This window comes from Hyperoodon ampullatus (assembly GCF_949752795.1).
Source record: "Hyperoodon ampullatus genome assembly, chromosome: 7".
Lineage (NCBI taxonomy): Eukaryota > Metazoa > Chordata > Mammalia > Artiodactyla > Ziphiidae > Hyperoodon > Hyperoodon ampullatus.
In genome coordinates this window covers 64,562,999-64,684,894 of record NC_136920.1, presented here as the reverse complement: position 1 = coordinate 64,684,894, position 121,896 = coordinate 64,562,999, and the positions used below count along the sequence as shown (strand labels likewise).

Genomic DNA, 121,896 nt, shown 5'->3' with positions numbered 1-121,896 from the left:
TCCCTGGTTTTATCTCCTTTTAATTCTCTATCTCCCAGAGAAATGAATTACTTGTTGTTGCCTGTATGTAACCATTTTAATCTGTCACTCCCTGTTGTTGCAGGCGCTGCCTGAAACATCCTTTCCTCCCCCTTTTACTTGAGAAATTCTTTTTGATCCTTTGGAACTCAGGTCGGATTATACCTCGTTCTGGAAGCCTTCCCTGACCATCCCCCAACCTGGAAAGATGCCCCTCTTCTGTGCTTTGTAACCATTTGGCTCTCTAAACCTCCTCTACTGTCTCTGCATCCCCAGCATGCAAGATAGGGTGAGGCATCACCCTAAATGCACTTTGTAAAGCTACCTTTTCTACACTTTTCTCTTACTAGTTCAGGCAGGTTACATACAAAGAGGAGCAGGTACTATGGTTCCAAGTGACATTGGCTGTGACCTCCAAGCCAATCCCCCCCCCACCCCCGGGAACCAATACTTTAGAGAGGTACCCAGGAGATAGCCCAGGGTCAGCCCTTGGGGAAGCCAGCTGCCTTCTAGGGCCTTTAGCAGCAGCCTGCTAGAGCAAACCCTAGGCACACCTCTTGCTGGAATAATAATATAATCTCTAATATTTATCGAGTGCCTTCTACTTCCAGGCACTATTCTAACTACTTAACCTGTATGCGTATTTATCTCATGTAATCTTCACAGAAAACATGACTGCTGGCTCCTGGAGATTGCCCAAGGTCACACAGTAAATGATAAAGTGAAGATTCAAATCTAAGCAAATCAATAAATTAAAAAATTCTGTTCTAGAGCCCATTTTAGTAACCACTCTACATATTACCTTCTTGGTTTCTGATCTCGTTTCCTGCTTAGCTTCTGTGGGAAACCAAATCGCAGGGTCCCAACACAAGTACCAGGAGGCAAGTTTCTCTTCTCCTCATCCCCCACTTCTCTCAGGAGGACCGACTCAGGGATGGAACTGAGAATTCTCAGAAGCAGAAGGGGAGCTCCCAAGTGGCATGGGTCTCTGGAGGCTCTAGGAGAGAAAAAGGGACAACGTGGTGCATGGGAAAAGGCCTGGCTGGACTGGGGGGGGAGGGAGCGGGGACTAACCACGAGCCCAGGATTCTTGTCCAGGCTTTGTCTCTTAGACTCTGTGTAACCTTGGGGAAAGCCCTTGCTTCCTTCTGAGTCTTAGTTTCCCCATTTGTAAGCCAAGGGTAAATATAGGGCGGGCAGATCCACCTCGGCCAAAAGAGGGGGAATCCTCAGCTCTACTCGGGAAAGGGCCGGGCGTGGACGTTAGGAAGCGGGGTCAAGGAGAAGGCGCTATCTGGGGTCTAGGCCGGTGGGCTTCCTGGAGTTAGGGTGAGGTGGGCTTCCGAGCTCAATCCTGCGACCCTATTGCTGTGACAGGGCCGGTCTAAACAGGAGATCGCCGGACCTCTAGTGGGAGGCGGAGCGTGGGCCAGGGTCCCGGCTCTGCGGGATGCGTCCACCCATCCCGCACCTCCTCTGCCTTCCCTAAAGGAGTCGCAGCCCCGAGTGGGTGGGGGTTGCGGGCGACCCAGTAGTTACCCGCCGCGCTGCGGAGACCGCCTGGGAAGCTGCGGCCAGCCTGTCCGAAGAGCATCACGTCATCCTTTCCTCGAGGCGCCCGCCCCCTCCCCGAAGGCGCCTGCGCAGGCGCGGCGGGAGGGGGCCGCGGTGGGGGTTCTCTTCAGCGCTTTACGCCCTTTTCGAGGCTCGCTCCGGCCGCGGCGCTCTCGGCTGGCGGCGGCGGCGGCGCGGAGGGGAAGGCGTCCAGGATGCGGCGCGGGGCGGCCCGGTGCCCCCCTGCCCCGTCACGGCAGCCGCGGCGGCCGCGGGGACCGGGCCAAGGCCGGGGGCGGTGGCCGGAGCCGCGGTAGCGTCGGCGCCGGCGGGAGGGGCGGCCTGAGGGCGGGCGGGCGCCCGGTGCGGGGGCTCCGCGCTCCGCACGGCCCGGCCCGGCTCGGCCCCGGCGCCATGAGCGGCGGCGGCGGCGGCGGAGGGGGCTCGGCGCCCAGTCGCTTCGCCGACTACTTTGTCATCTGCGGGCTGGACACTGAGACCGGGCTGGAGCCGGACGAGCTGTCGGGTGAGTGCGCACTGAGCCCGGGGCTTCTTCCCCGCGGCCGCCGGGGACCCCCGAGGAAACCACCCCACCTCCGCTTTGTCCCGGGAGCAGGGCGAGGGTCGGTCGGAAGGACCCAGGGCGGGCGCGGGGTACGGGGCGTCACTCTGGAGGAGGGGAAACGGGCGAGGGGCTCTGAGCCTTGAGGGTTCCGAACGGCCCCTGCTCCCCGCTGAGCTGTGGCCAGGTCCTCCCGGATGAGGAGGAGAGAAGGGTTGTCTTCACAGTCTGGTGAAGGTTGAGTGACTTAGTATAAAATAAAGGGAAGCTTGTCCTCGAGCACCCATTAGGGAGGGAAGAAGATATCCCACGTCCTGGTGAAAGTAAGTTCCACCCAGACTTAAAAAAAAACAAACCAACCAAAAACTTGGTGAGTTTATCTGGCCTCTTCCCAAGAAGCCTGTGATTGCAGTTCCTCAAAACCGTTCTAACCCAGCGCTGGGCTGGGCCCCCTGGGTTGATGGGACGTGAAGTAATAAAGTGAACTTGGGCCACACCAAGGAGGGTGAGAACTCCCTTACATCTAGAAAGGGCTTGTACTCCGGGGCCGTGCCTTTTTATTGAAAATAATTTATGTCCTTTATGAGGCCAGCGTCATTTGTGAATAAAAGGGCAGCAGCCTAGTTGGAGAGCCTGGGTTGCGTAGTGATGCTTCTCAAGTCAGCTTTCAAAGGGAAGTGGTGGGGAAGTGAAGATAGGGCCCAGATCAGATTTGGCACTAATTGCCCAAGAGTGTCAGAATTGTAAAATCCCATGAATTCCACTGCACCGGTGTCAGAGTTGTAAAATCCCCGCGAACTCCACTGCACCGTCATTGGAGCCTTTGAATCTCAAGGTTTGGAAAAGTTTTTGTCTGGAGTGTCCAGTTTGCACGTTTCATGTGGGTGGAGGTTTGTTGTGTCATCCTGATTTGATGAGAGATACTCCTTTCTGCTGTTCTGTCATGATGTGTTTACTGTAAAATTTCTCTCCTGAAGGTGATTATCCTGTTGACTAATTTTACTTTGCTTCAGAGATGACAGGACAGGTTTTGTGTGGTTTTTTTTTCCCCCATCAGAAAAATTTCAGTGTTTCTTATGGAAAAAAAAAAAAAAAAGGTGCATACTTCAAAATGGACTTTTTTTTTAATGTGTGTTGTATCACATTTATTGATTTGCGTATGTTGAATCTTTCTTAAATCCCAGGGATAAATCCCACTTGGTCGTGGTGTATGATCCTTTTAATGTGTTATCGAATTTGGTTTGTTAATATTTTACTGAGAATTTTTATACCTATATTCATCAGGGATACTGGCCTATAGTTTTTTTCCTTGTAATGTCCCTTACCTGGCTTTGGTATCAGAGTAGCCTCGTAAAATGAGTTTGGAAGTGTTCTGACCTCTTCAGTTTTTTGGAAGAGTTTGACAAAGATTGGTGTTAATTCTTCTTTAAATGTTTGGTAGAATTCACTAGGAATACCATCTGGTCCTTGGTTTTTCTTTGTTGGGAGGTTTTTGATTACTGATTCAATTTCCTTACTCGTTATTGGTTTGCTCAGATTTTCTGTTTTCTCATGAAAACAGAAACAGAAACAGTCTTGGTAGGTTGTACGTTTCTAGAAATTTATCCATTTCTTTTAGATTGTCCTATTTGTCAAAATGGACTTCTAAAAAAGTGATAAATTGATGACCTTTAACAAGGTCAGAGCAAATACACTATTTCCTCAAATCAATAGCAGGTGGAGAAAAAATCATGAATCAGTAATACAGTTAATACTAGGCCTCTTGTTGGGGTAGTTTAAGTTCACTTTTTTAGGTCTTCAAATTTTTATAATACTGATGTTAATTTTTCATCTGTGTTTCCTGTTTGTTAAATGTGTGACTTTGCGATGTATCAGTAGTTGTTGGAATTCAGTTCATGGTACTGGAACTAGAAGGGACCTCAGAGAGGAAAATGAGGCCCAGGAAGGACAGTAGGGCCCATGTCCTGCTAGTTAATTGCTTGACTTTGATCCAGTGCTCCTCTCGTGACACTAAACTGCATCTCATTGCTTGGCTGGGTCTTTAGAAAACACTAACATGTCGAGAAAGACTAAAAATGACACAGTTCTCCCCAGTAAAAGAAACTTTAAATTGGTGGAATAAACCAGTGTTTTTTTTTGTTGTGCTTTTAAGTGTCTATTAAATTTTATAGACATTCGATTTTCAAAAATAAAGAGAATGTTTTGCAAATGATAAAGCTTAGGAGTGGAGCCGGGAAGTGATTTGTCAGTGAGAGCATGGGTTTTGGGGTTAAACATTCTTTCTCTGCTGTTGACTAACTCTGTGACTGGGGGCCAAGTTAGATAGCTCTGCTGGGGTTCTTATCTATGAAATAGAGAATGTAAATAAAAAATGTCTCATCAAGTAGATTCTCAAAAGGTTAATTCTCTTTTAGTGAATATCTGTTAATCATGTGGCTTTTCAGCAAGCTCAAATTATATACCTGTGAAAGCTTATTGAGAGAATAAAGAAGGGGGGCATGAGCTGTATAAAATGTGTAAGGAAGGGTATTTTTCTGTCTTTTTAAGTGTGGTTGCAGTAGTGGAATGCCAAGACTATTTATTCAATAGGTGGCCTTTGTTAGAATAAGCACTGATTGAAGGATTTCTTCTTTTCCTTTATTTCATTTCTGGTGGGTTGATAGGGGAATCTGGACTACCCAGAGGGAATCTTTGAGGAAAACAAAACAGAATACAAATAGCTCTTTGCGGGTCAGTCTTGAGACTCTCCAGGGTGCATTTTCTCTCTGCCTTATAGCTCCTAAACTGATGATGTCATAGTAAATGAAACTACAGGAAATTGTGAATTGCACCCAGGTTCTCTAGGGAGGTACCAAGGAGTCTATGTTCTCTCTAAGCAAATTAAGTTATATACATCAGATAGCTTCTATACTCTAGGAGTGAATCCAGAACAAGCAGATCAAAGATGCTCAGTGTTCCTTCTGGCTTTATGGAGAAAGGTTAAGATTCATTTTTTTCTGTTTGCAGCAATAAGCATAGGGCTTGCTGTGTTGAATATAGACTCTGATCATTGAATTTATAGGAGTCTCTCCATGTCACCTCTCCCCTTTCTTCTAGACTTAAGCATTTAGGCAAGTCATGTAGTTATTTGTTGTGCAAGGAACAGAAGAAGATATGAAAATTAACTTTGTTTTCTCTTCTGGTTAGTTGAGGGAGTACTTTGGGTTGAAGGAGAGAAAGGTAATCTATTGGTTAAGCAGAAGTCTAGCCAACTTTAAGAAATGGTATCTGCTTGTTAGCTTTTTGAGTTTGTCAAGGAGATAAGCAAACCTGGAAGAAATGTTTTTGATTTTGATTTTTCATTATTGTTGACCCATTCTAAGTGGGGAGGCAGATGGTAGTAGAGTCCAGTCCCTCTTTCTGCCTCTTTGATGGATGGGTGTTCTGGGCATCTTCATTTTCCATTTTTCTTCTTATGGTCACCACCAGGTAACTGCAGGAGAAGGTTTACCATGACATGGGACTCCTGAGTTTACTTTCCCTATCTCTGCCTGAGAGTTAAGTTTCCCGAATGCTAGTAACCTGTTTCTTACTATGGAATCCTTACGTTCCTCTGCAGTGACCTGCACCCAGCATTGAGATATAAGTATCCTAGGTTTATGCATCCACTACTGCAGTTTCCCAGGCTCTGAGTGGTGGGTCTTGCCAAGAATCGAAGAGAGGGCTTAGGAACATAGATAGTTGGGAAACTGGCCAGTGTCCTGTATGAACCTGCTTAGAACACTGACATACCCTGAAATCATCTCTTAATGTCATCATTAGAAGAGAGAAAAAATGCTCCCTGTCCAGGAAAGCCAGAGGACTGGTTAGATCATACTTCTCCTTAACTATATTGGACAATGAAATTAGAACAACAGAATCATGGAATGTCAAACATGGAAGCTCTCTTAGAGACTATATAACCTCCTGATTTTACAGATGAGGAAACTGAGGCTCTGAGAAAGTTGGAGAATATTTATCTCCCTTGCCACGTTTTATCCTTCTTTTCTGCTACTGGAGTGCTGCTTTGCATGCTTTGCAGTAGTTTGATGAGTGTGGGGGAGACAAGTAAAATACTTGTCTGGCAGGGGTGGGAGCAGACATGGCAGTTTTGTCTAGTGCAGGTTTCCATTGCATGTTAAGCAAGAATACTGTGCATGATTATCAAGAGAGAGATCTTAATTTTTTTTAGCTTTTTCTTTTTTAATATATTTTTTAAAATTTGTTTATTTTATTTATTTTTGGCTGCTTTGGGTCTTTGTTGCTGCGCGCGGGCTCTTCTCTGGTTGCAGTGAGTGGGGTTACTCTTCGATGCGGTGCGCGGGCTTCTCATTGCGGTGGCTTCTCTTGTTGTGGAGCATGGGCTCTAGGTGTGCGGGCTTCAGTAGTTGTGGCGCACTGGCTCAGTCGTTGTGGCTCGTGGGCCTATTTGCTCCGTGGCATGTGGGATCTTCCCAGACCAGGGTTCGAACCTGTGTCCCCTGCGTTGACAGGCAGATTCCCAACCACTGCGCCACCAGGGAAGCCTAGCTTTTTCTTTTAATGTAATTTCACGCCAAACATTGACATGAATGGTACAAAGAACTTCAGTACATCCTTTTTCCAGATTCACTGTTAACATTTTGCTCCAGTTGCTTTATCACTTATATACGTGTCTTATCTTTCTCTCTCTAATATATAAAAAATCTTTATTGAGATTTAGTTCTCCTATTTAAAGTACACAATTCAGTGTTTTTTAGTATATTCACAGAGTTGTGAAATCATGACTAAAATCAATTTTAGAATATTTTCATCACTCTCCCCCCAAAACCTATACCCTTTAGCAGTTACTCCCCATATCCTTCCAACTCCCTAACACCCCAGCTCTAAGCAACCACTAATCTACTTTTTTTTTTCCTCCTTGGGTGAAAAAACTTTTATTCTCTTATCACCAAATCAGTACTAGTTCACATCATTATTCTTCACATCCATGATAATAAGAAAAACTTAATCTCTTCATAGTAGTTAACATTTTAATATAGATCCTTCTAGACCTTTTATTAAAATGAAAGTTATTTTTGTTATTGTACTTATAATTTCATAAAAACAGGTGCTGATTAGTTGGAGAAAGAAGAGTTTGAGGGCAGTAGGTTGATTGGGAACCACTAATCTACCTTTGATCTTTATGGAGTTGTCTATTCTGGACATTACATATAAATGGAATCACAATATACGGTCTTTTGTGATTGGCTTCTTTCACCTAGCATGTTTTCAAGGTTCATCTATGTTGTAGCATGTATCAGTATATCATTTCTTTTTTTTTTTTTTTTTGTGGTGTGTGGGCCTCGCGCCGTTGTGGCCTCTCCCATTGCGGAGCACAGGCTCTGGACGCGCAGGCTCAACGGCCATGGCTCACGGGCCCAGCCGCTCCGCGGCATGTAGGATCTTCCCAGACCAGGGCACAAACCCGTGTCCCCTGCATCGGCAGGTGGGCTCTCAACCACTGCGCCACCAGGGAAGCCCAGTATATCATTTCTTTTTATGGCTGAATGATATTGTATAAATGTACCACATTTTACTTATCATAAGTTGATGGACATTTGGGTTATTTATATACTTTTTGGTTATTATAAATAATGCTACTGTAAACATTTGTGTACATATTTTTGTGGGGACATATGTTTTCATATCTCTTAGGTATATACCTAGGGGTGGAATAGCCAGGTCATGTGGCAATTGTATGTTTAACCTTTTGAGAAATTGCAGACTCTTTTCCAAAACAGCTGCACCGGTTTACATTTCCACTAGCAGTGTTTGAGGGTTCCACACTCTATATCCTCACCAACACTTATTATCTTTTTGATCATGGGCATCCTAGTGGGTGTAAAGTGGGTATCTAGTAGGTATCTCAGTGTGGTTTTGATTTGCATATTCTTGATGACTAAGAAGGATATCTTATTTAAAAGAAAAAAAAAGTTCTCTCTTCTCAGAGATGAAGTGGGTATAAAAAGTTTGATGAGCCAGTTTCAAACAGGGAGTCAATTTGAAATAACCTTAATTTTTATTTTCCTCTACCAATCTGGTCAATTCAGCACAGATTCTCTCATCATTTTATAAAGGCATCCCTGCTCTGAAGCTCAGACTCCTAGCTGAAGCAAAACTCAAATCTTGGTAGCTTACCTCAGGCATCTGTGGATACTTCCAGAGTTCAGGGTAGAAGGGGGACATTTCCTAAGTTAGGTCATGTGTTTCCTTTTATAAGGTAGAGCAAATAAGAAGTCAAGAGGAGACACTACTAGCACACAGAAAACAATTACAGAGCAGCCCCCAAGGTGATTTAAAATTATATGCTAAATTTAGTTGGAGGGGCTATATTTTTAACATAAGAGCACCCTATTTCACACTCTCTCAGGTAGGGAGGATCGCATTGAAGGTAAGTGGATTTTACTTTAATAACAATGGGGCTCTGCTCCTCTCAGGAGGAAATCCCGAGTCACAGTGTTTTGTGCTTAAACCAAATTCTTAGACTCTGTTCCGCCCTTCCTTCCTTCTGTACTAGATTATAAATAGTTTTCTTTGCCTAGGGCCTCCTTCGGCAATACCCATTTCCAGTCCTATATCCTTTTATAAGCTTGTTGTTTATTGCTAACTCTGGTGGAAGGTGTACTTGTACTTGGCTTGGCTTCTCAATTCCTGTTGCCATCCCTGGATTTGAATTACTGTCAGGTGGTCTTAGAGGTCTCTCAGGAACCTAGGTACACATGAGGGAACCTATACCTGGTATGTTTTAGGTTACTGCTGATATGGCATAGTACCTAGTAAAAGAGAGAAAGCCTTGCCCTTTAGAAGCTGGTGACTTCTTGTGGAATTCAGTGATTACACAGAGACTATCGTTGCCAGATTTTTAGGTTTAGTTCTCAAAAGTTATTAAGCGAGGCAGTTACTGGTCAAATGTCTATGTTCCAGATGTTTTGTGATGACTGATTTTAGTTTAGAGTATACAGAACCCTGGACTGGGTTTGTGAGTGTCAGAGTCCTGTCGTGGTGGAAAATGAGGGCATGTGCTAGCTTTCAAGCTGTTTTCTTCCAAGTGTGCTTCCAAGGGGTTGGGTATGGCTCCAGGAAGTTAGATGGGAACAGCTATGGTTTAGACCATCAAGTTTCTCAGATGTTATACTTAGGATATTTGCTTGATGGTCATCCACAGGATCTATCATAGTTTCTTATTAAAGAGAGCCAGGTTAGTAATTCTTGTTTGTTTGTTTCGTTCATTAGTGTGATGGGCAATTCAGGTCAAAATTTTGCTAGGCCATTTGTGGTCTACTGAATGGGCTGAACTAGCTGCGTTAGTCTAAAATGTTTTCATGGAGTGCTGAGAGGCTGTGAGCAGGGAGAAGATGTGTGGAGGTTCCTCTTATTAAGCTTCATCCCTCTGTGAGTGTGGGATTTCTTGTTTTCTAAACTACTTCTAGGTGGCAAAACATAAAATAAGTATGCATTCATTTATATTGGTCACAGAATCAAAAACTGTCAGAGCTAGGTCTGAGATAGTCCAGCCACCACTTTTGACAGATGGTAATGATTAATATTTGTAAATGATTTAATAGTTTTTGGGCTTCCCTGGTGGTGCAGTGGTTGAGAATCTGCCTGCCAATGCAGCGGACACGGGTTCGAGCCCTGGTCTGGGAAGAGCCCACATGCCGCGGAGCAACTAGGCCCGTGAGCCACAACTACTGAGCCTGCGCGTCTGCAGTTTGTGCTCCGCAACAAGAGAGGCCGCGACAGTGAGAGGCCCGCGTACCGCGATGAAGAGTGGCCCCCGCTCGCCGCAACTAGAGAAAGCCCACGCACAGAAACAAAGACCCAACACAGCCAAAAATAAATAAATAAATTAAAAAAAAAGACTTAATAGTTTTTAAACAGTTTTTAATATTTTCAGTCCAATTTGAAAATATAATTTTTTGTCCACTGTTACCCAGAAAGTTAGACAGAACTGTTAGAATCCAGGTCTTCTGTCTGCTGTCTCACCAGTGATGAGATTCTTCTTTTTTTTTTGGCTGCATCATGCGGCTTTCAGGATCTTAGTTCCCCGACCAGGGATTGAACCTGAGCCCTCGGCAATGAAAGCCCAGAGTCCTAACCACTGGGCCGCCAGGGAATTCCCGAGATTATTCTTTTAAAATGATAGATTTGGGTATACTGAAGCAATGGCTTAATCATTGAGTAGCAGAGCTGTGGCATGGCCTCTTTGATCAATCCCCAACCCACAATGCAGTAGAGGAACTCTGTCAGGGGAGGAGTCAGGTCACTCATTTTTTGAATTGTAGTTAAGGCTGGTTGTTATTTTTTATATATATATTTTCCTGTCTCCCCATTCTTATCAGTTCTGGAAATGTTTTTCTTAGACCAAATAGTTACTGGGGCTTTGTTTCTAAGAAGGTCTGTTTTTTGTGTGGCTGTTTCAGGATGCTTTATGCTGTTTGTCTGAGGTCTGTTTTCTTTGAAAAGAAAAAAAAGAGGTTTGCACCTACTAACCTCAGAAATCCCTCAGTGTAGCCTGCAGGTTGCATCTTTTTGTGGTTGTTGTTGGGTGCTGGCTATGACTTCTGATTTACCATATTCTTTATAATGAAAGGTAATGGGAAGCAACTAAGAAGCTTTCAGGATTTTTTGTTTCTTTGAATTTTATTTAATTTATTTTTTTATACAGCAGGTTCTTATTAGTTATCTATTTTATACATATTAGTGTATACATGTCAATCCCAATCTCCCAATCCATCCCACCACCACCACCTCCCCTGCCACTTTCTCCCCTTGGTGTCCATATGTTTGTTCTCTACATCTGTCTCTATTTCTACCCTGCAAACCTGTTCATCTGTACCATTTTTCTAGGTTCCACATATATGCATTAATATACGATATTTGTTTTTCTCTTTCTGACTTACTTCACTCTGTACGACAGTCTCTAGATCCATCCACGTCTCTACAAGTGACCCAATTTCGTTTCTTTTTATGGCTGAGTAATATTCCATTGTATATACGTACTACATCTTCTTTATCCATTCGTCTGTCGATGGGCATTTAGGTTGCTTCCATGACCTGGCTATTGTAAAGAAACTTTCAGGATTTTTTTTTTTTTTTTTTTTTTTTTTTGCAGTACGCAGGCCTCTCACTGTTGTGGCCTCTCCCGTTGCGGAGCACAGGCTCCGGACACGCAGGCTCAGCAGCCATGGCTCACGGGCCCAGCCGCTCCGCAGCATGTGGGATGCTCCCGGACCGGAGCATGAACCTGCGTCCCCTGCATCGGCAGGCAGACTCTCAACCACTGCGCCACCAGGGAAGCCCCCAAAACTTTCAGGATTTTTAAAGTCAGGAAGACAGAGAAGGAAATTATTTAGAAATAATAATCATAAGCCATGATTTATAAGTGGATAAACCCAATTTACAACAAATTACATTCATTAAAAACAGTAATACATTAGAATTACTCTCCAGGAATGTCAAAAGAATTGGTTCTTTTCTCAGTTGTGTCATCTCTGGTGTCCTTTTTTTCTTTATTTTTGTAGTTTTAGAATAATGGCTTTCTAACAATGTCATGAAGATAGGTATTAATTATTGTTATATTGTTGAAGAAAACCAGAGGTTTTATTTTGAGTAAGTTAAATGTCTCTTTTCTTGTTTTCCCCATAGTCTTTTTTTTTTATTTAAAAAAATATTTATTTATTTATTTTTTGGCTGCATCAAGTCTTAGTTGTGGCACGCGGGATCTTTCGTTGCAGCGCGTGGGCCCTTTGTTACAGTTTGTGGGCTTCTCTCTAGTTGTGGCACACAGGTTCATTAGTTGTGGCACACGAGCTCATTAGTTGTGGAGCATGGGCTTAGTTGCCCCGTGGCATGTGGGATCTTAGTTCCCTGTGGCGTGTGGGATCTTAGTTCCCTGACCGACGTCCCCTGCATTGCAAGACGGATTCTTAACTACTGGACCGCCAGGGAAGTCCCTTCCCTGGAGTCTTTATTTGACAATGACCATTACATTAAAATTTTTTTCCTGATTATAAAAACCGTAGGTCATTATACAAATTAAAAAATTACAGGGCTTCCCTGGTGGCGCAGTGGTTGGGAGTCTGCCTGCCAATGCAGGGGACACGGGTTTGTGCCCCGGTCCGGGAAGATCCCACATGCCGCGGAGCAGCTGGGCCCGTGAGCCATGGCCGCTGAGCCTGCACATCCGGAACCTGTGCTCCGCAACGGGAGAGGCCACAACAGTGAGAGACCCGCGTACCGCAAAAAAAAAAAAAAAAAAAAAAAAAAATTACAGAACTGTGTTATAACTTCTCTTGTCCCAGAGTCAGGTAGACAAATTTCTGAGCTTTGCTAGAAGAAATGCTTTACATAGTAGGTATTTGATAAAGATTTGTATTAATTATGAAAAGGTAAAGGCTGCTTATTCAGATTTTCAAAGAATTGTATGTAATCATATATATATTTTTTTCTGATATAAGGCATAGTACTTAACTTTTTAGAACTTAAGCCAGACTTCCACAACTTTTCTAAGTGCTAAGTAATAAAGAAGGTGGGGTCTGTAGAGGAGAAGAGTAGCACTGATTGTTTACCCATACTCAAAAAGCTGAGGGCCAACGTCAGATTTAGAGGTAAGATGGTTATGGGAGAGGGATTTTGTAGTGCACTGTGATTATTTTGTAATTTTTAATGTATAAAGCTAAAATTTTTTAGCTTTATAATTTTTTTGTAATTTTTAATGTATAAAGCTTTTTTTTTCCAATGAATCTAGTTTTAGTTTATTTAACCAGTCCCATGGACTTAGGATCACAGTCTCTTATTGGGAAAAATAAAACAAATACCTAGAAGTATCACCTGCTAAACTGACATCCATCCAGTTTTGCTTAGCTCTGAGGTTCTGTATGTTCAAATGGTATTTAATCCCTTTCTTTGCTAAGTAATTAACCTAGTATTCTTCTTTTACCCCCATTTTCTCACATCTCTGTGAAACACATTTCTTTCCACTGCACTTTTATTGTGTGGAAAGTTGGTATTTAAGCATTTGTAGTTTTATCTTCTAGAAGAATGTTTAGTGTTTTGTGGAGGATTGTTGGTCTCCTTTTCTAGCTCTGTTGGCTGCTTAGCTCAGTTGGTTATGAGTGTGATGAATTTAGTAAGGCCAGGGTCATTGAGTCAGTCTTCATAAGGACCAGTTAGCTTTGTTCTACCCACTTTTGTACTAGCCTCAGCTGACCATCCCACTCACAAGTACACTGTAGTTAATGGGGAACACAGGCAAGGAAATGAGGCTAGAGTAAGCTGTTCAATCCCTGATAACTAAATTAATAGCTATTTATTGTTTAGTGAATACATTTCAATTCTAGGTACCAAATGACATTATCCTCGCTTTACGGATTAGGAAACTAAAGTGAAGAGAATTTAAATAACATGCTTGAGTTCCCATAGCAAGAATTGGGAACCTCTTTTCCTTGTCTCTAAAGTCCTCTACCATATACCTTTCTGTTACTGAAAGACCAACTTAGTGATGGGACACTTGTTTGCATACATGTGTGAGATAGAGTTGCTGTTCTTGTGGAGCTCATAGTCTTCTGACCAGTCAGGCATACATAAACTAATAGCTGTGGAAAAGGATCAGTTCCTTAAGTGAGGAGCAGATAATGAGGTGTTGCTGGGGTTCAGGAGAGGGAAAGAGTATTCTGTTCTCTAGCTTTGTAGTTTATGTCTTGCAAAATTTGCTGTAGAGGGCTTAGCTCTGGCTGTGACCCTGAACAAAAACATGGTCTCTCATGTATTCATTGATTAGTTCAATGCTTATTTAATATGTACAAAAACACCTTTGGCCTATACATAAGTTATGGACTCTGAGGTTTGGAAAAAACATATTTGAAGGTCAACCATGTAAGGAGTGGTATTTTCTCTCTCTTTTATTAAAATAAAACTTTAAATTATAAAGTACATTTCTTATAGGGAACTTAGAAATTATAGAAAGGTACAGAAATAAGTCACTCACGAGTGACCATTCAGAATTAAGCTTGTAGCATTTTGATGTCTTTTTGTAGTTCCTTCCAATTTTTAAAAATTCGTATTGCAATCTGCCTTAAGCACAAGCCCTAAGTATATAGCTTGATGTATTTTTACATATGTTTACATGTGTATAATCATCACCGATATTCTTTCCAGTTTTTACTATATGTGGGTGTATGTGTGTATACTTTTACATACTGTGATAAGGCAAAATGTAAACATTTTATGTTTTGATTTTTTTTTTCACTTAATGTCCTGTCATGAGTATTTCTCAATATCAGCAAGTATTCTCCTGAAATTTTATTGTGCCTGGTTAAGTGTTAATTAATTACAAGTAATAGAAACTCATTCAAACAAGCTGAAGTAAAAAGGGGATTTATTTCAAATTATAACATTCTATATATTTATAAATAACATCTTAAAAAATATCCCACATCAGTACAAAGATCTTTCTGGTGAATATATTCAAAATTTTCTTTTATCAAATACCCTAGTATAAGTATTTTTACACTTGTGGGAGTCATTGTATGGGATTAATTGATAAAACTAGACTCAGTGAGTCCAAGGAATAATGTACATTTTAAGTTTTAATAGATATTGCCAAATCGCCCTCCTCAAAAGTTTAGCCTTTAACCAACAATAAGATTCTACCAATTTTTTCTCTATATCTGCAACAAAATATTAACTGCTTTTCCAAAATGTTTTCAGTCTGCTGGGAAGAAAATGTGTGTTTTAATCTAAATTTAACTATTTGTGAGGCTGAGTATCTTTTCATATATTTCATGTACACTTGTGTATTTCATGTTTCACTCCTTCAATGAATTACCTGTTCAGTCCTTTTGTTCATATTTCTGTTGTGTTGTTTATATTTTTCTCCTTGATTTGCAGAAACTTTATCTCTTAGGAATATTTTGATTCTCAGGAAATACCTCAGAAACACTTGCAGTGAAAAAAAATATATGTACACTAATATAGAGTTATAAAATTGAGATCATAAGAGAAAAAAATGTATCCTGCTTTTTAAGTTTACTATTATATGTTGATCATTTCCCCATGTTTTTAAATATGTCTTGAGTAGTTTTCTCATGCCATTAAGTATTCTTCATACACGATTTTAATTGTTATTTGATTCCAAAGTATGAGTGAACTGTAAAATTTTAATGATTACTTGGCACTTTGGTGGTTTGTTTATACTTTTTTATGATAAATAATTTTACAACGTGTATACTTTATACAAATCTGAGTGTCTGTTGCTTTAGTATATATAACAGTAAGACAGTTATTAAGTCAAATGAGATGAACTTTTAAGCACATTTCATGTGTAATGATGAATTTCTTCTTGGAAGTGCTATACCAATTTGTGCTCACTTCTAGCTTGCCATCATTTATGTATATATATATATATTTTTTTTTTTGGGTGGGTGGTAGATTACACATAACATAAAATTTACCATTTTAGCCATTTAACACAGTTCAGTGGCATTTAGTACATTTCACAATATTGTGCAGCCATCACCATTATGATATATATAACATGTTCATCACCCCAAAAGGAAACCTGTACTCATTGAACAGTCACTCCCTATTCCTCCCTCCCCCAAACCCCCGGCAACCTCTAATCTGCTTTCCGTTTCTTTGAATTTGCCTATTCTGGATATTTCATATAAATGGAATCATACAATATATGGCCTTTTGTGACTGGCTTCTTTCACTTAGCATAATGTTTCCAAGGTTTATCCATGTTGTAGCATAAATTAGTACCTCATTCCTTCCATTATATGGATATTATTGTATGTATGAATGTTTATTCATTCATCTCTTGATGGACATTTGGGTTGTTTCCACTTTTTGGCTATTATGAATAGTGCTGCTATAAGCATTTGTGTTCAAGGTTCTGTAGGAACACCTGTTTGAGTATACACCCAGGAGTGGAATTGTTGGGTCATATGGTAACTCTGTGTTTAATCTTTTGACAAAATGCCAAAGTGTTTTCCACAGTGGCTGCACCATTTTACTTTCAGACTGTCAACACATGAGGGCTCTACTTTCTCCACATCCTCACTAATTCTCATTATTTTCCTTTTTTGGGATATCATTATGTTTTAATCTGTATTTCTTTGACTACTACTAAGGTAGATTTTAAAAACTATTTATCGATCCTTTGTGTTCGTATCGTGAATTGTCTATGTATGCTTTTATGATTTCTTTTATTGCTCTTTTTTTGTGGGAGATTGGGGAGGATTGAGGTTGGGCTGCTTTTGAAGGATAATTATGGATTTCTTTTGCTTAGGAAAACTGGTGAGTTAGCTACAGAAGTAAGGGGTAAACAAATGCGGTTTGGAGGGTGTATTCGTTTCCCGTGGCTGCTGCAACAGATTACCATAAACTGGGCAGCTTAAAACAATAGTGATTTTTTTTTCCCCTCTCTGTTCTGGAGGCCAGAAGTCCAAATTCAAGGTGTCAGCAGGCTGCATTCCCTCAGAGGGCCTTTGGGGAGAATAATTCTTTGCCTCTCCCAGCTTCTGGTGGCTGCCAGCATTTCTTGGCTTCTGGCCACATCACTCACTTCTTCACATCACCATCACCTTTGTGTCTTCTCTGTGTGTCTATCTTATAATGATACTTCTCTTTGGATTTAGAGCCCACTCAGCTAATTCAGGATGATCTTCTCATCTCAAGATCTTTGATAACATCTGTAAAGATCTTTTCAAATAAGATAATATTCACGGGTTCTGGGGAGTACGATGTGGACATATCTTTTTTGGGGCCAGCATTCTACCCACTACAGAGGGGCTAAATGATAGGTCTTGAATTTCTCTAAGTGTGAGCAAGAAGCAGAGAGGAGTAAAAAGGAGAGCCTAGGAAGAATACTTAGGGAAGAAGAAACTAATATCACCATTGCTCTGTACTGTTACTACACTTAGCATTCAGAAATACCATTGGACTTTTTTTGGCCGTGCTGCACGACTTGTGGGATCTTAGTTCCCCGACCAGGGATTGAACCTGGGGCATGGCAATGAAAGTGCTGAGTCCTAACCCCTGGACTGCCAGGGAACTCTTTAGGACTGTTTTTTTAAATTACAGTATAGTTGATTTACAGTGTTATACCATAGGATTTTAGGATAAAAATGACTTAGGTCCAGTTATATTTGACAGAAGCCATGTAACTCCGACAAAAATCAAACTTCTGTTTTGGTAGAACATTCTTATCTATAATAAAGTATTTCTTTAGCACAGTGATGTTGGAACCAGTCAGATATGTTGTCATTGTCATCAGTAATCACTGTCTTATCTAGGCCTTGTATTTGTGCTATATTCTTTTAATATAGGCAACAAAGGCTCATAAAAGAGAAGCAAGAGCTGGTTAGACTTTCCAGACCTCTCATTTTACAGAGAAAGAACATGTGGCTGGGAGGGTTTTGAATAATTTGTCTGGGTTCCCACAGCTGGTTAGTTAACTTAGCATTGAAACTTGAATTTGGGGTCCCTTAATTCTTAAGTGAGTGTTTTTTCCCATGATACGGTATACAAACTGTTAAAGAAGTAAATATTTGTGAATCTATATCTGTATCTATATTGGTCTCCTCTCCTTAAAGCTGAGGTTCTCTGCTGAGATAGTAAAGGATATAGTGTAGCCTAAAAGTTACATCTGTCACCTGGATCAGAGTCATCTATTTACTGTTTGTGTGACCTTGGGTGATTTACTTCTCTGTGTTTTAATTACTTCTTTTTTTTTTGTAAATTTATTTATTTTATTTATTTTTGGCTGCGTTGGGTCTTTGTTGCTGCACGCAGGTTTCTCTAGTTGTGGCAAGTGGGGGCCACTCTTCATCACGGTGCACAGGCTTCTCATTGTGGTGGCTTCTCTTGTTGCAGAGCACGGGCTCCAGGTGCATGGGTTTCAGTAGTTGTGGCACGTGGGCTCAGTGGTTGTGGCTTGTGGGCTGTAGAGTGCAGGTTCAGTAGTTGTGGCACACGGGCTTAGTTGCTCCGCAGCATGTGAGATCTTCCAGGACCAGGGCTGGGACCTGTGTCCCCTGAATTGGCAGGCGGACTCTCAACCACTGTGCCACCAGGGAAGCCCTAGTTACATCGTTTTTAAAGTGGAAATAAAACCTATCTCTTAGGGATTTTATAGGATTAAATAAGTTAATACATTAAATGGCTTGCAATAGTGCCTGGCACATAATGAGTATCCATTAAATGTTTGCTATTGCTAACATTTTTATTCTTTGCATCACTTAATTTTCTATATAATTTTGACATTGTTGGGAAGTGGAAATGGGGTGATAGTACTACATATTATCTCATTTGGGCTGTTAGCAACCATATGAGAGAAGTTCTATTTTTCCCATTTTATGGACGAGGAAACTGAGGCACAACACAATTTGCCTGAGGTTATACAGCTAATATACAGAAAGGCTGGGGTTCGAACTCAGATCTGTCAGAATCTGGAGTTTATGCTTTAAAAAAAAAGTAAAACTTTACTAAGGAAACAAACAAACACAGTAAAGTACATGTCAAAGTGTACACTGTGATATATTTTCACAAACTGAGCACACCCATGTTGCCAGAACCCCAGAATCCTTCCTTGTGCTTCTTCCAGTCCGTAATTGCCCTCCCACCCACCAAAGGTAACCACTGTTCTGACTTCTAACAGCATAAATTAGTTTTGCCTGTCTTTGTACTTTATATAAATGTAACCATACACTATGTGCTCTTTTGTGTCTGGATTTTTTTTTGCACAACATTATGTCTGAGAGGTTCATTCATACTGTTATATGCAGTTTTAGATTGATCATTCTCACTACTGTGTTTCCTTTCGTGTAAACTATTCCATAATTTCTCTCTCAATTCCACTGTTGTTGACACTTGGATAGTGTCTAGATTTTGAGTGTTACAATAGTGATATGTTATGAACATTTCCTGTATGTGCCTTTTTTGTGAACATGCACTTTGTCCTGTTGAGTATATACCTAGGAGTGGAGTTGCTGGGTCATAGGTTTATGTTCAGCTTTAGTAGATACTGCCGTGCTGTTTTCCACAGTAGCTGGATCAATTTACATTCTCAGTTGCAGTGCATGAGAGTGTAGGTTGCTCCCTATCCTTACCAACACTCAGCATTTTCCTTCCTTTTCATTTTAGCTATTCTAGCGGTTATGTAGTGGTATTGCATTACTTAAATTTGCATTTTCTGGATGACTAATGAAGTTGAGTACCTCTCAAAGGTATATCCGATATTTGTATATCCTCTTTATAGAAGTATCCAAGCCTTTTGCCATTTTTCTTTTAGGTGGTCTTTTTTTTCCTTATTGATTTAATGGAATTCTTTATATGTTTCTAGATATGTTTCTTTTTTCAGTTATATGTATTGCATGTATCTTCTTGTGATTTGTGTATTTCCTTTTCATTCTCTTCACGGTGACTTTTAAAAGCAGAAACTTTTAGTTATAATATAATCCATTTTATCAGTTTTCTCTCTTTATGTTTCATGCATCTTGTATTCTGTTTAAGATATCTTTGCTATTGCAGGGTCACAAAGATGTTCTGTGTTTCCTTCTAAAGCTTTATTGTTTTACCATTCACATTTAGATCTGAAATCCCAGAGCTAGCTCTCTTTTTTTTTTTTTTTTTTTTGCTGTACGCGGGCCTCTCACTGTTGTGGCCACTCCCGTTGCAGAGCACAGGCTCCGGACGCGCAGGCTCAGCGGCCATGGCTCACGGGCCCAGCCGCTCCGCGGCATGTGGGATCTTCCCAGACCGGGGCACGAACCCGTATCCCCTGCATCGGCAGGCGGACTCTCAACCACTGCGCCACCAGGGAAGCCCATAGCTCTCTTAAGCACTGTGCTATAACACAATTCTGTACTGCCTGAAAGAGCTCCCCCATCTGTGTGTGTGTGTGTGTGTGTGTGTGTGTGTGCGCGCGCGTGCATGGGAGCACACCATTTATCAGCATTCTGTAGGGTAAAAGAGAAACATTTCCATTGCTCTCACAGCTGGGCCTAAAGTACAACAAGGCTTTGAAATGACCAGTACAGTGCTTTTAATACACATTTAGTAAAACAAATGTTAGTCATTGTTCTTTTTTTTTTAAAATTTATTTATTTTATTTATTTATTTTTGGCTGCATTGGGTCTTCGTTGCTGTGTGCGGGCTTTCTCTAGTTGTGGCGAGCCGGGGCTACTCTTCGTTGCGGTGCGCAGGCTTCTCATTACAGTGGCTTCTCTTGTTGCGGAGCACGGGCTCTAGGCACGCAGGCTTCAGTAGTTGTGGCTCATGGGCTCTAGAGCGCAGGCTTAATAGTTGTGGAGCACTGACTTACTTGTTCCACAGCATGTGGGATCTTCCCGGACCAGGACTTGAACCTGTGTCCCCTGCATTGGCAGGCGGATTCTTAACCACTGCACCACCAGGGAAGCCCAGTCATTGTTCTTTGATTTAGTACCAATTGGTAAAATGTTAGTGGTTTAGGAAACTCTGTAAAAAAAAAAAGGTTGTTACTATAAAAGGCCTTAAGGGTGAAGATAATTCTCTTCTGTTATTGAGGGTAACCTGACAGGAGGCTCCCGGATTCTTAAATCTTGGCACTCTGGGAAAGAAGACTGTTGGGTGCTTCCTTGTGAGCTGTGGTTTGAAATTTGGATTTAGGGACATTTTAGTGTTTTTGGTACAGCCATGTTTCCTGCTCTGGGTTCTGCTTTGGTACTCATTCTGTGAAGCAGATAAATGCTGTCACTTTCATGCAGTAGAGGCTTCCTTTTGGGAAGCATTTGGGAATTTCCAGGGCATTTCTGTGTCTTGTTTTCATGGTTGAAGATTTAAATGTGATTCTTGCATGTATGGCTGTTTTTTTGCCTCTTGTGCTCCATACAAGTATGTCCCATATGCTTTACACATATTTACACACTCAGTCCTCTCAATACGCCTGTGAAATAGGTATTATTATCTCTGCGTTACAGGTGAGGAAACTGAGATTTATAGAAGAGAGACCTTGGGCAGATTACTTAAAATTCAACAAGACATGGAACTAGTATTTGAATTTAGATTTGCTGTCATTAAAGTCCTGTTTCTTCCACTATTATAGTATCTATACCACAGGATATACAGCAGTACCTTCCTAGCTTCATCTGGATGACCCATTCAGATTTCTCAGGCCTGTCTGCCTGAAGGACGAAATACAAGTTTACTCAAGTGTGTTCATGAATTCCAGGAGGGGTTGGTTTTGAACGATAATTTTTAAAAATTAATTAATTAATTAATTTTTGGCTGTGTTGGGTCTTCGTTGCTGTGCATGGGCTTTGTCTCGTTGCAGTGAGTGGGCTTCTCATTGAGGTGGCTTCTCTTGTTGGGAGCACGGGCTCTAGGGTGTGCAGCCTTCAGTGGTTGTGGCACATGGGCTCTAGAACGCAGGCTCAGTAGTTGTGGTGCACAGGCTTAGTTGCTTCGCGACATGTGGGATCTTCCCGGACCAGGGCTTGAACCCTTGTCTCCTGCATTGGCAGGCAGATTCTTAACCACTGCACCGCCAAGGAGGTCCCTTGAATGATAAATTTTTATGTCTCTATAGCACTTAGCGGCATAGAGCTGTGTGCTACACTGTAGGAACTCAATGAAGATTAATGGATAATTGCTTGAGTATGGAATAATGTAGTAATGTCACAGAATGGGTGAATGTGGGGTAGACAGGGTCTCTATCCGGTGGCTGAGTGGAGAAAACATCAGTCTGTGCTTATATTTATAGCTTGGATTTGTTGAGAGGGTGTGATTATGATTGTTAGGTTTTGGATGAATTGTTTTGATTAAATGTCTTGCACAATGAGTAAATATCTGTGGGTTGATATGTTGATGAATTTTGGGGATATTTTCACCTTGGGAGACAAGTAAAATTTTTGGCTTGACACATTTTCTTCCCTCTCTGTGGTAGCAGAAGTGTATTCATTTTCAAAATTCTTCTTTAGCCTCATTTGCAATAGGTTGGCTGGTTTGGTTTTTGCTGCTGTGGTAAGAAGAACTGTGTTATAATTACCATCTCTGCTTCCTCTAACAGTTTTATGGATTTGCTTTGAAGAACCCTAAAAAAGAAAAAACTTTTATTGTGATAAATAGTTCTTCAAGAAGGATGTTTTATACTGGGTGATACTCTAAATGTGAAATCCCAAATAACCACATTTGAAAAAAATATCTCCAAGACTGAAATGGCCCCAGAAGCTCCCCCCTCCATTGTCATGGTAAATTATCAATAGATTGGCAAGGATAGAACTGAATTGGTAAGAGGAGACTGAAACCTGAGATTATTAAGCATTTACATAGGAGCATTTAATTCCTCTGAATGAATTCAAGTCTCCTGACCCAGACAAATTACACCCCAGAGTTCTGAAAGAATTTTGGTATGATTATCATTTAGTCACTGTCAGTAACCTGTAAGGAATCATAGAATTACCACAAAAGACATATTTTCAAGTCTGAGAAGAAGGTAAGAGCTTGACATATTCCTAGTCAAAATCTAGAATGGTTTAAGGACGTAGTTTGAGGATTTAGAAGAGGAAACTGTGATTATTAGGAGCCAACACGGGCCCGCTAGGAATATGTTAGTGACTTAACTAACCACATTTTCTTTTTTCTTTAAATTAATTAATTAATTTTTGGCTGTGTTGGGTGTTCGTTTCTGTGTGAGGGCTTTCTCTAGTTGCGGCAAGCGGGGGCCACTCTTCATCGCTGTGTGTGGGACTCTCACTATTGCGACCTCTTTTGTTGCGGAGCACAGGCTCTAGACTCACAGGCTCAGTAGTTGTGGCTCACGGGCCTAGTTGCTCTGCGCCATGTGGGATCTTCCCACACCAGGGCTCAAACCCGTGTCCCCTGCATTAGCAGGCAGATTCTCAACCACCGCGCCACCAGGGAAGCCCACCACATTTTCTTTATTAAGGGAGTAGACTAGTAGAAAAGGGGAATACTGTCAGCTACCTTATTTTTTTTTTTACTTTTTATTTTATATTGGAGTATAGCCGATTAACAAAGTTGTGATAATTTCAGGTGCACAGCAAAGCGACTCAGCTGTACATATACATGTATCCATTCTCCCCCAGACTCCCCTCCCATCCAGGCTGCCACACACTTCCCTTGTGGTCCATTGGTTAAGAATCCGCCTTCCAGTGCAGGGGACACGGGTTTAAACCCTGGTTGGGGAACTAAGATTCCCACATGCTGCAGTGCAACTAAGCCTTTGCGCTGCAACTAAGACCCGACACAGCCAAAAATAATAAATAAGTAAATATTAAAAAAAAAAAGAGTAAGGGAGCTTAACTCTTTAAAAAAAAACCCCAAAAAACATTGAGCAGAGTTCCCTGTGCTGTACAGTAAGTCCTTGTCGGTTATCCTTTTTAAATATAGTAGTGTGTTCATGTCAATCCCAACCTCCCTAACTATCCCTTCCCTCCACCCTTCGCCCCCCCTGCCCCCCATAACCACAAATTCATTCTCTTAAGTCTGTTTCTGTTTTGTAAGTACGTTCATTTATATCATTTCTTTTTAGATTCCGCATATAAACTATATCATACGATATTTCTCTTTGTCTGACTTTCACTCAGTATGACAATTTCATGAGTATGGTAGCTCATGTTGGTAAATGAGTTACCAACTTTTTTTTTATTTTTTTTGCGGTATGCGGGCCTCTCACTGTTGTGGCCTCTCCCGTCGTGGAGCACAGGCTCCGGACGCGCACACTCAGCGGCCATGGCTCACGGGCCTAGCCGCTCTGCGGCATGTGGGATCCTCCCGGACCGGGGCACGACCCCGTGTCCCCTGCATCGGCAGGCGGACTCTCAACCACTGCGCCACCAGGGAAGCCCCTGAGTTACCAATTTTTGATTCAAGAATGTTTTGAAGGGAATGATTAGGATATAGTTGGGAATAAGAGATTTGAGCTGTATGATGAAATAGGTGATACAGGGAGTTCCCTGGCGGTCCAGTGGTTAGGACTTGGCGCTTTCACTGCCGTGGCCCTGGGTTCAGTCCCTGGTCGGGGAAGTAAGATCCCGCAAGCTGCGTAGCGTGGCAAAAAAACAAACAAACAAAAAAAAACCCAAGGGGGGAAAAAAAGAAATAGGTAATGTATAAATATAGAAAGGAGGTATGACTTAATAGCAACACAAAAATGTAAGGCTTGTAGTTGGCTGCAAGTTGGATTTATGGCAAAAGTGTGGTTTGGTTGACAAAAAGTTGTAGTTTTAGCTTTCATTAATAGATATTGTTGAAAGAGCGAGTGGATAGTGCTGTTTTAAATGATGTTAGTTAGACCACACCTAGGTAGAGTGCTGATTTCAGTTCTAGGATCTAGGGTGGTGAGGGACCTGAAAATATCATATGAACTACATTCAAAGGAGCAGATTTGTTTTTTGACCAGTATATAGCTCTGACAGTAGCTCCTACAGAAGAGTTCCAGAAAAACTTGGAGACGGAGAAATGGCAGCATTGTTGGACTGCCATAGATTTTGATAGCACTCACTTGAACAAATGTAAATTTTGGCTAAGCAGGCAAAGAAAGGTATGAAGGTCATTCTAGGCAGAGAATAGCATCTACAGAAAGAATGAAGGTATGAAAAAGCATGCCATATTTGAGGAACTACAAGTGAGTTAGTACACATAGTGTGTAAAGGGGAAGAGGAGGGTAGTAGGAGGTGAAACTGGGGAAATTGGCAGGTGCCTTATATGAAGGTGGAGAAACTGGAATCCAGGTGGATAAAAGTGATTGGCATAAGTCTTGATTGTATATTGAACCAGGCCTAGAATTCCAGGCTTTTCTTGTGTCCTTTCAAGAGCTCTCTCCCTCTTCCTTTTCTTTAGGTATGTTGTTTTACGTTTACTTTAAAATGGTCAGGGCATGGCCTATGGTTATGAAAGGATTCTAAATAATTATACAAGACTATCTTTTACATTCGATAGCAAGCTAAAAAAACTGAAGAAAAGCTGTGACCTACAAGCAGTAGGTTCAGCTGTTAACTTTCCTAGTTATCAGTGCCAGATAATGGTTTTAACTTTTAGAGACAGACAGCCTATATTCTAGGTCATGCTAGAATCAAGAACTCTTTCTGCTTTTCCATGCTATTTGCTTAAAAGAGGGTTCTTTCTTTGCCTAGTTTAAATGATAGATGCTTGAATGAACAGTTGCAGCTATAGTGATCCAGCAGTTAACAGCTGTGCCAAATAGAAGATAAGTTTATCAAGACCTTGTGGTAACTTTGTGTGTGACTGCGGTGGTTGTAGCTTATTGTTCCACTGCCGGCAGGGTTGAATTTCAGCATGGGAAGCAGGTTTCTGAGGCCTTTCTCCTTGTTCCTTAGTCAGGGCTCTCTCTATCCAGGGTTGATATCCAGTCTGTATACTATATGTGTATGGCTAGCATTTGTCCTGATTGGTTGGTGCCCACATTGTACTGATTGTTAAATATTTTGAGAATCATGTCTAACTCTAACCATCCCTCTTTCCTGATCTTATGCCAGACCTGAAGTTTCTGTAATTTGTTTGTGGTTTATTCATACAGAGAAATTGCCTCTTTTTCTCCTCATGCTCTTAAACAATTTTATTTTAAAAATTCCTGGAAACAATTTTTTAAAAAAATTATTAAAGGCCGTTATGTAGTATTTTCCTTTAAGTCCACTCAGTGTTGGCAAGCTAGGTTCAAATATTAGGAGACAGTTAAGGAAATTTGAACATTGACTAAGGATTCTTTTGGTCAAATTTTTTCTAGGTGTATTAATAGTATTACGGTTATGTTAAAAGAAAAAAAAGGTCTTGGGCTTCCCTGGTGACGCAGTGGTTGAGAGTCCGCCTGCCGATGCAGGGGACACGGGTTTGTGCCCCACATGCCGCGGAGCGGCTGGGCTCGTGAGCCATGGCCGCTGAGCCTGCGCATCCGGAGCCTGTGCTCCGCAATGGGAGAGGCCACAACAGTGAGAGGCCCTCGTACTGCAAAAAAAAAAAAAAAGAAAAAGAAAAAGAAAAAAAAAAAGGTCTTATCTTTTAGAGACACATGCCGAAATATTGTAGATAAAATATGTCAAGATTTACTTTAAAATAATTTGTTATGGGGGTGTACAGATATAAAGGAACATTGAACATGCATTGATATTTGTTGAAACTGGATGATGGATACATGGTAATTCATTGTACTTTTCATAATAAAGAGTTAGAAAAAGCTTATGTATTTTAACCCCCCCCACATTTATAAAATTATAATTGGATTTTAAAAAATTCTCAAAAGTACATTATTGGCAATTATAACTTCTGATTGCCTTGCAATAATTAGAAGTACAACTTGGGGTTAATATGGATATACCTCATTTTATTGCACTTCCTTTTATTGGGCTTCACAGATATTGCATTTTTACAGATTGAAGGTTTGTGGCCACCTTGCATGGAGTAAGTCTGTCAGCTCCATTTTCCCAACAGCATTTACTCACTTCATATCTCTGTGTCACATTTTGGTAATTCTGGCAATATTTTAAACTTTTTCATTATTATTGTATTTGCTCTGGTGATCTGTAATTAATGATCTTTGATGTTATTATTGCAAAAAAGATTGACTTGCTGAAGGCTTCAATGATGGTTAGCATTTTTTAGAATGAAGTATTTTTTTTTTATTAGTTTCTGCTTTATAACAAAGTGAATCAGTCATACATATACATCTGTTCCCACATCCCTTCCCTCATGCATCTCCCTCCCTCCCACCCTCCCCATCCCACCCCTCCAGGCGGTCACAAAGCACCGAGCTGATCTCCCTGTGCTCTGCGGCTGCTTCCCACTATCTATCTACCTTACGTTTGGTAGTGTATATATGTCCATGCCTCTCTTTCCCTTTGTCACAGCTTACCCTTCCCCCTCCCCATATCCTCAAGTCCATAGAATGAAGTATTTTTAATTAAGATATGTTGGAGACTTCCCTGGTGGTCTAATGGTTAAGACTCTGCGCTCCCAATGTAGGGGGCCCAGGTTCGATCCCTGATCAGGGAACTAGATCCCACATGCTGCAAGTAAGAGCCTGCATGCCACAACTAAAGATCCCGCATGCCACAACTAAAAGATCCCACACATGGCAAGGAAGGTCCCTTGTGCCGCAGCTAAGACCCTGCACAGCCAGATAAATAAATAAATCAAGAAAAAAAAGATAGGTACATTGTTTTTTTAGACATAATACTATTGCACACTTAGTAGACTACAGTGTAGTATAAACATAACTTTTATACGCATTGGGAAACCAAAAAATTTGTGTGACTCACTCTTGCTGTTTTGTAATATTTGCTTTATTGCGGTGGTCTGGAACCAAACCCATGATATCTCTCAGGTATGTCTGTACTTCCAGCTAAAAGCAAAGAAATTTGACCTTTTAGTTTATATAATATTTTTATATAGTATGGCTTTTTGAAGTATTAGAAATGATGCCCCCTGGCTTCCCTGGTGGCGCAGTGGTTGAGAGTCTGCCTGCCAATGCAGGGGACACGGGTTCGAGCCCTGGCCCGGGAGGATCCCGCATGCTGCGGAGCAACTAAGCCCATGCACCACAACTACTTAGGCTGCGCTCTAGAGCCCGCGCGCCTAGAGCCCGTGCTCCGCAACAAGAGAGGCCACCATGATGAGAAGCCCGTGCGCCGCAACGAGGAGTAGCCCCCACTCGCTACAGTTAGAGAGGGCCGCGCGCAGCAACAAAGACCCAACTCAGCCATAAAGGAAGAAAGGCTTTATGGGCTTCTAGTTGGGAGCCACTGGCTCTAAAAATTTTGATCAACCTTGTTTGTATTTAGACTTCTTAACCCAATTGTAATTAATATTGTAATTGGGAATTTTTTCTTTTCCTATGTATGTTGCTTTAATGGTTAGGTTGTATTCCAGTGACTTAATATACCAAACTATCTTCTTGTTGTTAAGCATTTGCTTTTCTTCTTTTTCTTGCAGTTGTTAATATCTCTACTATGAGAAATAGCTTTTTTAAAAAATGCTATTTGAGTGCTATTTTAGTGGGTGCTTTTTTTTTTTTTCCTGGTACCTTTTGGGTGGTATTTTAGTGGATTTAGCAGGTCAAAGGGTATGGATATTTTTTTCTTTTTACAGCTTTTGTGATGTCATGCTAGTTTGGTTGAGCTTCTTTCACAGGTGTCACTTAGTGTGTTGGAACCATTTCAGTGTTTAATTCTCTGACTGCTATACCAAAGTTTTAAGGCATGTTAACAGTCTGGAAAAAAGGATAAATTTGGTTCTATTCAGAAGAACTGAGCTTTCATTGGGAACAGGGGGAAGGATGGGAATGTATTAACTAAATTTTGCCTTCAGTGAAGTCAGTTTAAGATACTGCCATTTAGCTCAATTAGAGAGTTAGCTGCATAATAAAGGTGGCATTTGAATGAAGTCTTGAAGGATAGGAACAACTTAGACTTGATGTGAGTGGGGCAGGTAAAAGGTGGATGAGCAGGGAGCTATGGGGCATGTTTAGGCAATGTCGAGTCATCCTGTTTGGCCATAACATATGCTATTTACAGCACGGTAATGGAGGCTAAGATTAAAGAGTTAGAGGAACAAGTAAAATAAACAAGAATATGCCAGACAGACTGTGTGAAAAATAATAGTGGGGGAAAAAAGAGAAATGATGGTATTTGACTGTAATAGCTTGAAGACTATCAGCTGCCACTATTGCTTCTATAAATAACTTGCAGGAAAATTGCTACCCTGTTAGTCATTCTGCTAGGGGTCCTCATTTTAGCAGACCTATGATTTTCTAGGAAAAGTAGGATCAGTGTTTGTAGGGTTGTTGATCTAAATGGAGCTGATTAATTTTCATAGTCTATCCAGATAAGAGAATAAGAGAGATGTAGACGATAATGGACATTGAGAAGGTGGAGAGAAAAAAATTGACATAGCGTTTACTCCTTGGGCTCTTTCTAAGAAGCTTTTCATCTAAAGCTTTGGCAACAGTGGTGGCTTTTAGTCTTGGTTTTCTTCCAGGGGCTGATAGAAAGCCCTAGCCTCATGAGTTCATGTTCCTCTTACTAAGCTCAGTTACTGGCAGGTTGGGCCCCCAGTTTAACCTCATTTTTTACTCTCTGTGGATCCCTAGTACCAAGAGAAGGCTCTGAGGGGCCGTCTTTGTCCTAACCGCTAAAGGGTATGGCAACTTGGAGATTGATGGTGCTTGGTGCAGTGAAAGGATCCAGGAGATTTGGGTTGCTTTAGTTGGGGAGGAGCCCCTATTATGACCTGTGGCTTGAGGATACTGCTTTGTATCACAGTAGAGAACTTGGGGTTTTATGGCTTTTTAGCCTTCTGATGAAGATTACTTACTCTTACACCAAGATTTTACTTCTTGACTGCTCTAAATTTTAAAGTTCTAAGAGACATAAACTCTAGTGTAGTATGTGTAAAGAACATTGGATGGGGTGTCTGGAGGGGTTTCTAATCCCATTTTGCCTTATACCCATTGGTGACTTACTATCTCTGAGCCAGTTTCCTTATCTGTAAAATCCCTCTGAGGGTTGTGGTGAAGCTTAATAAAATAATATACTATGTGAAAATGTTTTTAGTGAATTTCAGATAGTATATATATTTTTTCATTTTTTGAATTCAAGGTTTCTCATTCTATATAATGCCAAGAGTAGAGGAAATGTGCAGGAGTAATGTGTGGATAATTATGGAAAGTTTGGGTTCATGAAATTGACCTTTTGAGGAGGAATGCTTTTCATTTTCTAAGACTTAAAGAAGATATAGAGAAAACTCTGACAGTGAGGGCTTTAAGGAAAAGATCTGTATTTTCCTCTTTGGAAGTCTTTGCAAAAACACAGAGAAAGTGGGTATTGGGTGAGCAGAAATCTGAGAAGGAGGAAATTATCTTGAAATTTTATTTGTGCGGAGACCCTGCTTTACTCACTTGTGGCAATCTGGGAAGGGAGAACAATGTTGACTCAAGTTGGAAACTAAATCTAGAGCCTTGGTAGATTTTTCACTATAAGGTAGTACTGGGTTATGAATTTCAAATATTTTTTCCTCCCAAGAGGGCTTTTAGTAACAAGGCAGGGAGTGATGGTTATTCTCCTTTTTGCTATTAATGAATAATGTAGCTATGCAAATCCCTTTGTAGGTGATGAGTCAGGACTCCTACAGTTGTTTTGGCTTTGAGTTAAAGTTTTGTTCATTTCAGTTTTCAAATACTGTGTTAATATTGTATAACTATTTTAATACATGTTTCTTTGGTTTAAAAGAACTACGTGATTAATATTAGTCTTCTAGTATTCACCTTTAAATTGGTGCATATAAATAGGAAGAGTTTTTTTTTAATCCTTGTACTTTAATATTGTTAAGGTATCTAAATTTTGCAGTATAGAAATTAGGAATTAAATTAGTATTCTAAATCCTAGTTAAAAAAAAATCTTCTTTACCAGCTCTAGAGGATCGTGCTGTTAAGTTATGCATATTTTTTAGTATAATCTCTTTATCTTGAGATCATACGTGCTCAAGGTAGGCAATATAGAAAGTAGATAAAAGCATAAAGAAAAAAATAGCAATCACCCATAGTTCAGCCTTCTAGAAGTAACATAACCATGTTTAATATTTTGTGTATTTCTTTCCATAATTTTTTCTGTGTTGAATTACTTAAAAATATATTGTAATGCACCCCAGTGTTCATAGCAGCACTGTTTACAATAGCCACGACATGGAAGCAACGTAAATGTCCATTGACAGATAAATGGTTAAAAAAGATGTGGTATATACACACAATGGAATCTTAGCCATAAAAACGAATGAAATAATGCCATTTGCAGCAACATGGATGGACATAGAGATTATCATACTAAGGAAAGTAAGTCAGACAAGGAAAGACATATTCACACGATGGGCTTCCCTGGTGGCGCAGTTGGTTAAGAATCCTCCTGCCAGTGCAGGGGATATGGGTTTGAGCCCTGGTCTGGGAAGATCTTACATGCTGCAGAGCAACGAAGCCCAAGTGCCACAACAACTGAGCCTGCGCTCTAGAGCCCGCAAGACACAACTACTAAGCCCACGTGCCTAGAGCCCACGCTCCACAACAAGAGAAGCCACCACAATGAGAAGCCCGCACATTACAACAAAAAGTAGCCTGTGCTAGCTGCAACTAGAGAAAGCCTGCATGCAGCAACAAAGACCCAATGCAGCCAAAAATAAATAAATAAATTAAAATAAATTAAAAAAAACAAATATCATGATATCACTTACATGTGGAATCTTAAAAAATGATACAAATGAACTTAATTACGAAACAGAAATGGACTCCTAGACATAGAAAACAAACTTAGGGTTACCAAAGGGGAAAAGGTGGGGGGGGAGGGATAAATTGGGAATTTGGGATTAATAGATACACACTACTATGTATAAAATAAACAACAAGGACTTACTGTATAGCACAGGGAACTATATTCAATATCTTGTAATAACCTATGATGGAAAAGAATCTGAAAAAGTATGTATATGTGTAGATATATATAACAGTCACTTTGCTGTATACCTGAAACATTGTAAATCAACTATATTTCAGTAAAAAATATATATTATAAGCAAACTGTCATTTTTTTGCAATTTATGGGAAATGTATGTTATAGGTACTTAACATCTATTTTTTTTGCTTTTAATGTTCTTCTGATTTAAAATTTTTATATGATTTTTCTTATGTCATTTTATTTTTTGAGGTAGGTAGGACAGAAATCACAAAATTAAATAAAATACCATTATCTTCAGGATGTCTTAAGCTCTGTAGAGTAAGGTATCAAGTTTCATCTGAAATCACATTCACAAGGCTTCTTGAGGGCTTTAACTGTGCCTCTGTTTCCTTTCTTTCCTTTTATTTGTACATGATCATATCTAGTTAGGAAAACTGTGTTAATCTTCATTACTCTCTATATTTCTTCTCTTTGAGATTTGCAACATCTGAGAGATTCTTTTTGTTATAGGAGTATGTTGTGGTTTGACCCTTGGGTGAAACCTGTAATGGATACTTTTTTTTTTGCGGTACGCGGGCCTCTCACTGTTGTGGCCTCTCCCATAGCGGAGCACAGGCTCCGGACGCGCAGGCTCAGCGGCCATGGCTCACGGGCCCAGCCGCTCCGCGGCATGTGGGATCTTCCCGGACCGGGGCACGAACCCGTGTCCCCTGCATCGGCGGGCGGACTCTCAACCACTGCGCCACCAGGGAAGCCCTGTAATGGATACTTTGAAGCAGTGGCTTATGGTAGTTTTTGGTTCACAGATCCCTTTGAGAATCTTACACAAACTGGGGATCCTTGCTCTAGCTCCATCAATCTGGATCATTTGAAATCTTGGTTTGCTAGGCCTATTGTACAGCTAGTACCTTAGGTTGTCCCTTTATCTTGGAGTTATACTTCGCGATACTTTTCTTGTGATAGTTCCAGTTTGCTGCACATCCCATATATACATCTTTCTTGGTTAATTTTAGTTTTGGCAGAGACCTTTTAAATTTCCACAAGCTTGTTGTTGTTGTTTGTCTCTTTATTTTTTTTAAAAACAACTTTATTGAGATATAATTTACATACCATGAAGTCCATATCCTCCCACTGTAGGCAACTACAAATGTACTTTCTGTCTTTGATTATTCTGGACATTTTGTTTAAATGGGATATAATTTTTAAAATTTTTTAAATTATATAAAATTTTAAAAATCTTTTAAATAAACTGTTTTAGAATAGATTTAAATTTATAGAAAAGTTGTGAAGATAGTGCAGGAAGTTCCTATATACCCCACACGCAGTTTCCCCAATAGTAGTATCTTAACATTCAATATGGTACATTTGTCACAATTAGTGAGCCACTATTGATACATTATTATAATTAAAGTGTGGGTCTGTTTTCATCCACTGTGCTGGATCGTTGGAGTGCACTTGCAAATTTGGGAATTCATGCCCTTCATTTCTGGGAAATTTTGTTGAATTATTTTGTTGATAAGATCTTCCCCTTTATTTTCTCTGTTCTCTCTTTATGGGATTCTATTATTTGGATATTAGACTTAGTGGACTGACTCCATACTTTATTCATATTTTCTTAGTTTTTGCATAACTCTTTTTCTGTCCAGTATTCCCCATTCAGGATACCATATTATAAATAGTCGTTATGTTTGTTTAGGCTTCTTTTAGCTGTAACCTTTTCTCAGGCTTGTTTTCTTTTTGATGACTTCAGCAGTTTTGAAGAATATTGCTCAACTGTTTTGTAGAATGTCCCTCAATCGGGATGTGTGTGATGTTTTTCTTCGTGATTAGACCGGGGTTATGGTTTTTTGAGAGGAAGACTACAGAGGTAAAGTGTCATTTTCATCATATTATATCAGGAATACATACATACTCTCAACATGACTTATCATTGTTCATGTTTATCTTGATCTGATAGTGTTTGTCAGATTTTTCCAGTGTTTGTCAAATTTGGTAGCGTTTGTCAGATTTTTCCTATGAGCAGCCCATCCTTAAGGAGTGGGGAGTTATTTTTCACCTCATGATCTCTGGCTACGCATTACATCAAAGAATAATGCACCAAGGGGCTTCCCTGGTGGCGCAGTGGTTAAGAATCCGCCTGCCAATGCAGGAGACACGGGTTCGAGCCCTGGTCCGGGAAGATCCCACATGCTGCAGAGCAACCAAGCCCGTGCGCCACAACTACTGAGCCTGCGCTCTAGAGCCCGCGAGCCACAACTACTGAAGCCTGCTTGCCACAGCTACTGAGCCCGTGTGCCACAGCTACTGAAGCCTGCGCACCTAGAGCCGGTGCTCTGCAACAAGAGAAGCCACGACAATGAGAAGCCTGCGCACTGCAACGAAGACCCAACACAGCCATAAATAAATAAATAAATAAATAAATAAAAAATAATGCACCAAGAAGCTGATCGGGATCTCTGTGTTCATAGGTGGGATTTGGTTACTGAGTGGTTCACTATAGAATGATTTGGCTATATAGTTTTTTCCCTTTTACCATCAGTATCTCTAGGTCTTTTTTCTTGTGCTGGTCAGGTTCACATAAAATGCTCCTTCACATCTCTGCCTTGAGGGCATAATCCTAGCTGCCAAGTTTCTGAGAGCCAAGTAGTGGAAGAGCACTGAGGGTCTCAATGTTCAGTATGTAAATCTTCTCTTATTTCCCTATTTTTAGAACAATACCCTTGCTCTCAGCTATGTCTGGTTTTTCAGCTGTTAATGCTTGATAACTGTGCAATCCCAAGTATAGACACCCATTCTTCTTCTTCTTATTTTTAATTTATGTTTTTTGGCTGCACCGTGCGGCATGTGGGATCTTAGTTCCCCAACCAGGGATTGAACCCATGCCCTCTGCAATGGGAGCGTGGAGTCTTAACCACTGGACTGCTAGGGAAGTCCCTTCTTTTTTTATTTTTACTTGAGATATAATTGACATATAACAATGTATTATTTTAGGTGTACAACAATGATTTGATATATGTATATATTGCAAAATGATTACATAATGTCTAGTTAATATCTATCACCATAGCTACAAGTTTTTTTTTCTTGTGATGAGAACTTTTAAGATTTACTCTCTTAGCAGCTCTTAGATATACAATACAGTATTGTTAACTGTAGTCACCATGCTGTACATTACAGCCCCAAGACTTATTTATCTTATAACTGGACGTTTGTAGCTTTTGACCACCATCACCCATTTGCCCTCCCCACTCATTTTATTTATCCATTGTAAAGAATAAACTGTTTTCTTCTTGAATGGAGGAGGCCAGATGGAGTGGAAAATGTATGGGGTGGGCTGGGCTGGGCTGGGTGGTCCAGCTGGTTCAAAATTGAGATATAATTCATGTACCATAAATGTGGCATTTTGAAGTGTACACTTCAGTGGTTTTTAGTGTATTCACTGTGTTGTGCAGCCATCACACTATCTAGTTCCAGAACATTTCCATCATCCCAAAAGGAAACTGCATACCTATTAGCAGTTAGTCCCCTGGCAACCACTTTTTGTTTCTGTAAATATGCCTATTCTGGGCATTTCATATACATGAAATTATACAGCATGTGGCCTTTTGTGTCTGGCTTCTTTAACTTAGCATAATGTTTTCAAGGTTCATTTATGTTGCGAGATGTAACAGTACTTCATTTCTTTTTATGTCTGAATAATGTTCCATTGTGTAGTTACACAACATTTTGTTTATTCATGAGCTGATGCCAGCTGGTTCTTAAATAGGCTTTCAATCAATTCTTCTGTTTTTAGCCCCATCATAATCCATACTTCATAAGTACCTGATGCTACAAGTTCCTGAGCTTTTTGGAGGTTATGTTGTATCTCAGTTTTCTTAAGTCTCCTGTCAGTAATGATTCATCCATCTGCTTCCCAGCTTCTAAAATTTTGTTGCTATTATCTTCACTTTCATTCTATAGGTTTATGCTTCCCCACCTCTGCTACTGTTTTACTGGGATTTTGGAAAGAGAGAGGCAGTAGAGGGAGAACTAACGCATGCCTAGAGCTCACAATTTGAAAGGCAGAATTTCCACGCTTGGTCAGCCTGTAGGCCCAGCAGTCATTAAGTCCTGGAATGATCGAGCTGGAAAAACCTTTACGGATCACCAACTAGTTCTCTGCTTCTTTATCTTTCAGTTGAGGAAAGTGAGACCCACAAAACTCAGTAAGTTGTTTAGGATCATACAATTAGTAGCCAAGGTGGGACCTTGACCCTCTTTCCTCCCTTCTAGGCTAGTTGTTTACACTTAATTTAGGCTGCTTATTTTAAAATTTGGTATTGAGGAGAGCATGGGGACCATTGCTCATATTTGTCCTCTGCTATTTCTTACTTAGAGATTCCAGTCCAGTGGGTTTGCCTAAGCCCAGTTTTCCGGAGGGCCCAGCTTATAGAGAAAAGTGCCTGTGTATACACACGTAAAGCCTCTGGGAGCCCTCACTCTATTTAGAATAGTATGTGTATTTCCATCTCACAGGACTGGGTTCGTTAAACTGGACCATGAATTTGAGAGCTTTTTGCTTTCCCCACTAAACACAGCAAATTACATATCTTAGTTCAAGATGTTAGCTCAACAAGTGTGTGCCCTGCAGGGTATTCAGCTGGGCTGAAAAGGAGGCAGTGTCTACACTTGATGCCTTGCTACCAAAGTCCTGTCTTAGCTGTGGTTTGGAGCAGTCATCTCTGGATAGGTTCTCAAATCTCAGTCTCTTGTTAAAATCGGGTACATGAGAAGTTCAGCCATTTTAGGAATACTAGGTTCATGAGTTGGACTAGGTGTGGTGCCTGGATAATATCAAGCAGGAGGCAAAGCATCAATAAAAGTAGTGGCTGTATACACAAATCTAAAGTTATCTGACAAAGAAAGTATGTTGAGAAAGAAAGTGAACAAATCTTCCTCAGGGGAACACATAGGAGTAACAGATGGTTTCTATTGCTCTTTCATTGAAAAGCCTGGTAAATAGCTTTCCTGGGTTAGATAGTGCCTTAGAAGGGGCCTTGTGGCTTGTCCAAGGTGGGGGCAGCTCACTATCTACATTCTGGATATTTGTTTGTAAATGTCTGACTCCTGAGCACCACAGTCATCTTGGTGATGTGGGCCAAGGTATAGGCTGTCTCTTCAAGGAGCAGTTACCTTCTTCACTTTATGCTGCAGGAGCTGTGAATTTACCTCAATTTTATGTGTACGAGAGAGGAAGAAGACAGTGATGAGGGCAGTGTAAGGTGGCTTTCTTTAGCTACCAGAACTCTGCTTGCTAGTCTTACTGTGTGTTTTAAAGCTGTCTCTATTTAAAAAGTGCTGATATTAATGAAGTAGTCATCTAAAAGTAATAACAAGGTTAATTTAGTTAGAAATTTGCATTCCCTTCTCTTACTACATTGTGCCCTGTTAGTCAAAGATGACAGAAGATGATCTCTGATTTGTACAGGGGTTCAGAAATTATCTAGAAGACAAGCAGAATTGAAATGCTGGGGCAACAAATGAAGATAAAACCAGCTGGTTTTCAACGTGAACTGAAAACCCAAGTATGAGTTGGTAGTACTAATACTATTCTGATGTGCAGTCAGTTTCGGAAATGTTTGTAACAGGAAAAATACAGTGATGTTTTTTAATGCAGGAAGGAAATTGATTATAGCATGAGTAGCACTGAATTGATGGCCAGTGACACTAACGGGATCAATTGTAGGACATCCCAGGATGCCAGTATGCAAAGGATAGCATAATAACCTGGTTATATCCATTCCCAGAGGAAAAAATTTCATCATTCTTGCTGTAGGTAATGTGAACTAGACCTTGTAGGATTGGTGTTGATGTGGTGAGGTGAGGCAGTTTATGTGACACTTCTGTCTTGGGCCTGGAGAGAGGGATAGTTAAGCTGCCTTCAAAGAGCTCTGTCCAAGGTATAGCTTTGAATGCTTCAATTGTGTTGCCTGCAGCCTCTGCTTTAAAACTCGGCAGGTTGTTAAAAACATTAAAACACTTTTTAAAAATTAAAAATATACTTTTTAAATACATTAAACTTTTTATTTGACGTAATTGTAGATTCATAAGCTGTTGTAAGAAATAATACAGGGAGATTACCCTGTACCCTTTACCCAATGGTAACATCTTTAAAAACTATAGTATACTGTCACAACCAGGATATTGACATTGATATAGTCAAGATACAGAATAGTTCCATCACCACAAGAATTCTTGGGGTTGCCTTTTTATAGCCACCCTCCCCACCATCCCTGACCTTTGGCAACCACTAACCTGTTCATTTCTATAATTTTGTCATTTCAAGAATGTTATATAAATGGAATCATACAGCATGTAACCTATTGGGATGGGCTCTTCTTACTCTTGTAGTGCAGGTCTGCAGCAATGAATTCTCCTAGTTTTGTTTTACTTGCAATTGTTTTAATTTTGCCTTCACTTTTGAAGGATTTTTGTTTGTTTATAGAATTCTAGGTTGACAAGGCCTTTTTTTTTTCTTTTAGTGCTTGTAAGGCGTTGTTCTGTGTCTTCTAATCTCCATTGTTTCTGTTAAAAAGGCAGTAGTAATTTCAATCATTTTTTCTTCTTTAATGTAATGTGTTTTTTTTTTCCTCTGTCTCCATTCAAGATTTTCTCTTTAAAATTCTTTCTCTCTTTTTTTTCAAAAATTTGACTGCATATGATTTTCTTGGTATTTATCCTGCTTGGGATTCAGCTGAGCTTCTTGACTGTAAATTTATATCTTTTACCAAATTTGGGAAATTTTTGATTATTATTTCTTCAAATATTCTTTTTTACCTCATTTGCTCTCCTTTCTTTTGGGGCTCCAATTATATGTATGTTAGACTGGCTGCCCCACATATCTTTGGGTCCCCCCCAGCCCACCCCGGACCCCCTTTCTCTCACTAATCTTTTTTCTCTCTGTTCTTCAGATTGGTTACTTTTTGGTTGACCTGTTTTTAAGTTCATTAACTCTTCCAATCTGCTGTTAAGCCCATCCACTTAATTATAGTGTCTATTTCGTTGTACTGTCTTTTCATTCATTATGAACATTGCTGTTTTAAATCCTTGTCTCCTAATCCCAATATTGGATCAATGCAAAGTCGTTTTCTTTTGGTTGACTCTTCTCTTGAGAATGGGTCATGTTTTTTTATATGCTGAACAATTTTAGATTGTGTCCTTGACATTATGTACGATATGTTGTAGAGACTCTGGATTCTGTCACCTTCCTCCAAAAACATTGAATTTTGTTTGTTCTGTTTCCCAGCAGTGCGCGGCCGCTTAAATCTCAGTTCAGTTCTGTTAGCCCTAACCTAGCTGCTTGGGATCTGTTCCATGCACGCATGGTTCAGGGATCAGCCAGAGATTTGAGCAGCGTTTATACACAGAGTTAGCGGTACCCCCTCTCTGGCTCTCTCTGGAATTTCCTTCCCTTGCTTCCCAGCTGTTGTGGTTGCCTTTAAATTCTGTCCTCCGGTTCCTTAAGCTAGTATAACTATGGATCTTTATCCGAATTTTAGCCACCTCTCATGGCACAGACTGGGACCTGCCTAGCCAAAAGCCATGAAAAGGGGACATTTATCCAGTGTTGTTACCTTTTTCCAAGAGTTGACCCTCTATTTGCCTTCATAATCTGCCTGCTTTTCATTTCTAGGACCTTCAGGTAGTTGTTTTTTATATTTTGTCCAGAGTTCATGGTTATCTGCAAGAGAGTTGGTCTCGCTGGAAGCAGAACTTCCATCAAACTAGATATAAATTATTCTGTTGACAAAGTCAGTTTTTGTTGTTTTTTTTGTGTTTTGTTTCAGTTTCACAGATATTTATATTATCCTCCCTATCTCCTCCAAGGGACCAGATATAAAAATGTCCTTAGCTCTTTTTCCTTAATATTAATTTAATTTATTTATTTGGTTGTGCTAGCCCTTAGTTGCGGCATGTGTGCTCCTTAGTTGTGGCTGGTGGGCTCCTTAGTTGTGGCATGCGAACTCTTAGTTGCGGCATGCATGTGGGATCTAGTTCCCTGACCAGGGATCGAACCCAGGCCCCCTGCATTGGGAGCGTGGAGTCTTAACCACTGCGCCACCAGGGAAGTCCGTTTTGTTTTGTTTTTTTAAACTTCAAATTTTATGTAAAACTCCTTTAGTGTATCCAAATTCTGATTACTGATAGGTTTAGAAATTGAAATATTCATTTTATTTGGTATATCTAATCCAAGATGTAGATATAACAGATATGTCCTATAAACAGTTTCCCAGGAAATGATGGTTACTTTTATTGTGCTTAAATCTAAGCTAACATTGTGATCTGGAGAAGCTTTGTGTGGTTCAACATAAACCAGGTTGAGATTTAACCATATTGGGTCTTTCTCAGGTAGCTATTTGGGTACCTACCTTTTCATATCTGCTCTACCATTTAAAAACACAGATGTAATAAATTTAATATAAATGTACAACTTGGAGATCTTGGTGAACATTTTCTGATGACCTTACAGAGGACTTCAGACAGAAGTTTTGAGGATATTTTTTTTTTCTTTTTTGACTTGTTGACATGCGTGTATGAAACAATCAACATAGGTGTCTCATGATAAGAAAGGAGAAAATAATGGTCTTAATTTGGGTCATCATCAACCTAGAAAGCAGTTATTTAGTAGTATGTGTATTTTATTTTAGATTGTATGAAAACCTGCCCATTTAGGTTAACCTTTAAGTGGTCAAAATATTTTCTGCCCAAATTAGGATAAACATTTGGAGCTGTGGTTTTTAACTTTTTCGAGTCATGAGATCCTTTGAGATCTGATAGAAATTGTGTTCTCTCCCCAGAAAAATGCAAATGTCTTCATACAAAAATTTGTAAATTATTTCAGAGAGTTTAGGGGTTCCTTTGAAGCTTCTCAGCATAAGCATCCCTCATTCAGGGTTATTCAAATCAAGCTAGTACCAAGAGGCTAATAGCAATACAAATATCAATTTGTTTCTGGCCTGGCCAGAGCAGAACAAGTAAACAAAGAACCTATTAGAAGTCCTTGTAAGGCATGCAGGCTTTAAAAAAAAATCTGTCGTGATTTTATCTGAACTGTACTTTCCAGGGAGCAGATTCACAAAGACAGACTGATACCTAGTTGACTAATTTTTAAGTTGCTGTTAGAAGTGGGCTTTAGTTTTGATATTCAGACCTGCTGACATTTGTGTTGGGCAAATAATTAGTTGTTGTTTCTAGGACAGTAGTTGTTGTGATGTCATATTCCTGATATTGTCTGAATTTCCAAAGGTCTAAATAATTGAGGATTTATGGGACCTGTGACACATGTGTAGGTTTCAGGAGGTGGGGCTATGTAGATGTTCCTGAGGCAGTAAGTCTCCATTGCTTATTCTCAAAAAACTCAGCCCTCGGTAAATGATGAAAGATTAAATTGTTTTAACAAAAAGATCTTAGGTTTGTGATCTCCTTCCTCTATTACTTTCTGACACTTCATAGGGTGATTATAATGAACACGATTGTTCTCAGGGCCTTCATACCTCTTCTTCATACATCTTCTTTCCCCTTGCAGTGAAAAGACTATGTTCCTGCTACTGGTCCAGTCTAATACACAGAAGGACTTTTGTCTGAGATTGGCACTCTCTGCTGTGCCTTTACTCAGAACCTGACTCTTTAACAAGACTTCTTTACTCAGTTGTTTAAAGAAGGAGCAGGAGGTGGAGAGGTAGCGGTGGGGACAGAGGATCTGAAGGCCAGTTCACCCTGTGATTCGTAGCTTCCCCCACCTCTTTGTTTACACTGCAGGTCAGCTCATCATGTGCACTTCTGGCTCCATTCTACATCTCACTGGTTGTTTAAAATTCTCCCCCTAAATAGTCCCCTGTTCCATCCTTTGAATGCTCTTCATGTCTTAGGGGGCACCTTGTAGCCATCTTAGGAAAACATCTTTCTCTAAAGGCTTCCATATAGGACATTGCTAACTGCCCTGATTCCTGTATGTGTTTAAATATTTCGTGGTTTTTACTGAGGGGATTTTCTAGCCTACTAAGGAAGAAATGAGCAAACTGACAATTAAAAATAAAGAAGCTTAGGAGGAAGAAATAGTTATCTTCTCTCAGAACTGAATGCAGTTTAAAAATACATTCTGAGAATGTCAGACTGTAGACAAGACCTTATGTCAGCTGCTTGCTGTTTAATTACTTTGTACAGTGAGTGCAGGCTTGCCATGGGTGGGCTCTTTGCACTCTTTGCAGGTGTTAGTGAAAACTCTGAGACTAGCTCAACATAGCTGTAGGGCTTTGTTGCTACTGGTATTACCAGCTGCCGGCTGATTTTGCTAGTTTTATTTAGTGAAGATTATGAAATGTATTTTGAGAGATGAAATTTGCTAGAAAAGAGTTTCAGAAAAATCAGTTTGGAGGAAGGGATTAGAAATTAGAGGAATTGAGTTGGGGAACTTGCTTTACTAACAGAAAGAAGGTTGGGTCTTGTCAGAAGTTGAAAATTATGAATAAGTGGGCTTCTGATGATGATGGTGGACAAAATCTGAGAGAAAATGGAAGTGAAGGTTTTAATTGTTAAAAGCAATAACTCACTGACTGGAATCATTATTAGTTTCTGGAACAGGTGCCTTAGAAGTAATATAATATAAACTGTTTTTAAAAACTTTCAAGGTGCCTCTGGGCTGATTTAGAGTGAAGGACTATCTGACTTTAGGTTCATCCCAGTCTTGTGTTGGTGAGGAGTGCATCTTCCTTAATAATCACCAGCCCCTTTGGGTTCTAAGCCAACTTATAAAAACTTTAGTTGGAACAGAATTTATTCTATCAACTAGAGCCCGTGAGCAGGATCCTGTGCAAGTGTGCTCTGAATGGATAGACCACGTAAGCTGGAGCCTCCCAGATAATAACCTTCCTGGGAAATTGTTATTTGTGTATGTTCTTTTTCCTATACGTTTAACAGAAAGGTCCTTGAGGGTGGGTGTTTCATCTGGTTCATCTCTATCCTCCACAGTACCTAAGGCCCTTGTATAACATGATTACTCAGTAAATAGATATAGAATTCAATTGAATTGTCCTTGATCATGTTTCTCACATATTTTTCCATGATTCCTACTAAATTTATTTGTTCAAAATATTTAGGTGCATTTAATTTGTTCCCTTCTCCCTAATCCCTTGGGAAAAGCAATATTTGGGTGATATACTTTTAGAAAAAGCACTAGTGGCTTTATAATAATTTAATACCTGTTGAGCTCTTCATCCCATTATACTATTTTGTAGTGTTTTTCAAACTGTGAATCGTGACCATTAGTAGGTCTGCAGTTAGCCTTTTTGGTTTTAATGATATAAGAGTAGAAATTATGAGAACACATTCCATATAGTAAGGGTATTTTTTTGGTGAAATTTTTGTTTTAAGTGAATTTATATATATTAATATATATCATGTGTGTGTTTATTGCTTCATGATATAAACTTTGTTTCATACTGGGGTCATGGTCAAAAACGTTTGAATAACATTGCTTTATTGTAATACTATGTTATTTCATTTATCATATAGCATTATGCCAGTACATACAGGCTTCTAAAGCCAGGGATGGTGCCAGCCCTTTCATTTCAAGTACAACTGAAGGTAAAAACAAAACAAAATTGAGAACACCCAGAGCATTCTGGTGGCTCTTATATAAGTCTCTCCAGTGGCATTTTATACCCTTTGACCTAACTTTCTTATGCCTTTTTCAACCAATAGATTTTTTCATATTTGTATCCCTCTAGGTGGTGGGTTCTTTGATTCTTCCTCTTTTCTCTTCAGTGTTCTTATTTTAGTATGCTCTAATGTTTTTAGGAGGGGGAAGGGGGAAACAAAGGAGAATTTCAGAAATTTCAAATGATTCTCAATTGACAAAATAGCTCATTGGATTTATCCTGAAATCTGCTTTCTTAATGTTCTTGAATTTTTTAATTCCCTTTGTATTTTTTCAGAGATCATAGAAATGCATACTTTATTTTGAATTTAAAATAATTTATGCTTCTGTGATGTTATTAGTTGACTTTAAGCAAATGAAATGTAGCTTTTAGGGAAAAAAAAAAGATGGATATAATCCTTCATCTTTCCTTGTGCTTTCACCCCTTTCCTCCCAAGAAGATTGTAGTAATGATTTCATTTTAAAGAAAAGCCAAGGTAGCTAACAGTGTCCAGTATTAACCGTGCTAAACTTTTCCAGCTTCTTACTGATCTAATAACTATAATACCTTTCCTGTTCTTAGATGGTTGGCATACTAACCCTTTTGCCTTCATTTCTGTACCTTGCTGGACTACCAAGCTCAGATATTCATAACCTGTGGTTTCAGGGGACTTTGTGGAGATGACTTGCTTCATTCTTTTTCTTGCAGGAGAAAATTTTGAGCAGACACCATTGAGACGAACGTTCAAGTCTAAGGTCCTTGCACGATATCCTGAGAACGTGGACTGGAATCCCTTTGACCAAGATGCAGTGGGAATGGTTAGTATTTGTTAGCTACAAGTATGAGATAATTTACAGAGTAATTCACAGTAGGATTGTGAGTTCAGACTATGGTAGCAGTGGTTCCACCAAGCATCAGTAACTTCTTATATGCATATTGTTTGTGATTCTGCATTTTGATCACTATATCAAATATTTGGAATATATCAGATATACCAGAAGTCACAAGGTGCTTATGTTGAGTCAGACAAATACACAGTATTGGGTCAGTGAACTTTTTTTGTGAGATTGAGCTATTGGTTGCTTATAGCATTGATTTTATACAATAAGTGAGGTTTAAAGCAGTTTTCTTCTGTATTGTATATATCTGAGTAATATGACAGAAATGGGTGTTTTTGTTTTATTATAATTTTAGATAGGGCAGCATTTTAAATTTGTAGATGAATACTACCATGAATAAGCTAACGTTTGTTGAGTATTCACCTTGTGCTAGGCACTGTGATAAGTATTATACATGAATTAACTCATTTAATCCTCACAATACCCCTTACGTAGATAATATTAAGTAAACACACACAGACACAGACACATATTTTATGGGTGAGGAAACTAAGATCCAGAGAGGTTAAGTAATGTGTTCAGTGTCATTTGGCTAACGAGCAGTTGAGCAAGCTTAAATACCATAGTCTGTTTCCAGAACTCTGCTCTTAACCATATCTTTGTACTGTCTCTGTTACTTTTTAATAGCTTTTTGAGGATGATCTTGTTTGATGCATGCAGTAACCCTGTGAAGTACGCAGAGTAAACTGTATTATCTTCATTTCACAGGAGAGGAAACTGAATTGTAGAGAGCCTCAAGTTTTTTGACTCCTAGTCCAGTGCTTATTTCCTTTTAACATACTATATTCTAGAAACACTTAGGCTTTGAGAAGTCAAGTTCAAGGGTAATGGATATACCATAATGTAGCTCCTTGTACTTGTTAACCCAGGCTCCTCGTAGTTCCTTTGTATAGCCAAGTTTGTGGAAAAGTGGAAAATGGAAGCTGATTGATTCAGGTCAGTTAGATTAGCTACCCAAGTTTCTTTATATAACCCATCTGAGTTAGAGTGAAAAAAGTGCATCTTTATCCTGATTATGTCATCTCCTTGCATTACATGAAATGAACACCCTTTTTTTTTTCTATGAAAAGAGAAGATTTTATTGATGACAGAATCTTGTGAGCTGATAGAACCTAAAACTTTGTTTATTTTTAGGTATGAAGTTGCATGTCTGGTTTTTAGATATATTTCTAGCATCATCTCCTAATACATGCTGTCATGCTGAGCCACCTACCTAAATTCTCCAAGCTTTCTTTTACCTCCTTTGTGCATTTTCTTCATGCCCCTGAAATACCCTTCTTTCTCTTATCTACCTGATGAATCCTAGCATAAGCTCATCTCTGAAGCCTTTTCTGATGAAGGCTGAGACTGAGTTGTTTGTTCTTTGTTCCTCTAGAACTGTGTATATTTCTGTATAGCCTTGATAAATGCATTATAATTTTAGTTACTTGTGTGTCTTAGAATGGGAGGTCTTTAGGGCAGATATTTTGCTGTGTTGGTCTTATATCCCAGATACCCAGCACAGTAGGTGCTCTTTAAGTAAATAAGTAGTGATGGTGTTCTGAGAAGAGGATCAGCAGTGAGTGTTCTCACCAGTTGTTTCCTTGTGTCTTTTGCAGCTATGCATGCCCAAAGGGCTGGCATTCAAGACCCAGGCTGATCCCAGGGAGCCTCAGTTCCATGCCTTTATTATCACAAGGGAGGATGGCTCTCGGACATTTGGGTTTTCCCTCACATTTTATGAGGAGGTGACTAGCAAGCAGATCTGCAGTGCAATGCAGACCCTCTACCACATGCATAATGCTGAGTATGATGTCCTCCATGCTCCCCTTGCTGATGGCCGAGACCACAGTGACATGGAGGATGGTGAAGGCACTCCTGGGACCAAGCTGCAGCGCTTCAACTCCTACGACATTAGCCGGGATACACTCTACGTCTCTAAGTGCATTTGCCTCATCACGCCCATGTCCTTCATGAAAGCATGTCGGAGTGTGCTGGAACAACTTCACCAGGCAGTCACTTCACCTCAGCCCCCTCCACTGCCCCTAGAGAGCTACATATACAATGTACTCTACGAGGTGCCTCTCCCACCTCCTGGCCGGTCCTTGAAGTTTTCTGGGGTCTATGGGCCAATTGTCTGCCAGAGACCAAGTACCAATGAGCTTCCCTTATTCGACTTTCCTGTCAAAGAGGTCTTTGAACTGCTTGGGGTGGAGAATGTGTTTCAACTTTTTACTTGTGCCCTTCTGGAGTTTCAAATCCTGCTCTACTCACAGCGTAAGTCAGTGCTTACTAGAGCTCTCTCCCTTCATAGGGCCTCTCTTCTTTCCATATCAGATACAGTAGGGCTGACTGTAAAGGACAAGGGCTGTTACAGTTTGAGCAAAACTCAGAACTTTTGCAGGTAGGTGCTGGATGACAAATTAATGGAACACGAGAGGCCTACCATTTCTAATTGGCTATCATCATGGCCTTTTGCTGGGCACTCCATTCTGGGAGGGGAACCCTGCCTTCTGACGTCTGATTGATGCTGAAAAGAGGAGGCAGGAGTTGATGGTCATGGGAAATTGACTTTCCATCAGTTCTATTCTATCACTCTGCAGAGTTATTTCTGCCCCTTCCTCAGCCTGACAGTATGATGATCCTTCATATATTTGAAAAAATATATTTGAGAAAACGAGGATGTGTTGCTTTTTTCTGTTGTTTGTTTGTTATAACTGAATTGTTTTTATAAATGAGACGTTAAGTGATGTGAGCAGCAGATTTGGACAAAACAGTAAAACAGAGCAGAAGGAAACAAATGTTTATTAAAGGAGCCAGATAAGTAACATAAAATTCATTCATTCAGTACATGTTTATTGAGAATCTGCTGTGTGCCAGGAGTTATTCTAGGGGCTAGAGATTCAGGGTGGACAAAATAGATAAAAATCCCTGCTATAATAGAACTTATATTTTAGTGGGGAAAAAGAGGTGATTTTATTTTTTTTTTTTTGGCCTCATGGCTTGCAGGATCTTAGTTCCCCGAGCAAGGATTGAACCTGGGCCCTGGCAGTGAAAGCACCGAGTCTTAACCACTGGACTGCCAGGGAATTCCCCCCCACCCCACCTTTTTTTTTTTTTTCCAGAGGTGATTAAATAAATAAATAAAATATATAGCATGTAAGGTGGTAATAAGGTCTGTGGAAAAAAATAAAACAGGAAGGATAGTATTGGGGGAAGGGAAATTCCAATTTTTAATAGAGTGATTAGGTTAGGCCTCTGTGAGCAACCCACGTTAATGTCTAGGAAAAGTATTCCAGGCAAAGGGCACAGGAAGTAGAAAGGTTCTGAGACAAAAATGTGATTGGTATGTTCAAGAACATTGAGGAAGCCTGGTAGATAACATGGTGTGAGAGAGCAGGAGTGTAGTAGCAGATAGTGTTAGAGACTTAACAGGAGGCCAAATTGTACAGAGTCCTGTAGGCCATTGTAAGGACTTTGTTACTCTGAGATGCTTAGTCATTGGAGGTTTTAAGATTTTTGACTTTTTGTTTTGAAATAATTCTCAGCTTATAGAAGAGTTGTAAGAAGTGTTCAAAGAACTCTTGTACACTCTCCCACAATACACCAGTTATTAACATTTAGCCACATTTGTTTTTTTTTTTTTTTTTTTTTTTTGCGTTATGCGGGCCTCTCACTGTTGTGGCCTCTCCCGTTGCGGAGCACAGGCTCCGGATGCGCAGGCTCAGCGGCCATGGCTCACGGGCCCAGCCGCTCCGCGGCATGTGGGATCTTCCCGGACCGGGGCACGAACCCGTGTCCCCTGCATTGGCAGGCGAACTCAACCACTGCGCCACCAGGGAAGCCCCCACATTTGTTTTATCATTCCCTCTGTATCTCTGTATGTGTGTAAACATAACTGAACCACTGAGAGTCATTGTAGACTCCATGTTCCTTGACTCCTCAATACTTCAGCTTTTATTTCATAAGAACAAGAACATTTTTTTTACATAACCATAGTATGATTAATAAATTTAGGAAATCTAACATTGATAAAATAACAGTACTGTGTTCAGGTTTTACCAGTGTCCAATAATGTCTGTTATGATAAATTTTTAAAAATTGAGGTATGGTTGATACACAATATTATATGTTTCAGGTATACAACATAGTGATTCACAATTTTTAAAGGTTATATTCCATTTATAGTTATTATAAAATATTGGCTGCCCTGTGTTGTACAATAAATCCTTGTAGCTTATTTATTTATTTTAAATTTATTTATTTTTGGCTGTGTTGGGTCTTCATTGTTGCGCGCGGGCTTTCTCTGGTTGCGGCGAGCAGGGGCTACTCTTCGTTATGGTGCGCGGGCCTCTCACTGTGGTGGCTTCTCTCGCTGCGGAGCACAGGCTCCCGGCACGCGGCTTCAGCACCGTGGCCTGCGGGCTCCAGAGTGCAGGCCCAGCAGTTGTGGTGCATGGGCCCAGCCGCTCCGCGGCATGTGGGATCCTCCTGGACCAGGGCCCGAACCCATGTCCCCTGCACTGGTAGGCGGATTCCCAACCACTATGCCACCAGGGAAGCCCCCCTTGTAGTGTATTTTATACAGAATAGTTTTTACCTCTTAATCCTCTATGCCCCTATATTGCCCCTCCCCCTCTTCCTTCTCCCCTCTGGTAACCACTTGTTTGTTCTCTATATCTGTAAGTCTCTTTCTTTTTTTTAATAATCTCTAGTTTGTTTTATTTCTTAGATTTCACATAAAAGTGAATGATAATTTTTTTTAAAAATTCCTTGTCCAGGATTTAGTCCAGTAACATGCATTGCTTTTAGTAGTAAATTCCTCATGTTTTTAATGACTGACATTTTTTAAGAGTACAGGCAAGGTATTTTGTAGAATGTCCCTCAGTTTTGGTTTGTCTGATGTTTCCTCATGACTAGATTCAGGTTATAAATTTTTGGCTGTAATATCACAGAAGTGATGTTGTGGTTCTCTCAGTGCATTGTATCTAGAGGCACATAATGTCTATTTATCATCATAGGAGGCACATGGTGTTCATTTGTCCCATTTTTGGTAATGTTAATTTGATCACTCGGTTAAGACGATGTCTGCTGAGTTTCTTAACTGGAAAGTTATCATTTTTCCCTTTGTAATTAAGAAGTAATTTGTGGGGAGAAACCCTGTAAATACACTGTTTCTCTTCAAAATTTTGCTTAATAGCTTTAACATCCATTGATGATTCTAGTCTGAACCAGTTACCAGGATGGTTGCATTTTACTGTGAGGAAGAACATTTCATTCTCCCTTGTTTATTATTGTATGGACTCATAGATTTTTATTTTATTCAGTAGGTTATATAGGCCATTACTATGATTGATTATTTTGATGGTCAAATGTCCCAGATTTGGTCCATGGGCAGAGTCTGAATAACGTTAGTTAGGAGGCCATTTTAACAATCTAAGTGAGAGATTATGTTGTCTCTGACTAGGGAGGTAACAGCGAAGTGGTATAATATGGTTGGATTCTGAAGGTGAAGTAATGGAGACTCTGTTGAATTGAAGAGCATATACTGCATCTAAAGTGGACAGCCACTAGTTAGCTCCAATTAATTCCTTGTGGAAATGCTGGCCTAATGTTACTAGGTCTTCCAATTTTTCATGAGGACCCAGATTTTTTATGTGAAATTTTTGATTTTTAAACGTTGGTAACAACATTCTTGTTGAACACTGCAGACTGGACAAAAGCATCTGTTGACTAAAATGTGGTTCCTGAGGTTTTACTTTGCAACTTGTTTAAAATAATGATGTTTCAGATTTCTGTCTCTGGGTGAAGTATAGACTTGTACAATTCTCGTTGCTTTTTTAGTTACTGTTTCTAGACTGGAGCTGGGTACAACAGTTGACCCTAGAACAACATGGGTTTGAACTGCACGGATCCACTTATATGTGGATTTTATTCAATAACTATGTACTGTAGGACTACATGATCCATAGTTGGTTGAATCCTTGGATGTGGAACCATGGATACAGAGGGCTGCCTGTAAAGTTATATGCGGGTTTTCAACTGTGTGGGTGGTAGGCACCCCTAACTCCCCTGTTGTTCAAAGGTCAACTGTACTTTGAAACAGAGACGTGGTTGAGTAGTGAAGACTGTCTGGTTTAGACCAGAACAGAGGAAGAAACCAAACCAGATAGGGTATTAAAATGTGCAGTGGCATTTTAATACCTATGATGCAGTTGGGGATGTTTAAAGGTGAGAAAAGGAGGATTAAAACCAGAAATATGATAGGTAACATTTTACCCTTCAGTGCTCCTTCTTATATTTCCCAGAATATGGGTTATTGTATACATAATAATTTTAAGAGGTTTGAAGGCAGTTGAGAAGGTTTGTGTGCAGAATCAAATTGAACTCAGGACCTAAAAGTCATGCTTAGCATGGTTAAAAAAAACTTTTTCTGAAAACTTCCTGGGCATTGCTGAGCATGGCTGAGGCTAAAATGGAGTGGATTGTCTTTTATTGGATGTAGATTGTGCTCTTTATTGTTAATAGAGAACTTGAAACAATTCAGGTTGGTTTTCTTGAAGTAATTTTTTTTTTTTTTTTTTTTTTGCGGTACGCGGGCCTCTCACTGTTGTGGCCTCTCTCGTTGTGGAGCACAGGCTCCGGACGCGCAGGCTCAGCCCCTCCGCGGCATGCGGGATCCTCCCGGACTGGGTCATGAACCCGTGTCCCCTTCATCGGCAGGCGGACTCTCAACCACTGCGCCACCAGGGAAGCCCTTGAAGTAATTTTTATTTATGACTCAGAGGACTCATGTGGATGGAAATCTCTCTGGCCCTTGAAAAACATGCCATCAGCACTCAGAGTTGCTGTTGCCCACTACATGTCCTGCCTTCTGAATAGAAAAGAGGTGTTATTTAGGGAAAATCTTTCTTTTAAGATATGTGTAGATCATTTTATTTACTACTGATAATTTTGTTCTTTGATCCCTATAGAGATAGTTTTTCTTTAACAGCATATTTTTTAGTGGTTGTTTTAAAATTATACAGAGAGCAGAAGTTCTTTATCTGATGTGATTTAGTAGGGTAGTGAATTCGATAATTGAAAAGTCACTTAAGTTTGGGAATCCTAAAAGGATATATACATCCCTTAAACATTTTAATTTAAACCATATGACTGTATAATCACCAGTCTTTTGATGAAGTGTCTGTGCATTTTCTTTGATTATGGATCCACTAATCAGGGGTCTGCATTGTTTCTCTTGCATAAATCTCACCCATAATTCATTCACACTGAGTTTTCCAGTTTTTAAAGTGGAGCGAGAACTTTTAAAGGACCTTGCAAAAGAACCATAGTAGATGCTAGTTTTCCCAAGTTTTCTGCACTTAAGTGATATGCCTAATTCAATTGCTGTATTTTTAGTGACTTTGCTTTACTGAGTCTTTTTAAAGCATTTAATTTTGTTTTCAGAGAAACAGTTCTTTTTTTTTGCCCTCATATCTTACCATTTATTTACATAATATTTGGTTAAATTATACAACCCAGTAATAAGTTCAACTAGTGCAGACAAGCTTGGAAACAAATGCATACATTAGTATTTTTTAATTCATTTTTTAATCGCAGTATAGTTGATGTACAATAGTATATAAGTTACAGGTGTACAATACAGTGATTCACAATTTTTAAAGGTTATACTCCATTTATACATATTATAAAATATTGGCTATATTCCCCGTGTTCCACAGTGTATCCTTGTGGCTTATTTTATACATAAGCTTACATTAGTTTTTTTTTTTTTGCAAAGTAATGCAATCAAAAAATTTTAAAGGGAATAAAATGAAATCTCCTTCCTCTCTCCTTCCTGTGGTAGCCGGAGATCAAGTTTCTTGTGCATCCTTAATGAAAATAATAGTTTTTTAAAGCAAATAAATAATGTGTGGAAAAACAGTGCAGAGAGAATTCAATGTTTCCTTTTTTTTTTGTTGGCTGTGCGGGCTTTCTCTAGTTGTGGTGAGCAGGGGCTACTCTTTGTTGCGATGCGTGGGCTTCTCAGTGCAGTGGCTTCTCTTATTGCGTTGTTGCGGAGCACGGGCTCTAGGCATGTGGGCTTCAGTAGTTGCGGTACATGGGTTCAGTAGTTGTGGCTCACAGGCTCTAGAATGCAGGCTCAGTAGTTGTGGCACACAGGCTTAGCTGCTCCGCAGCATGTGGGGTCTTCCCGGACCAGGGATCGAACCCATGTCCCCTGCATTGGCAGGCGGATGCTTAACCACTGTGCTACCAGGGAAGTCCCTGTTTCCCTTCTTTTTGATCTAAAATCCTACCCTTGTGAAATAATCTCTTGATTTTTTTTATGCCCTCCTCCTAAATACTTTTATATAATGCACTATTTTTAATGTTGTGTTGCACATGTATTAATTATAATATTCTTTACATTAGATACATTTTGATATGGTATATTAAAGTAAAACTTGGAAAAAAAGCATTTCAGTCATATGGTAGAAATTTAAAATATTACAAAAGGGTGTATGTACAGTGACGTGTTAAGACTTATCACTGTTTCCTGTTTCCTTCCAGACATAGACATGCATATACAGCATGTATACCTTTTATTTTTTTTTATTTATTTTTTTTTTTTTTTTTGCGGTACGCGGGCCTCTCACCGCTGTGGCCTCTCCCGTTGCGGAGCACAGGCTCCGGACGCGCAGGCTCAGCGGCCATGGCTCACGGGCCCAGCCGCTCCGCGGCATGTGGGATCCTCCCGGACCGGGGCACGAACCCGTATCCCCTGCATCGGCAAGCGGACTCCCAACCACCGCGCCACCAGGGAAGCCCTACCTTTTAAAAACAACACAGATGGGAGCATACTAATCATTGTTTTATACCTTCTTTCATTTAACAATTTATCTTGGAGATATCAGGACACAGATTAGGTTGTTTCCTAAGAACAAAGATTGCATGAGAAACATCCTTGTTCATACAGTTTTCACAGAAGTGTGAGTATGCAAGGACAGTTTCTAATTCAATTTCTGATTTGCAGGAACTTCCCTGTAGTTTGTTTTAGGAGTGAACTTATCTGTAAAGTGATGCCAAGTCTAATGTCTTTCTCTGCACAGAAAGAAGTCATAAGAATGTGCTGATTATTCTCTCTTCACCACTCAGAAGTGGTTGTAATCCCAGTATGCTTTGCATTATCTCCTTTTGTTAAAAGTAATTGCTCATTACAGCATTATGGGAGCTGTGAGAAAACCCAGAGAGTTGCCTCGAGCTGAAGTGTTTCCAGTTGATTTTGATTGGCTAAACTCTTTGGATGCAGATGACCTTCAGCTGTTTCCTATTTATTAGTTTCACCTTCTTGGCATGATGAGCACAGAGACAGGCAATGGCAAAGGAGGTACTGATTTTATCGTTTGTACTGGTGTATAGAAATGGATTTTGTGCTGTTGCTTACAGCTCTGGGAGGTCAGCATCCTAGTGTGGGTACCACAGGTTGATGGATCCCGGAGGCATGGTTTATTAGGCCATCCTTCAAGATGAGTTGTTGCTTTTTTAAAATACAAAAATGTAGGGAAAAAGAAACCCACAACTCAGACCAGAGAGGCCATAAAATTCCAAGTTTCTAGTATCTGTAAAACCAAACCATATAAATAGAAAGCAGTTTAGCCTTGAAAGAGGAGATTATGTCTCACCCCCTAAAGTGTTTTGTTTCTAAGAATCGCACACTTTCAAGTGCATCACAGGGACTACTTCAGGGATTTCAATCTGAGGCGAATAAGGTTACCCACTCTAGCAGAAATAAGTGGGCTGAGTTTCAGATACTGGATTAGACTCATCCTGAAGAGTAGGGAAAAACCAGAACTAGATGTCTGTGCTATTGAAAAACCTGCTTTTATGGAGCAGAGGAAGCCCCTTCCTTCAGACTTTAGCATGCCCTGTTTCATGATTAGAGAGTAGATAGATGTTCCCTGACACTGTAACTAGGTACACTATAAGGAGTAGTCCAGTGTCCAGGAAGCCTCATGAGGAAGGCATTTCAGGGACTCCTTTACTCAGAGTGTCTGTTGGACCCCTGTGAGATGTTCGTGTCTCTGAGCAGACCTGTCAGGAATGCCAGCCACGTAAAGGAGTAGCACCTGCTTTATTGACTTTTGGTAAAAGAAGCAGCTTTTTGGTTTTCACATGATTGAAAAGGCCTTGCTCCTTCCTGCCTTTTTTTTAAAAAAAACCAGAAATGGTGTGTGTCTATATGTGTGTGTACACTGAAACGGGGGAGAAATTATTCAGTGTAGTATTTATTCAAAATGTGTGTTTAAGAGCCAGTGTTGGGACACAGTAAGACTGGACCTTCAGCTTTAAATATCTCTTGGAGGTTTTCTCCCACAGCTTTACATTCTTTTGATCATCTTAAGTTTGAATTTTAAAGTATATTCTTATCATGTCTGAGATTCTCAAGATTATTGCTCTTAGTAGGTTATTTACAAGCATTCATATCTAGAAGAGAGGTGAAAGATACAAAAACTGAGGCCTCACCTAGAGAATCATTAGAATTCTTCTTAATAATAATTGTTAGACTAATCATAGAGCAGGAAGATTTCAACAGAAAGATAACAAGCAAAGTTGTACAGGTGCCCCGTGCAACTGAGATATCTCAGAAGAGGCTGAAGATAGAACTTGCAGTGGCCTAAATTTGTTCCTCAGTTGTTGCTTACTCTCACGTTGGAGTAAATACTTTTTCCGAAAGGCTATATAGATTATCTATTTAATCCTTGAAAGAGTGTTTTTTTTTTTGTAATTTGGGAAATATTTTTGTTGTTGCTTCAATTGGGAGAGGGTCCTCACCAAATAGTCTTTAATATGGGAATGGCAGTGCTTTGTGGGGCACAGTGAAAAATGAGATCGACTTTCTTCTTGAACTCTTATCAGTCTGTTCCTGATTTTAGTGACTATGAAAAGCTTGCGCTCTTTTGTCCTTCTGCTAAATCAGCTGTATTTTTAAAAAAATCATTATTGATGACCAAATCTCTGAGCTCAGTTTTACCCACTGATTGTTTTACATCACTTATCTATTATCTATCAAATGCCTTAGCTTTCCCCGAAGAAGCTGAGGCACTTGCTTAGAGTGTACTCAACATGTTGGAGATGATGAAGTTTTAGTCATCAATTTTTATTTATTTGCATTACTAGTTAAAAAAAAAAACTATTTCCAGGGCATGCTTAGCCAGGAGCAAGGTGGTAAGCTGCTCCAAAGTTTTACTGGTGAGCACACAGGATGCTTTGCTAAAACCTAGTTGATATATATCAGCTTCTGCTCACTTCCTGCTCATTCTTCTTCATTATCTGGAAAGCTTTTTGTTATTTATTACTCATTTATGAACCAAGCTGAGGTTTGCTTAAATGGTGGGCTGAGTTTTTAGTGCATAAAACTGTTTAACTCCTGTGAAAACTCATTTGAAATCAGCCATTCCAGGAGGATATTACTCATATGATCTTAAAATTGATGTTCCTACTTTGTCTTTAAGTGTCTGAAACCAGCATACCATTTGTAAATAGTAATGTGTTAAATCTCAATCTATTGTATTGGCTTTGCTGATGTATTTTTTACTCATTTAAAAAAAAACAAGTCTAGAGATTGCATTCTGAAGAAAAGCTAAACTTTGAGCACAAGCTTCTCTTCCAAGATATGCTCTCTGACCTAGAATAAGAGTTTTGAGTAATGAAAGTCAATCTTCTGGGTCTTTCAGGTTCTAGGGGAGCTTTTTATCAAAGTGTTAAAATGACACTTTCATGCTGTTACCATTCAAGAAAGGTTGCCAGGTGGAAGGCAGACTTGGCTAGTGTGGAAAACCAGCCTCTGCATGCTTGAAGGTTCTTTGGGCTTGATCTTGAAGGCAAAGTTCACATCAGCTCCTTGTAGAATGCAGACATGTGAGTGGTAAATGAGGTGTTTTGACATTCATGCTGAACAGAGACTAGGCCACTGTTCCTTTTCTTTTTGTTCCACTTCCCCATTCTCCTTCTACTGAAGAGAATCTACTTAACATTCTGGTTTAGTATTTGGAGCAAGGTGCTATTTATGATTCCTATTGTATTTCTTTTTTTTAAAAATTGTATTTCTATATGAAATTTTATTACTAGCATGGACCTGTGTGTGGGGGGTATACTTCAGCTTGTGGTCCACTGAGGTCTCTGGGTTGTCTCTCTGATACCCACAAGGGAATCATACTCTGCGCATACCCTTGCTGAAGTTTATCCTGTTCCTTTCTAAATGTGCAATTGTGTTGAAGATTTTAACTTACTATTTGAGAAGCAAGTACCTTGTTTTTGACTGGTTTTGTGTGTGTTTTGTTTTTTTGACCTAGATTACCAGAGACTGATGACTGTGGCGGAGACAATTACAGCTCTCATGTTTCCTTTCCAGTGGCAGCATGTCTATGTTCCTATTCTCCCAGCTTCTCTCCTACATTTCTTAGATGCTCCTGTGCCATACCTGATGGGCCTGCATTCCAATGGCCTGGATGACCGGTCAAAACTGGAGCTGCCTCAAGAGGTAAGAAAAATGTGGAGCTTGGGTGCTGGTGTCTGTGACCCTGACACAGGATTTGGGAGAGAAGGGCTTTGGGATGAGCCCAGGGTGGTATCACCAAGCTTGTTTTCTTTTATTTGGGGGAACACAAACAACTTTCCAAGAAAAAAGTAAAAACAATGAAGATTTAGCTCTATTTATATAATTCCAGAAACACTTGTTTCCTCTATCACCTGACATACTTTTATACTAATCTCTGTTTATACTATTGTGAACTGCCTTTTTCAAACATGATATTTTACATATTTTTAAGAAAATCTTTTTATTATGTAATCGTTTAAACTTACACAGAAGAGTAGCATAGTGAATCTCTGTGTTTTCAATACTTAGCTTTAACAGTTATCATACATTTAAATTGTATGTTACTTCTGTACTTTCTACCCCCTATTTTTTAAAGAAATTCCACATAATATAATTTTATAACTGCTTTAGTAGCCAGACATGTATTAATAAATCAGTGGTTTTGTTTTATAGGCCATAGTTGCTCTGTAAAAGTTGACCTGATCATAGTGATTCTTGTAGTACTGAATGTAGCTTTGAAAACTTACCTTGCTGAAGATAAGGAAGGCCTTGAGAGGATGCTTCTCCTCGCTTGCTGTGAGGATGGCCTGCTCCTCTTTCCTACTGTTTCAAATACTAAAATAATTGATTAAAAAAAATATTTGTTTATCTACTGCTTCATTCTAAAGTAGATTTAAAGCATCATTAGAAATAAGATTGTCTTGGTTTTTATTTTCCTAGAATTACCAAGAGAACTGGTCTACCTCTTTTGGTCACTTTGTGGCTTGTATGAAACTAGCTGGGGGAAGGCCTTTCCTACTCTGAATTTCGTAGTCAACAGAAAGGCCTAGGAAGAAGACTTTGGACTATGCACACACTGGTATCAGCATGACTCTGTCCCATCCTTCCATCAATGATTTTTTGGGGGAAGATTTTTATGTATAGCTGAGGAATATGAGTAAGAGGACCTCCAAAGAAGAGACTGTTCTCATGGAAATGGATCTAAGCAGCATTCACATTGTTGGGCATGTCTGGGCAGCCATATTGATGAACATGCCTGATAATTAGATCATACCCTTAATGTTTAAGTTATAGTCAATTGCATCTCTCTTTCTCTCTCCTTTGGTTTTATTTTTATTTATTTATTTATTTGGCTGCGTCAGGTCTTAGTTGCGGCGCGTGGGCTCAGTAGTTGCAACACGTGAGCTCTCTAGTTGTGGCGCACAGGCTCTGGAGCGTGTGGGCTCAGTAGTTGCAGCACGCGGGCTTAGTTGCCCCGCAGCATGTAGGATCTTAGTTCCCCGACCAGGGATTGAACCCACGTCCCTTGCATTGGAAGGTGGATTCTTGTTTTCTTTTTTAAATTTAATTTATTTATTTTTGGCTGCATTGGGTCCTTGTTGCTGCGCGCAGGCTCCCCCCAGCTGCGGTGAGCGGGGGCCACCTCTCGCCATGGTACGCCGTCTTCCCATTGTGGTGGCTTCTCCTGTTGCGGAGCACGGGCTCTAGGTGCACGGGCCTCAGTAGTTGTGGCACATGGGCTCAGTAGTTTTGGCTCGTGAGCTCTAGAGCACAGGCTCAGTAGTTGTTGTGCACGGGCTTAGTTGCTCTGCGGCATGTGGGATCTTCCCTGACCAGGGCTTGAACCCGTGTCCCTTGCATTGGCAGATGGATTCTTAACCACTGCACCACCAGGGAAGCCCCGGAAGGTGGATTCTTAACGTCTGGACCACCAGGGAAGTCCCTCGCCTTTGGTTTTAGAATCAGAATATCTTCCTTGTAGTTTTTTCCGTTTCTGCCTCCTTTGAATCTATAGCACTTTGTGGTGTTTGGGGTGGGACAAGATTAATTAAGGAAGAAAAGATCTAAATAATGTCAACTAAAAAAAATGCAGGAGGCTGCAAAAAGAACAGAGTTTATTTGGGGACTTAAGAATTGCAATTGGGGAGACACAGATTCAGTTAACCGTGAAAGAGTATTCCGAGGAAGAGAAAGAGTCAGGGGCTTATAAAGACAAAAAACACGAGGTTGTTAAAAGTTGCCCTGGTGAGAGTTGTGATTGACTCTGATGCGAGTCAAAATATTTGTCCTTAAGAAATCACAGGTTATTTTAGGGTAGGGGTCTTGTAAGTATATAGACTGTCACGAATTGTTTTAGGGTAAGGGTCTGATTAGTATCTTGAGTTTCTGGCAGGTGTTCTGGTGTTCTGTTCTTCATCAGGTCAAAAGGTCAGCTTCCATCCAGGCTGAGTCATGCAAACATCGTACTTCCTTAATGGCTTCCTGGCTCCATTTTAGAGATCTCTCTTAGAAATACTGACTCCATTTTGACTTTCCTTTCACAATGATGGAGAAAACCATTGAGTTTTGGGGTACTGGCTTTTTATATGTATTTGTCTACTGATAAATATGCGTAAAGAGTAGATATCAAAGACTGGAGAGTGGGGAGCTTTTTGTTGTTGCTTTAAATGGTTGCATATTTAATACTGACACCTCCTTCTGGTAACCCTAATTATCATTTTGTAAAAGTCAAAATAAGAATTACAGTGAAAATGTTCATTGCAGCTCTATTGACAATAGTCTGGACATGGAAGCAACCTAAGTGTCCATTGACAGATGAATGGATAAAGAAATGTGGCATATATGTACAATGGAATATTACTCAGCCATAAAAAGAAATGAAATTGAGATATTTGTAGTGAAGTGGATGGACCTAGAGTCTGTCATACAGAGTGAAGTAAGTCAGAAAGAGAAAAACAAATACCGTATGCTGACACATATACATGGAATCTAAAAGCAAACCAAAAATATGTCATGAAGAATGTAGGGGCAAGACAGGAATAAAGACGCAGACATACTAGAGAATGGACTTGAGGATACGGGGAGGGGGAAGGGTAAGCTGGGACGAAGTGAGAGAGTGGCATGGACATATATATACTACCAAACGTAAAATAGATAGCTAGTGGGAAGCAGCTGCATAGCACAGGGAGATCAGCTCAGAGGGGTGGGATAGGGAGGGTGGGAGGGAGATGCAAGAGGGAGGAGATATGGGGATATATGTATATGTATAACTGATTCACTTTGTTTTAAAGCAGAAACCATCACACCATTGTAAAGCAATTATACTCCAGTAAAGATGTTAAAAAAAAAAAAAGAATAGCAGTAAAAAATGATTGAAGGTAGAAAGCCGAAGAGGCATGAATAATCTGATAAATAGGTCACTAGGCCAGAAGCCAGATTTCTGTTTTATTTTCATCTTTGGTGTCAGCTTGCTGTATACTTGGGGCAAGTTCTATTTCCTGTAGGCTTTCTCAGCATCATTTTGTGTGTGCTTCATGTATGTGGGTGTGTGAAGAGGCTGCTGGGAGACCAGCAGTTTTCTTAACAGGACTGAGAAACTGTGGGTTGTTTGAGAAACCCAAAATTTCACTCTGTTCTGGGATATTGGATTCTCCACTTTTGCAGCCTCCACCATTGCTGCATCTTTTGTACTCTGCTTCTCTTTGTGGTCTACTTGAGAAGGAGTGGTGACAGTGGGATTGTAGAATACCTGTGTGTATTTCATAAGCAGTTCTAGGGTTTCAGAGTCCCACTTCATCCAGCCTGTTCCTCTGAAGTTCACGTATTTGTGCGGACAATTACGTAGCTGGATATTTTCTAACTTGATTTTTAGCAAGTAACTTCTGGGATATCTGAGTATGTGCAGTCCCCATGGAAAACTTTAGGCTGGTGAGAAAAGACTGGCTTTCTCAAGGAGTAAAGCACCATGAAAGGTACACATAATGAATGGAGCGTGATAATATCTCTGAAAGACAGCTTTGGGATGTCTCCGAAATGATACATTTATAGTTAAAAATTCTAACAATGCAAAAGTATAAAGTAAAAATTACCCCAGATTTTACCACCCAGAGATAACTACTTTCAACATTTTGGTGGCCATCCTGTGGTATCTTTATGCTGCTAGAAGGAAGCCTTGAGGCTGGGAAATGCACTTGGGCCTTTGCAGGTGGGCACCATCAGGGTAGTGGGGTGGGTGCACATTAGACTTATAAAAGGGACTTTGTCCAGAGACATGGAGAGTGTACATTCTCTAACCCCCCAAGTCAGAATTCATCAGTTGCTGCCCTATCTTTGGGCATCAAAAGTCTGTGAAAAGCCCTTTGTTTCTTTTTACACCAACACATGAGCTCAGCTGGCCCTGAGCAAGTGAGAGTGCTGAGCTGCCTTTGTGAGGCATTCTTTGTCTTGTGCTTCTCTTTTGGGTTTCATTGTCTGAGCACAGGAAGGGGGCAGTTCTTCCACAGCTATGTCAGGGGAAGGGGGTGTTACTTCTTTCTATCTTGGGCCTCTCTTTCTTTCCTACTTTCTTTTTCTCCTTTCTCAGGATACTTTTTCAATAGCTTTTCCCCAGTTATCTGTTGAGCTCCCCTTCAGTGAATAACTTGACGATAGACTAGCCAGTGAGGCTGTCTGTGATTTGGTGGCAGGAACTCAGGGCTGGGAAGGGCCATTGTGACCTTTTGCAGGAAGGGATTTGGGAAACTTTTTGTGGTTTGGGATATCCATGTGATCACTACCCCAGAGTAGCAAAGTCTTCCCATGGCCTCTCCCAACGAGACAGGAGGTTAACTGAGGAAGACTGATCACTTGGGTTCAGTGCCCCTTCCAGGTTGCTTCTTGTCCCCCAAGCTGTTTTGAAGGAGTTGGCCTCTTTTCAGGTGAGGAAGGGGGAGCATGAGGGGTTTGAGGTAGGTTTGCAAGTTACTTCTGTTTGCCAGAGCCCTCTGAGTACTGAGAGGAGAAAGCGTGAGGCTGTTGTATGAGTCTAGTAATTGAATGGCCCCCTTTTCATTTTGCCTTCTTATCCCTACCTGCTTCAGCCCAACTCTGCAAAGAATGGCTAGTAGTGTCTCAGAGGCTCCTATCTTAATCTCTGAAGTGTGCCTGAGCTGCTTTCTTTCCTCTGGCCACCTCTATCTAGGAGTATCTACAGTATGTGGATACAGCATTTGGAGTTTGTAAAGTTCTTTACAGACATTCTGTGTTTGGTCAATAGCAGTGGGAGAAAAGCCAGCCAAGCATTGTCGAGTGGTTATAGTTGTATTTAGCTGCCTTTATGTTTCCTATTGGACAAACTGGTTTTTTCCTCTAAAGCGAGGAGGACCAAGAGGATAAATGATTGCACTGTGTGCTTCTGGTGGGTCACAGTGCTTTTCTTCTGTTAGCTGTATGGACAGGCTTATGAGGCAGGTGAGCTTCATGACTAGATGATTTAATTCTGTCTTTACTATATTTTTTAGTTGCTTGACCTGAAGGCACTTATAATTTTAAAATCTTAGAGGAATAAACAAAAAATAGGTGTTATTTTTAGGTGTTAAACATTTATCGTCTCTTTAACAAGGACGGGTTTAAAGTTGTTATCTAGTGGAGGAACTCTAGAAGGTGAAATTTAAAGTGATTCTTCTAATTTTTGAATCTTGGATATGGGAAAGTTCTCTTTATTAGTTATAGATTTGTAAATGGAGTAATTTATGCACTCAGCAAATGTGTATTGAATGAATGCATACATGGACATGTTAAAACATGCAGTCTTAATAGATTGAGAGTTTGTGGAATAGTTATATTAATCTGGATTTACTATATGGGCCTCCTGCCTCTTAGAATACAAGACTTACTGGTACAGGGATAAACAGCAGGATCAGTATTTTGATATATAATAAACATACCATGCCAAAGAACTTTTTAATAACAGAGCTGGAAAAATTGCTTGTCCATAGGGAGAAAAAGTAAAGAAGGATTCCTACCCAACGCCATAACAAAATCAACTTGAGACGGATTAAGCAGTTAAATGTCAAAAAGAAAAATTTAAATCTTTTCGAAGGAAATATTTTTTTTTTTTTTTTTTTTTTTTTTTTTTTTTTTGCGGTATGTGGGCCTCTCACTGTTGTGGCCTCTCCCGTTGCGGAGCACAGGCTCCGGACACGCAGGCTCAATGGCCATGGCTCATGGGCCAAGCCGCTCCGCGGCATGTGGGATCCTCCCAGACCGGGGCACGAACCCGTGTCCCCTGCATCGGCAGGCGGACTCTCAACCACTGCGCCACCAGGGAAGCCCTCGAAGGAAATATTAATAAATACCTTTTTGACCTCTGGGTAGGTAGGGACTTTGTAAACAAGATGAAGAAAGCACTTTCCATAAAATAAAAGATTGATAACTTTGATTTTTTTAATTAAGAAAAAGACATCTTAAAATGAAAAAATAAAAACTAGGAGAAGATATGTGTAGGGCACATATAGCCTATGAAGAGTTAGCATCAGGAGGTTATAAAGAACTCCTACAAATCAGTAAGAAGATAAGCATCCCAACAGAAGAATGGGCTAAAGACGTGAAGAGAGATTGTACAAAAAATACACATTTCTTCACTAGCAATCAGGGAAGTGTAAATAAATGTACCCACTAAAGTGGTAATAATAAGAAATCTGATGATACCAAGTTTTGGAAATATTTGGATCAGTAGGATCACTTTAGATTGTTGGTAAAAATGTAAATTGTTATAACCACTTTGGAACACAGCTAGGCCTTATAAAATTGAACATTTGCATACCTCACAATGTAGCAGTTCCACTCCTAGGATATACCCAAGAGAAGATCTTGCACACGTGTCCAAGAAAACATGTATAACAATGTAAAAACAATAAACAGGAAGCAAGTCAAATGCCTTTTGATGGGAAAATTGATGAGTAAATTGTAGTATATCCACATAGTGTAATATTACACAAGAGTGAAAATGAATAATGGGTAGCTACATACAACAAAATGGCTGAATCTTAGTAACGTAATGTTCAGTGAAGAAAAATAGTATCACAAGACTGTGTAAAGAACAATAATCCTTTTATAAAATTCAAAAACAAGCAAAAATTTAAAGGCATGTACTATACATACGTGATAAATTAAAAAACAAAAGGCAAAAAGGTAATAAACAGAATTCAGGATAGTGATTACAGGGGTGGGACTGTATAGGTTGGGGGATGGGATTGGGGAAGAGTATATAAGTAGATAAAAATATTGGTAATTTCTAGTTCTTGGGTTGGACTGGTTAAAAAAAAAAAGAATTTCTTTAAGATTGTTCCCCGAGGGCTTCCCTGGTGGCGCAGTGGTTGAGAGTCCGCCTGCCGATGCAGGGGACACGGGTTCATGCCCCGGTCCGGGAGGATCCCACATGCCGTGGAGCGGCTGGGCCCGTGAGCCATGGCCGCTGAGCCTGCGCGTCCGGAGCCTGTGCTCCGCAGCGGGAGAGGCCACGACAGTGAGAGGCCCGCGTAACGCAAAAAAAAGATTGTTCCCGGAAAGTTGTCAGTTCACATTCCCAATAACAGTGTATGAGTTGTTTGTTTCCTAGTAACTTTGCCAGCATTGGACATTATAAATCTTTTAAATCTTTGCTAATCCAGGAGGTAAAAAATATTTTGTTTGCATTTCTTGGTTTATTAGTGAAATTGAACATCTTTTCATATATTTGAAGTTAATTAACGGAAACTTCTTCTGTGTTTGCCTTTTATAACCTGTTTCCATTTTTCAGCTGGGTAAATTATCTCAATAATTTCTTTGGATGTTAACCTTTTACATGTTATGTATGACAATTATTGTTTCCCAGATTATCTTTAATTATTTTTTAGCCTTGTATAAAGTTTAGAAAGTCCAACTCTACCCTAAGGCATAATAGTAATCTTTTATATTTTCTTTTAATACTTTTGTGGGGGTATTTATTTTTTCACTTTTTGTTACAGAAAATGTTGAACACATGTAAGAGTAAAGAGACTAGCATCCATCATTACACAATAATCATCAACTCATGGCCACTCTTCTTTCTATATCCTCCACTCTTTTCCCATTTACCCTACTGGATTATTTTGAAGCAAATCTCACACAGCATTATTATGTCATCATATATTTAGTATGTATCTCTAAAAGGTAGAGATTCTTTTTTAAAACATAAAGTGGCTTTATTTTTTATATTTAAATCTTCAGTCTATCTCAAATTTATTTTTGAGTATGGTATTATACTTTAACATTTTTAAGTGTACAGTCATTTGTCCCCCAAACATTTATTGCATAATTCATCCACAATAAATGGGTCTGTTCAAGACTGTTCTTTTCCAATAGATTATTGTTTTATATATATTTTAAACATTTTATTTATTTATTTTTAAATATTTATTTATCTATTTGGCTGCGCCGGGTCTTAGCTGTGGTACGCGGGATCTTTGTTGAGGCATGTGGGATCTTCAATTGCAGCATGTGGGATTTTAAGATGCAGCATGCGAACTCTTAGTTGCGGCTTGCAGGATCTAGTTCCCTGACCAGGGATTGAACCTGGGCCTCCTGCATTGGGAGCGCAGAGTCTTAGCCACTGGACCACCAGGGAAGTCCCATTGTTTTATATTTGTATTAGAATCCAGCAAGGCAAGTCTCCCCTCAGAATTTTCTTGGCTATTCTTTTATTGTTTTCGGTAAGATTCAGAAACAATTCATCAGATACTCCCTTGAAAAAAATAAAAATCTTTCTGGGATTAAAAAATATATATATATTAAATTTACAAATAAATGTGGGGATTATTGGCATCTTTTCATTATGGAATTTTCCTGTGTAGTAATATAGCATATATATTGTGTATGTGTGTATTCATTTATTGGGGTTTTATATTCCACAGTGATAATAACAATGTTAATTGACATTTATTGTATACTAACGCTGTCCTAAATCCTTGACATTAATTGTCTCATAATCGTCAAAACAAACTTATGACATAGGTAATATTATTATCCTTGCTATAACAAACACTTAAGCATTTAATAATGCTCTGCAGTGAAGGAGATGACAGTTGTCTTGGCTAGAACAGGTTCATGGTTATAAAATAAATATACAAAAATAAAAAGCTTTTCTAATTAATAGCTGCACTGCAAGAAAATTCCAACAGGGATGAGAACTATAAAATATTTAAGTTAAATTGAACAAGAAATGTGTAAGACCTCTAAGGCGAAGAATGTATGGTTAAGAGCTTGAGGGTATGACTGAAGTCAGGCTAGCTGAGTTCAAATCCCAGCTCTACTACTTACTAGCTATGTGACTTTGGACAAGTTACTTAACCTCTCTGTGTCAGTTATGTCTATAAAATAAGGATAGATATTGCCAGGTTATTTTTTGTTAATCCAGATTACCTGCCTCCCCAGCAATGTATGAAAGTACTGTCTCTCTACATCCTCTCAGGAGCAATCTTAAAGCCAGAAGGAAGCACAAAAATCAAGACGAGCCATCAAATCTTACAAATCAGAAATGAGGCTCAGAAAGGGATACTGGTATGCTCAGGGTCATATAGGGAGATAGTGACAGATTCAGGTCTGGAACCTAGACTTTCTGACACACTCCTAGCATTCTTTTTACTCTTGTAAGAATTTGTGAACTCAACAAATATTCTGTGAGCACTTACTATATATGAGAATTTTGTGCTAGATGCTAAACATTTATGTTATTATGTAATTCTTATCACTCTCTAAGATAAGTGGTTTTTATCACCATTTTATAGCTGAGGAAACAGTTATGTAACTTTCCCAACATCCCACAACTAGAAAGCATCAGGGGAAGACTGGAACTCAGGTCTACCTCCTTCCACCCCATCTTCTTTAACCATACCTAAGTTATGCCCATTGCAGACGTTTGCTCTTTCCTTTCTTGTTCATTATCCCCTCTAAAGCTTCTTCCTTAATACTTTGGAGTTGTTCACACTCCTCATCATGTTTTGACTGCCAGGCTAACCTCTGCTTTGTGGACATTGACAACCACTTCATTGAGCTGCCGGAGGACTTGCCTCAGTTTCCCAACAAATTGGAGTTTGTCCAGGAAGTCTCTGAGATTCTCATGGCATTTGGCATTCCCCCTGAAGGGAACCTTCACTGTAGCGAGAGTGCCTCCAAGCTGAAGAGGCTCCGGGCCTCTGAGCTCGTCTCCGACAAGAGGAATGGAAACATTGCAGGCTCCCCTTTACATTCCTACGAGTTCCTCAAGGAGAATGAAACTATCGCCCGCCTGCAGGCCTTGGTCAAGAGGACTGGGGTGAGCCTGGAGAAGGTATGATGCTGTATATGGGTCTGTGCTAAGATGATGTCCTGGTGAAATAAAGTGTGGAATGAGAAGGCACCCAGTTCAGGGCAAGGCATATCTGTGAGTACTGAAAGGATGCTCTGTGTGGGAGACTCTGGATTTAGCTCTGGCAAACATTATCCTAGTATAAATGCTACTTGGATCTAAATCTCGGTAGTTTCTCACTTCAACATCAAGGAGAAGCTGCTGTCATTCTCTGTAAACACTACTGCAGAGAGACTTGGAGGGATGGTGGTGGCAATCTTTGTGTTCAGACTTCTTTCAGATCCATTGCCTTGTGAATTGCACAGCATCCTAAAGCACATAGAGCAGGAATTGTTGACTTAGAGATCCTGAGTGTTTTACCTAAGATTAAATGCTTCTGTGTGGCTGACTTGCGGCTAGAACCTGGTCCTCTTGAATTCTAGTCCTCTGCTCTTCCCAGGGATGTACTTAACTTTCCATTTCCTGACTTCGATGAGACTGTCTGCTTTCTGTAGTTGTTTACCCATCTCTTCACCCTCCCCATTCTCACTATTAAATTACTTTCTTAAATTACATATAAACAAAATGGGGTACTGTAATCATTTCGTTGGGCTATTTTTTAGTGAAGTGTGAAACATTTCATTTTCCTGATTTGTTTAGTTAGTAGAGCAGATATTAAAAAAGAAAAATCATAGCCAGTTAAAGAAGAGCAGAGAAATATTTAGAGAGATTAAAAAAGTTAAGAAAACCAGTAAGGAAACATTTTTAGGGAGAAAGATAGGGAAAGTGATATGGGGGAGAAAAATCAAAGAGATGAAAGGAAAACCAGAGTCTGACCTTGTTGCTTTGCATTATCATTTTCTTGTTGACTTCCCAGACTCCTTCCTTTCCCTGACCCTTGAGATAACTGGTGTCTTTTCCTCTATTGCTGAATCTCTCTCTGCCTGTAATGAGTTCCTCTCCACTTTCATTGGGTTGCTGGGTACCTGCAAGTGGAACACCCTCATTTATCTCTTCTCCATGTCAGAATTCCTTTCTTTTTCTTTTCTTCCCATTTTTTCCTCTTTTGTTTATTTTCTCCATTTGCTGCAAAAGTAAATGACCATTGGCGGAGGACGGGGGAAAGGATGAGTTGCATTTCTTTGGGATAAAAGGAAAAGCTTGCACATTCTCAACTGTTTTGTTTTGTTTTTGTAGCTGGAAGTACGTGAAGACCCCAGCAGCAATAAGGATCTCAAAGTTCAGTGTGATGAAGAAGAACTAAGGATTTACCAGCTAAACATTCAGATCCGGGAAGTTTTTGCAAATCGTTTCACTCAGATGTTTGCAGATTATGAGGTGTTTGTCATTCAGCCCAGCCAGGATAAGGAGTCCTGGTTTACCAACAGGGAGCAGATGCAAAACTTTGACAAAGTGAGTATAATCCCACTGGGGAGGTGGTAAGAAGTGAGAACGTGCCAGACTCTCTTAAAGATGTGACTGAAGATGAGCTTTTCTTTCATAATATGTGGTGGAAACAAGTTCATGGTCCTTCTGATGTTAATAAAATATAAGGTCTGCTTGCTTTAGAGCAGAGTGCTGGTTATTGCTATCAGGTGGTTTACCTTCAGTCAAAGAGCTCTCTTAGGCAAAGATGTGCATGCAGGTTGAACATCAGGATTCTGGGAACATTGGTTGCCACAGTAGGTTACCTGAGTAAGTTAAATGGGCCAGTGTGTCAAAGTTTCAGGATATCTGAAATTATATGAATTTTTAAAAAGGATGGAGAGGTTTTACTGTTTGCAATTTATAAAGACCTAGGAAGCTTCAGAGAAGAGTTAACCTACTGAATCCCTTGGGTATGTAGCCTTGGTTGATTAAGGCTGATATGCCCTCTTCCCTGTTGATGACTTTTTCCTTTTGGTCCCACCAGGCATCTTTTCTGTCAGATCAGCCTGAGCCCTACCTGCCTTTCCTCTCAAGATTCTTGGAGACCCAGATGTTTGCTTCCTTCATTGACAACAAAATCATGTGTCATGACGATGATGATAAAGATCCTGTGCTCCGGGTGTTTGATTCCCGAGTAGACAAGATCAGGCTGTTGAATGTTCGGACACCTACTTTGCGCACATCCATGTACCAGCAGTGTACCACTGTGGATGAAGCAAGTGAGGCCTCCTTGTTGTACTTTCTAGCCTCTTGGATTATGTCACTAACATGTCCCTGTTCCTAAACATGCCAGCTTCTTTCCCTGTTTCTGTTTTTGCATAAGTTGTTCCCATTGCCTGAAATGCTTTCCCCTGTCTTTTTTGCCTGGCAGACTTCTTCTCATCCTTTAACACTGTGTCAGTTAGGCATGGGTCCTGCTGTAAGTACTAGAGAATCTAATCAGCAGTGCATGAGATAAATGGGGTTTATTTTTCTTAAATTATCAAGAAGTACAGAATTGGTGGTTGCTCAGCTGCTCAACAATCAGGAAATGAGAGTCTGTCATTTCACTCAGCTGTCCTTAGCATGTTGACTTTTATATTCATACTTGTTGCCTCTTTGTTACAAGAGGCCTTTTATGTTCACATTCAGGGCAAAGGGGAAAGTTGATGCCAGCTGTATTGTCCCTCTTACATCAGAAAGCAAAAGCTTTCCCAGAAATTCCCAACAACTTCTGTTGTCTCATAGGCCAGAACCATGACCACCCTTAAGTGCAAGGGAAGCTATGAAAGTGAGTATTGACCTGGGTGTAATGTTACCCTGAATTGTATTGATTCTATTAACAAGAAAGAAGGGGCGAGTGAGTTATGGGTAAGCAGCTTATAGAAATCCAGCTGATGTGTCTCCTCCTCTGTGAAGCCTTCTCTGATGTCCTCAGGCTGAGTTGATCCTCTGCTAAGCTCCTGTTTTGCTTTGTTCTTGCCTCCCCTTTATAATCTCTATTGTTTTGAGCCATCATTATCAGGGAGCAGTTTAAGAGCAGAGACTGTATTTAATCACTGTCTTACCCCCGGTCCTCTAACATTGTGCCTAGAACATATAGATGTTAAAAGTTGTTTGCTACTTGCATGATGGAATACACCTTTTTGTTGATAGAGGCCCCGTCTAGGTCAGTTTCTCCAGAGAATAGTCTCAGCTTGAGGTGTCAGATTAAATAGTGTGTTCTCTTCCTTGTGTAATATTCAGTGTCCTTGTTGTAGCCTTTTTGTATATTTTGTTTATTCATTTACCAAATATAAATACCCACTACATGCCCAGTGTGTGGGAAGCGCTCACCAAGTATTTACCACATGAATGAATGTGGCAGGCGTTTTTTTAGGTTTTGAAGATACAAGTGGTGACAGTTTGGACAAAATCCTGGGTTCCTCAGCCTTATGCTCGATAGCCTTCTGACTTTATCTTTCAGCTCTTGCTCCAAGCCTTTCATTAAGGTGACAGTCCTCTTGGCCAAGGCTTGAGGATGTGTTGCCCATGCAAGTGAAATACTCTAACACAGTCCTCCTTGCCTCCTGGAACACACACATCAAGTTTCAGGTCCTGAACCCTGCCTAAGGCGTTGGTCCTGGAGAGCTTGATGGAGAATTTTTTACAAGATTGTGGGTTTAGAGAAACATCTCTTAAACCATCACTTTAAATCAGGACTTCCCAATCTTTTCATATTGTGTTACACTTGAAAAATGACAATATTTATGTATCACTTGTGGGAGTAAAGGGAGGAGTCCGCTTATAGCTGGAGACTGTAAAATGAGACACTCTAGTTGCTTGAAACCTTGCCCTTCTGCCCAAAGGGTTGAGGCAGTCAGTTCTCAGCCCATCTGTAATCCAGTTGTTGAACACCAAATACTGATATGAGTTACTCTGGTCTCATTTGTGGCCAGGACATGAATTCTTGTGGTCCCATTAGAATGTGGAGTTCGGGATATGGAAGGAGGGTTAACTAACCCTCATTTCTATGACTCATTTCAGAAAAATGGGTATCACAGAGACCCTCCAGGCAACTACATGCTCTGTTCCCAGGAATCATGCCCTTGGTATAGCCCTTAGGTATTTCCCTGAGATATGTACTCCAAATATGCTAGTTCAGAGTTCTTGCCACTGGCTTCAGATTTATAGCCTAGAGGAGTAGTTCAGCTACCTCACGCCATTCCTCATGGACACCTTAGCTTCTTGAATCAGTCTGATTTGAAAATGGTAAAAATACAACTAAAGGGGTCTTTCTGGAGATTCTTTAAAATTTACATTTAGAAGGGATCTTGATGGCAATTAACTCTACTCATTCACTAATTTTACAGGTAAAGATTTTCCTTTGGCCCGCCATTGTATCTGGGTACCTAGAATAGTGCTTAGCACTTGTTTGAGAGACTAAATACGTTCTGATGAAGGAGGGGTAAGGGTGGGAGGAAGTAAGGTAGGCCCAGAGAGAGAAGGCCACTTGACCTAGGACACTCAGCAAGGCCCAAAGGTGAGATGTTTTTATATGTATCTAGACAATACCAGGAGAATTACCAGCTTTTTTGGTTCTTACTCTTTAAAATTTTTGAGATATTATTGATATACAGTAAACTGCACACATTTAAAGTTTTGTTACATGTTATATTCACTGACATCGGGAATATACCCATTATCCTCAAAGGTTTTCTCATGCCCTTTTGTAATACCTCCATCCTGTCCTCTCTGCATTCTCTCCCCCAGTCTCCAGGCAACCACTGATATGATTTCTGTTACTATAGAGTTTGAATTTTCTAGGTTTTTCTATAAATGGAATCATGCAGTATGTATTCTTTTTTTTTTTTTCTTTTTTTTTTGTGGTACGCGGGCCTGTCACTGTTGTGGCCTCTCCCATTGCGGAGCACAGGCTCCGGACGCACAGGCTCAGCGGCCATGGCTCACGGGCCTAGCCGCTCCGCGGCATGTGGGATCCTCCTGGACTGGGGCATGAACCCATGTCCCCTGCATTGGCAGGCAGACTCTCAACCACCGCGCCACCAGGGAAGCCCTGTATTCCTTTTTTCTTTTTCTTTTTTTGGCTGTGTTGGGTCTTCGTTGCTGCGCATGGGCTTTCTTTAGTTGCGGCGAGGGGGACTACTCTTTGTTGCAGTGCACGGGCTTCTCATTGCTGTTGCTTCTCTTGTTGTGGATCATGGGCTCTAGGCATATGGGCTTCAGTAGTTGTGGAGCGCAGGCTCAGTAGTTGTGGCTCACAGGCTCTAGAGCACAGGCTCAGTAGTTGCTTCACGGCATGTGGGATCTTCCCGGACCAGGGCTCGAACCCGTGTCCCCTGCATTGGCAGGCAGATTCTTAACCACTGCGCCACCAGGGAAGCCCCAGTATGCATTCTTTATTTTAGTCTGTCTTCTTTTACTCAGCATAATTATATTGAGATTCATTCATGTTCCTTTTATTGCTGAGTAGTCTTCCACTGTATGGATATTACTACAATTTGTTTATTTACCTGTTGGTGGGCGTTAGAGCTATGAACATTTGTATGTAAGTTTTTGTATAGACATATGTTTTCTTTTCCCTTGCATACATACCTAGGAGTAGAATGACTGCACCATATGATATTCGTATGTTGACTTTTTAAAGAAATTGCCAAATTGTCTTGCAAAGTAGTTGTGTATTTTACATTCTCACTAGCAGTGTATGAGAGTTATAGTTCTTTCACATTGTTGTTAACATTTAGTACGCTCAGTCTTTTCAGTTTTAGCCATCTAATAGGTATGTAGTGGTATCTCATTGTGGTTTTGATTTGCATGTGCTTGATGACTAGTAATGTTGAACATTTTTTCATTTGCTTATTTGCCATCCGCAGGTCTTCTATGGTGAAGTGTCTGTTTAAATCTTTTTTTTTTTTTTTTTTTTGCGGTACGCGGGCCTCTCACTGTTGTGGCCTCTCCCGTTGCGGAGCACAGGCTCCGGACGCGCAGGCTCAGTGGCCATGGCTCACGGGCCCAGCTGCTCCACGGCATGTGGGATCTTCCCGGACCGGGGCATGAACCCGTGTCCTCTGCATCGGCAGGCGGACTCTCAACCACTGCGCCACCAGGGAAGCCCTGTTTAAATCTTTTGCCCATTTTTTTTATTGTGTTGTTTTGTTATTACTGAGTTTTGGAAGTTCTTTATATATTCTGGATACAGGTCCTTTATCAGATATATGATTTGCAGTTATTTCCCCGTTCTGTGGCTTGTCTTTTTGCTCTCTTAATGGTGTCCTTCAAAGAACAGTTCTTAATTTTGATGAAGTCTGTTTATCAGGTTTTTTTTAATGGATTATGCTTTTAGTGTTGTATCTAAGAAAATTTTGCCTAACCAAGGTAACATAGTTTATGTTTTCTGTACATATTCTTCTAGAAGTTTTTAGTCTTAGGCTTTACATTTAAGTCATGATCCATTTCAAGTTGATTTTGGTAAATGGTGTAAGCTAAGGGTCCAGGTTTATTTTTTCCGGATAGATATCCAGTTGTTCCAAAATCATATGTTGAAAAGATTATCCTCTCTCTGATAAATTGTATTTTCACCTTTGTCAAAATATTAGTGATCTGTATATGTGTGAGTCTGTTTCTGGATTCTTTGTTCTGTTTCATTGATGTGTTAGTCTACATTTACACCAATACCACACTGTCTTAATTACTGTAGCTTTATATTAAATCTTGAAGTCAGGTAGTGTTAGTCTTTCAACTTTGTTCTTATTTTCAAAGTGTTTTGGCTATTGTAGGTCCTTTTTATTTCATATGTATTTAGAATCAGCTTGCCAGTCTACAAATAACCTTCTGAAAATTTCATTTGGATTGCCTTGAATCTATAGACCAATTTAGGGAGAATTGATATTTTAACATTATTGAGTCTTCTGATACATGAACATGGCATATCTCTCCATTTATTCAGGTCTTTAATTTCTCTCAGCAGTGTTATATAGTTTTCAGTGAACAGGTTTTACATATCTTTTGTCAGATTTATTCCTAAGTATTTCATATGTTTAGTGCTATTGTAAATGGTATTTTAAAATTTCAATTTCTGATTGTTCATTGCTAATATACAGAAATATAATAGAGTTTTGTATATTGGCCTGTGTCCTACAACCCTCCTAAACTAGTAGCTTTTTGTATATTCCTTCAAATTTTTTATGTAGACAGTCTTATTGCCTGCAAATAATGATAGTTTTACTTTTTCCTTTCAAGTCTTGATGTCTTTTCTTTTTTTTGCCTTATTGCCTTATTGCACTGGCTAGAACCTCTAGTGCAATGTCGAATAGAATATGGCATGCTTGTCTTATTTCTGATCTTAAGGGGGAAGCATTCACCATTAAGTATGGTGTTATTACTATGTTTTTTCTTTTAATTAATTAATTTTTGGCTGAGTTGGGTCTTTGTTGCTGCACGCGGGCTTTCTCTAGTTGCGGCGAGTGGGGGCTACTCTTTGTTGAGGTGCACGGGCTTCTCATGCGGTGGCTTCTCTTGTTGTGGAGCACGGGCTCTAGGCGTGCGGGCTTCAGTAGTTGTGGCCCGTGGGCTCTAGAGCGCAGGCTCAGTAGTTGTGGTGCAAAGGCTTAGTTGCTCCGCGGCAAGTGGGATCTTCCCGGAGCAGGGCTCGAACCCATGTCCCCTGTGTTGGCAGGCAGATTTTAACCACTGCACCACCGTGGAAGCCCATCACTGTGGTTTTTCATGGATACTTTTGTATCAGTTGAGAATGTTGGTTTCTGTTAGTAGCCTGCTGAGAGTTTTTTATCAGAAGTGGTGGTTGTATTTTGCCAAATGCTTTTTTGCATCTATTGAGGTAATTATATGGTTTTTAGCTTTAGTTTGTCAAAATGGTGAATTATATTCGTTGATTTTTGAATGTGTAAACCAGTCTTGCAGTCCTGAGATAAACTCTCTTTGGTCATGATGTATTATCCTTTTGTTTATTATTGGCTTCGCTTTACTAAAAATTTGTTTAGAATTTTTGCATCTGTGTTCAGGGGGGATTTGGTTCATAGTTTTCATGTAATGTCTTGGTCTGATTTGGTATCAGGATAATGCTGGCCTCATAGAATAAGTTGGGAAGTACTCCCTTCAGTTTTCTGGAAGAGCTTGTGTAAGTGATACTATTTCTTCTTTAAATGTTTAGCAGAATTCATCAGTGGAGCCATCGGGGCCTGGAGTTTCTTTGTAGGAAGGTTTTAGACTACAGATTCAATTTAAAAAATAGATATAGAGCTATTCAGGTTATCTGTTTTCTTGAGTGAGCTTTGACAGTTTGTGTCTTTCATCTGTTGTCAGATTTGTTGGCATTGAGTTGTTTGTAATATTCACGGCCTAAGATAGGCTGTAAATCTTTCAAGTAATATTTTAATGACATCCCACAAATTTTGATATTTTGTGTTTTCATTTTTATTCAGCTCAAAATACTTTATTTCCTTTTTTTTTTTCCTTAGAAATTCTGGAATTCCTTTAATGTTCTCTGACATATATTTAATTCTGTACCATTATTATCAAAATACTCTTTTTTTTAAAACATCTTTATTGGAGTATAATTGCTTTACAATGGTGTGTTAGTTTCTGCTTTATAACGAAGTGAATCAGTTATACATATACATATATCCCCATATCTCTTCCCTCTTGTGTCTCCCTCCCTCCCACCCTCCCTATCCCACCCCTCTAGGGGATCACAAAGCACCGAGCTGATCTCCCTGTGCTATGCGGCTGCTTCCCACTAGCTATCTGTTTTACATTTGGTACTGTATATATGTCCATGCCACTCTCTCACTTCGTCCCAGCTTACCCTTCCCTCTCCCCGTGTCCTTAAGTCCATTCTCTAGTAGGTCTGCGTCTTTATTCCCATCTTGCCCCTGCGTTCTTCATGACATATTTTTGGTTTGATTTTTAGATTCCATATATATGTGTCAGCATACGGTATTTATTTGTTTTTCTCTTTCTGCTTTACTTCACTCTGTATAACAGACTCTAGGTCCATCCACCTCACTACAAATAACTCAATTTCGTTTCTTTTTATAGCTGAGTAATATTCCATTGTATATATGTGCCACATCTTCTTTATCCATTCATCTGTCGATGGACACTTAGGTTGCTTCCATGTCCAGACTACTGTCAATAGAGCTGCAATGAACATTTTTACTGTTATTCTTATTTTGACTTTTACAAAATGATAATTAGGTTTACCAGAAGGAGGTGTCAGTATTAAATATGCAACCATTTAAAGCAACAACAAAAAGCTCCCCACTCTCCAATCTTTGATATCTACTCTTTATGCATATTTATCAGTAGACAAATACATATAAAAACCCAGTACCCCAAAACTCAATGGTTTTCTCCATCATTGTGAAAGGAAAGTCAAAATGGAGTCAGTATTTCTTTTTATTTTTTTATTTTTTTATTTTTTGCTTTATAACAAATTTAATCAGTTATACATATACATATGTTCCCATATCCCCTCCCTTTTGCGTCTCCCTCCCACCCTCCCTATCCCACCCCTCCAGGCGGTCACAAAGCACCGAGCTGATCTCCCTGTGCTATGCGGCTGCTTCCCACTAGCTATCTACCTTACGTTTGGTAGTGTATATATGTCCATGCCGCTCTTTCACTTTGTCACAGCTTACCCTTCCCCCTCCCCATATCCTCAAGTCCATTCTCTAGTAGGTCTGTGTCTTTATTCCTGTCTTACCCCTATGTTCTTCATGACATTTTTTTTCCTTAAATTCCATATATATGTGTCAGCATACAGTATTTGTCTTTCTCTTTCTGACTTACTTCACTCTGTATGACAGACTCTAGGTCCATCCACCTCATTACAGTATTATGTGGAATTTCTTTAAAAAATAGGGGGTAGAAAGTACAGAAGTAACATACAATTTAAATGTATGATAACTGTTAAAGCTAAGTATTGAAAACACAGAGATTCACTATGCTACTCTTCTGTGTAAGTTTAAACGATTACATAATAAAAAGATTTTCTTAAAAATATGTAAAATATCATGTTTGAAAAAGGCAGTTCACAATAGTATAAACAGAGATTAGTATAAAAGTATGTCAGGTGATAGAGGAAACAAGTGTTTCTGGAATTATATAAATAGAGCTAAATCTTCATTGTTTTTACTTTTTTCTTGGAAAGTTGTTTGTGTTCCCCCAAATAAAAGAAAACAAGCTTGGTGATACCACCCTGGGCTCATCCCAAAGCCCTTCTCTCCCAAATCCTGTGTCAGGGTCACAGACACCAGCACCCAAGCTCCACATTTTTCTTACCTCTTGAGGCAGCTCCAGTTTTGACCGGTCATCCAGGCCATTGGAATGCAGGCCCATCAGGTATGGCACAGGAGCATCTAAGAAATGTAGGAGAGAAGCTGGGAGAATAGGAACATAGACATGCTGCCACTGGAAAGGAAACATGAGAGCTGTAATTGTCTCCGCCACAGTCATCAGTCTCTGGTAATCTAGGTCAAAAAAACAAAACACACACAAAACCAGTCAAAAACAAGGTACTTGCTTCTCAAATAGTAAGTTAAAATCTTCAACACAATTGCACATTTAGAAAGGAACAGGATAAACTTCAGCAAGGGTATGCGCAGAGTATGATTCCCTTGTGGGTATCAGAGAGACAACCCAGAGACCTCAGTGGACCACAAGCTGAAGTATACCCCCCACACACAGGTCCATGCTAGTAATAAAATTTCATATAGAAATACAATTTTTAAAAAAAAGAAATACAATAGGAATCATAAATAGCACCTTGCTCCAAATACTAAACCAGAATGTTAAGTAGATTCTCTTCAGTAGAAGGAGAATGGGGAAGTGGAACAAAAAGAAAAGGAACAGTGGCCTAGTCTCTGTTCAGCATGAATGTCAAAACACCTCATTTACCACTCACATGTCTGCATTCTACAAGGAGCTGATGTGAACTTTGCCTTCAAGATCAAGCCCAAAGAACCTTCAAGCATGCAGAGGCTGGTTTTCCACACTAGCCAAGTCTGCCTTCCACCTGGCAACCTTTCTTGAATGGTAACAGCATGAAAGTGTCATTTTAACACTTTGATAAAAAGCTCCCCTAGAACCTGAAAGACCCAGAAGATTGACTTTCATTACTCAAAACTCTTATTCTAGGTCAGAGAGCATATCTTGGAAGAGAAGCTTGTGCTCAAAGTTTAGCTTTTCTTCAGAATGCAATCTCTAGACTTGTTTTTTTTTAAATGAGTAAAAAATACATCAGCAAAGCCAATACAATAGATTGAGATTTAACACATTACTATTTACAAATGGTATGCTGGTTTCAGACACTTAAAGACAAAGTAGGAACATCAATTTTAAGATCATATGAGTAATATCCTCCTGGAATGGCTGATTTCAAATGAGTTTTCACAGGAGTTAAACAGTTTTATGCACTAAAAACTCAGCCCACCATTTAAGCAAACCTCAGCTTGGTTCATAAATGAGTAATAAATAACAAAAAGCTTTCCAGATAATGAAGAAGAATGAGCAGGAAGTGAGCAGAAGCTGATATATATCAACTAGGTTTTAGCAAAGCATCCTGTGTGCTCACCAGTAAAACTTTGGAGCAGCTTACCACCTTGCTCCTGGCTAAGCATGCCCTGGAAATAGTTTTTTTTTTTAACTAGTAATGCAAATAAATAAAAATTGATGACTAAAACTTCATCATCTCCAACATGTTGAGTACACTCTAAGCAAGTGCCTCAGCTTCTTCGGGGAAAGCTAAGGCATTTGATAGATAATAGATAAGTGATGTAAAACAATCAGTGGGTAAAACTGAGCTCAGAGATTTGGTCATCAATAATGATTTTTTTAAAAATACAGCTGATTTAGCAGAAGGACAAAAGAGCGCAAGCTTTTCATAGTCACTAAAATCAGGAACAGACTGATAAGAGTTCAAGAAGAAAGTCGATCTCATTTTTCACTGTGCCCCACAAAGCACTGCCATTCCCATATTAAAGACTATTTGGTGAGGACCCTCTCCCAATTGAAGCAACAACAAAAATATTTCCCAAATTACAAAAAAAAAAACACTCTTTCAAGGATTAAATAGATAATCTATATAGCCTTTCGGAAAAAGTATTTACTCCAACGTGAGAGTAAGCAACAACTGAGGAACAAATTTAGGCCACTGCAAGTTCTATCTTCAGCCTCTTCTGAGATATCTCAGTTGCACGGGGCACCTGTACAACTTTGCTTGTTATCTTTCTGTTGAAATCTTCCTGCTCTATGATTAGTCTAACAATTATTATTAAGAAGAATTCTAATGATTCTCTAGGTGAGGCCTCAGTTTTTGTATCTTTCACCTCTCTTCTAGATATGAATGCTTGTAAATAACCTACTAAGAGCAATAATCTTGAGAATCTCAGACATGATAAGAATATACTTTAAAATTCAAACTTAAGATGATCAAAAGAATGTAAAGCTGTGGGAGAAAACCTCCAAGAGATATTTAAAGCTGAAGGTCCAGTCTTACTGTGTCCCAACACTGGCTCTTAAACACACATTTTGAATAAATACTACACTGAATAATTTCTCCCCCGTTTCAGTGTACACACACATATAGACACACACCATTTCTGGTTTTTTTTAAAAAAAAGGCAGGAAGGAGCAAGGCCTTTTCAATCATGTGAAAACCAAAAAGCTGCTTCTTTTACCAAAAGTCAATAAAGCAGGTGCTACTCCTTTACGTGGCTGGCATTCCTGACAGGTCTGCTCAGAGACACGAACATCTCACAGGGGTCCAACAGACACTCTGAGTAAAGGAGTCCCTGAAATGCCTTCCTCATGAGGCTTCCTGGACACTGGACTACTCCTTATAGTGTACCTAGTTACAGTGTCAGGGAACATCTATCTACTCTCTAATCATGAAACAGGGCATGCTAAAGTCTGAAGGAAGGGGCTTCCTCTGCTCCATAAAAGCAGGTTTTTCAATAGCACAGACATCTAGTTCTGGTTTTTCCCTACTCTTCAGGATGAGTCTAATCCAGTATCTGAAACTCAGCCCACTTATTTCTGCTAGAGTGGGTAACCTTATTCGCCTCAGATTGAAATCCCTGAAGTAGTCCCTGTGATGCACTTGAAAGTGTGCGATTCTTAGAAACAAAACACTTTAGGGGGTGAGACATAATCTCCTCTTTCAAGGCTAAACTGCTTTCTATTTATATGGTTTGGTTTTACAGATACTAGAAACTTGGAATTTTATGGCCTCTCTGGTCTGAGTTGTGGGTTTCTTTTTCCCTACATTTTTGTATTTTAAAAAAGCAACAACTCATCTTGAAGGATGGCCTAATAAACCATGCCTCCGGGATCCATCAACCTGTGGTACCCACACTAGGATGCTGACCTCCCAGAGCTGTAAGCAACAGCACAAAATCCATTTCTATACACCAGTACAAACGATAAAATCAGTACCTCCTTTGCCATTGCCTGTCTCTGTGCTCATCATGCCAAGAAGGTGAAACTAATAAATAGGAAACAGCTGAAGGTCATCTGCATCCAAAGAGTTTAGCCAATCAAAATCAACTGGAAACACTTCAGCTCGAGGCAACTCTCTGGGTTTTCTCACAGCTCCCATAATGCTGTAATGAGCAATTACTTTTAACAAAAGGAGATAATGCAAAGCATACTGGGATTACAACCACTTCTGAGTGGTGAAGAGAGAATAATCAGCACATTCTTATGACTTCTTTCTGTGCAGAGAAAGACATTAGACTTGGCATCACTTTACAGATAAGTTCACTCCTAAAACAAACTACAGGGAAGTTCCTGCAAATCAGAAATTGAATTAGAAACTGTCCTTGCATACTCACACTTCTGTGAAAACTGTATGAACAAGGATGTTTCTCATGCAATCTTTGTTCTTAGGAAACAACCTAATCTGTGTCCTGATATCTCCAAGATAAATTGTTAAATGAAAGAAGGTATAAAACAATGATTAGTATGCTCCCATCTGTGTTGTTTTTAAAAGGTAGGGCTTCCCTGGTGGCGCGGTGGTTGGGAGTCCGCTTGCCGATGCAGGGGATACGGGTTCGTGCCCCGGTCCGGGAGGATCCCACATGCCGCGGAGCGGCTGGGCCCGTGAGCCATGGCCGCTGAGCCTGCGCGTCCGGAGCCTGTGCTCCGCAACGGGAGAGGCCACAGCGGTGAGAGGCCCGCGTACCGCAAAAAAAAAAAAAAAATAAATAAAAAAAAATAAAAGGTATACATGCTGTATATGCATGTCTATGTCTGGAAGGAAACAGGAAACAGTGATAAGTCTTAACACGTCACTGTACATACACCCTTTTGTAATATTTTAAATTTCTACCATATGACTGAAATGCTTTTTTTCCAAGTTTTACTTTAATATACCATATCAAAATGTATCTAATGTAAAGAATATTATAATTAATACATGTGCAACACAACATTAAAAATAGTGCATTATATAAAAGTATTTAGGAGGAGGGCATAAAAAAAATCAAGAGATTATTTCACAAGGGTAGGATTTTAGATCAAAAAGAAGGGAAACAGGGACTTCCCTGGTAGCACAGTGGTTAAGCATCCGCCTGCCAATGCAGGGGACATGGGTTCGATCCCTGGTCCGGGAAGACCCCACATGCTGCGGAGCAGCTAAGCCTGTGTGCCACAACTACTGAGCCTGCATTCTAGAGCCTGTGAGCCACAACTACTGAACCCATGTACCGCAACTACTGAAGCCCACATGCCTAGAGCCCGTGCTCCGCAACAACGCAATAAGAGAAGCCACTGCACTGAGAAGCCCACGCATCGCAACAAAGAGTAGCCCCTGCTCACCACAACTAGAGAAAGCCCGCACAGCCAACAAAAAAAAAAGGAAACATTGAATTCTCTCTGCACTGTTTTTCCACACATTATTTATTTGCTTTAAAAAACTATTATTTTCATTAAGGATGCACAAGAAACTTGATCTCCGGCTACCACAGGAAGGAGAGAGGAAGGAGATTTCATTTTATTCCCTTTAAAATTTTTTGATTGCATTACTTTGCAAAAAAAAAAAAACTAATGTAAGCTTATGTATAAAATAAGCCACAAGGATACACTGTGGAACACGGGGAATATAGCCAATATTTTATAATATGTATAAATGGAGTATAACCTTTAAAAATTGTGAATCACTGTATTGTACACCTGTAACTTATATACTATTGTACATCAACTATACTGCGATTAAAAAATGAATTAAAAAATACTAATGTATGCATTTGTTTCCAAGCTTGTCTGCACTAGTTGAACTTATTACTGGGTTGTATAATTTAACCAAATATTATGTAAATAAATGGTAAGATATGAGGGCAAAAAAAAAGAACTGTTTCTCTGAAAACAAAATTAAATGCTTTAAAAAGACTCAGTAAAGCAAAGTCACTAAAAATACAGCAATTGAATTAGGCATATCACTTAAGTGCAGAAAACTTGGGAAAACTAGCATCTACTATGGTTCTTTTGCAAGGTCCTTTAAAAGTTCTCGCTCCACTTTAAAAACTGGAAAACTCAGTGTGAATGAATTATGGGTGAGATTTATGCAAGAGAAACAATGCAGACCCCTGATTAGTGGATCCATAATCAAAGAAAATGCACAGACACTTCATCAAAAGACTGGTGATTATACAGTCATATGGTTTAAATTAAAATGTTTAAGGGATGTATATATCCTTTTAGGATTCCCAAACTTAAGTGACTTTTCAATTATCGAATTCACTACCCTACTAAATCACATCAGATAAAGAACTTCTGCTCTCTGTATAATTTTAAAACAACCACTAAAAAATATGCTGTTAAAGAAAAACTATCTCTATAGGGATCAAAGAACAAAATTATCAGTAGTAAATAAAATGATCTACACATATCTTAAAAGAAAGATTTTCCCTAAATAACACCTCTTTTCTATTCAGAAGGCAGGACATGTAGTGGGCAACAGCAACTCTGAGTGCTGATGACATGTTTTTCAAGGGCCAGAGAGAGTTCCATCCACATGAGTCCTCTGAATCATAAATAAAAATTACTTCAACTAGGGAGAGTGGGAGGGAGGGAGACGCAAGAGGGAAGGGATGTGGGAACAGATGTATATGTATGACTGATTCACTTTGTTATAAAGCAGAAACTAATAAAAAAAATTACTTCAAGGAAACCAACCTGAATTGTTTCAAGTACTCTTAACAATAGAGAGCACAATCTACATCCAATAATAGGCAATCCACTCCATTTTAGCCTCAACCATGCTGATTTCCTTTTTGACCCCTTGGTTATTTAGAAGTTTGTTTTTTAGTTTTAAGGTATTATTGATTATTGTTGGTCACAGGACATACTTTGTATGATTCAAATTATTTTAAATGTATTGAGACTTGTTTTATGGCCCAGAATATGGTATGTTTTTTAAAATATTGGACTTTTTCATTCTCATCCAGAGAAAGCAATTGAGCTGCGACTGGCAAAAATCGATCATACTGCGGTTCACCCCCATTTACTTGACATGAAGATTGGACAAGGGAAGTATGAACCAGGCTTCTTCCCTAAGCTGCAGTCTGATGTGCTTTCCACCGGGCCAGCCAGCAACAAGTGAGTCAACCCCAGGGATTCCCTGATCCAGCTCCCTAGCCACGGTGGTGAGGGTTATACAGTATCTGCACCTAGACTGTTATCTCCACAAGACCTTGACATTTGTAAAGCAAATATGGAGAAAATACACATTATCCAGGTTGTTCACTTGTTTGAACAAGGAAACAGGTGACAGAGTATCATCAGCTCCTGTCTCCACTGTGAAAATTGGGATAGCTTCATGTATCATGGCCTGTAAAAGGCCGGGCTGCAGGTGGGTTGAAATCATCTCATGACTGAATCCATACAACACCTAGCTAGCACTGTATTGTTAGTAAGTGGTGGTTGAAATAACAGAACTGAAAGTAGATAGCTTAGCAGGATTGCTCTTCTTCGTTACTTTTGGGGATGAGTGTATCAAAGCCCAGGCAGAGTTGAGTGAATATAGTTTTGGATCTGCAAGTGAAGTTTTTTTAGGTGTTTCAAGAGAGAGATGTCTCTTGGGACTTCCCTGGTGGCTCAGTGGTTTAGAATCTGCATGCCAATGCAGGGGACACGGGTTCGAGCCCTGGTCTGGGAAGATCCCACATGCCACGGAGCAACTAGGCCCGTGTGACACAACTACTGAGCCCGCACGCCTAGAGCCGGTGCTCCACAACAGGAGAAGCCACTGCAATGAGAAGCCCATGCACAGTAATGCAACTAGAGAAAGCCCACGCACAGCAACGAAGACCCAACGCAGCCAAAAATAAATAAATAAATAAATTTATTTTTAAAAAATAAAAAAGGTATGTCTCTGTCCCTGGGGAGTTATCTCTTTCTTGCCTAGTAACTGATCTTTAAGCTACCCTTCTCAAGGTTTCTGAGCTATCTCTGGTGGTTTCTTGGTGGTTTCCCATGGCCAGCATTGGTCCCTAGATGTTTAAGTTTTCTCCTGTCAGTTGACCTTACTTTCTTAGCAGAATATTCTTTCTTTCTTCCTTTCCTTCTTTCCTCCCTTTCTCCCTCCCTCCCTTCATTCCTTCCTTTCTTCATTTATTTTTGGCTGCGTTGGGTCTTTGTTGCTGTGCACAGGCTTTCTCTAGTTGTGGCGAGTGGGAGCTACTCTTCGTTGAGGTACGCAGGCTTCTCATTGTGGTGGCTTCTTTTGTTGAGCGCGGGCTCTAGGTGTGCGGGCTTCAGTAGTTGTGGCACGCAGGCTCAGTAGTTGTGGCTTGCGGGCTGTAGAGCGCAGTCTCAGTAGTTGTGGCACACAGGCTTAGTTGGTCCGCGGCATGTGGGATCTTCCCGGCCCAGGGCCCGAACCCGTGTCCTCTGCATTGGCAGGCGGATTCTTAACCACTGCACCACCAGGGAAGTCCCTCTTAGCGGAATATTCTTAATTGTCTGCTTTGATTTTGTCAGGTGGACAAAAAGGAATGCCCCTGCCCAGTGGAGGCGTAAAGACCGGCAGAAGCAGCACACAGAACACCTGCGTTTAGACAATGACCAGAGAGAGGTAAGACACCTTGAGAATGACAAGGAATGACCCTGTTATCATGCTACACCCTCCTTCTCTTTCTCATTTCCTTGGCCTCTGGTCTGATTCAAATATCCTCCTCATAAAGAAGGGTTAATAAATAAGTTAATTCCTGATCCCTGATATGAGCCTCAGTTGTGACAAATCCAGGATGTACAGTGTTTCACAAGGGGCAGCAGGGCCACTAGCCATGTGCGTCCTCTCCCTGAACCAGATTTGCACCTCTGTTCAGGAGTGATACCAGTGCTTGGAAGAGAGCCTTTCACTGTCCTTTCAGTAGTCACTCGTGCATGATACTCACTTCCTCCCAGGCGTTGGGAGAGTGGGAGGGGTGACAGGAACCTCAGAAGATAAGATTCTAAAACTTGGGGAAAATCCCTTTAAAATTTTTGAGGCTTTTGTGTGTGTGTGTGTGTGTGGTATGGTGGTAAAGAAGTTAATTTTGTTAGAGTGAGAAAGAGGAAAAGCTGAACTTGGGTTAATGCTGTGGCTCTCTGAACCTGGGGAGGAGGAGCCTTTTTTCCTATTTTTTTCTTTATCTTAATTTAAAACAGGTGATCTTGACTTTTTTTTCTCAGAGGAGCAAAGGAATATTATTATCAGGTGCATATGGGGATTGAGGATTCTTGAATTGACCTGAGTCCTTATTGCTCGTAAGCTGAGTTTCTCAGCTCCACTGTAACTTGTTCCCAGTAAAGTTTCTAGTTACAAACCTCAGGTTGGAGACCCTGCCTTACTGAGTTGCAGAGAACTTGTGAAAATGGAGCTTCACCTTCAGAAACCTATTTCAGCAACTTCTCTTTGAGAAAAGACCCTGCAGTTTGCACTTTAAACAGATGAAATCCAGTAAAGCATGTTGTTTTCATATGTGTCTGGCATCTCAATGAATGGGAAAATATTTTGCCTTTGCTGTTTTTTAAAGGAATAAATTAATATTGCAAAATATGGTTATGAATTTTTAACTGCTGGTTTATAGGGTACAATTGTACTTGGTGTTTTTGTGAGGGTGGCCTAATGGGTGTTGGGTGTAGGTGTTATTTTAAAAGTCTCCCCTGGGTCTTCCACGTCACCTCCATATTATTTCTTTCAGCAGTTTATTGAGTACGTTTTCTTGGTCAAAATCACTATAGTAAACACTTTGAAATATAAAGATGATAAGGAGGTAGCCTTGTCCTCAGGGAATACCAGTTTATTAAGGAAGCAAAGGCCATATGAAAGGGCCATATGCGAAGCACACCAGTGTTTGATCACTGATTAGAGAAAGCAGAGGTCAGTTCTGTCTGGGGTAATCTCAAACAAGACTGTTTGGAGGAACCAGCACCTGTTTAAGTCTTGAGGATGATAGGATTGTTAGGGACAAAGACGAGTATTGCAAATAAAGGAGAGGCAGGATCCAAAGCTTGGTGGTGGTTGTGTGAAGGAGGCTGTGGGCAGAATATTTGGGAGGCAAGAGGTACTGGAGGTAGCTAGCAAGTTAGGAGCAGGTAGCAGTAGTGCAGGTGATAGTAATTGAAGCCTAATCCTAGGGGCTGGTAGTAGGGGCAGATTGAGGGGCCAGAAGATAGAACGGACAGAATTGTACTACTGGAATAAATATGGGGAAAGAAAGAAGTCGGGAGTAAAAATGGTTGTGAACCTGGGATACTGAGAGGATGTCAGTGTGCAGTTTACTGCATTGATTTGGTTATATGTTAAAACAGACAGCACATGGGGAATCACCAGCAAACTGTAGAAAATCAGAAAATGCAGTTGTTGTTTTGAGTGTACACACATGTTCTTCAGGCCCTAATTTAGCAAGGATGGATATCTTTGATAGGAACAGAGGAATTAAATTCCTCCAAACTTGGGGAAAATGATTTTCCTCAATAGTACTCTGAGATTTGAGTTGGTTTGCCTACTCATAGGAGTTTGCACACTCATACATGTTGCAGCCATATGTTTTTTACCTCTTGTCTCATTAAAGCCAAGAGGGCTTTACATTAGAAAAAACAGAATTAATTCATCATATTTTCTCAGTTCTCCCTACGATACAAGCACTGCATTTTAAACTTTGCCCTGAGCCTAGGAAAGAGGCAGTAAGAAAGTACGGGGTGATAGTGCCCTCTTCAGGCCCCATCAGTACTGGTTGCCTGTGGTCTGTGTGCATGGGCATGAAGAGTCTTTGATTTTTCCTTTTGCTTTAGAAGTACATCCAGGAAGCCAGGAATATGGGCAGCACCATCCGCCAGCCCAAACTGTCCAACCTTTCCCCGTCAGTGATTGCCCAAACCAACTGGAAGTTTGTGGAGGGTCTGCTGAAGGAATGCCGCAACAAGGTGAGCTGTGGACACTTCTGAATGTGTATTTTCCTTGGCAGCCAAGATGAGACCAAGGCTTAGCTCTGACCACTCTTTTCTTGATTTTGAAAATATTGTTAATATAATGGGATAGTACTAATGTTAAGATCCTGTTAACTTGGAATTAGGTATATTTGTTTTAAATAAAATATACCATTAATTGAGAGCAAGCACACTTTGCTTGATAAAAACTTAATATGTATTCTTTAAAACTGAGAGACAGATGTAGTTTTAAATTTTAGACATCTTATGTTACTTAAAATCATTAATTTTAAGTAAGTAATATCTTAAGTAATGTAGTTGAATTGTCTTCAACAGATTAGTCTTACACGTATGCAAATGTTTTTGCCTCTCTGATTTAATCTGATAGCACTGATCTCGTGTCTAGAAACAAGAATTCGCTGAGTGCTACTGTGTGCCAGATTAAGGTGTATTATTCAGTTTAAGCTTGCCGTTGACATGTTTTTTTCCATTCTACAAGAAGAGTAATTTTTTAAAGCTTTATTAAGGTATAATTGATATACAAAAAATTGCACACATATAATGTATACATCTTGATGAATTTGGACATATGCATACACTGGTGATACCGTTACCAGCAATCAAGGTAGACATATCTGTCACTTCCAAAATTTTCCTTATATTTTTTTGCGTTTTTTGTTTGTTTTGGGGGTGAGAACACACACGAGATCTGTCCTCTTAACATATTTTAAATTGCACAATATTGTATTATTATAGGTGCTATGTTGTACAGCAGATCTCCAGAGCTTATTCTTCTTACCTATGAATACCAAAACTTCATACCTCTTGAGCAACAGTTCCCTATTTTTCCCTCCCCACAACCCCTAGCAACCACCATTCTATTCTCTGCTTCTATGACTTTGTTTGACTATTTCAGATACCTTATATAAGTGGAATCATGTAGTATTTGTCCTGTTTGGCTTATTTCACTTAGCATAATGTCGTCCAGGTTCACCCATGTTGCTGCAAATGGCAGGATTTCCTTCTTTTTAAAGGCTGAATAATACTCCATCATATATATGTATATACCACATATTGTTTATCCATTCATCTATCGGTAGATACTTGGGTAGTTTCCATATCTAGGCTGTCATGAATAATGCTGCAGTGAACATGGGGATGCAGATATTTCTTTGAGATCCTAATTTCTGTTCTTTTGGATATATACTCAGAAGTGGGATTGCTGGATCAAAAGATAGTCATTCTTTTTTTTTTTAATAACAGATTTGTAGAGATCTGCTTTCTTTTATTTTTAAAATTATTATTTTTTTTTATTTTTGGTTGCCTTGGGTCTTCGTTGCTGCGACGGGCTTTCTCTGGTTGCAGTGAGTGGGGGCTACTCTTTGTTGTGGTGTACGGGCTTCTCATTGTGGTGGCTTCTCTTGTTGCAGAGCACGGGCTCTAGGTGGGCAGGCTTCAGTAGTTGTGGCGTGTGGGCTCAGCAGTTGTGGCTTGAGGGCTTTAGAGCGCAGGCTCAGTAGTTGTGGCACACAGGCTTAGTTGCTCCGAGGCATGTGGGATCTTCTGGGACCAGGGATCCAAACCCATGTCCCCTGCATTGGCAGAGGGATTCTTAACCACTGTGCCACCAGGGAAGTCCCACGATAGTCATTCTTAACTTTTAATATTTTAGTTCAGAGCTTAAATTCCTAATAAAAATACAGCCTTTCAACCAAGTCAGTATACTGTGCTTTTTAGGACAGTTGAACTAACTTGGCCCCTACTACATCCTGTTTATTCATCAATGGAAAAAAAAGATTTTCCTGCATTTGTTTCTAAGTGATGCTCATTTATGGGATGAAATCAAATATGCTTCTTCTTGCAGAAAAAATTATTACTGTTACAAGTTAGGTTGATATACCAGTACTGATATTTTGAATTCAGGCATTTTAAAAACCTCATCAGTTCATTCTAAGTCGTTGATATCTATGATTTTTCCCAACAATGTTGTCTTTTCTCCCATCAAGAACATTGGTGATGCTGCCTTTCTTGAAAGAGGGCTTGTCTCTTGTCTCTTGTCTCTGGGATTTGTTTTCCATGCCCCTTGCATTCATTCTCAAGTTTTGAGATGCATGCTCTGGCAGTGACAACTTTCTTATGTCTACTGCCTGGTCAACAATGATGGTGAAATATATCCTAATTTCAGATTTGTTGATATGTGGAAAAGTGTACATGTTAGAATTGAAGAAACACAGTAATCAGCCTAACGCTATCAACTGTTGGCTAGCATGTGGAGCAACAGGGAACTCTGATACTGTTGGAAATGTAAATTGGTATGATTGCTTTGCAAAACAGCATAGCATTTATTATCCAGTTTTCTTCTCCTAGGTATATTCCCTAGAGAAACCTTTGCAGCATGACCCAGGAGATATGTACGAGACATTTACAGCAGAATTCTTTGTAATAGTCCCAAACCGGAAACAACCCAAATGCCAGTCAGTAGGAGAATAAATAATAAATTGCAGTATATTTATACAGTGGAATGCTATACAGCGTGGAAATAGACAACAGATATATTGATCAGTGTGTATGGATTTCACGAACATAAAGTTGAGTGAAAAAGAAAATAACAAAAGGGGCTTCCCTGGTGGTGCAGCGGTTAAGAATTCACCTGCCAATGCAGGGGACACGGGTTCGAGCCCCGGTCCGGGGAGATGCCGCATGCTGCAGAGCAACTAAGCCCATGCGCCACAACTACTGAGCCTGCGCTCTAGAGCCCACGAGCCACAACTGCTGAGCCCGTGTGCCACAACTGCTGAAGCCCAAGCGTCTAGAGCCCGTGCTCCGCAACAAGAAAAGCCACTGCAATGAGAAGCCTGCACACTGCAACGAAGAGTGGCCCCCGCTCGCCACAACTAGAGAAAGCCCGCACACAGCAATAAAGACCCAATGCAGCCAAAAATAAATAAATAAAATGAATAAATTAAAAAAAGAAAATAACAAAAAAAAACCATACTGGCAAAACTAAACTACATTGTTTAGGGATACAAATATAGGTGTTAGGGCTTCCCTGGTGGCGCAGTGGTTGAGAGTCCGCCTGCCGATGCAGGAGACACGTGTTCGTGCCCTGGTCCGGGAAGATCCCACATGCCGCGGAGCGGCTGGGCCCGTGAGCCATGGTCGCTGAGCCCGCGCGTCCGGAGCCTGTGCTCCGCAACGGGAGAGGCCACAACAGTGAGAGGCCCACGTACTGCAAAAAAAAAAAAACAAAAAAAAAAACAAAAAAAAACCCCAAATATAGGTGTTAATCATTTCCTTGCTTTTCCGTAGTTTTATTGTGTAAGTCAGAACAGTGATCACTTCTAGAGTGGGAAAGGTGATTGGAGAAGGCACATGGGATTCTTCAAAGGTATAGATGGGCAATATTTTTTTTCTTAATCTCGTTGATGGTTATGATAGTCTAATAGTATACACTCACATACACACATATATGTGTCTGTATATGAGATATATTTCACAATAAAAAATTAAAAATAGTAACACTGGAAAGAAATATGCCAAAGTGTTAAGAGTTGTTGCTTCTGCAGGGTAGGGTATGGGGTGATATTTTTCCTTGCTCTTTAGATTCTTTTTTTTTTTTTATAAATTTATTTTATTGATTTTTATTTTTGGCTGTGTTGGGTCTTCGTTGCTGCGCGTGGGCTTTCTCCAGTTGTGACGAGTGGGAGCTGCTCATCGTCGCAGTGCGCAGGCTTCTCATTGTAGTGGCTTCTCTTGTTGCGGAGCATGGGCTCTAGGCACACGGGCTTCAGTAGTTGTGTCATGTGGGCTAGTAGTTGTGGCTTTTGGGCTCTAGAGCGCAGGCTCAGTAGTTGTGGCGCACGGGCTTATTTGCTCCGTGACATGTGGGATCTTCCCGGACCGGGGCTCGAACCCGTGTCCCCTGCATTGGCACGCGGATTCTTAACCACTGCGCCACCAGGGAAGCCCCTAGATTTTTATATGTCACAAATTTACAACATGATTAAATCTTCCTTAAGAACTTGGATTCAATATTCAGGCAGCTTTAGGTTCAGAGACCAGATCTGCTGCTTCTTTGCTGTGTGAATTTGGGCAAGTTACTTAAGTTCTCTGACCTCAATTTCCTTATCAGTAAATTGTGAAAAATAATAATACTTCTCATAGAGTTATTAGGCTTAAATGAGATAATGTAATACTTAGTACAGTGCCTGGCACAAAGCTGCAGTTATCATTATTCAGTGTGGTTTTTTGTTTTTGTTTTACAATGAGCACGTGAAAAATTTTACCTAAAAGTAACTTATTCCTCCTCAACTTTTCATCCCCTTGATGGATACTTTAGATATATTTCTAGGATTAAATGCTGAAAGGTTTGTTTAATAGGGTCAGTTAAGCAGTCAGAGTCAGAGAATGTCAGAGATGAGCATGACCAAAGGGTTTTATTCAACTCTTTTCAACTCATAAATGTAAAAACTGAATCTAGAGTGATGAAATCACTTGCCCAGGGTCAAATAGTGATTTCTGTGTTTTTATCTTCTTTGAAGAAGGCCCTCTACTATAACCTGACCTCAGTGATGGAGAATAAATACACTCTTTATCCATGGGTCTTACTCCCATTCCAGCAAATATGCTGGGCAGTTGGCCACAACCCTCTCTAGTTGAATGTGATCTGGCTAACTGTGGGTGTCTAATCTTACCGACTGATTTCTTATAGACCAAGAGGATGCTGGTGGAGAAGATGGGCCGAGAGGCTGTGGAGCTAGGGCACGGGGAGGTGAACATCACAGGGGTGGAAGAGAACACCTTGATTGCCAGCCTTTGTGACCTCCTGGAAAGGATTTGGAGTCACGGGCTACAAGTGAAACAGGTAATGAATGTCTAGCCTCTCCCTGTTGAGCAGACTGTCTTCCTGTTTTTGCTTACTAGCTTTCCCACACTTTTCCAGCTGGCTGGCTTTGAAGAATGGTGCATGGTGCTTTTGGAGTGAGACTTGAAATAGTTCAACAAATAAGTAAATAAATGTGACCCAAGCTATCTTCTTTAAAAATAAGCTTTATAAATCTGTGTATTTGTCAGACATTTTAAAAGTGCCATCTTTTTCCCTGCAAATAGAGCTGAAGGCCAAACTGATAGCTCTTGTTTGGTAGCTGGTCCTAGTCTGGAGATAGAACACAAAAGAAAGAGAACTTGGAGCTCAGGAAGTACCAAATGTATTTTAAGGGTCCTTCACTATTTGTACATTCCCAGTGGGAAAAGGTCTGTCATTAACATTTATTTTATAAGCAGATAGCTTAACCTTCTAAAGATTTGAGAGAGTACCAAAAAAGTTGAGTAAGTTTGATTTTTACTGCTTAATACCAAGAGAATTCTCCTTATTTCAAAATACTGTACTTTGAATAACTAGGCAAGATGGACAGCTTACACTTTCATGCATTTTTAAATTTGAAAAGTTTTCAAAAGCAGTTTTATTATGGAAAAATTAGGAAATATATTTGTGTCCAGCAAATATTTATTTAGGGCCTGCAGTGTGCCAGGCACTGTTGTAGGTACTTGAGATACCTCAGTGAACAAAGCAGACCAAGATCTCTGCCCTCTGGAATTTTCATTCTCATGGGCATAGAGACAATCTACCTCATCTGTCCTTCAAAACATTTTTCTGTACACATATGCCCATGTACAGCTGTATATTTAAAAATCCAACAGAACTGCAACAAGATACCTTTTCACATCTACTAGGATAGCTAAAATAAAGAAGACAGACAATAACAAGTGTTAGTAAGGATGCAGAGAAATTGGAACCTTCAGATATTGCTGATGGGAATGTAAAGTGGTGCAGCCTCTTTGGAAAACAATCTGGCAGTTCCTTGAAATGTTAGAGTTATCATATGACCCAGCAAGTCCACTTCTAGCTATGTACTCAAGAGAAAGGGAAACATGTCTGTGTAAATATGTGTGTGAAAATGTTCATATTCCTAGCAGCATTATTCCTAATAACCAGAAGTTGGAACAACCCAAACGTCCAGAAGCTGGTGAATGGATAAACTGAATGTGGTGTATTCATACAGTGGAATATTTTTCAACAATAAAAAGAATGAAGTGTGGATACATGGTACAATATAGATGAAATTTGAAAACATACTAAGTGGAAGAAGTCAGTCACAGAAGACCACATAGTGTATGATCTCATTTATATAAAATGTCCAGAATAGGCAAATCCATAGACAGAAAGTAGATTAGGGGTTGCCACAGGCTAGGGAGGGATAAGGAGTGACTGCTAATGGGTTTTTTGGGGTGGTAAAAATCACCTAAAATTAGGTAGTGGTGATGGTTGCACAACTCTGTGACTATACTGAAACAGATTTTTTTTTTTTTTGGTACAGAACTTTGTACACTTTATAAGTATGAATTTTATGGTAATGTGAAGTATGTCTCAATAAAGCTGTTTTTAAAAAAAAATCCACATGGGATCATACTGTACATAATGTTTTGGAACTTGTTTTTTCTTGCCTCAGAATATCTTTTCCATGTCCTTAACTAATTAGGTGATAGTATAGTAAGTGTTTAAGATCTGAGACTATAAATCAGATAGTCCTGGGTTTAATTCCTGCTTTAAGTTTATGAAACTGAGCATGGTACCTAGCTTCCTAAGCTTCTGTTTCCTCATGTGTATGATGGAATTTTAAAAGAACCACCTCTGTAGGATTCTTGTGAGGATTTGATAAGATACTTTGTGTAAAGCACTGAGTTCAGAGCCTGGTATCTGGGAGTTTCTCTGTAAATGTTTGTGGTTATTCCTCTAAAATCTCAGTTTTAATTGTTTCCACTGTATAGATGTGCAGTACTTGAATCAATCCTTTATTATTGGTTGTTTGAGTTATTTCTGATTTTTCAATATTACAAACAGCGCTGTGATTATAGATTTTTTAAAATGTTAATAATTGTGTATCACATCCCTAAAACGTTGAGAGTCTTTTTTTTTTTTTTTTGTGGTACGCGGGTCTCTCGCTGCTGTGGCCTCTCCCGCTGCGGAGCACAGGCCCCAGACGCGCAGGCTCAGCGGCCATGGCTCATGGGCCCAGCCGCTCCGTGGCATGTGGGATCTTCCCGGACCAGGGCACGATCCCATGTCCCCTGCACTGGCAGGCGGACTGGCAACCATTGCGCCACCAGGGAAGCCCCTGAGAGTCTTGTAGTATAGTAGCAACACTGTGAGCTAAAACCTGACTTTCAGGATTGTTATGATAATTAGATGTAGTAAAAAAATGTACCTGGCATGCGGTGGGTATGCAGCATATGACAGCTCTTATTATGCTGAATTCTACATGAAGGATTTCTGTTTCTTTCCTTTTCTCTGTAATAAATGAGTAGAATATACATAATCATTTTATCATTTTCTTTGAAGTTTAGCAAGCTTGGCAATATAGTTGAGCTCTTTAGGTTTTTTGGTAAAACATATGCCTCTCAAACTTCTTGATATTCTCCATAAAAGTCTTCAGGGAGTTAGTGAGGCATTAAAAAGATGATAATACCATATCATCACAGGTGTTTTAAACCCTGAGGCTTTGCAGCTATATCCTTAAAGAATTCCCATAGCCTGAGGAATTTCTTTTGGAGCCCATTTGATCCCCCTCTCAGTTTGGATAGACAGAGGCTACTTACTTGTGAGAAACCAGTAGAGAATAGTGGGGGCCTTTCAATTGAGGTTCCATTTTGTTCCTAGTCCTGCTTTTGAAGCTCTAAAAGTGAACCACTGACAGTGTCACAGAAGGAAGTGAGGGTCTGTGCCTGCTGGTAGGGATTGTTCAGTTGGGGATTGAAATCCCTGACTATCTTTGTGGGGTTCCTACAGCATGTTCTCCTTAAGCCTCCATTTTGTTAGCCTGTGTTTAGACTACTTTTCTCCTGCTGAGACATTCTTCAGTTATGTTGCAGTCCAGGGATTATAACCTGGCTCCCTGGTCTCTTCCATCGTGTACCCACCCGATTGCAATCAAATTCACTCTCAGAGGGTGATCTTATCACCCCTCTCTGAATCAATCCTTTATTATTGGTTGTTTGAGTTATTTCTGATTTTTCTGATTTTTTGGGCACGTTACTGAGCAACTATCCATTTTCTGATTTTTTGGGCACGTTACTGAGCAACTATCCATTTTCTGATTTTTTGGGCACGTTACTGAGCAACTACCCATAGTATCTGCTTAGAAAGTAGAGAGAACCCAAACCGCAGTTTTTGCTGCTGGCCTCCTAGGTTTTGTTATTAGCTGCCTGCAGGCTGCCTGCTGCAAGTCCTCATAAAAACCTCTGTTATCCTCACCATTCTCTTTGGCTTTCGGTGACATTTTCCGAGGACATGGACTTTCTCCTTTAGTATATTTTCTAACAATTAAAGGTGAGGTTTGGTTTTTTCATACTGTTTTTGTAACTGCTGCCATTTGAGGACTGGTAAATGAAAAGGGGTTGTTTCTCATCTTTCATGCATGTGACATTCTTGGAGAATCTGGTGCTATATATTGTGTGGCCACATTCCCAAATGGGTAGTTGGACTGTATTGAATCTTGCAGTCCCAATCAGCCCCTTTGCAAAAGAGGAAAAGAATAATCCATGTCTCTTGAACCAGAAAACCCCCAGTGCCCTATCACTAGGCTTCAGCCCAGCTGCTGCTCTCTCACTCTTGCCCTGGCTCTCCCTCCTGACCAGTGCAATCACTGAGCACCCGGGCGTCCTTCTGGCACAGTGGCCTGATGTTGCTCTTGCCTTTGGCTCTTCAGTATCATTGCATGTGAGGACTCTCTGGTGACCAGCTGTACTTTACTTCCAGACAGTTCTGTTAAGGGAGGCTGCCTTCCTTGTCTGCCCAGATTTGGGGGATACAGTGATGAAAAAGGCTGTCTCTGCCTTTTTAGGGGCCTATGCTATGGTTTCAGTAAATGGATGAATGGATGGGTTTCTAGAAGTTGTATTACTAAATCAAAGAGCATGAATATTTTAAGGTCTCGTATTGTCTTCTACATACATTGTATTAATATACCAGTTAGTAACAGTTTAGGAGTAGTCTCATTGATGTTGTTGAACAGCTGTTTTCTCAAACGTTTGGTAATTCAGTGAATTTTAAAAAATGGTCTTGTCTAGTTTTAACTTGTGTGATTTTTAAAAAACTGCCCTTGAGGTTGTTGGGTTTTAAGTTGGTTAAATCTTGTAGGAAAGCCAAACATACAGCAAGTTTATGTGAACAGCTTGCTGATCTATAGATGAGGGGTTTTTTTCCATTCAAATGCTTGATTTTTTCCCCCCCAAACAGATCAAGTTGGAGGTTAAAAATAAAACAGATCCTCAGTATTCTCAAGGGGAAAATCTTGAGACCTTAAATCCTCACATTCATTCCAGAGAATAAAATTTTCTTCAGAAAATATAACTTCAGAAGTTAAATGCTCTCTTCCAGAAGCAGCCGTATAGCATCATTATTAACAGCAATGGTTCTAATATTAGATATACTTAAGCTTGCCCAACACTCTACTTCCTAGCTGTGTGATCTTTTACAAGTTACTTAGTCTTTCTGATCCTCAATTTGCTCTTTTCTAAAGAAAATGAGGATAGAGGTACGTACCTTTTAGGACTGTTGAAAGCATTAAATAGAGTATTGTATTTTAAACATTTAACATAGTGCTTAGTTCATAGAAAAATTCAAGACATGGTAGCTTCTGTCCTTATTATTACTCTTACTTTTATGAAATACAGAAACTAAGTGACTTATAAAATGATCATAATAAATCCTACTATTAAAACAAACTTATACTACATTTATATTATATCAACTATATAGGAACATTTACCATGAATCTGAAATAAAGTTTTTAATCCCATAACAAGGGTCAGTGTGTACTGAAGGATGACTAGAAAGAGACAAAGCAGTTGCTGGGTGACCAGCTAGGCTTATTCACTATGTAGGCAAATTGCTTCCTTATGTCAGGCTTGAGAATGCTGTTCAGATTTGTGCCTTGGTAAAATGACAAATCACTGCGTGTCTCCAGCAGTTTAAACTGCAGCTTTTATATTTTCAAATGCCAAGGTTCTGCTGTGTCGACTATAGTGTATCTCAGATTTGCAGTTAAGTACCGGCCTCCTTTCCTGCAGGCTTCTTCAAAGTACCTTCCACAGTAAATCCCCATCCCTGTGATGACTTACCCTCCCTAGGCTGCACTAAGGGCAGGAATGCCTTTAAATATTTTAGGAAATTCGGGAGCTGTCACAGAATCTTGTAGGCTCGGTATCCATTCCTCTGTGCAAAAGCCATCATGCACTACCCAAGCTGACCTTCAACCAACAGACTATTGAGAGATTGATAGGTTATTTGCTTTTTCCTTTCTTATCCACTGGTCCATTCCCAGGCTCTTTTTTGGCCACGTCCTTCCTATTCCCAGTGGGGGATCATTTCTTTTTCTGTTCCCTTCCATTCTTCTTTATATTTCTCCTGGATTTTAGTAAGGGGATATATATTTGTATACATTGCATCTGGGTGTATATCGAGATAACAAATAGGACAGATACTTTTTAGCAAAAGCGCATATCTATATGTTCAAATTATCTCTGACTCTGCTCACTAGATGCCTTGCCCTTAGAAATCTAAACTGATAGATATTTCTCCCTTGCATTGGTTCCAGGGGAAATCAGCCTTGTGGTCCCACCTGTTACATTATCAAGAAAACCGGCAGAGAAAACTCACATCAGGAAGCCTCAGTACCTCAGGTAAGATGGTCTCTGCACCATTGGACAAACTCCCTCCACTCACTTTCCTATCCCCCACTGAAGTGATCATCTGTAGCAGACTGTTCAGGTCAATGAAGTCTTTACTCTGTAATGTTTAAGCCACAGGGCTCTCTGAACCACAGAGCATGCCAAAACCATGGGGTTTGCTTTTATTATGTGTTTCTATACACTTGATCAGTGAGATAGAAGATTTATATCAGCAAGAGGCCAGTCTTAGAATAAGTCTGGGTTTTAAATGAATTTGGATTGATACTGTTTAGAGTGTTTTCAGAGTCTTTTGTTTTATTTCTCTGAGATGAACATTGAGATGATCTGTCCTGTCAGTTAAGAGAGCCTGTTTGTCAGTGTCCTGCCTTGGAACTTCTCAAAGTCAAGGCCTGGTGTGCATGGTCCCTTCCATTTGCTTTCTGTTTCTATTTAATAAAAATATCAGAGTTGGCAGGGACCCCAGAAATCATCTAGTTCGGCCCCCTTGTTTTACAAGAGGAGGAAACTGGGATCCAGAGAGGAATTTAATTTACTCAAGATCACACAGTGAATTGATAGAAGAGGCCAGATCAGGAGCCAGGCCTCTTGTCTCCTGGTCTACTGTTCTTTGTAACATCCTGCAGTGTTCCTTCCAGGACAGTCTCCCTCCTTCCTTTTCTTCTTGGCAGCATCTCCCCTTCATACCATCCTTCATTCTCCTCTCTCTGCCAGGGAGTTTGTTTAACTTTCTTAGATGTTCTTGTCCTAAAGGTAAAGATAAGTTTAAGTGGGGGCGAAAAGGTAGGCATATACTCAGTGTCGTCTTTGCCCTTGAATTAGTTGATCTGAGCTAGCACTGAACATGGGGAAAACAGTGGGCAAAAAAACAGGTACAAAAGCTCCCTAAGTAGCCTCATAAGGAGTTTTTTGTCCACTTTCTGAGTATGAGAGCAGAGTCTTCTCAGGAAAGCTGTAGAATTTATTGCCAAGGGATAAACTGTAGCCAAAAATTATCAACAGCTAAATGATGAAGATACTAATTTTAAATGTTGGGCCAGACATGGGGATGTAAAGGTATTGTATCTAGAGGTCCTAAGCATTCTGGATCATGTTCTTTACATATTCCTTTGGCTCTTTGGTAGTCCATTTTGAGGCAAGAGCAGGACATGAGTAGTAGCTCCTAGTGGAAGCACTGCTTCCATGGATTATGATGAGAACATACTGGATTAGGAACCAGAGGATCTGTGTTCCTTCCGGTCCTGACTTTGCCACTTGGTGACTGCGGCAAAGCAGCTAACCTCTCTGAATTTCAGTTTCCTCCTCTGTGATACCGTCCATGGCTATCTTATAAGTTGTTAGAGAATTAAGTGAGATAATATGCATAAAAGTATAAAATTTTATACCTAGTAGGTACTTAATATTCATGAAATGATTGATCAAAGTGTTACCAAAGTAACCCCAGCTTTTTTCTGTAGATACTTGTGATTTGAGATAAGAAGGGTAGTCAGCTATTGGGGTATACAGATCTCTTTGGACTTAACCAACTTTTTGTTCTAGGAATATTTCTTGATTCAGAACGGAGGAAGTCTGATGCCAGCTCAGTCATGCCTCCCCTGAGAATCTCCCTCATTCAGGATATGAGGTCAGTCTGGGCTCATTTGTAATAAGCCACTAAAATCCTGTTTTCAGTTGCTGCTTAGGTGTCCACTTTATTTATTTATTTATTTTTGGCTGCGTTGGGTCTTCGTTGCTGTGCGCGGGCTTTCTCTAGTTGTGGCGAGCGGGGGCTACTCTTCGTTTCGGTGCGCGGGCTTCTCGTTGTGGTAGCTTCTCTTGTTGCAGAGCACAGGCTCTAGGTGCATGGGCTTCCATAGTTGTGGCACGCAGGTTGAGTAGTTGTGGCGCACGGGCTTAGTTGCTTCACAGCATGTGGGACCTTCCTGGACCAGGGCTCGAACCCATGTCCCCTGCATTGGCAGGTGGATTCTTAACCACTGCACCACCAGGGAAGTCTGAGGTGTCCACTTTAAATAGCAGGGTCTCAGTGACCTGAGCTTTTACAGTGTCTCATTTAACCAGGAATCCCTCCTCATTGGTCCTATACTTCATGATGCATTTGTAGAGCTGTACAAGCAGTTGTGTTTCCTGACATTTTTGGAGAATTACACCAGAGTATTTCAAGGCCTAAGACCTCTGGGGTTAGCCTTGCTTTTTAAGAGCTGTACTGGCTTCCTCCCCAGCCCCCCAAATTATCCTGAGCCTATCTGGCAAAGTTACATGGAAGCTCAGGATTTAGAGAACAAGAGAGATGGACTCTCTCAGGATGCAGTAGGGCTTCCTGGCCAGGCTTCCTTTGGTGTTACAGGGGAGGTATTGATAGTGAGTTCATCTCCCACCCTACCCTCCACTCCCCTTTTCCCATTCCCCCTTCAGGCACATCCAGAACATTGGGGAAATCAAGACTGATGTGGGAAAAGCCAGAGCATGGGTGCGACTGTCCATGGAAAAAAAGTTACTTTCCAGACACCTGAAGCAGCTTCTCTCAGACCATGAGCTCACCAAGTAAGGCCACTCCACTTGGAGTATAACCAGCTCCTGGGAATGGCGGGAGGGATTGGAAACCCCCGTGGGAAGGGAAGGGTATTCGGTATATCATTACTGCTGAATTCAGCTAAACTCAAATTGCATATGAAGGTTTTGCAGCATTTCTTCTTTTTTTCTTTATTCCTTTCTGTGTAGAACACTGTTGTACACTTACACTGCAATTTTTTTTTTTTTTTTTTTTTTTTTTTTTGGCGGTGTGCGGGCCTCTCACTGTTGTGGCCTCTCCCGTTGCGGAGCACAACCTCCGGATGTGCAGGCTCAGCGGCCATGGCTCACGGGCACAGCCGTTCCACAGCATGTGGGATCTTCCCGGACCAGGGCATGAACCCGTGTCCCCTGCATCGGCAGGTGGACTCTCAACCACTGCACCACCAGGGAAGCCCCACTGCAATATTTTTTATATTTTCCTGTAGATGAATTAACTCTTTTGGCACTGCTCAACACAGCACACTTGTTTTAGTAGGAACATTCAGACGTAATCAGTTGACTGCATGCTCTCTAACTTAGTTCTTTTTTTTTTTTTTCCTAACTTAGTTCTAAAGGCCTGGATTCTTTGGGCCTCTAGCCACAACCACTCCAGGAAGCAGTGGTCCTCCCTTTTGGCTGTTGGTTTCTCTTCTGGGACTTACTGTGGTTTATCCAGGCTCTTTCAGCCATTGGTCCACCAATGAGCTCTTGTTGTGCTCTACCTCGGATCAGTTCCCATAAAGAAGATGGGAGGACTTTTCTTGTTTTGGTGGTATATTCTTCCTGAAGTTTTTGGTGATGTAACATTTCTTCTTCTCCTTCTTTATCTGTAGAAGAATAATTCTGTTATATCTGTTCTCCCTACCTTCTTGATCTATATCCCCCCCTCCCCAAATAGCTTTCTTACAGAGGTACTGAGAAGGATGGAATCCTCATTGGATACCTCAGAGTTTTAGGGGTCCTCCTCTCCTTGTGGCACTCAAGTGACCTGTATACCTGTTGGGCATAGGGCATTTTCTTGGTCTCTTTCCTGTCTTGAGGGGGAAAGCATTGGAGAATTAAAAAGATACTTCTAAGATATACCCTATCTCTTTTGTTCTCTCCTGAGCCTAGGCCAGCCCAAAGTAACCAGGTGCTTGCTCTTCCTCACTCCTAGGAGCCACTAAATCTACAGTTCCCTTCTCTTGATTTTATATCCTTTGCATTCGTTCCGTACCCTAGTTACTAGAGCAGGAGTGGGGAGGAAGGCTGTCTCCCTTCTCTGCCTCTCAGTTACCACCTCTCTGTCTTTTCCTGTATATCATATGTTTGGTTCTTTCTTCATTGGCAAGCCTATTGGGCATTTTTCTTTTTGGCATTTCCTTGGGCATCTTTTCATGGTATCCTTTATTATGTGACTTCCCTGTGGACAATAAAGCAGAGAAGTGGACCTTGGGGAAATTTTGTGTAAGTGAATTGATTAAACCTGAAGAATCTGTTTTTATTTAAAGTGAAAATATAATTTTTTAGACTTTATTGTGTGTTTAAACCACAGCAAGAAACCGGTTTCAAAATCTTGATAGGTTAGAGAGCTCACTTTGAGAGGTTACAAAATAGCAATTCTTAAAGTGCTTACATTTGATTCCCTTTAGTGACGAAAAGATTTAGGAATAAAATTTGAAGATTGGAAGGACAACTAAAAGAGAACAAGTGAACATTTAAGCCTGGAGTTTGGAAGGGAATTGTTTGCATACCAGATTCTAGAGGACAGTTGTGTGTCCTGGGAAAATCTGTGGCTGTGTGGGCACTAGGGGCTGACAGGGCAGGAGTGATTCCTGTGGGCCGGTGTGGGCATCGTCTGTCAGGAGATGCTGCAAGTTGGCAGGAGGACCTGGCAGAGAGGGAGCCAAGAGGGAGTCAAGCCCAGGAACTTTATGAAGGTCTAGGGCCTGTGAACTTAAGGACCTAGGCAGGAGCAAACAGGGCCCAGACTTTGGTGAGGAGACTAATTTTGGTTTCTTTAAACTGTAGCCCTGTTAGAGGACAGAAGCTCAGAATTTACTCCAGTGAGTAGAAAATGAGAGTTTTGCTGCCACAGATTGCATTTTGGGTGGGATATAGGGAGAGAGAAAGGTGTACTTCATCAAAACCTACCTACTACTCCATCCTACCCTCTCTCATCTTTCTCCTAAGTTTGCTTAAAGCTCCAGCCGCATCAGACCCCTCACACTTCTCAGGATGTGTTCAGCCCTTTCAGGGCCTCGTCAGAAGTCTTCTGTGCCAGAGTTTGCCTAGACTCCTCAGAGACTTAGTCCATTCCTCCTCCAGGCACCCATAGCATTTGTTACAGTATTTGTTCATTCCTTTTTTTTTTTTTTTTTTTTTACCACTGGTGGTCTGTGTTATCATTATCCATTTGTTTTCCACTTATTAAAATTTGCTTTCATTGGAGGCATGAACCACTTACCTCTCCCAGTACTCCTTCTCCCTACCTCGGTTCACAGTTTGGAGTTCGTGTGACTCCTTGCTTAGCGTTACCTCCCACATACACATTTCAGGTCCTTAGCCGCTGTTCCATCTGTCTCCTTATTCACTGCCACTCCCTAGGTTTCATCCTCATGCCCCTTTCACCCTTCAGCTGTACTAAATTCAAATTTCTTGAAGTTGGTTATGGCTTCCCCTTTACTTCTAAGAAACCTATTACTTGTAGGGCAGATTACAAACTCTTTAGCCTGAATATTTAGGGCCTGCCTTCATTTACCCTAGCCAGACTTTTCAGTCTCATTGCTTAGGTGATCACTTCTCTGAGCCCTCAACTCTAGCCAAACTGGCTTTTATACCCTGTCCTTCTGCTTCTTCTACAACCCCTGTCTAAATTCGTGCTGTCCTTCAGGCCCTGCTGTTCTAGGACCAACGAAACTTCTGGGCCTTTAAATTCCCAGAGAGTGCCTTTCATTTGGCAACTCATTATGTCTTATACTGTGGCCTTTATCAGATTTATTCATCTAGACTGTATGTGAGGATAGGTGCTTCCCTCTCCAGCACCTGCACAGAGTAGGTTTTGGTTGGTGAATTTTCTGTGGAAACTACCTTATAAACTGTCTAGGTAGAACCTCACAGGTCTACTGAATCCCATACCTCTCTGGCATGGTGACTGCAGTCTGGGCAGGCAGGACAGGGACCTTCCTTTGTTCTCTGTGTGTTTCTTGTGCTGGGGGCCTGTGCATTTGGCTCTCTGTGTCCCTGCTACTTGGGGAAGGTACCATTGCTGTGCAGGCCCAGAAGGCCTGCAGTATCAGGCAGAGGGGTTGGCCTTTGATGAGTGAGCAGTGGATGAGGGGTGGGGATGGGAGGAAATTTGAAAAGAGGGGAAGGACATCGTCTGCACAGCTCTTCCTTGCCTGTGACCTGGTTCATTCCATTCCTTGCCTCTGAAGCTGTCCTCAGCTTACATTCATGTCCAGAGCAGTGTTCTGACTTGTGGGTCTCAGGTCTGCTGAGGGTCAGAGACTAGCCCTGGTAAGGAACGGTGACCACAGACCTCCTCCTGTTGCTACTCCTACACCATACACTGGGGTGATGCCCTATAGAAGCCCTCAGGTTAGGAAAGAAGATCCCATGATGTCTGACACTTTACATTATAGTAACGTCAACTCTTGGACACAGATGGAGTTTGGTTTTTGTTCCTGCTGTAGCTAAAGCCACTTTCCCTCTAGCCCTCAGTTGGAGTAGCTGGCTTTGTTCCTTTTTTCGGTGGTCCTAAAGAGCTTGAGGCTTGACTCACATTCTTCCCTTAGCTGTATCCTTCCAGAACTGAATAATTCTAGCCTCTTACCCCTCCTTTTGTCTGGGAGACTGATGTATTGCCTCTTCTCCGACAGAAAGTTGTACAAGCGCTATGCCTTCCTGCGCTGTGACGATGAGAAGGAGCAGTTCCTCTATCACCTCCTCTCTTTCAATGCCGTCGATTACTTCTGCTTCACCAATGTCTTCACAACTATCTGTGAGTAGCCCTGTGCTCCCCACTAGCCTTCCCAATGCCAGTCTTCATGAGCCTGTCTGAGGCTAACTTACTCTCCCCCTTTAAAGAAAGCTTATCACTTGTACTTTCTTCTGTGGGGAGGGAGGTGTACTTGCCCTCCTTGGAGGTTGTATTTTCTCTCAAGCTTCTTACTCTTGTTCTGAACAGGGGAGCTCAGCGCTTTTGGCCATTGTGTTGTCACTGTGGTCCTGGGCGCTGGGGGCCTAAGGTGGAGTGGGGTGTGGGGGGTGAAGTTCACTGCCCTCCCTGCACATCTGTAAAGAAATCTCCCTCTTGTTTTGGGCTGAGAGAGTCATTCAGCATCACAGAAAGTTTCAGACCAGCCCCCAGGGAACAACAACTCTTCCTGAAGTAGCAGAAAGAACTCCAGATGGCAGTGGAGGTTTGGGTCCAGGCCCTGTTCTGCCCTGACTCATTATGGATCTGTGAGCAGTGTCTCCTCCTGCAGTGGGGCTCAGTCTCCCTATTTGCAGAGCAAGGAAGAGCGTTTAAAATGGTCTAAGGAAGGCCCTTGGAGCCTCAACTTTCTTTGGTGCTAGGATGCTTTGTTTGGTGGGGGGTGGTCTGAATTTGCCCCATGACTAGTTGTTTGGCCAGTGACTCAGCAGCTTCAGCAGTGTGGACTCTTGTTCTATATGACACCCATCCTCCCTCTCAGAGAAAAGGGTTGTAGGCTTCAGTGGAAGCAGCACTGGACTGGAATATAGGAGACCTGGGGGAAACTGTTTCCCTCTCAGTTCCTCAGAAAAGGCATTGTAATACCTGCCTGGCCTCTCTAGAGTCCTTGAGATGATAGATAGAAAAGTGCTCTGAAAAGCAATTCAGTGCAGTGTTGAGTTGGTGATATTGTTTAAGGAACAGGTTTACTTAGCTCTGAGCTTGCAGATGGGCTTGGATTTGGATGTTTGGGTGATAACCCTGGGAGGAGTGAGATTGAGGGGAAGATTGGCTAATATTCTAAGCTGGCCAGAGACTGTGTCCTCAGGACCTGCTGCTCCAGGCTCTGTACGAGGAACCCCAATCATGCCAGCACGCCTGGGGCAGGTCAGGGCCCTCTCAGGTATGGGAGGGATTCCTGATCCCCTCCAATGCCTTTGTGGCTTCCCCTAAACAGTGATTCCTTACCACATCCTGATCGTACCAAGCAAGAAGCTGGGGGGCTCCATGTTCACCGCCAACCCATGGATCTGCATCTCGGGAGAACTGGGTGAGACACACATCCTGCAGATTCCCAGGAACGTGTTAGAGATGACCTTCGAGGTACGTGTTACCCAGTGACCACAGCCCCAGGCTCTATGGGGATCTGAGTTTCAACAGCTACTTTGGGAAGCTTCCTCCAGGGTTTTAGAGGCCTTGCTCTATACAGGGTTACGCTTCAGCACAGCTGACCTGTCCCAAGACGATCAGAGGCCAGAGCCAAGGGTTGACCTGAGGACGGGGGAACCTGCCCTGTCTAAATGGTTTCTGGCTGGAAGGCACCCATCTGGACTTGCATACCTCCTTGTCCATGGTGTATTGAAAAATCCCCAAGAATTCTTTCAGCTGCTGAGCCCAAATGTTCACAGAGAGCTCAGACTGCTCTGCCATTTCCAGAGCCTTCTGCTCCCAGGCCCTAGTCTTCCTCCAGTTAGTGGTCTCTTTCTTTCTTGGCATCGTGCCTCATGAGGTAGTACTATGCTGCCAGCTTTGGCAGTAGGTGGAGCCATGAGCTCTGCCCCTGCAGATACTGGGGGGCCAGGTTGCAGGGAGCCAGTCAGATGTGTGCCTCTGAGGAGTGTGGCGCTTTTCTTCTGTTTTCTTGACCTACCCCATCTTCTCTGTTTGACTGTTCTCTCACAGTACCAGAACTTGGGGAAGCTCACTACGGTGCAGATAGGCCATGATAACTCTGGGCTGTATGCCAAATGGCTTGTTGAGTATGTGATGGTCAGGAATGAGATCACCGGACATACCTACAAGTAAGTGTTCCCTCAGCTATGCCCTGAGACAGTGGGGCTAGGTGTACCACCAGGGACTGTGTTTGATGCTTGGGTATGTGGGGTTCTCAAGGCGACCTTTTAGGTTGTGATAGGCTGAGGCAACTTCCTGTTTGGCTCTGCCTCATGCCCTGAAAAGAAATAGAAGGAGGGCTTTACAAGTGAAGGTGTATGACATCGCTGTGCACAGGTTCCAGGCCACCCATCACTCGGGTGGCTTCCCTGATGCCGCACGGTGGGATGAGGAGCAGGGCCTTGAGGATCCCTAGCCCGGTTTCAGAGCCTCTCCTCAGGGATTGGCTTTTTTTTTTTTTTTTTTTTTTTTATTAGTTTCTGCTTTATAACAAAGTGAATCAGTCATACATATACATCTGTTCCCACATCCCTTCCCTCATGCATCTCCCTCCCTCCCACCCTCCCCATCCCACCCCTCCAGGCAGTCACAAAGCACCGAGCTGATCTCCCTGTGCTCTGCGGCTGCTTCCCACTATCTATCTACCTTACGTTTGGTAGTGTATATATGTCCATGCCTCTCTTTCCCTTTGTCACAGCTTACCCTTCCCCTTCCCCATATCCTCAAGTCCATTCTCAAGTAGGTCTGTGTCTTTATTCCCGTTTTACCCCTAGGTTCTTCATGACATTTTTTTTTTTTTAATTCCATATATATGTGTTAGCATACGGTATTTGTCTTTCTCTTTCTGACTTACTTCACTCTGTATGACAGACTCTAGGTCTATCCACCTCATTACAAATAGCTCAGTTTCGTTTCTTTTTATGGCTGAGTAATATTCCATTGTATATATGTGCCACATCTTCTTTATCCATTCATCCGATGATGGACACTTAGGTTGTTTCCAGCTCCGGGCTATTGTGAATAGAGCTGCAATGAACATTTTGGTACATGTCTCTTTTTGAATTATGGTTTTCTCAGGGTATATGCCTAGTAGTGGGATTGCTGGGTCATATGGTAGTTCTATTTTTAGTTTTTTAAGGAACCTCCATACTGTTCTCCATAGTGGCTGTACCAATTCACATTCCCACCAGCAGTGCAAGAGTGTTCCCTTTTCTCCACACCCTCTCCAGCATTTATTGTTTCTAGATTTCTTGATGATGGCCATTCTGACTGGTGTGAGATGATATCTCATTGTAGTTTTGATTTGCATTTCTCTAATGATTAATGATGTTGAGCATTCTTTCATGTGTTTGTTGGCAGTCTGTATATCTTCTTTGGAGAAATGCCTATTTAAGTCTTCTGCCCATTTTTGGATTGGGTTGTTTGTTTTTTTGCTATTGAGCTGCATGAGCTGTTTATAAATTTTGGAGATTAATCCTTTGTCAGTTGCTTCATTTGCAAATATTTTCTCCCATTCTGAGGGTTGTCTTTTGGTCTTGTTTATGGTTTCCTTTGCTGTGCAAAAGCTTTGAAGTTTCATTAGGTCCCATTTGTTTATCTTTGTTTTTATTTCGATTTCTCTAGGAGGTGGGTCCAAAAGGATCTTGCTGTGATTTATGTCATAGAGTGTTCTACCTATGTTTTCCTCTAGGAGTTTGATAGTTTCTGGCCTTACATTTAGGTCTTTAATCCATTTTGAGCTTATTTTTGTGTATGGTGTTAGGGAATGATCTAATCTCATACTTTTACATGTCCCTGTCCAGTTTTCCCAGCACCACTTATTGAAGAGACTGTCCTTTCTCCACTGTACATTCCTGCCTCCTTTATCAAAGATAAGTTGGCCATATGTGCGTGGGTTTATCTCTGGGCTTTCTATCCTGATCCACTGATCTATCTTTCTGTTTTTATGCCAGTACCACACTGTCTTAATTACTGTAGCTTTGTAGTATAGTCTGAAGTCAGGGAGCCTGATTCCTCCAGCTCCATTTTTCGTTCTCAAGATTGCTTTGGCTATTCGGGGTCTTTTGTTTTTCCAAACAAATTTTGAAATTTTTTGTTCTACTTCTGTGAAAAATGCCAGTGGTAGTTTGATAGGGATTGCATTGAATCTGTAGATTGCTTTGGGTAGTAGAGTCATTTTCACAATATTGATTCTTCCAATCCAGGAGCATGGTATATCTCTCCATCTATTTATATCATCTTTAATTTCTTTCATCAGTGTCTTATAATTTTCTGCATACAGGTCTTTTGTCTCCTTAGGTAGGTTTATTCCTAGATATTTTATTCTTTTTGTTGCAATGGTAAATGGGAGTGTTTTCTTGATTTCATTTTCAGATTTTTCATCATTAGTGTACAGGAATGCCAGAGATTTCTGTGCATTAATTTTGTATCCTGCTACTTTACCAAATTCATTGATTAGCTCTAGTAGTTTTTCGGTAGCATCTTTAGGATTCTCTATGTATACTATCATGTCATCTGCAAACAGTGACAGCTTTACTTCTTCTTTTCCAATTTGGATTCCTTTTATTTCCTTTTCTTCTCTGATTGCTGTGGCTAAAACTTCCAAAACTATGTTGAATAAGAGTGGTGAGAGTGGGCAGCCTTGTCTTGTTCCTGATCTTAGTGGAAATGGTTTCAGTTTTTCACCATTGAGGACAGTGTTGGCTGTGGGTTTGTCATATATGGCCTTTATTATGTTGAGGAAAGTTCCCTCTATGCCTACTTTCTGCAGGGTTTTTATCATAAATGGGTGTTGAATTTTGTCGAAAGCTTTCTCTGCATCTATTGAGATGATCATATGGTTTTTCTCCTTCAACTTGTTAATATGGTGTATCACATTGATTGATTTGCGTATATTGAAGAATCCTTGCATTCCTGGAATAAACCCCACTTGATCATGGTGTATGATCCTTTTAATGTGCTGTTGGATTCTGTTTGCTAGTATTTTGTTGAGGATTTTTACATCTATGTTCATCAGTGATATTGGCCTGTAGTTTTCTTTCTTTGTGACATCCTTGCCTGGTTTTGGTATCAAGGTGATGGTGGCCTCGTAGAATGAGTTTGGGAGTGTTCCTTCCTCTGATATTGTTTGGAAGAGTTTGAGAAGGATGGGTGTTAGCTCTTCTCTAAATGTTTGATAGAATTCGCCTGTGAAGCCATCTGGTCCTGGGCTTTTGTTTGATGGAAGATTTTTAATCACAGTTTCAATTTCAGTGCTTGTGATTGGTCTATTCATATTTTCTATTTCTTCCTGAGTCAGTCTTGGTAGGTTGTGCATTTCTAAGAATTTGTCCATTTCTTCCAGGTTGTCCATTTTATTGGCATAGAGTTGCTTATAGTAATCTCTCATGATCTTTTGTATTTCTGCAGTGTCAGTTGTTACTTCTCCTTTTTCATTTCTAATTCTACTGATTTGAGTCTTCTCCCTTCTTTTCTTGATGAGTCTGGCTAATGGTTTGTCAATTTTGTTTATCTTCTCAAAGAACCAGCTTTTAGTTTGGTTGATCTTTGCTGTCGTTTCCTTCATTTCTTTTTCATTTATTTCTGATCTGATCTTTATGATTTCTTTCCTTCTGCTAACTTTGGGGGTTTTTTGTTCTTCTTTCTCTAATTGCTTTAGGTGCAGGGTCAGGTTGTTTACTCGAAATGTTTCCTGTTTCTTAAGGTGGGATTGTATTGCTATAAACTTCCCCCTTAGAACTGCTTTTGCTGCGTCCCATAGGTTTTGGGTCGTCGTGTCTCCATTGTCATTTGTTTCTAGGTATTTCTTAATTTCCTCTTTGATTTCTTCAGTGATCACTTCGTTATTGAGTAGTGTATTGTTTAGCCTCCATGTGTTTGTATTTTTTACAGATCTTTTCCTGTAATTGATGTCTAGTCTCATAGCATTGTGGTCGGAAAAGATACTTGATACAATTTCAATTTTCTTAAATTTACCAAGGCTTGATTTGTGACCCAAGATATGATCTATCCTGGAGAATGTTCCATGAGCACTTGAGAAAAATGTGTATTCTGTTGTTTTTGGGTGGAATGTCCTATAAATATCAATTAAGTCCATCTTGTTTAATGTATCATTTAAAGCTTGTGTTTCCTTATTTATTTTCATTTTGGATGATCTGTCCATTGGTGAAAGTGGGGTGTTAAAGTCCCCTACTATGATTGTGTTACTGTCGATTTCCCCTTTTATGGCTGTTAGTATTTGCCTTATGTATTGAGGTGCTCCTATGTTGGGTGCATAAATATTTACAATTGTTATATCTTCTTCTTGGATCGATCCCTTTATCGTTATGTAGTGTCCTTCTTTGTCTCTTCTAATAATCTTTATTTTCAAGTCTATTTTGTCTGATATAAGAATTGCTACTCCAGCTTTCTTTTGATTTCCATTTGCATGGAATATCTTTTTCCATCCCCTTACTTTCAATCTGTATGTGTCTCTAGGTCTGAAGTGGGTCTCTTGTAGACAGCATATATATGGGTCTTGTTTTTGTATCCATTCAGCCACTCTGTGTCTTTTGGTGGGAGCATTTAGTCCATTTACATTTAAGGTAATTATTGATATGTATGTTCCTATTCCCATTTCCTTAATGGCTTTGGGTTCGTTATTGTAGGTATAGTCCTTCTGTTGTGTTTCTTGCCTAGAGAAGTTCCTTTAGCATTTGTTGTAAAGCTGGTTTGGTGGTGCTGAACTCTCTCAACTTTTGCTTGTCTGTAAAGGTTTTAATTTCTCCATCAAATCTGAATGAGATCCTTGCTGGGTAGAGTAATCTTGGTTGCAGGTTTCTCTCCTTCATCACTTTAATTATGTCCTGCCACTCCCTTCTGGCTTGTAGAGTTTCTGCTGAGAGATCAGCTGTTAACCTGATGGGGATTCCCTTGTGTGTTATTTGTTGTTTTTCCCTTGCTGCTTTTAATATGATTTCTTTGTGTTTAATTTTTGACAGTTTGATTAATATGTGTCTTGGCGTATTTCTTCTTGGATTTATTCTGTATGGGACTCTCTGTGCCTCCTGGACTTGATTAACTATTTCCTTTCCCATATTAGGGAAGTTTTCAACTATAATCTCTTCAAATATTTTCTCAGTCCCTTTCTTTTTCTCTTCTTCTTCTGGAACCCCTATAATTCGAATGTTGGTGCGTTTAATGTTGTCCCAGAGGTCTCTGAGACTGTCCTCTGTTCTTTTCATTCTTTTTTCTTTATTTTTCTCTGCATCAGTTATTTCCACTATTTTATCTTCCACCTCACTTATCCGTTCTTCTGCCTCAGTTATTCTGCTATTGATCCCATCTAGAGTATTTTTCATTTCATTTATTGTGTTTTTAATCGATGCTTGATTCATCTTTAGTTCTTCTAGTTCCTTGTTAACTGTTTCTTGCATATTGTCTATTCTATTTCCAAGATTTTGGATCTGGGAAATAGAATCTTGGATCAGCTTTACTATCATTATTCTGAATTCTTTTTCAGGTAGACTGCCTATTACCTCTTCATTTGTTAGGTCTGGTAGGTTTTTATCTTGCTCCTTCACCTGCTGTGTGTTTTTCTGCTTTCTCATTTTGCTTATGTTACTGTGTTTGGGGTCTCCTTTTTGCAGGCTGCAGATTCGTAGTTCCCGTTGTTTTTGGTGTCTGTCCCCCGTGGCTAAGGTTGTTTCAGTAGGTTGTGTAGGCTTCCTGGTGGGGGGGACTAAAGCCTGTGTTCTGGTGGTTGAAGCTCGATCTTGTCTTTCTGGTGGACAGGTCCACGTCTGGTGGTGTGTTTTGGGGTGTCTGTGGCCTTATTATGTTTTTAGGTAGCCTCTCTGCTAATGGGTGGGGTTGTGTTCCTGCCTTGCTAGTTGCTTGGCATAGGGTGACCAGCACTGTAGCTTGCTGGTCGTTGACTGAAGCTGGGTGCTGGTGTTGAGATGGAGATCCCTGGGAGATTTTCGCTGCTTGATATTATGTGGAGCTGGGAGGTCTCTTGTGGACCCGTGTCCTGAAGTTGGCTCTCCCACTTCAGAGGCACAGCACTAACTCCTGGCTGCAGCACCAAGAGCCTTTCATCCACCCGGCTCAGAATAACAGTGAGAAAAAGTAGAGAGAAATAATTAGTAGAAGAAAGAAAGAGAGATTGAAAGAAAGGAAGAAGGGAAGAAAGGAAGGAAGGAAGGAAGAAAGAAAGGAGGGAGGGAGGAAGGATGGAAAGAAAGAAGGAAAGAAAGGAGGGAGGGTGGGAGGAATGAAAGCAAAAGGAAGAGTGAATGGAAGAAGAGAGGGAGGGAGGGAGGAAGGAAAGAAAGAAAGAAAGACAGGAGGGAGGGAGGGAGGGAGGAAGGAAAGAAAAAGAAAGTGGAAAGAAGAAGGGTGGGAGGGAGGGAGGGATGGAGGAAAGAAAAAGAAAGAAGGAAAGGAGGAGCGGAGGGAGGGAGGGAGGAAGGGAAGGGAGGAAAAAAAGAAAGAGCAGGTAAAGTAAAATAGAATAAAGTATGAAATATAGTAGCGTTATTAAAATTAAAAAGTAATTATTGAAAAAAAACATGGACCGATAGAACCCTGGGACATATGGTGGAAGCAAAGCTATACAGAGAGAATCTTACACAGAAGATTACACATACACATTCACAAAAAGAGAGCAGGGGGAAAAATCAAAAATCTTGCTCTCCAAGTCCACCTCCTCGATTTGGGATAATTCGTTGTAAAAAGAGGAAAAGGGCGAAAAGTCTGAAATCTTGCTAAGTCCACCTCCTTAATTTGAGATAATTCGTTGTAAAAAGAGGAAAAAAAAAAGGGGGGGAAGTCTTAAATCTTGTCCTCAAGGTCCACTTCCTCAATTTGGGATGATTCGCTGTCCATTCATGCACTCCACAGACGCAGGGCACATCAAATGGACCGTGGAGCTTTAATCCGCTGCCTCGGAGGCTGCACAGAGAGATTTCCCTGTCTCTGCTCTCACAGCTCCCGGGTCTCAGCCTTGGACCTGGCCCCGCCTCTGCGCGTAGGTCGCCGGAGGGCGTCCGTTCTTCGCTCAGACAGGACGGGTTTAAAGGAGCCGCTGATTCGGGGGCTCTGGCTCACTCAGGCAGAGGGGAGGGAGGGGAATGCCCTCTCCTCGCGCACCAGGCAACAAAAGGGAAAAAAGTCTCTTGCCTCTCCGGTAGCTCCAGACCCTTTCCTCGGACTCCCTCCGGGCTAGCACTAACCCCTTCAGGCTCTCTTCCTGCCGCCAGCCCCAGACCTCTCCCTGCGCTCCGACTGAAAGCCGATACCCGAGCCTCAGCTCCCAGCCCCGCCCGCCCTGGCGGCCGAGCAGACAAGTCTCTCGGGCTGGTGTGTGCCTGAGGGCACCGATCCTCTGTGCCAAAATCTCTCTGCTTTGCCCTCCGCACCCCTGTTGCTGTGCTCTCCTCCGCTACTCCGAAGCTTTCCCCCTCCGCCACCTGCAGTCTCCGCCCGCGAAGGGGCTTGTAGTGTGTAGAAACCTTCCCTCCTTCACGGCTCCCTCCCACTGGTGCAGGTCCCGTCCATATCCTATTGTCTCTGTTTATTCTTTTTTTCTTTTGACCTACCCAGGTATGTGGGGAGTTTCTTGCCTTTTGGGGGGTCTGAGGTCTTCTGTCAGCGTTCAGTAGGTGTTCTGTTGGAGTTGTTCCACGTGTAGATGAATTTCTGATGTATCTGTGGGGAGGAAGGTGATCTCCGCGTCTTACTCTTCCGCCATCTTCCTCCGGCCAGGGATTGGCTTTTTGATGGCCTTTGCTGATCAGCAAGGGGAAGGACGCTCAAGGAGCTGGCAGCTCTGACAGGCTATTTCCTGACCCTCAGGTTCCCGTGTGGCCGGTGGTTGGGGAAGGGCATGGATGACGGAAGCCTGGAGCGGGTCCTAGTCGGGGACCTGCTCACATCCCAGCCTGAGGTGGACGAGAGGCCATGCCGGACCCCGCCCCTGCAGCAGTCTCCCAGCGTCATCCGGAGGCTCGTTACCATCTCACCCAACAGCAAGCCCAGTAAGTGGGAGATGGAGCCAGGCCCTCATGTTGCCCTGCCTGGGGAATGGGCAGATTTCTGGAAGTCCTGATAAGGGAGCCCGGATCCCCCGCAGCCTGTGCAGCTGCCTCAGGAATCACCTCTGCCGACAAAGACAAAGCAGCCCCAGGCATTTGTCACCCTCCTCTCATGAATCAGTTGAGGGGGTTTGGCCCTCTTGTTAGAGGACTGGAAGGAGAGGGGAGAGCTCCTGGATCCTGGCCTGGGTCCTCTGTGCTATTTGTATGTGCCCCTGTAGAGGAGAGGGGTTTACTCTCTAGCCTTCCCCTTCCTTGTTCCTGGGCTTTACTGTCAAGTCTTGGCACTCTTTTGGTTGCCAAAAGTTCCAGGGCAAAGCAGAGAAGAAACTTGACCAGCATCTCCTGGAGACAGAACTCTAAGATCCTAGCTTTTGCTTTTTGTCCCAAGATTTTAGGAAGAGCTAGCTCAGCAAAGTTGGGTGGGCAAGAGCCACTCTTCCCAGGGTCCAAGCTGCCCTACCTCTCCCGTGGGTCTTCCTGTGTCCTCAGTCTTTTGCTCAGTCAACTAAGTACTGTTAACCTGAGACTGGATATCTGCTTGATTTTTATCAGAGCTGAACACTGGGCAGATCCAGGAGTCCATCGGTGAGGCAGTCAATGGCATCGTGAAGCACTTCCATAAGCCTGAGAAAGAGGTGAGCCTCCCTGCCCTCCAACCCAGGGCCTTATATTGAGTAAGAGAGAATAATCTTGTTCCAGGCCCATGTGCTGTGGACAGCCCAGTGCATAGAGTGTGTGCCTCAGTTAGTTTGAGATTCAGCAGATTCCTTTCTCTGGGGGCCTGTGCCTAGGGTTGCCCTGTTTTCCTTACTCACTGACAACCCAGCAGAGTCCCTGGGCCTCCAATGGACAGTGTATTTCTGTCCTCTTTGAACTTGTCTGGGTCTCCCTGAACATTGGCCACATGGGCTTTGTCCCCTGCTGGGGGCCCAGAACCATCATCTGTTCATTCAGCAGCTATTCACTGAGAGCTGCTCTAAGTCAGGCCCTGCCAGGTGCTGGGGAGACTAGACAAGGTCCCTGCATGTCTTTTGCTGCCCTCCCAGGTGTGGGCAGTGGGCTGGGGATGCAGTGGTGGGAGGGCATCTTGGCTGAGGCAAGCCTGGCACTCTCCCCTGTTTCCTTATATAGCGAGGTAGTCTGACGCTGTTGCTTTGTGGAGAATGTGGCCTTGTCTCGGCCCTGGAACAGGCTTTCCAGCATGGATTTAAATCACCGCGGCTCTTCAAAAATGTCTTCATTTGGGATTTCTTGGGTGAGTTGGGCTAGGGTGTGAGGGTGGGAAAAGCATGCGGAGACATGGGGTAATCATCAGCATAATGTGGGTGCTGACCACTGGGGTCTGAGGTACAGAAGCCAAATCAGGTGACTCTCAGGTTAGATGTGTTTGTTTGCCCCGGCTTTTCTCGGAGGTAATAACAGAAGCCCTCCCACCCTTCGCCCCTCATCTCCTGAGAATTGGACAGGAAAGGTTCTTTCCAGGCACCTGTCATATATAATACAGGCTTAGTCATGACTCCTCACACTTCCTGCTCGTAGGTCCAAAAGACCAGTTGCATTGGAGTCCAAGCCCTGTGTTACACCCCCTTGGAGAATTTGATGCAAGAAGCTTCTCCCTCAAGAGTTTTGTTGAGAAAGGACCATCTTTATATCAAGGGCCACATAAAAAATCTAAAATACAGAGATAGGGAATATAAGGATCATTTTTTATTTTTATTTTTTTTAAAGTACCAATTGTTTTAATTTACTCAAAGTGAAAATAAATATCCAAATGGAACATTTTATAAAGTAAATGGTTTCAAAATAAAACATAAAGACAAAATGGCCAGTTAAACCATACTATCAAAGTGAATGAAACACAAATTTTCAAATTTTTCAAACTAAATATACATAGTCTCTCTCATTTTCAGTTGACAATGCAGTATTGAATGTTGGTCAGTCATGTGTGATTTTTAGGATGGCTTTAGAATTGAAGTCTGAGACTACAACTAACAAAAAGCAAGCACTTGGCTGCTTCACAGCAGGATGCAGATTCCTCTTTCTCAGCAGAATTCCAGACATTCATAAGGATCATTTTGAAGTGTGACCAGTGGCCTCAGAGCACTCATGTTATTCCTACTAAGTTACTTGCGTTGACACGGAGGTAGGCCTGTGGCAAGCGGCCTACAGGACAGTCAGGGAGAGGTCGGTTTTGAGAGCCTTTGTCACTGGCAAGCTTGTCTCCTCTTCACAGAAAAAGCACAAACCTATTACGAGACTTTGGAGCAGAATGAACTTGTTCCTGAGGAAAACTGGCATACGAGGGCCCGGAACTTCTGCCGTTTTGTCACTGCGATCAACAATAATCCCCGGAACATTGGCAAGGATGGCAAGTTTCAGATGCTGGTGTGCTTGGGAGCCAGGTACTGCAGCCTCATGGCCCAGTGTGCACACAGCCAGCCCTGAAGGTGGTGCTGGAGGCCCAGTGTGGTGCGGGGGTGGGGAGTGGCTAATGGCCAGGTGCCCTTGGGCAGGTGAGGCCTTGGAGGCCTTGGTAGAGGCCCTTACTTTTCTTCATGTACCACACGTGTGTGTGTGTGTGTGTGTGTGTGTGAGAGAGGGGTGGGGTGGGGATGAAAGCGTATGTGTGTAACTGGGTAAGAGGGGCCACATTTTGATGCGAAGGAATAAAACCGTCCCCCTGACAAAATTTGAAGTAGAGTGTATATATCTAGTCATTTCTTTAACAAACATTTGAATATGCCAGGCCTCACGGAAGGTGTGGGAATAGAGCTGAATAAAATACGGTCTCTACCATTTAGAAGTTCACCTGTCCTGATGATTTAGTACAAGGCAGAAGTTTGCGAGAGTTCAAAAAAGTATGCATTCATAACGTTTGCTGAAAATGTAGAGGAGAAGGATCAGAGGAGGCTCAGGGAGTAGGTGGTATTTGAAGTGAGCCTTAACGGAAGGGTAGACGTGAGGAGGGAGCTTGAAGCAGACAGAACTAACAGAGAGGCCGTAAAGGAAGCAAAGCATGTGGGGTCAGGAAATAACAGGTGGAATGTGGGAAGGAAACACTTTAAGGGATAGGGGCCATGAGGAGCTGGGACAGAGTTGATTTTTAATCAGGGAACTGAAATGATAGTAATTTGATATCATGGATGGTATGCATGGGCAAGATTGTTAGGGGTTATTCCAGTGGGTCAGGTGAGGGCATGAAGCCCAGATAAACAAGGCAGTTTTTATTTAGGCCGTGGAAGGGAGAGAGTTGGCATAGTGGTTAAAAACAGATTCAGGAACCAGATTCACCAGGTTCACATTGCAGATCAGCCACTTACTAGCTGTGTGCTCTTGGACAAGCTGCTTAACCTCCATCAACCTCACTTTCTTCATCTGTAAAGTGGGGATAATAATAGCACTGATAGCACCTACCTCACATCATGGGGTTGTCATGAAGGTTAAATCTCTTATAATGGTGCCTGGCACATGCTGAGTGCTATGTGGATGTCAGCTTGCAGTGTTATTCCTGGTGGTGGTCGCTGTGGGGAGGAGCGACGATCTAGGAGAGATTGGCTGTTGAGATGGAGGAAGTGCTGCTGACAGGACATGGTGTCTTGTTGGTGGGGTTGTCTGGGGGGCTAGAGGGGGAGGCGGAGCAGGCCTTGTGGGAGATGACAGGGCCTGTTTGGGTCAGGTTGGGTTGGCATCCCTAGGGCTCGGTAGCCCACAGTGGGAGCCTTTTAAAGCTGTGTGAGACATCTCCGCCAAGTGCTCTTAGGGGAGGGAAAGGGGGCTGCGGGGAGATATCTGCTCCTCCAGCTTCAGACTTTGTTCAGGGAGTGATGGAGCAGGTTTCCCCCTTGGGCTTTCACTAACCGTCTCCCTTCCCTTTCCCTTCTGACGCATCTGGACTGATCCTTCCCTGCCAGAGATCACCTCCTGCACCACTGGATTGCCCTGCTGGCTGACTGCCCCATCACCGCACACATGTATGAGGATGTGGCGCTGATCAAAGACCACACACTTGTCAATTCCTTGATCCGCGTGCTGCAGACACTGCAGGAGTTCAACATCACGCTGGAGACATCCCTGGTCAAGGGCATCGACATCTGACTTCCCAGCACCAGCTAGCAGCAGGACCCAGAGACTCGCCTGTAGCTCTGCCCCCCTTCTTCCCAGAGGGACCTACGCGAGTTGTGCAGGAGATGAGAGGAGATGTACACTCACTGTAAAAAGAAAAGTAGAGGATTTTTGGAATAAATAATCTATTTTAGAGTTTATTTGCTGATTTGCTTTTTACACACTTTCATGTGAAAGAGTGATAGGGAGAGGGAGACGAGGTTGGTGCCGCTTATTTTGAAGCTGGTGCCCTCCCTCGCCGTGGCCACGCGCTGGAGCCTGCGGCCTCCCTGGACTGAGCCTGCGGCACGTGTGGGGCAGTTCTGCTTCCTCATCCCCGCCGCGTTAATGAGGCCATTCCACATTGTTTTTAAACTGATGTTTTCTATATTAACATTATTATGGATATTTGGCTTTCACAGGCCACATACCAGTGTGCTGAGCAGGAAGCCCCAAGCTCCAATCAAAGGGATTTTTAGTAGTGCCTCTACAAGCACTGATGAGTCAGCTCCATGTCTTTTCTTTTTTTTGTCAGTATTATTTGGGAAGGAGACATGCCAGGATGTATCATCGTGCAGAAAATCAGTTTCCTCTTGGCACGCAGTTGCACAGAAGTAAACATAAGCACGTTTTAACAGGTTTTCCTTTTCTTTCTTTTATGTATTATTTATTTAACCCTCCATTGTGTGTTTTAAGTTTTTTTCTTTTTTCTTTTTTTTAAGGAAAGAAAAAGCTGTCACAGTCTAACTGGCTATGTTATCATTGTTAAATTTATGTTATTTTGCGACTTAGAAACCAGCTGCAGTATGGCCCACTTAATAAAACACCTGAAACAGAACTGTGTGGGTCCCTGACTTGCATGGGGTGTTGTGAGGAGTGGGTAGTGGAGGGTGCAGTTGGGTCTGTCTGAGAGAACCAGGCTGTAGCGTCGCCTCCCAGGCCAGGACTGCCCAGAGGGGCTTGTGTGTCCTGGGTCCTACCCACTGCGGCACCAGGAGCTTTCCTGGCTGTTTGAGAGGGATGTATCCCGGGGTTAATTTCCCACTACCCAGAGGAGGAGGCTGAGGCAGAGAGAGGAAAAGACCTGGCCAAGGTTGCAAAAGTTGTCACTTGACCAAGACGGGATGGGCCATTTCTTGAAGGGTAAGAAAGACCAAGTGTGGGAACACGGCACATGAGACCCTGTCTGCCCTCAGGAAGGAAAGCTTTTTCTTGAGAGAAGGTTTGCTTTTTCCCAGGATGGCAGGTGATAGAGCTTTATAAGGGTCCCGGGAATCAGCTTCCTTTGGTTTTATTCTTCAACCAAGCTGCTTTGGCAGGAAGCTCCAGAAGTGTAGCACAATCAAGTACAGCACCTCAAGCCAGTCAGTGTCTTCTTTTATGCTTCCCTGACTTTGCATGTTCTGTTCTCTGCCTGGAATGCCTCCCCTCATGTCCACTTATGTTCATTGTTCAGGGTTTCCTTTACCCGCCGGGCATGGTTAATCATTCCCTCATTGTGTTCCTGTAGTTTCTTAGATGCTGGGACTTCTCTCTGGGTTGTTATTGCCTGCTTTCATGTTGGGCCCACTCCCTAGACTGAGCTCCTAGAGGGCGGGGAGGGTCTCTTGTTCATCTCCCTCCCTGATGACTGGCAGTGCTCAGGTGAGGCTTTTTAAAGAGGTGAGGAAAGCGACTGGAGGCTTCCGGGACAGCTGCAGTGCGCCATCCTGCCGGCAGGGGGTGTGAGCGGGTGGTGGGAGTCTTCAGGTTTTTTTGGAAGTGGGGCAGGTAGGCAGTGCCTCTGGAGCATGTGTATGTTGTGGGCTGAGATCAGAGATGACCTTAAGCCAGGTGCTTTACACATACCTCTCCCTTTTCCTCACAACTCTGCAAGGCAAGTTTAGATTATTCCCAGTTTATAGGCGAGGAAATCGAAGTTCGGCAAAGGTTAGTCATTGCCCAAGGCCACACATCATGTAAGTAGTTTGCAGTTACCAGAACTGTTTCACTCCAAGCTTGTGGCTTTTCCATTGACAACTACTCTCTTATTGGATTCAGGTCTCTGCTCAGATGTCCTTAGAGAGACCTATTCTGACCAGTCTAAAATACCAACGGTCACTTTTTTCCCCTATTCTGCTTTATTTTTCTTCCTAACATCGGCAACCATTATACTAATTATTTGGTAATTCTAAATGTAAGTTTTATGAGGGAGGAACCCAATCCACTTTGTTCAAGAAGTAGTAACTGGCACAGGTTATGTACCTAGTAGGTGTCTGTGGAATACATGAATTCATTGGCACTGGTTAGCATCACAGACTATGGGCCAAAGTCCTTTGGTTGAATTCTTGCTCTGCTACTGGGACTTAGAGCAAGCTATGTAACTTTGCCGAACCTCAGTTTACTCACCATCGGTGAAATGGGAATGGTAATAGTGGCCGCCTCGTAGGGTTGTTGTGAGGACTAAATGACTCTGTATATATGCCTGGAATAGGTCAGCTGTGTGTAAATGTTGGTCGTTGTTATTACCCCATTGTATCAAGCCCTGTCCTGGTTCCTGACTGAGACCCGGACTCCCTGTCCTTGAGGAGCTCAGAGGCAAGTGCTGCAGGAGAATATGACATCAGGGAAGATACCACAGTGAGTTGTGCTTAGGGTGGAGGATTGTTCCAAGAGTGGGCATTGCATGTAGAGTGAACAGCATGTGCAAAGGCATGGCGATGTGAAGGTGCCTGCTGTACTGTGAAGCTTGGGGAAGTCTAGTTCTAGAGTCAAGTCTGAGACAGGGAGGAGAGCATATGTGTGGGCTCTGCATCCACAAAGTGGGAGACAAGGAAAAGGCTGACAAGTATCCCAGGGCTTTGAACATTGCTGGTGCTCAGTAGACGTGGACTGAATGAATGAATGAACCCATGCTGCAGGCACAAAAACCAAAGCCATACCACCAGTATGTGGCATTCCTTGTGCACATTTACAGCTGTGAAGAATGTTATTGCTGCTCTGGCCCCTTCTTCTCTGACATGAGAAATGGAAACCTGTGGTCAGAGCATAACTGCTGGGCTGAGACATGACAACTGTGTGGCCTGAACAGGTCACTGGCAACATAGGCTCATAACCAACGTGTATGGTCTACTGCCTGGCAGATTCACCCATGACCGGAACACGTCTCAGAGGAGCAAGGGGAGGATACTGTTTAGGTAACCTGGGAGTATTTCTCCTCTGCCTTCAGCCACCAGTCGAGCCGATTAGAGTTAAATGACCTTCTTGGATGTGGTCATGGGTCTAACTTGTAAAGTGGTCCAGTGGGTCCTGGCTCTGTGTGGTGTGTGCACAGCACCCGGCACTTGATTCTGTGCTTTGACGGAGGATGCTGGTGGC

The 121,896-nt window shown here is 41.1% G+C and overlaps 1 protein-coding gene across 2 annotated transcripts; it reads left to right on the top strand.

Moving 5' to 3' along the window:
* Positions 1–1,986: 1,986 nt before the first annotated feature.
* Positions 1,987–118,695, top strand: DENND5A (DENN domain containing 5A; the record flags this gene model as incomplete). 2 transcript variants are annotated; one of them, XM_079708804.1, is made up of 23 exons in its annotated part: positions 1,987–2,098; positions 43,183–43,254; positions 44,016–44,125; positions 45,805–46,462; positions 56,524–56,711; positions 66,556–66,873; positions 68,068–68,283; positions 68,783–69,017; positions 83,244–83,394; positions 84,778–84,871; positions 87,076–87,207; positions 91,922–92,074; positions 97,866–97,950; positions 99,496–99,580; positions 100,372–100,500; positions 104,370–104,491; positions 105,645–105,790; positions 106,370–106,488; positions 114,197–114,378; positions 114,991–115,073; positions 115,570–115,693; positions 116,672–116,840; positions 118,350–118,695. In XM_079708804.1, 23 exons carry the CDS (start codon positions 1,987–1,989, stop codon positions 118,531–118,533), a joined length of 3,867 nt encoding a protein of 1,288 aa, XP_079564930.1. In that variant the 3' UTR covers positions 118,534–118,695. The 2 variants fall into 2 exon arrangements, with proteins under 2 accessions (XP_079564930.1, XP_079564931.1); XM_079708805.1 differs by lacking the exon at positions 43,183–43,254.
* Between the last annotated feature and the right edge of the window lie 3,201 nt (positions 118,696–121,896).